Source organism: Cibotium barometz, chromosome 48, assembly GCF_041138505.1.
Source record: "Cibotium barometz isolate CiBa-2024 chromosome 48, ASM4113850v1, whole genome shotgun sequence".
In the NCBI taxonomy this organism is placed as follows: Eukaryota; Viridiplantae; Streptophyta; class Polypodiopsida; order Cyatheales; family Cibotiaceae; genus Cibotium; species Cibotium barometz.
Genome location: NC_141093.1, coordinates 6,593,640 through 6,711,224, shown reverse-complemented (window position 1 = coordinate 6,711,224; position 117,585 = coordinate 6,593,640). Strand labels below are relative to the sequence as shown.

General features: G+C 41.8%; 2 protein-coding genes across 4 annotated transcripts; both read left to right on the top strand.

Moving 5' to 3' along the window:
- The first annotated feature begins 21,781 nt into the window (after window positions 1-21,781).
- Window positions 21,782-23,384, top strand: LOC147610757 (xyloglucan 6-xylosyltransferase 2-like). Its single transcript, XM_086785233.1, has one exon. The coding sequence runs from the start codon at window positions 21,947-21,949 to the stop codon at window positions 23,270-23,272; it is 1,326 nt and encodes a 441-aa protein (XP_086641359.1). The 5' UTR covers window positions 21,782-21,946; the 3' UTR covers window positions 23,273-23,384.
- Window positions 23,385-44,808: 21,424 nt separating this feature from the next.
- LOC147610756 (uncharacterized) lies at window positions 44,809-98,073 on the top strand. Of its 3 annotated transcripts, none has more exons than XM_086785245.1 (7): window positions 44,809-45,104; window positions 67,889-69,206; window positions 69,315-69,402; window positions 69,512-69,660; window positions 69,998-70,088; window positions 97,226-97,288; window positions 97,380-98,073. In XM_086785245.1, exons 2-7 carry the CDS (start codon window positions 68,098-68,100, stop codon window positions 97,425-97,427), a joined length of 1,548 nt encoding a protein of 515 aa, XP_086641371.1. In that variant the 5' UTR covers window positions 44,809-45,104; window positions 67,889-68,097; the 3' UTR covers window positions 97,428-98,073. The 3 variants fall into 3 exon arrangements, with proteins under 3 accessions (XP_086641371.1, XP_086641369.1, XP_086641370.1); XM_086785243.1 differs by having other exon boundaries at window positions 67,774-69,206; XM_086785244.1 differs by having other exon boundaries at window positions 44,821-45,104; window positions 67,906-69,206.
- Window positions 98,074-117,585: the final 19,512 nt, after the last annotated feature.

Genomic DNA, 117,585 nt, shown 5'->3' with positions numbered 1-117,585 from the left:
ACGGGAACTGATCAAAGAGTATCTCTGCGGCATGGTGAACTACTCTTGCAAATTGGGCTACCTTGACATGGGTATGATTAAGCTGGCTCGGACAGAGTGGAACTTGGGGATCGCAGACCAGTAACGATGTCATGGCCAAAGCCATCGCCCAGGTTATTACTCCCACATGTTATTAGCCCCGAACAATATGGCTTCGTGAATATGCTCTAAATTCATGCTTTTTTTCTTAAAATAAAAATAAAAAATCTTGCCTTTTTTTGTTTTTTTGTTTTTTGTTTTCAAAGTAGAAAGTATCACCCACACACACAATTGCTATCGCTCGCACAAGGGAGATCCAAACCCACAACCTAGGGACCCTCGAACTCCATTCTAACCGTTGTACTTAACACGCGACCAGTTTCCAATACATGCTTCGGAATCTAGATCTTGGTAAAGCTTTTTTTATTTCCTACAAAAAGATCTGTTAAGGAAAACCTCAAATCCCAAGGGACACACGTGAAGGTGAAACCTCACACATGAGTCTAGAGCTGAGTACTTACCTTGTCATGGGGATGATGATTTGTGACTCATTTAGAGCTTCCCAAGGAAGGCTCTACAACTTTGCAACAAGTTTGTTGTAGCTCCCACCGTTGTCACCCGGCAGTGTTAGATGTTTCAATGGAGGACACTTGCTCACAGCGTTGAAGATACAATAGAGGAGAACAATTGCAAATGCACTCTCAATCTCTCACCTTCTCTCAGACAAACTCTCACAAGAGCAAGGAAGAAGAAGAGGACAAGGATATGCACAAGAGCTCTCAATTCTCACACTAGGAAATGTCCTTTCTCATTAGTTGCATTGTTACTTAAGTGACCGAGCACCTGGGCATGGGTGGTGGCCGTAATGTAACTCTATGAACTAGTGTGTCTTAGGCTACTTGTATACATGAGATTTTGATGTTGGAAATACACTTAACTTGGTCATCCTCTGTTTACATCGTTATGGGCTCATCAGAGCATAAAAATTCATAAATATGCATCTTGCTTAGGGGCGGCAAAAATTATAAAGTGTTGCAAAATAAAATATTTCTTCGCGTCAATCACTTGTAATAACATCTTGTAAGGGGAGCCAAACTTCTATATCTAACTAGTCTCAAAGTCGCAAAGCATGTGACTTGGAAGGAACATGAGACAATGGAAGTAGAAGGCTGCCTCGTCTGTATCTGGCCCCTCATTTAGGTCAAATATCAACTCTTTATCTCCCCACCTTGTACAAGCCTTTGTGCATAACATCTATCAATGTGATGATGAGTTCCATGAATCTGACAGTTGCCACAAATGTTGGGTTAGGAATCTATCTCAAGAAGTTCCAACACTCTTTCAAGCATTTGCACATATCCTTGATAGAAGGGTTGATTTTTGGCTAGAGAGGAGAATGTCTTGAAATATAACCAAAGAAGGATTCACAACCTTCTAAACCCAAGAAAGCCAAAGCTACACAAACTAAAGAGCTTAAGACTAAACCTCAAAACAAGGGAAATAAGCTTGAAGAAGGCCTAAACCTATGGGAGGTGACCAAGGACCCAATGTACATGACACTTACTAGAAAATTCGTTCTTATCATATGGGAAATAACAATGGGAACCTGCTAGTGATTCAAGAAATATTAGATGAAGAAATGAGGTCTAGCACCTCATTTAGTGTAAATAAAAGTCAAATAAAAGCACTAATACTCGACCCATCCACCCCAAGATGAGAAGAAGACTCTTGTGATGCTCAAGATAACCTGCTCTTGTCATGATCAAGATTACCTCAAGAGACCATGCTCAAAATTGTTGAGATGTTGATTGGGTCACCAATTGACATTGAACCACATCTTAAGATTTCCCCAAAACCAACATGAAGAGGAGTACCGATTTCTTTTGCAGGAGGAAGATGCGCTATCTCTACCAAAACCAATCCATTGAACCATGATGAGGATAAATCAAAAGAAGAATCTACATACAATACTACAAGCTAGTATTCAACTGAGAATGAGATTATAAGATCTAGAGAGTTTGTGATGAAGGATGTTGTTACATCTCTTTTTAGATCTGCACTGGGAGAAGCAACCTCATCTCATGATGATGTAACTTCCATCTTTACACCTCCCAATCTTATCCTGACTTGTACCTAGATCTAAAATCCATAGAAGGGTGTTCTAATGCCACACGTGAACCTCCAAGGTCTTCATAAGCTTCTAAACAAGTCTTAGTAAATACAATACGGTTGACCTATAATAGTGCCATTATACACATTGAGTACTGAGAGCCAAAATGAGGAAAACCATGCTTTAGAGAAACTCTTGGGGAATAAATTAGGGAATGAAGATTCAATCAAGTAGCTTGTAATAACTGGCTACATAGGGCTCGACTAGACATGGAGCCCAATCTCGAGAATGCAATTGACAAAGGTGTTTGGGGTTTAGGGGTGAGACGCCGGGGTTAGAGGACCACATGAGATTAGGCAAGTGTAGGCAGCCAGGCCACTACATAATCCCGACAGTGTGGACTCCTCTAATGCTGGGTGGTGAACAAGAGCCCTCCTCTCCTCCCTCATCTTGGTGGCTGTGGTGATTGTCTATGGCAGGCCACGAGCTGGCAAAGCCTCTATAAAGCTTTATCCTTTTAAAGCTTTTGTCAAAGCTTTATTAAGATTTAAAATAAACAAAATTATTTCTCTTCTTCTCTGGAAAATCCACGCAGCGCGGTAGTGGAGGAATTCGTGGCTACCGCCGGCCGTGAGAGAAAATTTAATTGTTATTATTATTATTGTTCCCTTTTACAAGCTTGGGTTATATCCAAGTAATCTAACTTTTTAAAAAAAATCAAAAACAAACCGAGCATGTTGCTTCTTCATGGTTGGTTGTCCACGCATAAGGGGGTTTATAACCCAAAAATCAACGCTTTTATTTTAAAAGTTTTAATCAAAGATTCTATAATAATAAGCTTTAATCAAAGATTTACTAAGCTTTGAACCAAGCCTACTCATGGGAGTTAATCTAGCCAAAAGTTTAACCAATGCAGCTAACTCATAAAGGGAAAATGAGATCCTATATATATATATATATATATATATATATATATATTAAGCATTAGGCTTCAATTAAAGCTATGCCTCTCCATGCTGAGAACTCGCGCAACGCGTAAGGAGAAGAAAGAAAAAAGAAACTCCACCATTTTCCATCGCCAATTGCAATTAAAAAGAAAACACAAGAGAAAACATGATTGTTCGCCACATGAAGAAGAAAAGAGAACGAAAATTTTTGAAGCTTTTAATTCAAAAAAAGAAAACTAGAAACCTGCAAGTAGTTTTCCCAATATATCTAGTTGTGGGAGATTGAAGACCATCCATTATAGATTTTCTACACTTCCACTAGTGTAGCAATCTTGCTATGGCTATGTATTCTCCTTCCTTTGTTAATTCAATCCGTATGGATAGATTATGAAGAGGATTAGAGTTGAGGAAGGTGGTTTTGTAGTTTTCGCAAACCCAGTAATGGTTTTCCACCTTGCTTTACCCTTTCAACTATACACATCCATAAACCCATAAACGTCTTCTTCTTCAAATTAAATTGAAAGATTACCAAATTTTCTTCAAATTAAATTGAAAGATTACCAAATTTACCTCTTGAAAAATTACCAAATTCACTTATGCCTTTGTTTCTTTCACCTTTTTGTCCACAAGTCTTTGACTGGCTTCAAGAAGATTGAATTAAACCAAAGCTGAAGATTGAATTAAACCAAAGCTGTGATACCACTGACAAATCCAAAAATACTTTTTGTATGAATTGTATGTCTCCAGTAATCTTGAAGTTTTCTTAATATAAGATAATTCTGCACCCATTTATCTTGTCTTGCTGATTCATTTTGTAAAATAGTTATTCAACATTATTAATAATATTTAGGATATATAAGACAAGATGACCAAATTGAATGTTAAACAAGAAACTAAAATCAATATTAATTATATATATATATATTTATTGCAATAGTATCTATACAAGTTGGTTGGATACAAAGTGTGAGGACAAAAATCCTTTCTACTCCTATGGCTCTTGCTTTGGTTGGTCGGTGTCTATAGAATGTTTTGCCTCTTCGGATTCGTTGGTTGGATGGGACTCCGACGGCTTGGACACCTTAGTTTTCTTTGACTTGGCCTCATTTTCCCTACACTGTTTGTGTTTTCGATAAGCCTTTTCCTTCTTCTCTGTGTCTATTATTTTCTTCTTTGAAGATGTCCCAAATTCCAATGTGGAAAATCCTTTCTTTTTCAATGGCTTCTTTGTCATCTTAGATGGGATTGTTGGGTAGTGCTTTATCTAGATCTGCAAGAAGATCTACACGATTGTCGAGCATTAATCTAATTGCCTTTGCTCTCACCCACGATATGTATGTGTTTGTATAACATGAAGTTGTAAACTACAAAGAATTATGACATAAATCTTAGTACATATTAGTATGATATGAAAGTTTAGAAAAAATGTATATATTGCTCACAACTACTCTTTTTAATATGTATGTTGGAAATTTTAATTGCATGTATACTCACAACTACTCTTTTTGATATGTCTATTGAAAATTTTGATTGCATGTATCTCCATGTATTTGTGACCATTCTCCATCCACATGAGATTCCATCAATTTATAATGGAACCTATAACAATAACAGTTCTTGTTAAAACTCTCATCAAAAGCTCTAATATTTACAACTTTAAGATACTGGAAAAATGAAAAAATATTGTGGACTTTTATTATCGATCAGTGGAGGATGGAGGGTTTCTAATGTGCTAATTATCTGCTTACATGCCCTACAAAAAAGCAAACACATAGATTATTTATTCTAATACCATTTGGATAAATAAACACAACCACCGTATATTAATAACACTTACAATTTTGCTTCTCCAATCATACCAAGCATGGAATTCCCATAGTCGTTCTTTTCAATTATAAACACACTCCAATGGCTCTTACACAATAGAAAGAGAAGCAAATGATCATTGATAGAGAAGTGTAATAAAAAATAAAATAATGTAAACATTCTTCCAACTATGTTTCCCTTTGTAACCAAGTAGCACTAGTTATTGAATGAAATCCATGATGATTAAAGCTCACTTTTTGTAGAACTTGCTCAATCATTTGTCCAAGAAAAACTAGGTTCTTTTTTAAGTTTGGCACATAAAGCTCATTATTAAGATACTTCACTTTCCATTATGCATAAGCATGATTCGTTGTATCATCACATGTTTCTACATAGCGTGTTTTTCCAAATCCCGTAATTCTTTGAACCACACCATGGCTGGTCATGTGGTTAGAGGCACTTGAATCAACATACCATATATCTTATGAATTTGGTGCATGTAATCATGGAGCTAAGCATATGTGCTGCATCACAAAAAGTTGCTCACTCCTACCTTTAACCAATTTACTTGACAATGCATGGTTCCCTTATTATACTATAACTTACCACTTTTATATCATTTGACTTTTAGAGTAGTCCTTTACTATATGCCCTAGTTTTCCATTATAATATCACTCTAGATGTGCTACTTTTACTCTGATTTCTTTGCCATCCACCTTGGCCTCTCTGGCTCCCCTTGCCTCTAGAGTGGCCTCCTCCTAGCTATTTGCGAATCGGAATCATATTGTTGTTGTTCATGATTCATCGGCATGCATCTTAGCCTCTAGATAAAGACATCTCTTTATCTCTACTTGTGTATGTATATGTGTAGAAGGCATACTCTTACATATTACTGGATGATTTATTTATAGTAGAAGAGATTGCACTTTTTCATGTAGTATTTACTCTTATCTCTTTAGTTTATGGGTTGTAGAGAAGAGAAGAGAAGAAAATTCAGCCAATCATCTCTCTTGTGTGCTTGTCTACTCTCATGTGCGTGTTTTTGCTTTTTAGAAGCTCAAGGCCATCTTCTTCCCTGCATTCTTATCGTGGTATCAGAGCATTGATTCATGTGAAGAGCTCAAGAGGTAAGGAAAGGAATCCAGGTAAGGGTAATTCCATCTCTTTCCATCGTTGATTTTGGAGCAACACCTTTGGGTAATTGTGAGAGCTACATGCAAATAACAAAATCATTATCTTATATTTAGGCATTCTCATGGGTGAAGGAAGAAGACCCTATTGTGTGTAGACTTGACTTTGTTAACTAAAATTTTGTGTGTTTTGAGTGCTAATTAGGCACAACATGTTTGTTTTATTAACTGAAAGTTTACGTGTTTCGAAGTGTTTTAGACGCATTTTGGGTCCCGTGTTGGCTCTGTAAGTTATTGTTGCATTTTGATTGTGTATGCCCAATTTTTGGTTTGGCGCAAAGTTGCAATAGAAATAGAGTAGTCTGTGCAAAGAATCTGAGAGTTGAAAGTTGTTGTGGTAGATGTTTGTTTCTATGATAGTTTCATATACATTTGTAGTATAACAGGTGTTGGTCCTGCTATGTTGAAGATTGTAGGTTTACTGTAAGTGTAGAAGTTTTTGCAGGCACTATTTGGTAAGTTACTGTAAGTAATCATGTCTTATAGTCTATCCTATAGATTGTGAGTAAGAAGTTAGACAAGAATATCTTCCTTGTATGGAAGTTCAAGATAACCCATTTCCTTATGGAAAAATGATACTTAAAGTTCACATGTGATGAAAAATGATATTGGAAGTTTATAAGTCATGAAAAGGAGCCAGAGATTATAGAAGAAAATCCCACCCCCACAGTAGGTGCATGCATATAAAGCATGGCATGAAAGAGCTAGAAAGGTGATGTCCTTGTTGTCTATTAGTGTGACAGACTCTATGATTATGCATATACATAATGCACAAATGCCTAAGGAGTCTTGGTACACCTTGGTGAGATGTACAACACAAATACTCAAGGTCAAAAGATATAGCTAAAGCAAGAGGCATAATGCGACTAGAGGGAAGTTGAGTATAAATGATTACTCAATGAAGGTTAAAGGGCTTCCAAATGACCTTGCTTCTATTGGATCACCAGCAGTAGATGATGATATGGTACTAACGTGACCTTGAATGGTGCTGGCAAGGAATACAATGAATTTCAAATCTCCACTAGAGTTCGAGAGAACTTTTTAAATTTTTTGAAATTGATTACTCTCCTTATCCATGAGAAGATGAATATTGGGGTAGGTTCATCCTCTAGAAATTCACATGAGCATACCTTTTACTCAAATACATGTAGAGGTAGAGACATATCATTATCTAGGGTGGTCAATTTGGAAATAAGAATGAGAGATAACAATAACAACAAGAAGATCAGTCTCATACACATCGAAGAGGCCACTCTAGAGGCAGGGGGAGCCAAGGTGGTCGGTAAAAAAATCAAAATGCAAATATCATAGAGTGCTATTACTATGGCAAACTAGGGAAATTATAAAGGATTTCTTTTAAAAGCAGAATGATATCAAAAGTGGAAAGCTCCATAAAGGCAACTATGCATCATCAAGTAAACAAGGTGATGGCATAAGTAAGCAGTTATTTTTGATGTAGCACATGCTCAGTTCCATGATAGGAGATGTGTGAGCATTAGGAGATATTTCGTGTATAAATTCTGGTGTCTCTAATCACATGATCAATCATGGTAAGTAGTTTAGAGAGATATAAAAATTGAAAAAACTAGAGTATATGAAAATACGTGATGATACTGTGCACCCCATTGTGCACGTTGGTGATCTATGCAAGATGGTAAAATGAAGTACTTGGTAGATGTACTTTATGTTCATAATATTATAAAAACCTTGTTTTGTTGGACAGATGGTTGAGCAGGGTTTGCAAGTGAGGTTCAATCCTCAAGGGTGTTTTGTGAAAGACTACAAAACTCAATGCCTCTTGGTTAGAAAGGGTAATAGAAATGGCATGATGTTTACTTTAGATGTTAACATGGCTGAGGTGAAGGCAATCATGTTTACACATGAGACATGTATCATTGCATATATCGACATATTTCCTATGCACATTGGTCATGTGAATATGCAATGACTAAAGTGTACATTGGTCATGTGAATATGCAATGACTAAAGTGTATGTAGGTCCAAATATCATTGCATATATCGACATATTTCCTATGCACATTGGTCATGTGAATATGCAATGACTAAAGTGTATGTAGATCCAAATATTATTACTAATTTGCCAAAGTTTAAGGTTGATGGTATACACAAAGTATGTGAAGCATGACAGCTTGGTTAGTAGGCTAAACATGCTTTCCCATATGAAAAGCATATCACTATGCAAGGCCATTATATTCTGATGTATGGGGATAAACCTAGCTTGTAACAATTATAGGTTACAAGTACTATGTTACATTCATTGCATACTAGGAAAATATGGGTTTACTTTATGAAGAAGAAAGGTGAGGTGTTTGCTCACTTATAGAGATTTAAGGCCTTGGTTGAGAAAGGAAAAAGGTTTGTAAATCAAATGCCTAATATTGGGTATGGTGATTTGCAAGAAGAAGTTTGCATGATATAGCCAGGTTACGAGAGCAAGAAGTTTACATTGATATAGCCAGGTATGTAGATCAAATGCCTAAAATCGGGCATAGTGATTTGCAAGAACAATTTACATGATATAGCCAGGTTATGAGAGCAATGTACATTTAGATTTTGTGTTCAGATATTAAATGTAGATTTTTCACTTTATTTGAAAAATATAGATAGAGGGATCATGCTATTAGTCATTTAGTGATAGTGATACTGACATACATGATGCCACGATGCTTTTAAAAAGCAAAAGTTTAAGATAAACAAGTTGGGTGAACTAGTTTTTTCTTGGTATTGAGGTTGTGAAATCACTAGTGGCATTTTGTTGTTAGAGAGGCAATATGGCTTGAACACGTTATCCAAGTATGGTATGATAGGCTATAAGTCTATTTCAATGCCATTGGAGCAAAACACTAAGATTTTCACATAAGTAAGCTTTTGGAGGGTCCCATTATGTATAAGCACATAGTGGGTAGCTTGATTTATATAACCATTACTAAACCACATTTGAGCTGTCTTGCTTGGAATTATGATTCAATTTATGTAGGATCCCAAGAAGCCACACTTGGATGTGGCTATATAAAGTCCACTATGGATTATGTACTTTTCTATGAGGCTGGTAGAGAAATACAGCCTGGTTCTTGTCCAACATCACTCATAATCTGGGATAGACCATTAGACATTGTTACTTCTTGCACTAACTTTCACTTGTAAGAAATAATAAGAAATGTGGTTTTATGTTGGCCAACCATTGTAGCTTTTGCAGTTAGTCTTGTAATATCCAATAATTTGTTTGATAGGATATGTCAACCAATCTCATCGACATACATCTGCCAATATATGTACATATCCCAAATTCTCTATAGGCACTTCAAATCAACCACTGTACACAACATTGTGTGCAAAACATACATCTACCTCTCTCTTATGTGCTTTTCTATTCTTCTATGTGTGTGAAAAAGAATACTTGCCTTAAAAGGAGCTCAAGCTCACCCACTCCCTTACATTCTTCTCATGGTATTTAAGTGAGAAAGATAGTGGAAAATTTAGCCATCCATCTCTCTCTTGTGTGCTTGTCTATTCTTGTATATAAGATGAAGAAGAAATCTTGCAAGGAGCTCAAGCTCACCCACTCCCACACATTCTTCTCATGGGATTAGAGCCCAAGTTTGTGTAACGAGCTCAAGAGGCAAGAAAAGGAAGCGCTACACATGGGTAAAGGTAACCCCATCTCTTGCCCTTGGATTCAAGAGTAAATCTCTACAGCAGGTAGCTGTTAGTTAAGCTAGTTAAGTGAAATGGATCGAGACCAAATATCAAAGAAATCAAAACATAAAGTCCACATCTAGCATCCATTTGATAAGCATCTAACACATATGAGAAATCCATTTGATAAGCATCTAACACATATGAGAAATCCATATGATTATGATGAAAAAAGAAGAAATCCACATGCACATGTAGCAAAGAAGATATGTCCATAAGGCCTAAGTGATTTAACCTCTCACCCCATGAGGATGGCTATCAAGCTTGCCATGAGCCCTAGAACATGACAGGCCATCTCCATGAAAGGATCCAAGAGTACATGTAAGTGTCCAAGATAAGAATGATCAAAAGATCTCTACAATGACCCCAAGGCCTTATTTATAGTAGCCTTGCCCATGGCCCATTATTTACATATTTTGGACCTTAGTTTTGCTACATTACAAACCATCCCTTACTAAAGATTTTGTCCTCAAAATCATACAAGATATATACAATTCATCATAGCCTCAAATGAAATCAATGGTGAGTGGTGAAGGCCCAAATATGCTCTCCAAATGTAAGGAAGTCCATAAGTCTTCATCTCCAATGCATATGTGTGGGACGATTATGGAAGCCTTTGTTGTAGATGAAATCCCTTGAAAGATACTTCATGAAAAATCCATGGAATAGGCTGAAAATTATGCATACACTTAGCCAATCATGTTGGAATTAGGGTTGCAGGAAAGCACACAAAGCTTGAAGAAGAAGAAGCAAGAATGCACACAACAAAAAAGTGTATTAGATTGTGTCAATGTACAAAAGATAAGTTAGCCCTAGAATGATGGGCGTATATACAAGCCGGGGGAAAAAACCTCCTAAAGAGGAAAAAAGTGGCCGAGCGGTCCTAAGTGTGTTCACACACATCACTGCCTATGTGTATGGCAACAAATCCCCCCTGGGAGTGATGGTGTGAATGAGAGCTGGCACTCATGTATAGGGGAGTGCCATGCCCGAAGTAGATCAATCCACAAAGAGGAGCAAGCCCAAAGCTTTGCGGAAAGCTTCGAACTTCTCACGAGGAAGCGCCTTTGTGAAAAGATCGGCAAGGTTGTCCTGTGTTGGCACATAGGCCAAGCTGATCTCTCCCGCTGAGAGTCTCTCCCTGACATAGTGATAATGCACCTCAATGTGCTTTGTGCGAGCATGAAAAACTGGGTTTCTCGCAACTGCCAATGCGCTCTGACTGTCAGTGTAAATAGAGGTGGCAGACTCCTGTCCAACACCCAAATCAGCCATAAGCCGTCTGAGCCACACACACTCAACCGTAGCTGTGAAAGCTACCCTGTACTCAGCTTCACAACTAGAAGTGGCCACAGTAGGTTGCTTCTTGCTCAACCAAGATATGCATGAGCTACCGAGCATGAAACAAAAACCACTTGTGGACACTCTTGTGTCATAGCAACCAGCCCAATCTGAGTCCGAAAAAGCATGTAAATCTGGCGGCAAGGATCCCCCCTTGGGATAAAACAACCCAAGATGTATGGTGCCACTCAAGTAGCGAAAGATGCGTTTAACTGCCTTCCGATGATGCTGAGACCCTGGGCTATGCATAAACCTGCTCACCTGTGAGACTGCAAACTGAATGTCTGGCCTCTAATGCATACATAAATGAGGCAACCAATAGCTGTCTGATAGAGTGTGACATCAAAGTGATCTCTAGCATCATGAAGACTCAACTTCAAACCTGTCTCCATTGGAGTAGCAATAGGCTTGCAGTCTTCAAGGCCAAATCTTCGCAACAATGTCTCAATATACTTTGTCTGACACAAAGCAATACCTCCATCACACTGCTTAAATTGTATCCCCAAATAATGATGCAAATGCCCCAAATCTGACATCTCAAAAGAAGCATTCAAATCAGCCTTAAAATCAGCAATATGACTCTCATTTGGTCTGTGAGCAGCATGTCATCGACATAGAGAGCAATGATTAGATGTACATCATCCACACGTTTAACATACAAAGTGCTTTCTGTTGTCTATTCTGAAAACCATGTGCAGTCAAATATGCATGTATCTTTTCATACCAAGCTCGTGGAGCTTGCTTTAAACCATATAAAGCCTTTTTTAACCTGCACACTTTGTTTTCCTGCCCTCTTTGAACAAAACCACGAGGCTGTGATACATACACCTCCTCATGCAAATCTCCATTTAAGAACGCAGACTTTATGTCCAACTGATGTACATTCCAACTATTATGAGCTGCCAATGCACAAATGCTACGAATGGTAGTCATACGACAAGTGGGAGCAAAGGTCTCATCAAAATCAATGCCCTTTTCTTGAGCATAACCCTTTGCAACAAGCCTAGCCTTATAGCGATCAACACTACCATCTGGCTTTCGTTTCAACTTAAAAACCCACTTACATCCAATGGCCTTCTTACCAATAGGCAAATCACACAAAGACCATGTACCATTCTTCATTATAGCATCATATTCACTTTGCATTGCAGCCAACCAATTTTCTGATTTTTGTGCCTCATCAAATGAAAGAGGTTCTTCCTCTTCACACATGCTTGACACAGCCAAAGCGTAACAATCTGATGCATAAGAGGCATGCTGAAAACCTGAACGAGTACGACTAGACATAGGTGCATCAATTTTACTATCACGCAAGGTTTGTACCAGCCATTTAGGCATACCTCTAGCCTGCTCATTTTCAGCCCTATTCTCATGAATTATATTCTGTAAATCTGCATCAGAAATAGGCTGATCTATGATGTCATTTGAAATCTGCATAGGCTGAATATTTACCTCATTATGACTTACATTTGAATTCCCACCTGTAAATAGAGGCAACAATGTATCAAATACATCCCGTGAGCTCACACCTGTCTCTTTGGTACATGATAACAAAGGCTGCACAGCATCTTCCACAAAAACAACATCATCTCGACTAATCAAGATACGCTTTGACTGTGGATGATACAATCTGTAACCCTTGCTCTCAGCACTGTAACCAACAAAAATGCATTTGACAGCCTTATCATCCAATTTTCTGCGTTGTTGCACAGGCACTAAAGCATAGGCCAAGCAACCAAAGACACGCAAGTGACCAATAGAAGGCTTCCTGCCATGCCAAGCTTCATATGGAGTAATAGACTGCAAGGCCTTAGTGGGACACCTGTTGAGTACATATGCAGCACACATGACAGCCTTAAGCCAAAATGCATGTGGCAAAGCTTGGCTCTTGACCATACATCGTGCCATCTCCATAAGTGCCCTGTTTTTTCTCTCAGCAACACCATTTTGCTGAGGGGTATACGGCACTGTACATTGGTGTTTTATCCCACGACTAGCCAAAAATGCATCAAACTCTTTGGACATGTATTCCCCCCCTCGATCAGAAAACGGAGGGTGCCCACATTACAATTGGATACATTTTCAACCATAAGCAAAAACTGTTTGAAGCACAAAAACACTTCGGACTTTGCCTTCAGCGGATATACCTATGCATGCCTTGAGTAATCATCAATGAAAGTCACGAAGTACAAGTGTTTACCAAATGACGGAGTTTGCATAGGCCCACATACATCACTATGTACAAGTTGCAATTTGCGATTGGCCCACACAGAACCATCCTTTGGAAACGCAGAACGCTGCATTTTGCCCAAAATACAGCCTTCACAAACATGTTTCAATGGTGCCTCAAGAGGGGGCAATGAAGCAACCATATCAAATTTCTGCAAACGTAGCAAACTAGCAAAGTTCAGATGACCAAAATGGGCATGCCATAGTTTTGCATCTGAAACTGCCTTTTCATCTCAGAAACTGCATTTGCTGAATCTTCCACACACTTGTCATAAGAATTGAGCCTATACAGCCCACGAAACAAGGTGCCAGATACAATAATCGTATCACCAGAAGTCAAATCATGAACAGTACATCTGTCATCCACAAATTTGACTACAAGTCCAAGTCTAGCAAAGCGCAGAGACAGACAATAGATTCTTCTTTATCCCTGGCACATACAAAGCATCTGAAAGTGTGAAAGCGCTGCCATTTGCAGCAGCAGTAAGCATAATTTTACCAATGCCCTTCATTGGGTAAGAAGCATTATTGGCACATGTGACAGTATTCCCATTAGGGACAGCCTCAAGAGAAGTGAACATATCACGATGCGAGGTAATGTGCTTTGTAGCACCACTGTCAAAATACCATACATTAGAGTCAACAGAAACTGCCAAACATGCATCATGTACAGATTGGTCATACTGGCAATACACGCTAAACGCCCATTCTGTATCCTGCACAACATTTACAGAATCTGCATTTGTAGAAGCATCCGCTATTGTGGCTGCATTTGACTCTTTCTTCTTTGCCTCTTTAGCCTTTAGCTTAGGGCAGTTCTTAATGACATGATCATTTGCCTTACAATAGTTGCACCTGGTCTTTTTCTTGCCTTTATCAAGAGCCTTCTCAGACTTATTGTTGCTACCTGTGGAAGGAGAAGAAGTTGCAGACCTACTAATAGGAGAAGAAACAGTGGAAGGGGCTGCCTTACCACTTCTTCTCTGCTGGGCAGCAATAAATACTTGATCAACTGCATGCTGCCTGGCCCTGTTTTGCCTGGACTGCGCTTCTTGCAAGAGCTTGTTGACTAAAGTATCATACTTGACAGCATCAGGTCTTTCCTCAGCAAGAAGTCTCCACGTGGAAGCAAAAGTCTGATATGTCTCAGGTAAAGCATCAAGAACAGTCTGCACAAGAGAATGATCAGGAATAATCTCACCTGTAGAAATCAACTATTCCTTGAGATCTTTAATCTCAGCAAGAAAAACATTCATGTCATCATCTTCCTGCATAATCTTCAATTCTAGCTCTTTACGCAGGTAAGAGATTTTTGCCTCGTTTTACGACCTGCATACAAACCAGCTAGAATATCCCAAGCCTGTTTTGCTGTTTTAGCTGAACGAATATGTGGGGTGATGTTACGTTTGACAGAAAGTGCAATCAAGGCATGAGCCTGCGCATCTTTACCATCCCAACGAGCTTGTTCAACAGTGGATAAAACAGCAGCAAACAGTAGAGCTGCTAGAACCTGCAACATCCTCAATAGATCCTACATCCACAGAACCTGGACGTACATCCATACCCTGCACAATGTTCCACACTCCTTTTGCAGACAACATGCGAAATACGTTATTGCTGTTATCAGCCATGGCCACTGATTGAAACTGATGCAAAAGCTGCCTGTAATGAAGCAAAGACTGAACAGAAACCAACTCGTGCTATGTAGCACGGTCCACAATAGAATACGTATGACTGTTTTGCAGAAAACTGCACTATCGAAATTTCTGCAGAAAATGACGAAAACACCGTGCAGAACTTGCAATGCAAAAACGGAGCCCGAAACAACCTCAGATGCGAATTCTGAGAACGCCAAGCCCTACAGGCTTATCTGCAGCGTATAGGGACCTGCAAGCGCTCGTGAAAGCTCACCTCAATCGGAGAACGTGAGTCGGAGGGTGCCGGGGGCATAGCCCTGGGAGCCAATGCCTGCTTTGATACCAATTGTTGGAATTAGGGTTGCAGGAAAGCACACAAAGCTTGAAGAAGAAGAAGCAAGAATGCACACAACAAAAAAGTGTATTAGATTGTGTCAATGTAAAAAAGATAAGTTAGCCCTAGAATGATGGGCGTATATGCAAGCCGGGGGAAAAAACCTCCTACAGAGGGAAAAAGTGCCCCGACGGTCCTAAGTGTGTTCACACACACATCACTGCCTATGTATATGGCAACAAATCATTTCCCACATCATATTCTTCCATTATGATGACCAATGATGCTTGTTAGAGTAGAGCATCAAGACCCCAACAATGGCCCATATACCAAAACTGTCCAGAAATTACAGCATGCATATAATCCCAAGTATTGCCCAATTTCTCCATACAAATCATGCCACTTGGTCAGGCAACATCTTCCTTAAGTAAATCATGTTATTGCACATACTCCAAAGATTGCCAAAGTAGCCTCATCCATGGGCAATTGCTTCCACTTAACAAGGAATTCTTCAATATTCCTATTTCTCAACTCCCTTATCCTCTTATCTACAATCCTTTCCAGCTCATATATGATCTCCTCTTATCTGTCCATGGGTGGTAGATCTTCAATCTCTTGTTGTGGAAGAGTGCCCACAAAACTCTTAAGGTTGGACATAGAATTCTTGTAGAAGAAGGCAAATCAAGCTTGTAAGCCAATTCACCCAGCTTCTTGACTACCATGTATGGACCATAATATCTATGAGCTAATTTTGGATTGGAAGATCCCTTGAGGATATTATGAGACGGCTCTTAAGAAGCTTCAATAGCACACAAATCACCTTCTTAAAACTCCATCTTGTACCCATGCTCATTCGCATTTGCCTTCATGACATCTTGAGCCTTCTTCACATTTTCCTTGCAAAGTTGAAGAAGTTGTCTCATCCTTTCCAACTCTTCCTTGACCAAAGGATTAACAATTTTTTACTCATGAAAGGCAATAGATCGCACATGTACTTGCTTGATACCCATACAGAGCCTTGAAAGAAGGTGACATCCCTATACTGAAGTGCTTGCTTGAATTGTGACAAAATTCAGCAAGATAGAGCCACTCATCCCAAGATGTTTGCATGTCATGACAATAATGTCTCAAATACACTTCAAGCCATTGGTTTGTGCACTTTATTTTTCCATTTGTTTAAGTAGATGGAGTGATTTGGGTTCCCAAGCTCTCATATATAGTCCTCCAAAAAGTACCCATTTGCATTTTGAAGTGGATCTCAATTAATACAAATCTAATCCAATGCAATCAAAGAGATCAACTATGCATCCTTACATAACCATATTATGAACCATTAATTTCCAAGTGCATTGCCAAGTGTCCTTGAAATCATTGCCACTTGATTGGATTGAGGTAAATCGATGTAGAGGTTTTGATGTAAGTCAATGTAGAGCTTTTGCTTGCCAATCTCCTGGCCAAGCCTTCTCACCCTCTTACCAAAGTTTAAAATCTAATGGCAAGAGTTGAGGCCATGTCTTCACTCCATGTACCTAATCCTATGATGTATCACTTTTCCAAGGTACTCATGGCACACCAGATTCAAGACATTCTCCCATTGACCTCTCCACTAATTGCCAAGGTACCCTCACCACATTACTAGTTTTCTAATAGTGCAAGAATCAATGAGAAGCATAGAAATGGATGAGAGCGTAGGAGACATACCAATGACATTTATAGAATATGCCAATCATTATAACTTATATATCCAATAGCATTTTTGCTTGTCCCAAATGATTCCGGTTGTTCAAGGCCCCTCACCATGGGCTTAAGAGTACAAAGAAAGGCATCCACATTGAGCATGAGCATCAAGTCCATCACAATGTATCCATTACTCAATGCAATCCCCTTTTCCACCATAATGTGGCTTCCATGACTTTCTTGACAAGTTGATTACTATGTAATCAAAGCTTAATCCATGAGATTAAGGTTTCTTCAAAGAAATCCCTAATTCTTGATAATGGATTCAAGCACTCAAGAAATCCACCAATTAATGCAAGAAAATATGTAGCAATTGATCAATGATTACCAAGAAGCCTCCAACTTGTGTGTTGATGAAGAAAAGCCTCTTCCTTGTGTAGATTTGTGAAGCCCAATCTCTGTTTTGTCCCTCTTCAAGAAAGCTCCAAGAACTCCAAAATCATCAAGGAAATCACCAAGAACATCTTCTTTGAACTCCTATGGAAGCCTCCATTTCTTGTACCAAGCAATTGATTGAAGCAAAATAAATCCCCTCATAGGCTAAAATCGCTGCCAGCCCCCTAGGGTCTTTGGAGAAGCAAAACACACTTACTAATCTCAAGAGTAAGCTCTAATGCTAGTAGATAGTGTATATGATGGATCTTGAACCTTATAGAATCTTGAGATCACCATGTTTATATTTTCTTGGATCATGGGAAGAGGGAGAAAAATCAGAAATTCCCAGCTTCAAAAATACCTCAAAATGGTGCTCTATGTGTTGCTAAAGATGTGTCCAACCAAATCCCCAAGGTTATGTAGGAAACGGCGATTATGTGATGAACCCTAGCCATGGAACGCTTGAAGAAAAGTGGAAGAGAAAGTAAAAATGTGATTATAAAAAAATTACCACTAATCACTCCCACTTAGTTCAAATTTGGTCCATAGCCTTTTAAAATTTGGTCTTATGCTTAGATTTGGTCCAAAAGATTGATGTAATGCTCAATTCTTGCGCCCAAAAACCTTGGAAAATTTTCTAGATGAAGCAAAATTCATGCAATCTCATCATTTTCCATATTCTTGATCAAGAAAATCAAGAAAACTCAGAATTTTTTAGAAAAATCCAAGAAAGTGGATCAAAATCAAAGATCTATACCAATTTAGACCAAATATCAAAGAAATCAACACATAAAGTCCACATCTAGTATCCATTTACCAACACATATGAGAAATCCATGTGATTATGATAAAAAGAGAAGAAATCCACATGCACATGTAGCAAAGAAGGTATGTGTATAAGGCCTAAGTGATTTAACCTCTCACCATGAGGATGGCTATCAAGTTTTGCCATGAGTCCTAGACCATGAAAGGCCATCTCCATGAAAGGAGCCAACATTACATGTAAGTGTCCAATATAAGAATGATCAAAATATCTCTACAATAAATCCAAGGCTCTATTTATAGTAGTCTTGCCTATGGCCCATTATTTACATATTTTGGACCTTAGTTTTGCTACATTACATTAAGCAACAATACACAAGAGGGGACACTGTTATATCTTGGGGGGGTAAATTAAAGCATAGTGTATATTGTGTTTGAGTTCTATAGGACTTTTTTATCATTATTTTGGCCATCCGGGGTCATTTTAAACCCCATTTTGGCCTCCAAGATTTTCGTAGACACTTTGCAGCGTAAGGATCAATAATGATAAATTTTTAGCTATGCTGAGTTTCTGTGGCTAAATTTTGCACTACATTCTTCACTTCTTTTTAGAACCAAACATAAAGATAAGAGTATATACTATAAGGGAAAGTACTCTATTACCAAAACATACAAGGTCCATAGTGTGAACCTGACTATATGAGCTAGCGCTATAACTATGCCATAACTCTAATAAACCAAAGTGGTTTTCACACTAGCCTATAAACCAATGGTGACTATATGAGCTAGCGCTATAACTATGCCATAACTCTAATAAACCAAAGTGGTTTTCACATAGCCTATAAACCACTGGTGGCATATTAACCATAACCTCACTAAAACCCTACTAGCAGCATAAGTGTGGAGGTATCATCCATATCCGCACTAGTTGAGGTCGATATCTTAACAACCAGACCTAATTTTGGCTAAAGATCAATATAATATTTGTCTATTAAATGACTAACCATGCCTACTTTTGGTTAAAGATGAATAAAACATTTGTCCGTGGAATAATTACACTATTTTTTAAATTATTAAATGTGACAAAGAAAAACTAAACATTTGAATATCTAAGCTTAATTGATCATTAATCTACACCATCCAAAAATGACAGCTTTGCCAAAATGGGCTTTGACTGATCCAAATTTCCCACTCCTCACAATGTCTTACATAAGGTAGTAGGACCAAAAAAAGGACGCTTAGTATCCACTGGTTTTAGTTTCTCAATTCTCATATATGGTCTTGTTTGTCTCTTAAAACATTACCTTTTATTCTAATTTCTATACTTTTGTGACCTCTTAGCTGGTCTACCCCTTTCTATTTGAGTTAAGCAAGGGTGAGCTCTTTTTCCATCTAAGGTGTGTGTGTGTGTGTGTGCATGTGCACGTGTGTACATGTGTGTGTGCATACATATGTGCATGCACGTATACGTGCACATGTGTGTGTGTGCATGAGAGAGAGAGAGAGAGAGAGAGAGAGAGTTTTGGTAGGAAAGGTTTTCCTCCATTAGGGGCCGATAGGCCATGTATAAGGCATGGAAAGGGCTTTAAGTGCAACTCACTTGGTTTCTACTCCTTTTCATTATAGAAGTATAGATTGCGGAGACTATAAGTATAGATGTAGCAATAACTCTGGGTAACTACACGAAACTCAGATTAGGGCATTCAAGACAAAGGGATACTTCAAATATAACCTAGATTTGTAAGCAGTTTTAAAAGTCATAAATGCACATGAAGAGATCCATGTGTGAGAGGAACCATATTCACTCAATGGGGTTGCTTATGTGTGAGCAAGAGGCTAGGTTCATTTCACATGTGGCTATAATGGGGAAGGTAAAAGGGCATATCTAGTAGTGCTCCTCACATCTTCACTCCTCTTGTGCTCAACAAGAGCAAAGGGAGCATGGTGTGGAGGAAGCGTTTCCATCGTGGTTCCACCCTCTCATGTTGCATATGCATCGTGTTGCTCTTGGTTGTGTGTTGGGTGTTGTTCCCTCAACAACTCTCTAACACTGTTAGGCTTTTTAAGATGGTACAAGAGCTAGGAATTAGATCTAGTGTGTGGATCCTTTGGCCGCTTCTTTCTTGTCTCCGTTGGAGGTAAGTGTTGAAGGTGAAAACCAAGTAGTGAATTAGGGTTACTTCTGTGCCATAAAGAGGTGTTGGTTTATCCAGACGTGTGTTGTTTTGTCAAAGGTAAAAGGGCATAGATAGCTTTGACACTTCCCTCTCTATGGAGGGGTACATAAGAAAGAGGTGGTGTGTTGAGAGGTAGACAAGTGGTAGTTGAGGCCTTGTAGGGTGTGCGAAGAGGTAGTGGTTTGGAGGTGCTCACATGAGCCGAATGGATGGTTAAAAAAAATGTTAAAAAGGGGCCCCTTGAGATAGGTGAGTGTCAAGTGGCTAGAGGTTATATAGTTGTATGTTCTACTTGTGACATCAAAGGTGAGATGAGAGATTCATAAGCCCATTTTTTAGTGAACCAACATCACTATAATTGTTGTATATGTAAGGTGATGCACAATCTTTGCAAAATCACAATAGTGCATTATTCAAAGTTCTCCATAAAAACAATTTGACAATCAAGCATGAAAAGACCATTCCAAGTTTTTATATTATCAAGGTGACATTCGTTCTTGAAATTTTATGCATTGAGCCCTTGTCTTAGCTCGGCAATCATTGTAAACCCACACCAAAGAAACATATTGGGTGATGAAATTCGTGTCAAAAGATGAATAAACTGTGTCTTTTGGATTGAGGTGATGTGAGTGGGAAGGGAGGGAAATTTTTGCAAAGAGGAGTTATTTGTTTTCTTTGGATATCTATATATTGGAGGGTTCCTTTTTAAAACCTTGATTGTGTAGGGGTGATAGGAATGGATGGACACGTTGCGTGCATAGACTGGGGTAATGGTCGAGACTCCAGAAGCTAAAGGGACTCGTGTTGAAACGGCACTTTTTCTATATATATATATATATAAATATATATTTGTAAGGTTGTGGAGTTACGAGTGTATAAAAACTCAAAATAAGTTGCTTGTTTCCCACGGAAAGGTTACAAGGTGTCATCCCCGACGAGTCCCAACACATTCAGCCAACCTTCTGCCTCCACATAGTCCCGACTCCCCACGCCCCTTTTGCAACTGAATTTTTGGCTTCCGGCCTCCCGCAAAGCGCCGTTATGACAACTTACACGGGCGTTTGCTGACATGCACTTGCCACGCCAGCAAGCGTGAATCGCTGGCGTTAGCAATGTGGTGGTCGGTGGACGAGAGCCAATTGATGTGCTCATTCATGCTGGCAGTGGCATTGTAGGGTTGCCACGCGGGCATGCTCGTTAGAACGCCGAGCTAACGAGGGGAAGGCACGTTAGCATGTTGGTATGGTTTTTATGACTGTAATAATACATCACCGACCCAGCAGCCTTTTGCCATCTCTCTACATCTCTTTTATCGTACACAGAGACAGCACGTTGAGAGCCACTGTTTTCCTTTACTCTCTCTCTTACACAGACACAAACACACTCTCTCTCTCTCTCTCTCTCACACACACACGTAACTCAAGGCCTTCGTGCGCAGTTAGCCTCTCTCTCTCTCTCTCTCTCTCTCTCTCTCTCTCTTTTCGCTGGCTTTTGCAAGGGAGCCATTGGAGAGAGAGCCCTCAGTAAAGCTGGAAGCTGTATTGCTGTGTAACCCTCTCTCTTACAATGAGGATCACTATTGGCTCCAGCTCGAGGGGCCGGCATCAGCTTCAGAAAACACTGCACAATGTCAGGGTGACTCTTCTGTGTGGCCTGCTCACCTTCATAGTCCTTCGCAGCTCTCTGGGTGCTGGCAAGTTCGGCACACCAGCCAAAGACTACGACGACATCCGGCAGCACCTGCACAGCTTCAAGAGGCAGCACAGGCTGCTCATTAGCGAGGCTGCAGAGGTCCGTAAAGATGCCTCCAGAAGCACACTCTCGTTAGCAACAGCCAACCAGGACCCAGGTGAAGAGGTACTCTCCAACGAGCCCTACACTCTGGGGAAGAAAATCTCAGATTGGGACCAGCAGAGGGCTTCCTGGCTATCCATGAACCCCCAGTTTTCCAACATTGTCAATGGCAAGCCTCGTATCATGCTGGTCACAGGGTCCCAGCCTGCCCCTTGTGAGAATGCCGTTGGGGATCACTACCTCCTCAAATCTATCAAGAACAAGATAGACTACTGCCGCCTGCACAATATCGAGATCTTCTACAACATGGCTCACTTGGACACAGTCATGTCCGGCTTCTGGGCCAAGCTCCCTCTCCTCCGCAAGCTCATGCTATCCCACCCGGAAGTGGAGTGGATATGGTGGATGGACAGCGACGCCATGTTCACCGACATGGTCTTTGAGCTGCCCATCCACAAGTACAAAGACCACAATGCAGTCTTCCATGGCTGGGATGAGCTTGTTTACAACAAAAATTCCTGGATTGGGCTGAACACGGGCAGCTTTCTCCTCAGAAATTGCCAGTGGTCACTGGATTTGCTCGATGCATGGGCACCCATGGGGCCAAAGGGGAGAGCAAGGGAAGAAGCTGGCAAGATTCTCACAAGGGCACTAGAAGGGAGGCCAGAGTTCGAGGCCGATGATCAGTCGGCATTCATACATTTGCTGATAACGCAGAGGGCAAAGTGGGGGGAGAGGGTGTTCTTGGAGAGTGCATACTATCTGCATGGGTACTGGGTGATACTGGTGGACAAGTATGAAGAGATGATGGAGAAGTATCATCCTGGGTTAGGGGATGAGCGGTGGCCCTTTGTAACTCACTTTGTTGGATGCAAGCCTTGTGGCAAAGGGACAGATTATGCAGCCCAGCGTTGCCTCAAACAGATGGAGAGGGCCTTCAATTTTGCAGACAACCAGGTTCTTCAAATGTATGGATACCAACACAGGCATTTGGGCACATCCAGGGTGGGGAGGATCCGCACTGAGACAGGCAGACCCCTTGATTTCCAAGATGAGCTCAAGCTTCTCCCTCTCCATGGCCGCTCCATTGTAGAATAATAATCAACACGAATTGTCGAGCATATCATCATCATCACCCTACCGTTTTGAGTGCATGCTTCCGACCGATGTATATTTCTCTCATTATTACAATTAATTTCGATTCTTGAGACATATTGGTGTGCTTAATTAAGCGTTTTGCAAGCAGGGGTGTGATAGATAGTATCTCATGCATGTCTGGTATAATTGAGGTAATAGTAATGGCTCGCATTAGTGTGCCACCCCACTTCGCAGAACATAGTGTAGTCACTGTAGTGCATTCAATGACATGAGACTCCACAGTGTCTCTCCGCCGAAGTGTTTTAATCAATTTAATGGACATTAGTAGTGTAGGCTGTATATAGCTCCACATCAATAGTGTGTCCTATAGTGCTTGTCTTCTTCGCGGACATATATCATCTCATTGTCAGAAATAAACTTTTTTTCTCGGAGATATGTCATGTCAGTGTCAGATACAACTTTTTTTTTCTTTTTCCTAACCATTGTAAAAAAAAGATGACCGTCAAACTCAACCGGTTTAAAAATGAATAGGTTAACTGGTTTTAAAACTAAATTTTGAAATTCAGAGACGTTTTTTTTTTTCCTTGACACTTCTTGCAAACGTTCAATTCTATGAGTTGGCCCTCCAAAACCCTCTACACACTTTTATAACAACTTGCAAGGCCTAGCCTTAATCGCCACACATTCAATTTGCCATTATGTTAGTTCTAATTATGCCAAATCTATTCATATGCACACACATTCTTCTATCCGTTCACATTCTTCTATTCAAGATTCTAGAGGTGGTTTCCATTTGTAAGATTCTTCCCAAGCCCTCAAGATGTCGAGTTTCTTTCCATGTAATCAATCCTCTTTTCAGAATAATAAAAGATCTTGTTTTTACCTATTTTGACCTAGAGAGAGAGATGTTCTAGAGAGAGGTAACTCAGTTTTTAGATATCTTTGGATGAAAAAATATCAATTTTTTATTAAACTAAATTTTTTCGAAATAAAAGTTTAAAAAGAATTTCTTAAGGTGCATTAGAAATAAATTATAATCTGCTCAAAAGGCCTAAGTCTAAGGATCCAGATTTTTTGAAAATTTTGGATTAAGGTTTCGAGGAACCAATTAGATTAATCCAAATGTAAGGAAGAGTTAAATTGAAGAAATAAAGAAAAACCCCTCAAAAATGAGTAAATACTCACATAAGATGAAGAACCAAGAAAAATAGTTAAAAAACTGATTTTTGACACCTCAAAATTGAGATTCTCCCTCATGAAGGAGGTGCCTTTTTTCTCATGAAGGAGGTGCCTTTTTTCTCATCATTGCTTTTCATTTTAAATCAATAAAATGAGATATTTCATCTCTCCTCTCTCCTAATTCAAGTCTAGTTCCAAAAAGTAAGCTCAACTGACCCAAAAATAGTCAAAAATTGACCAAACTAATCTGAAAAATTCTAGAATCAGTTTGCTTGGTTTGAGGTTCACTTTTTCCTATAAATAGTAGCCTCCCCCTTTGTAAAAGCTTAATAACGTTTATGCACTGTTACTCTACTCCTATTCCAGAGCCAAAAACATTGAATTCACTTGATAATTCACTTGCAAGCTCACAGAATTTCATGTAAGTTATTAATTCTACTTTTTTAAATTCTAATCTATGGTTTTCTGAATTCTTTGCTTTTTAATGTGATTATGGATTATAAGTCTTGATGAAAAGGCTTCCTCCTTCTCTTCATTAAAAATTTCAGCCTTTCTTTATCCTAAAATGAGTAACAATTAAATTGAGTTAAACTTTTCCTATTGATTACTCTTTAGAAGTGAAAAATTGATTAGATTAGAGTGCTTTATTTCATCTTGCGATAAATTTTAAAGTAAATCTAGAGTGTAAAAATTAAGAAATGGTCAGTCATACAAAGGAGGTTATGGTAAAATTTTCTTAAATTTTATGAAAATAAGTTTTATCTTTATGTTATTCAAAAAAGAATAATCTCCACCGTTTGTACATTCTAAAAGAAAATCTTTTTATTTTAAAAGTGTTATTCCTATTTTATGTATAAATAGATGTATAAAAAGATTTTTTTAATTATAAAAGTATTATTTTCATTAGATTCAATTTCTATGCATAGAAAGATGTATATTGAATATTTTTTTATTATAAAAGTATTATTTTCATAAGATTCAATTTCTATGTATAGAAAGATGCATATTGGATATTTTTTTAATTATAAAAGTGTTATTTTCATTAGATTCAATTTCTATGCATAGAAAGATGCATATTGGATATTTTTTTTAATATAAAAGTGTTATTTTCATTAGATTCAATTTCTATGCATAGAAAGATGCATATTGTAAATTTTTATTATAAAAGCGTCATTTTCATCAGATTCAATTTCTATGCATAGAGAGATACATATTGGAAATCTTTTTATTTTAAAAGTGTTATTCCTATTAAATTGATTTTGTGCATAAATAGATGCATAAAGAATTTTTATATCAAAATTAGATTCTCTTTAATTCTATGTTTAATTTCCATGAATATTTGATAAATGAATAAGTAAATACTCTGAAGAGAGAAAATTCTATTGTTCATATTCACTCGATTTGTAAAGAGAAAATTCAAGAAATCTATCGAAGTCGAAATATTTAGATAAATAATTAATTTATTCCTCATCGAAATTCGTGATTAATTTAAAAATCAGTTAAGTGAATATTCAATGAATGAAATTCAATAAATTAGTAATTGAATATCATCCCCTTTTCGAGAAAGATAATTCAGGAAGAAAAAGAGATGTGAGGTAAATAGAAGTGATGAGATGTGTGATGTAAATCAAATAGATGTGAATGAAGGAATGAATAGATGTGAATGAAGCCTGGATGAATAGATGTGAGTAGAGGTGATGAGATGTGAGGTAAATAGATGTGAAGAGATGTGTGGTGAGAATCAGATAGATGTAAATGAAGGGATGCATAGATGTGATGTGAATAGAGGTGATGAGATGTGAGGTAAATAGATGTAAAGAGATGTGTGATGTGAATCAGATAGATATGAATGAAGGGATGAATAGATGTGATGAGAATAGAGGTGATGAGATGTGAGGTAAATAGATGTCATGAGATGTGTGATGTGAATCAGATAGATATGCATGAATGGATGGATGTGATGTGAATAGGGGTGAAGAGATGTGAGGTGAATAGATGTGATGAGATGTGATGTTATGTGAATCAGGATGTAAATGAATGATATCGGATGTGAGTGGATGTATGTGAAAGAATGGATGTGAATGTATGAAAGATGTGATGTCATGTGAATCAGGATGTAAATGAATGATATGGGATGTGAGTGTGTATGTGAAAGAATGGATGTGAATGTATGTAAAAGAATGTGACGTGGATGTGTATGCGAAGGAATGTGATGTGACGAAAAATGATGTGATGTGACATGAATATATGTGGATGTGAAGTGATAGATATGAATGTATGAATAGATGTGGATAGTCGTAGAGGTGAACGATTGGATGGATGTGTATGAATGAGATATGGTGTAGATAGAAGTGATGAGATATAATGTGGAAAGAATGTATGTGATGGGATGGTTATGAGAATGTATGTGGTGGTATGAATGAATGAATGTGATGGATATGAATGAATGAGAATGTATGTGGTGGTATGAATGAATGAATGTAATGGATATGAATGAATGAGATATGATGGGTGTAAATGGATGTGATGTAATTGAATCTGATGTAATTGAACGTGATGGTCGAGAATTGATGTGGTGTCATGTGAATTGTGATGTGAATGGTTATGATGTGATGAGAAAGGGAATACAGATGAAATAAATGAGGAATGATGAGGAACAATGTGGAAAGACGAGAGTTCGCTATAAAAACTATATTTATGAACTGTTTTTTTTAAATGACTGTTTTATGTTAAGAATGTTGGGGAAGCATTTTGACCATCTTGTGAATGAGGTCGTGGAGACCTAATCTAATAAAGTTGCAACAGCTAATGGAGAGTCAATGGAGGACGTCTCGCGTAGCAAGGTCGGCCGAGGTCTTGACCAGCCTCGGTTCGATTAAAATGGTGAGCTTTCGGTACGGTGGATGAGGGACTAAGGAAGCGGCCTATGAGTGAAGCACTGGGTGACCTGCGAAGGATCCTAGAGGGTGCTGACCATACGATGCTCGGTCGGGCTCTGGGTCACTGAAGATACCCACGCATGCATTGTGGGAAGAATTGGAACAAGAAGTAAGAGTTGTTTTCTGAATTTGGGCATGGATCTAGTTGATTGGCCTTGCTAGTTCTCAACGGATGAGTCCATAGCTCTTTTATATGGATCCGTTGGTCAACGGATGAGTCCATGGCTCTTTTATATGGATCCGTTGGTTGATCTTGCTGATCTTTAACGGAGATTTTATTTTTGATATGTGAATATATTGCCAGTTACTATGAGCTAGGAACTATCGAAAAGGCCCCTGAGTGGACAGGTGGTGAGCGTTCTGGTTGCCAACAATGATGCCATAGATATACCGATGAAGGAATGATGGGAAATAAAGATTCAATCGGAGATTTTGAGGATTATGACCAGTGATACTATGGTTTCATTAAATGATTGTTTTAAAGATAGCTGATTCTGTGAAAAAGGCAATTTTATATTGGGTGTGTAAGTGGTGTGACTAGTTTTAAGTTTGCATGAATATCCGGCTAGGGGGCCTGGGAACTCTTTTCCCTGGTACCTGGGATAAAACCTAACCAAATTCTTAATTGGATCCCATTACTATAGTGGTTGGGCGGTTGGCTAACCATGGGACTGGATGGGGTAGGCTGGACTGATGGATCCCTAAATTGAGACTCAATAGTGGTTGGGCGGTTGGCTAACCATGGGACTGGATAGGGTAGGCTGGACTGATGGATCCCTAAATTGAGACTCAATTCTGTTATGATAGATGAAGTAAATCCCGGACAAAAATTATTCTATGGCTAACCATGGGACTGGATGGGGTAGGCCGGACTGATGGATCCCTAAATTGAGACTCAATTCTGTTATGGTATAATAGATGAAGTAAATCCCGGACAAAAATTGTTCTATGGAAAAGAATCAACGACTGTGCCTCTCAATGAGGAAAAAAGCGTTGGTCTCTATGATCCAAGTGCAATCTTTGCCTAATGTGACTATGGGACTTACGGGTTCGGTCAGATCAGTTCACTTTAGTTAAGACTTTTTTGACTACGTTAGTGAAAATTTATCCTAGAGGAATCGCCAGTGCTTTCCGGGCAATGGAAAGTTTTTCCAAGTTCGGTTTTGGAAGAACCGATGGATTAGTCTCTTGTTCAGATATCCGTAGAGCGAGGCCCCGAGTGAGGGACCCTGGCCCATACAAGAAGTGCTACTTCCGCTAGCGGCCCTGAATTCATTTGCGGTGGGGACAGGGACCTTACAGCTGGTATCAGAGCAAAAATTGGCTAAAGTGGATCAACTGAGATGCCAAAAATGTCAAAAATTGATGAAGTTGCAGTAAAAGGTTGAAACTGTGTGATAAATTCATACAAATTATTATTCAGATTGAAATTCATAAATTGGTAATTGGGTCTTCAGATGATGGAAGTACCGCAATTATATGGAATCCTTGACTTGCTTGAGGCCTAGACATGATGGTATTTACCTTATAATTCCAAGGAACGTGACTACCTGTATATACCGAGGGTATAACTGTAGCTCTTTATTGGCAATATATACGAGTAAATCTAAGATCTTGAAATTATAAGCAAAAATACTATGCAGATGATGAATTCGAATGTGGTTGATATGATCTTAAAATTCTGGTTGAGGATTGATGAGTTGATTTGGATTCAAATTGAAAAATGATGATTCCTGAATTTTAGTCTAAATGTAATAAGCTGAACAAAACCACAATGAGGATGAATGGGAGGACGAGTCCCTGTGATGATATTCATAACTGGAATGATGATAATTACTTCAGCAAATCACTATGAGATTAGTGGATTGTGCTGACAAATTGCTACTATTAACACTTGACCCAGTGGATCAAGTTAAGGGATGACAAATAAAAAATCTGTATAATTGAAATCGCCGTGGTCAGATGGAAATTTTGGCCTAATGGACCATTATTGTGTTAAAGATATGAATGAGACGTTCTGAATGAATTGTTATCCGATAATGAGTTCTATATGATTATCTTTATCCCATGATTCTGTTGAGGAACTGACCAATCTAAAGAACCCCAGAATCGGTTGAATCTAAAATCGGATTTGAATCATAAATAAAGGGACTTAACAAGAATTTTCATAGTGATAGGAGCAAGGATCAAGGTTGTCGTGGTAGAAATGATAACCCCCAACTCGACGAGGAAGAGCTCGACTTGGATGTTCGTAAAACTCTTCATAGATCGCAGCCTGGACCTTTCAAGGGTGAAGGGGAAAACTTGGGTGAGGCTGTGAAAAAGTGGATCGAAGCAATGAAAGAGAACTTCGATGTCATTGGGTACATTGAGAAGAGCAAAATGGCTCTTGCAAGACTGAAGATAGTAGAAACAGCCAGAGTGGCATGGAAAAACCACTGCAAGACAAACCGTCTGAATCGGAATACCCAGACATAGAATGATTTAAAGAATTACCTAAGGATGAGGTTCTGTCCTCTCGGCTTTTTAGAAACAAAGATGAATGAATTCTTAGAGTTAACCCAGGGGACACTTCGGACTTTGCCTTCAGTGGATATACCCATGCATGCCTTGAGTAATCATCAATAAAAGTCACCAAGTACAAGTGTTTACCAAATGACGGAGTTTGCATAGGCCCACATACATCACTATGTACAAGTTGCAATTTGCGAGTGGCCCGCACAGAACCATCCTTTGGAAACGTAGAACGCTGCATTTTGCCCAAAATACAGCCTTCACAAACATGTTTCAATGGTGCCTCAAGAGGGGACAATGAAGCAACCATATCAAATTTCTGCAAACGCAGCAAACTAGCAAAGTTCAGATGACCAAAACGAGCATGCCATAGTTTTGCATCTGAAACTGCCTTTTCATCAGAAACTGCATTTGCTGACTCTTCCACACACTTGTCATAAGAACTGAGCCTATACAGCCCACGAAACAAGGTGCCAGATGCAATAATCGTATCACCAAAAGTCAAATCATGAACAGTACATCTGTCATCCACAAATTTGACTACAAATCCAAGTCTAGCAAGCGCAGAGATAGACAATAGATTCTTCTTTATCCTGGCACATACAAAGCATCTAAAAGTGTGAAAGCGCTGCCATTTGCAGCAGTAAGCATAATTTTACCAATGCCCTTCACTGGGTAAGAAGCATTATTGGCACATGTGACAGTATTCCCCTTAGGGACAGCCTCAAGAGAAGTGAACATATCACGATGCGAGGTAATGTGCTTTGTAGCACCACTGTCAAAATACCATACATGAGAGTCAACAGAAACTGCCAAACATGCATCATGTACAGATGGGTCATACTGGCAATACACGCTAAACGCCCATTCTGTATCCTGCACAACATTTGCAGAATCTGCATTTGTAGAAGCATCCGCTATTGTGGCTGCATTTGACTCTTTTTTCTTTGCCTCTTTAGCCTTTAGCTTAGGGCAATTCTTAATGACATGATCATTTGCCTTACAATAGTTGCACCTGGTCTTTTTCTTGTCTTTATCAAGAGCCTTCTCAGACTTGTTGTTGCTACCTGTGGAAGGAGAAGAAGTTGCAGACCTACTAATAGGAGAAGAAACAGTGGAAGGGGCTGCCTTACCACTTCTTCTGTGCTGCTGGGCAGCAATAAATGTTTGATCAACTGCACGCTGCCTGGCTCTGTTTTGCCTGGACTGCGCTTCTTGCAAGAGCTTGTTGACTAAAGTATCATACTTGAGAGCATCAGGTCTGTCCTCATTAAGAAGTCTCCACGTGGAAGCAAAAGTCTGATATGTCTCAGGTAAAGCATCAAGAACAGTCTGCACAAGAGAATGATCAGGAATAATCTCACCTGCAAAAATCAACTGTTCTTTGAGATCTTTAATCTCAGTAAGAAAAACATTCATGTCATCATCTTCTTGCATAATCTTCAATTCTAGCTCTTTACGCAGGTAAGCGATTTTTGCCTCGTTACGACCTGCATACAAACCAGCTAGAATATCCCAAGCCTGTTTTGCTATTTTAGCTGAACGAATATGTGGGGTGATGTTACGTTTGACAGAAAGTGCAATCAAGGCATGAGCCTGCGCATCTTTACCATCCCAACGAGCTTGTTCAGCAGTGGGTAAAACAGCAGCAACAGTATAGCTGCTAGAACCTGCAACATCCTCAACAGATCCTACATCCACAGAACCTGGACGTACATCCATACCCTGCACAATGTTCCACACTCCTTTTGCAACCAAAACATGCTGCATCATGTATGCCCAAAGTGGGTAGTTGCTGTCTCCATCCAGTTTGTCTTCAGCAGACAACATGCGAAATACATCATTGCTGTTATCAGCCATGGCCACTGACTAAAACTGATGCAAAAGCTACCTGTAATGAATCAAAGACTGAACAGAAGACAACTTGTGCTATGTAGCACGGTCCACAATAGAACACGTATGCTTGTTTTGCAGAAAACTGCACTGTCGAAATTTCTGCAAAAAATGACGAAAACACCTGTGCAGAACTTGAAATGCAAAAATGGAGCCCGAAACGACCTCAGATGCAAATTCTGAGCACGCAAAGCCCTACGGGTATATTTACAGAGTATAGGGACCTGCAAGCGCTCGTGAAAACTCACCTCAATCGGAGAACGTGAGTCGGAGGGTGCTGGCGGTGTAGCCCTGGGAGCCGATGCCTGCTCTGATACCAATTGTTGGAATTAGGGTTGCAGGAAAGCACACAAAGCTTGGAGAAGAAGAAGCAAGAATGCACACTACACAAAGTGTATTAGATTGTGTCAATGTACAAAGATAAGTTAGCCCTAGAAGGATAGGCGTATATACAAGCCGGGGGAAAAAACCTCCTAAAGAGGGAAAAAGTGTCCCGGCGGTCCTAAGTGTGTTCACACACATCACTGCCTATATATATGGCAACAGGTAGGTAAAGAACAGGCTGAGCTTAAGAAGATACAAGCGAGAGTTGAAGCTAAAGAACGTCAGCAACGTGTTAGGCACCAACGAGAAGTCAACTTGGGGATTACGCAAGCATTTTCGATGAGGCAGAGGAGGATTCACTAGAATCTAACCCGCCTCTACGATACCCAATTGAGCTACAGAGTCCTTACGCGCGAGAAGGTGCTATATAATGCATTATTGGATATGGGAGCTCAATACAATTTGCTGTCATATGGAGTGTGGTGTCAACTTGGAAAACCACCCTTATCCAAGAGTACCATCCAAGTTAAGGGTATCAATAAGAAGAAAACCACTGTCTCAGGAATTCTGCACACTCCTGTTGCCTATGACAAGGGACTGTGGTCCAAAGCTTTTTGGTTATGCCTGCTAGTACCATGGAGGGAACTGTAAACTTAGGGCGCAAATGGATGTTAGCCACCAAGTGCAATATTGATTGGGCAACCAGGTGAGTTACAACGCAAGAACCAGCTCTCAGCCTGGGTCCCACACCTAAGCCATCAACTCTGGACAAAACGCTAGATAAGGAAAAATCACAACGCCAAGAGTGGAGACAGGCAGTGTGGTCCCCAAGGCTCCGCTTACTCTACCGAAGAGTACATACAAATGGGTCCCAAAAGCTTCGTTAACGGCTACCTCTACTGCTCAATCTCGTTTAGACAAGAAGCCTCGTAGTAGGAAAGAAGCTACCTGCCCTAGAAAAGGCAAGGTAACATCACGTTGGATTCCTAAAATATTATTAGTAGCCCAAGGGTACTACGAAGGGAATGACCAGATTTGGGTCCCTAAACATAAGCTGAATTCATCTGCATCGCCTGTAAAATCTTGTAAGCCAAATGTTGCCACCCCAACGACAATTCAAGACCGTGGTAAGGGAAAGGTAACCGAGTACTCCACACCACTTCTTCCAGAGCTAGTTTGGATTCCCAAACGATATCGATCGATACCACCTAGCTCAGGAAGGGGGGAGTCACAGGAAGCTTCTAGCTCCTCATGCCATTCACACGTTGATATAGAAGTTTCTACACGCTCTACACCCACCCTTGTCAATACCCACCAAGAAACCAATGAGTCTACGTCTCCACTTGTAAATGTATCATCGAAAGCCATATCCTCCGTTCGTTCATGGGAGCGTACACTACCATCTCTACAATTTGATGTGGCCACAAGGGTCATAAAAAGCTATCTGCCCACATCACCACCTATAACCCACTGGACAAATCGGTTCCAAGGGGCTACAACATCATTGCAAATCTACCCAAGGAAGGGGGGAGCATGTACTCACGTTCGACGTTCTAAATAAAAAATAAAAAGAAAGGCCTACAAAAAATGGCAATGTATGTCTGTTTTATGTGCTTTCATGTCGGCCTATCGCCCTATTGACACTTGGTATAGGCCACTCCAGACCGATGCCCTGGGTTGGTAGGGGGTCGCCTTGCCTAAGGTGAGCTAGTAGATTCCTGGAGAAGGCCTTGTGTGGTATAGGCCACTCCAGACCGATGCCCTATTGACACTTGGTATAGGCCACTCCAGACCGATGCCGGCCTATCGCCCTATTGACACTTGGTATAGACCACTCCCCAGACCGATGCCCTGGGTTGGTAGGGGGTCGCCTTGCCTAAGGTGAGCTAGTAGATTCTTGGAGAAGGCCTTGTGTGGTAAACATGGCACCAGGGTTGATGCTAGTTTTGCTTTCAAGAGGTCGCCATTGTTTGTAAAAATTGTCACAGCATAAAAGAAATAAAGGCAAAAGACTCCTATGACTCTGATATTTCTTATGTCCTTAGACTCTTGGGATTAGCTTGTTCTTAGAATAGACACATTGTGGTCATCTGTTTATTTATTAAGCTTGGTAATTTTCCTTGACTTAGGCCAGTTGTAGACCTTAATTAACCTTCGACACTTTGCTAACTCTTGAATTACTTTCAATAATTTTAAACTCCTGTTAATTTACTACGCTAGCTCCTTAATGTGACCTCTTAAACTAGGTTCTCATGGCATACTTCCATTGTGGTCTAGCATGCTTGATTTTATTTTTGATACACTCTATATCTTTTGAAGACCAAGCATGCTTTCACTCTATATCTTTTGAAGACCAAGCATGCTTTCACTCTACTTCCCTATTTTGCAGATATAGTCTACCACAACAAACCCTGTCGAGCTTACCATACCATAGCTTTCGAGGACGGAATCTACATCAGGAAGGGGGGCATGTTAACCTATGTGGCAGACATTGAGACGTATTACTTTTTACGTCATATATCTATTTTACGTATTCTGAGTCATTGGGCCGGGCTTGTCGGCACCACATGTAAAGGGTAAGGGGATTGGGTGATTGCCGATGAGAGGCGCACCTCAAATTTCATCAGGATAAGTGTTAGGATCGGCCGACCATGTGTGGGCACCCATGTGTGAACGGCCAGGTCACATATAAAAGTCAAATGTAACCTAAAACCTCTCATTCTATGAGTGTTGAATACAAGGAGTGCTCTTGCTTCATCTTCTCCATCTCCTTCTCCAGCGTGTGCATGTGCGTGCGTGTGTGTGTGTGTGTGTGTGTGAGAGAGAGAGAGAGAGAGAGAGTGTGTGTGTGTGTGTGTGTGTAGCGATCGAGCATTGCGTGGCGGCACGGTGGAGATCGAGCATTGCATGGCGGCACGGCGGGGCGGGGCGAGGTGGTAGAGCAACGGCGGCGACTCCTTCTTCATCGCGACGCGAGAATTCACGACGGCGGTCTGAGCGGTGAGTGACACACCATTGCTCCCTGTTTTGAGCTTGCTGGTTTCCTTATTGTGTGCTTGCAGCCATTCGTGGCTCGCACACGGTGCTTGGCAAGTCCCTAGCTCCGACATGTGCGGCAAGAGTGCACATCTCCCAAGTCTGAATAGACTTTTTGAACACCTTGTATTGTGGCTTGAGACCACATAAACATGCTTCCACCTTATCATCATCAACAACAGAAACACCAAATGATGCAAGGGATTTCACAATGCCCTTGATCTTCAAGGCATAATCATTCACGGACATATTCTTCTTCTCTACAATATGAAGCTCATTCTTCAACTGAATCTTTCGTGCCTGTTTAATACTTCACCAAGGTGTCCCATGCCTCCTTAGGTGACTTGGCATCCTGTATATGCCCAATCATGGTGTCCTATATACTAATAGAAAGCTAATACAAGACTTTCCTTGCTCCTTGATTCCAGTCCTTGAATTCTTTTACATCTGCAGCAGCAGTTGGATTAGTCTCCGATATCTCTGGTGCCTCCTCATGTTCACCTTCAATGTAGTCCTAGTAACCTTTTCGAGACAAAAGGGGCGATGGTGGTGTTGGAGAGGGAGGGGTTGTAATCGTGGGTGGAGTGGTGGGTGTCAAAGAGGAGGCAACAAGAGGGGGGTTGAAGTTGAGGGTTAGGCATGAAGTTCTTTGAATTTTGCCTTGGGCAAAAGCTTCTAGAGTGTGTGCATCTAAAGAGGGTCCTGATGGGGAAAGGTGTTGGGGAGCCTCGTCGGGCCACCACCTGATGAAGATGTCTAGTACTCCTTTGCTATTTGCTCCTTGCTTTGCCAAACAAATCATTGTCATCCCTATCCTTGTCCATGGCAATATCATTAGTCTCCTCCCCATATTCATTCATTAGAAACATCTTGTGTGTAGATCACATGGATAGTGTCGAATAAATGTTGCTAAATTGGTCTTCATGAGCTATAGTTGTTGCTTCCAAATCAATTGATATAGTACCAAGATGCTAATAGGCATGTAAACTATGTTTCTCCTCTGATGTGAGATATTTATATGTATCATCCATAGTGTGCTAGAGCAGAGGGTCATCGATTCTAGGTAGGGAAAGAGGTCTTTGAGACCAAAGAGGTCAATGAAAATACGCTCTTCCAAATGGTCGTCGATGCTGGGTAGGGGAATAGTTCTTCAAGACCAAAGAGGTCAATGAAATTGCCCTCTTCCAAATGGTCAAAGAATGTGGGCGACACCAAGATTAGAACTTGAGGCACAAGACATGGTGAGGGAAATGAAAGATGATGGAGCGATCTATGATAAGATCGCATTCTTTAAAGAAATCATGGTTATGGTAGGTTGGGAGGCCCATGGCACCTTGGAGAGGATTCTCTAAAATGTTGATATGGAGATGTCCTTGTCTATGTATATGTTATGTTGAAGAAGATGGAGCCATAGGGGCTATGGTGTTGCAGCTCAAGGAGATCAAATGGTAGTAGTAGAGGGATGGAAAGGTCCATGATGTTTGTAGTTGCATCTATTAGGATGTCAACCATCTTTTCAGCTTCTGGCAGGATCTACTCTTGTTGTGGACTAGCTTTCTCTTCTATCTCAATTATGCAATAGTTACTACTCTAGTTTTATTCTTGGCATCCACAACTCTCTTAAAATCCTTTCACTCTTCAAAAGGTTTCTTTGAGAATACATCTATGAGATTTAGCTTGTTGTGTGCTAGGGTCTCAACCTCTTATAGTGTAGCGATTTTACGCGTGTGAGCTCTATTAAGATATCAAGTTCAACTAGTGTTGCAAACATTGATAATAACCCACATGGGTGTGACACTAAAGTCGATGGCACGGTTGGTGAGATAATGGTTAATATGCCACCAGTGGACGATAAGCTATGTGAACCATATTTGGATTACTAGAGTATGGCATAGTTATAGCATGAGCTCATATAGTCAAGTTCACACTATGGATTGACCATTATAAGTTATAGTAGGAGAGTACTCTTCCTTACAGTATGTACTCTTATCTCTTTATGTTAATTTTTGTAGAGAAGAGGGGAAGATAGAAGAAAATTCAACCATCCACTCTCTCTCTCTCGTGTCTTACTCTCTCTTATGTGTGTGTATTTTCTTGCAAGTAACTCAAGCTCTTCCTCTCCCCTACATTCTCTTTATGGTATCAAAGCTCACTTGTTTCCTCATGCTCTCTCTCTCTCTCTCTCTCTCTCTCTCTCTCTCTCTCTCTCTCTCGTGATTAGGTTGCCAACGCGATCCTCTTCCATGGAAATCCCATGCGATCTTCGCGAGAGGGCTTCCATCACCCGTTGGATTAGAGCAACCACCTCGGGGTGATAACGAGTGCGGAGGACAGTGGTGATGAGACGAGCTGCTACGGTGGAGCGGTGGAGCTCTTGAGCCTAGCTCAAGCTTGGTAGATAGGCAACTTCTCACAACATGTTAGGGTAGGATTTCCTTAACAGCCCACATATCAAAAGTGGTCTACTAACAAATCCAATTTTGATAATATGCCTAGTAAAAAAGATTGCTATCATAAATGTACTAGATATCTGACTCTAGATGACCTCCTTGTGGGGAATGCATAGACCTTGTCGTCCTTACACTAGGTGTGTAGAGATGGTACCCCAAATTCATCATCTAGGTATCTTGATCTCACCCACTAGGTATGTCACCAATGTTTACACTTTCACCTATCACATCATGTACATTTCCAAGCTAATTATAAACCTTCTCTTTTTGTTTCCTTCAGGCATGCACATTTTCCTCTTTACCACCACAACTAATGCCCTTTCTACTTGGCACAACTCATGGACTAGTTTGTGGCAACCTACCTATCTATGGTGAAGTAACTGTGGACACACCTGTGCTAAATATTGTGGTCTTGACATAGTACTTGTGTGGCTTTCAAGTAGCCACACCATCATCTAAATCAACCCTTGAATCTTCATCCTTTGATAAATGTCAACAACTCATTTCATCAAAGACATCATCCCTTCTTATCATCAATTTCTTGAGTGGTTGTAACACATATAGCCTTTTTTATCAAGTTAATATCTAATGAATACACACTTCTCTACCTTAGGGTCAAGCTTTGACCTCTTTTTACAAGCACATACACATAAGTCGCACATCCAAAAACTTTCAAGTGACTTATATCCCATAAAACTCTCCTTATGAGTTAAACCATGTACTACCGATGGAGCAATTTTGATTTAACTTGTAAAAATTTAACCATTAGGCCATTTTTTAGAAAAAGCTAACATGACATTTCTTAGAGGATCCTTTTTTAGTCCAAATTTTGTTTAATGAATCCTTTCACTATGCCTTTTTCCTACGTAGTCTTCAACCTCTCAATATTCACATGACCAATCCTTTTTTACCAAAAAGGACACATGTACCATTTACAAACAAAGCATCTTTCACTTTGGGCATACTAACCCAATGTAAGCAACCTTTCATTCTTCTTACCTTTTATGATAATCTTGCACTTGTTTCCATCACTCAAGTGCTTAACTTTTCCATCCTGTAACTTCAAAGGTACTTTTCCAACATGCATAATTGAGTGAGTAGCGTCATCATCTATAGATACATGATAGCCTCTAGTAGTCATAATTTCCATTTCATGCCATTTGATATGAAACACCAGAGTCCATATACCATACATCATCGTGTGCATTAACAACAATGGTTGAACTCATGCTATGTATCATAGCTAGCAAACAAATGTTCATGTTTATCATCCTTGCCACTTGTTGATAGATAGTTGCCTTACACTTTGCCATTTTTGACATCATATTTCTTCTTCCAACACTCTTTATGTATGTGGCCCTACTTGCCCCATGGTAAAAGCATCTAGAATTCTAATTTCTTAGTTTGATCCTCTTCCTCTAGAGGTTTCCCTACCTCTAAAACCGTATCCACAGCCACCTCGAAAGATTGCCACCTCGAAAGACTATTGTTGGGGTTATTATTATTGTTGTGATTAGCCTTGCCATTGGACTCGGCCTCTACTTGCCCCATGATAAAAGCATCTAGAATTCTAATTTCTTAGTCTGATCCTCTTCCTCTAGAGGTTTCCCTACCTCTAAAACCATATCCAAAGCCACCTCGAAAGACTATTGTTGGGGTTATTATTATTGTTGTGATTGGCCTTGCCATTGGACTCGGCCTCTACTTGTACATGTACCAGAGCCTCTTTCCCTACTTCCTCTACCTCTATCAGTGTAGAAGGCATGTTCACCTATACCTACATGACTTGTAGGTCCTCCTAGTCTAATCTCCTCACTCACAACAAGGAGAGGTACCAACTTTGCAAAACGTGGATAGTTCTCACAACATTAATAGAAGTCTCAAATAGCTTATATTCCTTCCCATGACCATTTAATACAGCCTCTAAGAAGATCATCATCACCAAGGGGTTAACCAATGGTACCTAATGAATCTGCATCACCTTTCATCTTTTACACATATTCTAAGATAGACATGGTAACCTTGTTTCATGCTACTCTTGCATCATGATTTGCTTCTTCCCATCTTTTATGTTTGTCTCATAGAGACCCATAATAATGGAGCATAATTATTTTTGGAGTACATCTTGTATATACACAATCATTTAGTCACTAATACTAATAGAAACCCAATGTAGCACCTTACATGGTGCTCTTTCTTCCCATGCCTTATACTCTCCACAGGAGCCTTCTCTCCTAGCTCTTTCTCATCACTTGTAAATAAATACCTACATGCCTTTTTCCATTAGAAATTTTTGTATATGAAATTTCCATGCACGAAAAGTATTCTTATCAAGTTTCTCACATGTGATTTGAGATAGACTCGACTTTACCATGGTTTCCCAACAACAACACTATGACAATGAGTAGTTAACACTATGTAAAACACCCACAACATGAGTTGTCAACGCAATACTACTTATATTTAGCTCACCTTAATAAGTTCTTACAACCAAATGACCTCCCCAAATCAGGCCTAAAATACTCTTCCAAGAGCTAAAATAATTTCACAACCATCCAATAGCATTCACAACATCAATGCCAATATATGAGCAACAGTACATTCAATTTAGGCAAAATTTGTCCACTATATAGTTGTGTTCCCACTTTAATACATCAATACATATGCATTCCAACTTTTTAATCCAAATATTTATAAGATCTACAACACTCTTATAGCTTTAATCAAACACCAAGCACTATTTGCATCATACATGTGATGGTCTTTAGTTGCCTCCTACAACCTTTATTAATAACACATGCTTTAACCTTTTACTAGGATATCACTATATCCACTTAGCCTATTCAAAGGTTAAACCTCACACAAGAGGGCTCTTGAAAAGACCTTGAGCAAGGACCTCAAAATGATAATAAAAACTATAAATATCCTATTTTAGTGTAAACTTTAGCTCAATGTTTGCTTGATTTCTCACCACCAATGTCCTATTTTAGTGTAAACTATAAATGTCCTATTTTATTTTAAATTGTAGCTCAATATTTACTTTATTTCTCACAACCAAATTTTAGTGTAAATTGTAAATGTCCTATTTGCTTGATTTCTCACTACCAATGCACCAAATCACTTACTATTTCGATCTAGAGTTAGCTTAATACATTGTTAACATTATGTCATTTAAGTTCTCATGCTTAAATGGCTTCATATATACCTAAACTTTTTGATTAAAAGCACCCTGTTTTACTATATTTTTTGTTGCCTATAGTTATAGAAACTTGGGGCCTTTTCCTAGCTCATATAGCTTCATACAAGGCTCATATTAATGCTAAGAAATGTGGAGTAGGTCATGAAACTTACCTGGACCAAGTCTTGTGGGTTGTGTTTGAGCTTTAGGAACTCCTCTTCGATACCAACTTGAGTAAGGAAATTGTAGCTTCCATGGTAGTAATATCCACTTAATTAAGTTTGATACACTACACTAATATGCTATCAGTCACTTATAAAACATATGGAGAACACAATGGGGCATGAACTAAAGCTTTTCGTCACTTCAATTAGTGTGTATATCTCTTCTAATCAGCTCCATAATAAAAAATGTTTTCATGTATCTTCTAGGTCTTATTTTTATTCTAAGCACACTTGACTACAAGCTCGCATTCACATGTGGCTTACACATCTACTCATTAAATAGCAACCATGTGGTGGCCATTTATTATGCCTACATGTGTACATAGCTATACAACATAATTGGCATCCGTAAATGTCTCATGACAATGTTATGAGATTGACTTTGTCATCCCACCATATCATAAAGTTTCTCATCATCCATGATCTGTTAAGCTTGAATTCTGTCCTTCACAAGGACTATTTTTGGTAGTGGTTGGTCTCCCTTAGCCATAGAGGCTTTGGATCATGCATCCCTTTATCTCTTAGTTTAGGAAAACTTCTACATCCATGTCTTACAGATTGTCTACTAGGTCAATTGCCTATAAAGGAAATTCTCATCTCAACAAAGACATAATGTTTAGACCTATAAAGATTTTCATAAAGCCTCTTGCTCTTGATACTGATCATGAATTGATTAATGAGTTATAGGTCATCCAGCCTATGGGATTGCATCTCATATCGAGATACTTGGCTCTAGCAATGTAGGCTCGCATGGTCTCATGCAATGGGCCTCCATTGTGGGTGAAAGTTACACAATGAATTTTTCTCTCCACTGGGTGAAAATCCCACAATGAAAGTGTGTCTTAAGATCTCATAGTTAGCATTTTTCTAGTACCCTAAACCACTATAAACCACTTACCTCATGTTTTTCCTTCAAAATAAATTTTGAGTGTGAGTAGACCTTGGTGGGATAATTAATATTTCCCATGGCTTTGCAAACTTGATCAAACTTCTCTCGGTACTAAATGGGATCTTTAGATGTGGATTGGATTGGTCTTGCCCAAATCTAGGCCTTTAGGTGCTCAAGACCAAATCTAGGCCTTTAGGTGCTATGTGTGGCAACCCCTCTTCCAATTTCAAATGCCATCCCTTAGCATGCCTATTGCATCATGTGGTGGCAGTGAAACATAAGGGGATGCTTGTGTAAAACCCTCTGCCTCTAGATGGATCACATCATGCCTTGTGGGTTCACGTCACGTTTATGTTAGTGAGTCTCACATAGATTTGGATGAAATAGTCTCACATGGTTTTATATGAAATACGCTCACATAAGTTTGGTGAGCTAGACTCACGACTTACATTACGTCTCTCATAGATCACTTTTTATATGGACTCATGCCTTGTGGGCTTATCTCACAATTAGCTGGGATCACATTTCATGCAATTAGCTAGGCTCACATTTCATGCAATTAGCTAGGCTCACATACTTTTTTATGAAATAGGCTCACATGTTTTTGTTTTAATGAAATAGGCACACTTGAGCACGAATTATTCTAAGTGGTACATGGGGCTTCATGTTTATGTAAGACAATGGTATTATTGAGGAGGACGATGATATTTCTTGGAAATTGATGTTTGTACATATTATATGATGATTTTTTAAGGTAATTTTAATTAGTTAGTAGTACAATATTAGGTTTAATTATCCTAGGCCCATGCCACATCTTATACTTGGTCTCAGTTGGATAGACCCAAGTCATATCTTTGTGGGATCATATAACATCCCTATAGGCTCCCTTTATGTTCTTGTAGACTCACATCTGATTTTCACAAGACTGTGGGCTCACACGTCCCCCAACCTAAGAGGTGTTTTGGCTAGGTTTTTCTAGTTTTTGAATATTTATTGGGCTTGTATGTGGTGTTTTAAGATTCCTTATCCTAATTATGGGTGTTTATGCAAGTGAATAAGTGTTCATGGTCTGTTTTTTTATTGATTTTATATGTTATATGTGCTATCAATTTCAACAATGCAGGAATACATAAAAGGAAATATCATCCACACCCTAATCCACTTAATTGGTGCTTAAATGTTCTTGCTCCAACCCACCATCCTTTGGGATCCTTGTGCACAAAGCCATGGCCTAATCGTCTCCCCTCCACATTGGCTTCAATAAGGCTTCACATTGGGGAATGTTTTTGTGCAAACCATTCCCCATCCTTCGGGTTAGACCCTCATGACACATTGGCTTTACATGAGAAGCCATGGCCTAATCGTCTCCCCTCCACATTGGCTTCAATAAGGCTTCACATTGGGGAATGTTTTTGTGCAAACCATTCCCCATCCTTCGGGTTAGACCCTCATGACACATTGGCTTTACATGAGAAGCCACACTGGCACCACAATAGTGTCTACCTTAGAATCCAATCTTTGATGCATGGCTTCCCAATAGGGTTAACCTGGATTCCAAGAGTGCATTATAGCATGGCATCACCAAGCTCGCACACGGAGACAACATGACATCATGAACATAGTAGTGTGATCTGCCTTATCATCCTAGCTTGTCTTCCCCAAGGAATGCTAACGGGGCATCATAAGGCATGAAAGAGTAGTGCTCTATCTTGGTTTCTCAAAAAGAGCTCTAGCTTGGAACCACAAAGGTTCAAGCATGGCTTCATGTTTCAACTCTCCAATATCTTTTATTAAAGGCACTCCACCTTAATGTCTACTTTTTACATATGGTGTACATGTGGATTAACAAAGCATGGGGCATCTCTAATTGTCATATATATTTTAGTATCTTATTAAACACCTTGGAAATCCTTGAGCCTTTATAAGGAACCATGAGGTCTCTTTTGATCTCCACTAAATGTCATTGAGCTCCATAGGGTGACTAAACCACTTGTGAACTTCTCAAGCTTTGGTGAACTCCTTCAGGTTACTTTTATGCCTCCTTTAATCTCTTTGAGTCTTGAATCTCGTAGTGTTCCTCACTAAACTAATCTTTACTCAATCAAAGGCTTAAATGGACAACAAGAATTCAAATACCTTATTTCAAATCTCCAAATGGTCCCAATGCATCACCCCTATCCAATGATGTGAGCTCACGTAGTGCCAAATTACAAAATAAGAAGATTAGGTGCTAGCATGGTTCAATATGCTAGATTTCAAGAGAATGGTAGTAGACAACAAGAATTATCAAAATGATCGTAAGTGAGGCTTAAAGATTAGCACCAATGGGCCAATGAACATGTGTGTATGCTTCCACTTTTTTTAGGGGAATAAGGGATATTGCCCAAGATTAATATAATGGATAAATATAAAAGGTTGGTCAGGATAAATATAAAGGCCGGTTTGGGACATACGATTTAATGATAGGCAATAAGAATTATCAAAATGATGCCTAAGTGGGGCTAAAAGATTAGCACCAATGGGCCAATGAACGTGTGTATATGCTTTCACTTTTTCTAGGTCTCTTGGATCCTAGATTCTGAAGCCAAAACAAGTTTGTGAACATAAGAGAAAACAAGAATTCCAAAGCTTTCAATTCTTAGCTTGGTTGATGTCAGTCTCGTATGTATTATTTTGATCATGAAAGGGCTTTGGCTATATTGGAAAGGCAAAGTGATTCAATTGTCACCACTACACTTTGCACATAAACTAGCTACCTCTCAACCTTAACAAGCTAAATTCAAACTGCACACTAGGAAACCCATAAGTTCGCATTAAAAACCCCCATAAGAGTTAGGTAGGGCTAATATATATTTAGTACTTGTATAGTCATGTATGTTACTATAATAGGTACCCCTACAACACTCACATGGCCTTTGCCCCCCACACTCTTCCAAAAACACTCTTCAAATCTCGATACTTTCGCCTCCCTTCCTGCATCTTCCATGGCATGAAGTCTTGCTTGACATTCAAACACTCTTTATGGCTTGCATAGCTTGATTCTCTCCTTACTTATTATTGCTCATCTCCTTGGATCCATGTGAAGGCCCTTTTGTATCTCAAATAGAACATTTTTTGAAAACCTTGGTCATCAGACGTAGCGTCGTGCATCGATCAGCCACACTTCACTCTTTTGGAGAAACCAATGAACTGTTATGGATCCTCAGGTAATCATGCTTCGCTCTCTTTTTGTGTGAAGATTGTGTTAGACCTTTGATTGAACGGTTGAATGCGTTAAAGAGATTGCCATTAGATCCTTGGTTGAAGTGTTGCATGTTTTGGCATTGAATGGACGTGCATCAAACTCATGGTCTCTTGAAATCCTAGTGTATGACTGTTGCCTATTGTACATAGTGTACGGCCATGACATGTACATGAGTGTACGGCAATGATATCTAAAAGCATGGATGAAATCTAGAAGCATGATGACATCATTGTATGGCCATGATGACTAGAAGCACAAACTTTTTGAACAAGGCTCCTTAATGTTTTCTCTCTCAACATAGGTTGCTATAGCTTATGCACTTCATCATTCATGCAATGAACTAAACCAAATAGACCAAGATCCATGGTGGTGATAAAAATGACAATAAGAGGAATCTCTTTTCTAGAGGAGGTCAAAGATCTTACTTCTTAGATTACATAGACATTATAGTAACAATGCTAACAAGTTAACTTTACATACCTAGTCCTACCATGGCATGATTAAAAGTTAGGGAAAGTTTTGGACTTTTGTTCTTTTTGTGGACGCAAGTCACCTAGCCAATTTAGTTAAGCAAACAATAGTCACCCAAACAACTTTTTTACGACAAAAGCTTGTAGCATTGATGATAGCTAAGCAAATAGACAAAGGTGGAAATAGTGTTGGGACCTCTTGAATAGGCCTTCTTGAAAAATATTTGCTTGTGCTTGTCTTGGTCTTGTTGAGAGAGTTTGCATCATTTGAGAGAAGAAAGTGATAGAAGTCCATGACAACCTTTGCTTGTTCTAACTCAAAGACTCTTTGTGGTCTCTAAAATATGGCAAATGCCATCGTTTGAGCTAAGGTCTCTAGGAAGGAAAGAAATCCATGGTGACTATCTTTCTTGGTTCTAAAAGGTGAGTTTTTTGGAACCGCAAGCCATTTGCCTAGGTTACAATGACTAGTTTTTCCTAGGTGGAATTGGAGTAAAGGAGAATTCCAAGTTCACTATTGTAAATATTTGTGTTTTGTAATATATAAACTACATCAGGTTGTAAATATTTATGTTTGTAATATGTAAAGTAGATTAGGTCATCTTGTCTTCTTTGTGTGTACTTGCAATTAAAGTGATTAGTGTTTATTAATATTAAGCAATGCTTGATTAACGTTAATCTAGTCATGCTTTTGTAAGCATGTTACATGCTCATTGAGGTGCTAATCGCCTTGGTCACCTAGGATTGACAAACTATTAAATGTGAGTGCACCCTTCGAGGATCGCACCACATCGTTGAGCGAGGCCATAATGACGTGGTGATTATTGTCGAGCACGGCCCAAAGTGAGGTGGTAAAACGAGGATGCCGATCTTGCCTCCTCCAAGGTTTTTTCTAGCTCCTATAAGGGTATCTTTTGGCTATGGTTGTGAGCTCCTATACATACCATGTAAGACTATTGGGTTAAATGCAAGAGTAATTATTGAAGGAGATAGCAGAGGCGGAAGCATAAACAATAAACATATGAGAGAGTGCAAAGGAGATAGAGAGAGTGGGACAAGATCACCTTTTATAACAGTAGTAAAGCTTTACAATGGCAATGGCCAGCAATTGGATGTTGAACTATGTGCAAGTGGATTGGATGAAGAAGTGAATAAAGGGGAACTCCTTATATAGTGTCTCAGTGAGCTGGCTGATTGCCTCTAGGGCTGGCCGACTGCTCACAGGACAAATAAATAGGAGAAATACAATAAAATGTCAGATAAATAGTAGAAGCGCCAGAACACTGAGATGCACAATTCTAACACCTCCTGTGCAAGAGTCGGAAGAAGATAAGTCGATGAAGATGCAACCATGGACCCTCCAGCACCGCGAATACTAGAATCACATCGGAGAGAGCACCTACCAACTTGTTTCCTTGAAACAAGATGTCACCATGAACAACAAGGAACTTACGAATTCCTACACAAGTGTGCAGTGAACTCCAAGAATAGATGATGAGCTGTGGGACACACCGCGTCCATAATCCCCAACAGTGGACGGAACACATCACGTCCCAAAAGCCTGGAACAATGAACTTGGAACAGATCCAGTTCATAATCTTTGCTGTACCAAAGATAACCATGTCCTGCCAGATGTCTAATGCTTGAAACTCCGAATCACGGTCCCCATGCACTAGAAGGTGGAGCTGTAATCAGCCCCCTCTCTCGCCCACAAACCTCTTTTGGCTGGAAGCACATGGAGGGAAACTGCATGTATAGTAGAGAAGCACACCATTTGGGGTCTTCTGAGTTGGAAGTGCCTTGGGAGCCCTGGAAGTGGTACTAGAGTGTGTATCACTATCCTGTGTCGTGTCTTTGCCTTTTCTTTGAGATGAAGCCTTGCCCTTGGTCTTGTCCTTCTTCTTGGACAAACAATCCTTGGACAGATGTCCTCTTTTCTCGCAAGAGAAGCAGCGACTCCGACCTTTCTTTTGAACTGAGAAAAGTGCTTGGTCAGAACTGTTGACTGACACCTTCAACTTACCTTGTGAGATGAGAACGGACTCCTCCTCCAAAAGTAGGGAGCTAAGATCATCAAAATCCAACTGAGTGGATGTGACCTGGCACCGCAAAGATCGAGAAATCACATCATAGTCCGGAGGAAACTTGGTGAGGATAAGAGCAGCCAACTGAGAAGAGGACAAAGCAGCACCCATAGCCAGTAATTAGTCATGGATAACCTTGGCCTTCATGAGAAAAGACTGCATGGAATTGCCTTTTGGAAATAACAAACCGTAGAGCTGCCCTTGCAAGGTAACTGCCCTCATCGATGAATCTTGTGCAAAGAGATCCTTCAACTTTGACCATACTTGATGAGCACTGGAGAGAGTTTGCACTGTTGGTGAGACCTCGGTGATGGTCCGCACAAGCACAGAATGTGCCTTTGAGTCCCGATTCTCCCAGTCTTGTAATTTTGCAATAAATTCATCCTCCTGATCCTGAGTCCACCTCCTAGAGTTTTGAGGACTCTCGAGCTTCCTTTCAGTGCCCTGAACAATGTTCCACAAACCCTTGTGGATGAACCAGACATGCATTTGAAGCTTCCAATGGGCGTAGTTGGGTCCTTTCAACTTGTCATCTTTGTTCGTGCAGGGGGGGAGCCATATCCACAGCAGCAAAGAACAAATCTCAGCTCTGAAACACTTCTCTCAAGTGCTTTCCAACGAAGCGAGGCACCAAGAACAATCAGCTCCCTCTCAAACCGTAGAGAGAAAGAGGCGGGACAACAGCAAAACAGTCCAAGATCCACGGGGAACCGCCTACCAGAAGGGCAGGGACTTGTGGAGGAGGAAGAAAATGTACAGCCACTTGTCTGGCAACTCCACATGCAAGAGAACTCACCAAATCTGATGCCGGTGCAGAAAACACAGCCACAACTCCACTTGTCACGTGCACACCCATTAGGTGTACAAGTGGCATGGCATCATCAAGCATTCATCAAGATATTTATTCAGGCATATATCAGTATGAGCATCATATGGGGGTGTTTCATCACCAACATCAGCACTTTAGTCATCATGAGCATTGTAAGGCATTTAGCTACATCAGCCGACAGCATATGTGCACCAGCAGCCGACAACCTTTATGACCAGCCGACTAGCATTTATGGCATTATTGCTAGTCGTGAGCATTCAGCAAGGCTGGCCGACCAGCACCAGTTCACACATATAAATAAGAGGCACATCCATGCAGTCCAGTCATCAGCGTTTTCAGTCCATCAACGCATCCCAGCTCAACGCATAGATCATCCAGTTCAGTTCAGCAAACGCATCCTTCTCGTCAGCGTTTCCTTCTCAGGCAACAAGGAGAGCATCTGCGTTTCAGCATCAGATCATCATCGCATCAGTTCCAAAGCCATCCCTTCAGCGTTTCCTTCCCAAGAGACAAGGGAAAGACAGTGGGACAGCAGTTCATTCAGCATATCAGCATATTCAGCATATAGGCAGCATATTCAGCATATAAGTCATCATTCCTATCTCCTACATAGAGGGAAGCTGGCATCGAAGGGTGGACCTCAGCATTGGAGCAAGGAACAGTCCTCATCTTCAGCATTCAGCCCATCCATCTCATCTCGAGAAGGATCTCCATCTAGGACAGCATCATAGATCTATTTAGATCTCATTGTAACCCATTCATCTAATATAGCTGCATTGCATTGCATTGACACTATCTGTCTTTTCTCAAGCATCATTAAGTGCAGTTTAGTTAGCCTAAGGTTGTGTTTACGACGGTCAAATCCCTCGCATGTCACACCACCGTTTGCCTCTGTAGAAGAAAACGCAGCGACCAAAGCTGGCCGGATAGCCTCTGTAGGGGAAAATGCAGCCAAAACACTTCAAGATCTGCCTTTGAAGAGCAAAACACAGCTTGTAGGGCTGGCCGACAGCAACCAGAGGAGGGTTGGACCAGAAATGCAGCAAGGTACTGAAAACGCAGCAACTGCAAGGATTGATCTGCAGCCGGAGAGAGTGCAAAGGAGATAGAGAGAGTTGGACAAGATCACCTTTTATAACAGCAGTAAAGCTTTACAATGGCAATGGCCAGCAATTGGATGTTGAACTATGTGCAAGTGGATTGGATGAAGAAGTGAATAAAGGGGAACTCCTTATATAGTGCCTCAGTGAGCTGGCCGATTGCTCACAAGACAAATAAATAGGAGAATACAATAAAATGTCAGATAAACAGGAGAAGCCCCGGAACATTGAGATGTACAATTCTAAAAATTATGACAATAGAAGACCTAAGTATACAAACACAAGCATTCGACTTGACGTGCGTGACTTGATTGCCTAGCTAGCGGTCTTGCCTACAACCTTTCGAGATGTGTGTGACTTGACTGCCTAGCTAGCGGACTTGCCCATCACCTCTCGAGGCGTGTTTAGCGCATAATAACAGGAAATTGCTATTTTCTAGCTAAATGTTGCAGAAACTCATTTTTCAAGAGCCATTTCCATTTCTGTTTTCTTGTTTCCTAATCCCATTTGAGAATTTTCCCACAATTTTTCCCTAGTAAGTTTTGATTTTGATTTTGATTTTGATTTTGGCTCCAGTAGTATTCTGGACCCTAGACCCACACTGACCAATGGTGGGAGCTCACATCTGCAGCATTGCAGCCTGTACATATGGTGGATACGTAAGGTCATTGAGGGTATATTTGCACCACTAGTGGAGACCATCCGGGCCTCAGGATGTCTGAAGGCTGAAGCTCATGATGGGTAACATAGATGGTCGAACTTGTCCCTTCCTCACCCAAGGGGGAGGATGGCGTCTTGTAGCATTACAGGGCCTTAGCGTATCCTCCGTCCGACAGTAGCCAGCATGCATCGCCTATGTGAGTGCCATGTGAACATGTTTCCTACTTGCAGCCGCCTTCTAAACAAAGAGCGTGGCAGAGCATGGCATGTTTGGCACTATTTTGACAGCTCTCTAGGTGCTGGGAGGTGCGTAGGTCATGCACCAATTGTGCCCAAGTTGTGTTGGGACACAAGTTGGGCACAATATGGACACAATAAATGACCTTTTGGATGATGTTTTGGGGTCATAAAGGGCCCTAGCTGACCTGAATACGACTTGCTGTCCATTTTCTTTATAAAGACAGGTCAAGGATCATCTCATCTCATCTCAGTCTTTGCGCACACAAGTGTTGATACCTTTGGTTAGAAGGTAGTCCTCAACTTCCAAACATAAGCATCTAGAGATCATCACAAAGCTGTAAATCAGCAAGTAAACTTGTATGCATGAGTAGTTAGGTATGCACTGGCACGATCTCTTCCAAGATCCAAATTCATCATTTTAAATATTCATGTTTTGTAATATACAGGAGATGTCACGTGCACACCTTAATCGGGTGCCACATAGACATGATTATTCCTTACAGCCGCCTTAAGGGCAAAGTTAGAGGTTGTATATGGGCAGTTTGGAGCCATTTTGGTGGCCCTATAGGTGCCCGGAGGTGCTTAGGACATGCACCAATGGTTGGGACATATTATGGGAGCCAGAGGCTCCCGTGCTTAGTCCTTGGGAAGACCCCGTCTGGTTCTTGCCTTTTCCCCCGAGGCGGTAGCCTTGTGTCATGTGCACAGTGTGTATTTACCGTGTGCTACACGCACGCAACACTAGTTTCGAGGCTTGGGGAAGCTTGGAACTAGGCAGGCTGATTGACGAGCTGAGTTAGGGAAATACTAACGGGCGGGCACCGAAGTGTGGATGCCCAATGACCGGCCAAGAGCCTATAAAAGGGTGGCCAAGGTTAGTTATTGGGATATAGAGAGTCTCGCGAGTTTGTGAGAGCTCTATGGTCTTGGAGCCTGGATCTAGTGCAGACGTGCACTTGCTTTACGCAGCCGAGGCCGGTAGTAGTCTCGAGGCCTGCGAGGGCAGCTTCGTGGCAGTATGGGACGTCGCGAGGAGGAGATTGGTCGGTACGTCATCCTAGTTAGCTCAGCTCGTGGCTCGGTGGGGACAGCCAAGACTGTGGGCTTGCCCACGGTTGTCATGGTTGGGAGGTGAGTCAGGCCTGCACCCCCTTGTTGTTTGTTTGTTCATTTGTTTGTAGGTTTCGAGTCTCGAACCAAGGTCGATCACGAGGAGATCCGTGGGGATTTGACAGTGGTATCAGAGCACACCTCGTGAACGAGCAAGTCGGTAGGTGGAGAAGAAGAGGTCGAAGAAAGGTATGTGTTAAAAAGCTTGCTGTTTTTTCTGTGCATTTTTTCCTTCATCAAAGAAATCCATGTTGATGGGAGGTGGTAGTCTTAAGTAGGGTCGTTGCTTTGCAAGGAAGAGGAGAGTCGTTTGTGCAGTCATACGCATGAACTGCAGGGAGAGAAACAGAAAAAGCACGTTGCACGTTGCTTTTCGTTGAATGTTTGAGAGAGAGAGAACGGTTGTGAGAAGAGGCACTGGTGGCTGGCGTGTTTGTGAGCTGGTGGGTATTGCTGGCGTTGGGCTACCGTCGACTGAAGGCGCCTAAGGCCTGCTAAGCCAAGCGGCCAGGCAGCGAAGCCCATGTAGGCGCCTAGGCTAGGCAAGGCGGGCTCCAGGTCGGCGCCTAGGCCAGGCAAGGCGGGCTGATGCCCAGGCCAGGCAAGGCGGGCGCCCAGGCCACGTGGCCCTGTGGCCAGGCGTAGGCACAACCTACCTGTGCGCACACAAGCGCTGGCTGGAACGCAGGCGCCGACAGCACATCTGGCGCCGACAGTGGTTGGCAACGGCAGCACGTTGACGTCAGCAGACGGCAGCTCCAACCGGCGGTCTACTCCAAGAGGGGGAAAAAAAAAGCAAGGAAAGCACGTTTTTTTTAATGGGCTTTCGCTTTTTTGAGTTTAATTTTTTTTTAAAAGTTTTAACAGACCCCTCCTCCAAGGTTTCAAAAGTGTTTATTTTTTTTAAGAGTATAGAATATATATATCCATATATATATATATATATATATATATATATATATATATATATATATATATATATATATATATATATATTCAAGAAAAAAAAACGCAAAAGCAAAGCAAAAGCTAAGCCTAGCTTTTGGAGATTTTTAGCTTTTGGGAAACCTTTATAAACCCGCTGAAGTGGACTTCTTGCCACACATCTCTCAAGTTTTCAAGCTCTCAAGTTCACTCGCACTCTTGTTGTGCAAAGACCGAATTTTCTCTCCACGTACTCTCTTCACGATGTCGACCCAAGAATCGGAGTTGGAGCCCCTTGTGGAACGCGAAGACTTGCTGGCTACGGAAGGTACCGATGCCGATCTTTTTGACGATTTTGTGTTAAAATCAGATTTCCAAGAGTTCAAAGTGGCTCTCGAAGCTTCTTCGACGGAACGTCAGACACAAATCGCAGCCCAGATGCAATTGCAGAACTCCATCGCTCTCTTGACCACTATCCTCTCTACTTTCTCGGGTATGGATACCTTGGCTTCAGCTTTGGACCCCAACATTACTCCGGAACCGTTCGGGGGCGAGCAAAAGCAGCGCACCAAGGAGATTGTGGACACGTGGCTACATAAGTGGCAAGTTCACTTTCAGTTTCATCCATATGATGACGGAAAGAAGATCCAGTTAGCAGCAGGTTTCCTGTTCGGCAAAAGCTTTGCTTTGGTGGAAGGAACTCAACCCTAAGCCAACGACTTGGGTACAATTCGAAGATGTTTTCAAGAAAGAATTCCTCAAGAAAGAGGATGATTATGATGTTGTTGCCCGGTTTTCAGCTTTGACCATGACCTTGCAGCACCTCACTTATGAGGTCTATCTCCAGAAGTTTCGTGACTTGCAGATGAAAGCTACAAAGATGGATCCCACTACTCTTTTGGGGTTTTTCGTAGCTGGTTTACCAGACTCGTACCGATTACAGGTAAAAAATAACAAATGTAAAACATTGGACAAGGCCATTCATTCAGCTCGTATCTATGATGATACGATGGTCTCTTCCAAGTCAAAACCCGTTACCGAGCAGGGAAACTAGCATAAAAGAAAGTTCTCCGCACCTATGGCAAACTCGACAGAAGGAAAGTCTTCGGACCAACCTTCGAAGAATTCAAGTTTGACTCCAGCAAAGAAGAAACGACTCCTTAGGGCTTTAAAGCTCAAGAAGGAAGGACGTTGTTTTATCTGCGAAGAAAAAAGGACACATGCGTAAGGAGTGCCCAAAGCAAAAGGGTACCAAGACAAACGCAAGACCTAAGCCAAAGGCAGCTAACCAGTTGTCTTTGACAGGTACGTCAATTATTGTACTTCTCGCCCTAGTACTTGTTCTGATTGTCTGTTCAATTCTAAAGTATTTGGCTTGCATGATTTTCTTCGAGTTTATGGAGAAGTGAATGGCCATAAAATTCACATTCTTTTAGACCCTGGCAGTTCGCATAACTTTGTCAACTACAAACTTGTGCAGAAATTGAGTCTTGATACGACACTCAGCGACCATACCTATGAGGTACGCCTACCTGCGGGAAGGCAAGTTTGGGATCGCAAGGTGGAGACGCTTCCAATCCAGATTCAGGACTACAAAGATACTCTGGAATGCTATGTTATGCATCTAGAAAATGTAGACTTGTTATTAGAGATTGAGTGGTTGAAGACTCTTGAAGTCCAGATAGATTGGTCTGGTCATATTTTTTCTTTTCAGCATAAGAATACCTAGTATAGTATTTTAGGTGATTGTATTCATCTCTCTCAGGGACCTCTTGTAAATACAATTGATTTTGGAAATATAATGGATTCTTCTTTGTATACCACTTTCCATTGTGTATTGATTCCACTTTCTTCTTTTCTCATCCCTTTCATGGATGTAAATGAATTAAGTGTGTTTGAAAGCAAAGAGTTACAGAAGATACTTGATTCGTTTCAAGATGTATTAAGGAACTGCCATAGGGTTTACCACCTGAACGGGCAGTAGATTATCGTATTGACTTGATCCCTGGTGCTCATCGTGTCAGTATTCCACCTTACAGGATGAGCCAAGCTGAGGAAGATGAGTTGGCTAAACAACCCGAAGATTATTTGAGGATGGGTCAGATCCGTCCAAGTAAATCACCTTGGGGTGCACCTGTGTTGCTTAGGAGAAAGAAGGACAATACCTGGAGAATGTGTATAGATTACAAGAGATTGAACAAGCTGACCATTAAGAACCGTTATCCTCTCCCTAGATCAGATGACCTGATTGACCGGTTAGCAGGAGCGAAATATTTCACGAAGATAGATTTACGTACTGGCTACCACCAGATACGTATTCATGAAAGGCATGTCGAAAGAACCGCCTTTCGGACTAGGTATGGCCATTACGAGTTTCTTGTATTACCTTTTGGGTTAACCAATGCTCCAGCCACTTTCCAGCAAATGATGAACGATCTTTTTCGTGAACAATTTGGGAAAATTTGTGGTGGTGTTCCTGGATAATATTTTGATATATAGTCGTACTCTTGAGGATCATGTCAGACACCTCACGATTGTCTTAGCTATTTTAAGACAGAATCGACTATATGCTAAGTTAAGTAAATGTGAGTTCTTTATGACCGACATCATTTACTTGGGACACAAGATCACTCGAGATGGATTGAGCATTGACTATGACCGAGTTCAGAAGGTTCTGGATTGGCCTATACCGCGAACAGTGAAACAACTTCGTTCTTTTCTCGGTTTTGTTGTTTTTCTTCGGAAATTTGTACGGGAGTACTGTCAGCTCACACTACCGATGACCGACTTATTGAAAGGTCGTGGACGTAAGTCAAATCAGCCTATCCTTTGGAATAACGATTTGGATATGGCCTTCAGACTTTCGAAAGATAAAGTCAAGGAAGCACCTATCTTAGCATTGCCTGATCCTAGTCGGCCGTATGTTCTTGAAATTGATGCCAATGACTATGCTATCGGGGCTGCTTTATTTCAAGATGGTAGACCGGTTGCTTTTGAAAGTAAAAAGCTAGACGACACTCAATCTCGCTGGCCAACCCTTGAGAAAGAACTTTATGCTGTGATTCATGCTCTCAAGGTTTGGAGACATTATTTATATGGCTCCAAGTTTGTGGTATTGACTGATCATCAGTCAATCGAGTATGCGGATGATTTGAGAGGAAGGAAAGCTCGTTGGGCGGAGTTAATGCAAGATTTTGATTTTGAGATCCGTTATCGGAAAGGGTCCATGAATAGTATTGCAGATGCGCTTAGTCGAGAGGTGAATTCTTTGTCGTTCACCGAGATTTCTACTGACTTATTTCAGTCATTGAGAGGGCTTTGGAGGACTGATAGTTATTTTGGTCCATTTTGGCAGAAGATCCAGGACGGGAGCTCATTGATTGACCAAGACTCGATGACTGAGCAGAGGATTATTTTCCTATGTTAGAATTTGCATATAACAGTACTAAGCATACGAGTACAGGGTTTAGTCCTTTCATTCTTATGTGTGATTTTCAACCTAGATCACCTGTTACAGCTGATTCTCAGGACTTCAGCATGATGCAGCACGTAATTTTTTGCAAGATATGCAGGAAATGTTACAAGTTGCGAAGGAATCTATTAGAAGTGCTCAAGACCGAGACAGGTTTTATTCTAATAGACATCGTTCACCCAGAGAGTTCTCTGAAGGAACGATGGTGTATTTGTGAGTTCCGAAAGATTCCAAGACTTTACGGACAGGTCGATCTCCGAAATTATCCCCTAAATACTGTGGACCATTTCGTGTTACACGACGGATTGGTTCAGCTGCATATGAATTAGATTTGCCTTCTCATGTGAAAGTTCATCCTGTATTTCATGTCAGTAGACTTAAGGAAGTACTGGGTGGAGCAGATTAGTTAGTTACCCCTCAAGAAATTATAGATGTCGAGGACATGACATTTGTTCCGCACACGAACCTGAAAAGATTCTTGAATTTCGTGAACGAAGATTGCGTAATACGCTTATCACGGAATACAAGATCAAGTGGAAGGATCGTGTTGAGGAGGACGCTACATGGGAGACATTGACTACTCTTCAGAGAGATTATCCTGGCTTTTTAGTGAGCTCAGGAGTGAGCTCTTAGAGGAAGGGGAGTATGTCATGTGCATAGTGTGTATTTACCGTGTGCTACACGCACGCAAGACTAGTTTCGAGGCTTGGGGAAGCTTGGAACTAGGCAGGCTGATTGACGAGCTGAGTTAGGGACATGGTTGTCACGGTACGAAAATACGGTATGGTACGATACGATACCGTATGGGAATTTTTGGTACGATATGAAATTTTCGGATACCGTACGATAAAATACGGTTTTTATTTTTTACACTTACAAGCTATGGAGCTTCAAGCTTGAATGTGAGGGAAGGTTGGGAGGGGAGGAGTCTACAGTGCTTGAGAAACCAGTACATGGATATGTGTCTCTCCCGGTTGGATCTCCCGATTGTCTCCAAAAAGAACCTGGATGGGTAATGCAATACCAAAGGTCTCCCAGTGTAGCGTTTATGACTAAGGGACCGTCCTTGCACAAATACGAGGAGTGCATCTAGGGTGATAAGTTTAGGGACTCCTCTCTAGATCAAAATGGCCATGTCCAAATGTTCTCCCTCGTGCATAACTTGAGAATCTAATTGTCTAGCCTACCTATACCAGGGATCCCCAAGTGATGTAGCAAGATTCTCTCATCCTACCAATCAAGTGTACACTACCAGTCTACCTCGCCAGATTTTTTAGGTCTCTCCACAACCCCATATGGAATACTGAGTGGACACGAAAGTATTTTTTAGGTCTCTCCACAACCCCATATGGAATACTGAGTGGACACGAAAGTTGCGAAGTATTGCGAGCATTTGGGATCTTCGTAAAGCAGGGTTTCTATTTTTTTTAGCCAAGGTCGATCACGAGGAGATCCATGGGGATTTGACACCTTGGGAGTAGCTGGTTGGGAAGTCTTGGGCTTGCCACCTTTGTGCTTCATTTCAGCACTTTGCGCACGCGAGAGTGCGTCTTCGAAGGTGGCTGGCCTAAGCATACGCACCTCCCACTGGATTTGTGTGTCAAGGCCATACAGAAATTTTTCTTTCTTTTTCGTATCAGGTAAGCCTAATTGCAAACATAAGGTTGAAATTCTATTGGCAAACTGAAGGACTGGTTGCGCGTTTTTAAGATCTCCCCTGAACTCGTCTTTGAGTCCTCAAGGTAATGGGGCGGTAGAAACCGCTGCTTAAGGTCGCGGACAAACTCGTCCCAAACATAAGCTGCCATACCTAATCTGGTGTGGGCATGAGCCCATTGTGTCCACAAGGAATGGCCTCACCTTCCAAGTACCAATTGGCTAAGATCACTCTGTCAGTATTATTCTTTCTAATTGCGGAAAAGTAAGCTTCAAATTGATGTAACCATGAATAAAGAGTTGTGGGGTCGAGCTTATCATTATACTTACTGAAGTTCATTTTCTTGAGAAAATGATTCGAGGAAGCCGCTGGTATCAATCTTGTGTCCAAAGCTGCAAGGTAACGCTCATGTTCCACGTGTTGCATGGCTTCGTCTTCGCGTTGTTGGATCTCCAATGCACGCATCTGCAACTCAAGCATCGAACTCGACTAGAGTTGTGACTCGTCGAGATGGTCCCTGTGTAGAGGATCTGGAATCTGGGACACTGAAGGAGAGGGAGGAGGAGATGGAAGACGCGGCGCTGGAGAACGGGTGCGCTCTTCCAGAGCCAGTATCTACGCCTTCTGCTCTTCCAACTTGGTACTCTGGTCTACGATTGCTCGCATCATTTGTTGGAACATCTCTGTAACACTCATGCTTGATGCCCTAGCTGGGTTGCTTGGTGCACTTTGGTCCCAAGGTTCTTGGTCTCTCGTCATCGAAGCTCGCCATAGCAGGAAAACGCACTTCCTTTCCGGAGCGCAATCTGACCATCCACTATGTGTGTGGGGGACTTCCGGAGGCTGAAAACCAATCGTCCTTCGAGGGACAGGAGTCACTCCGAAAGGAGTGGTCCACCGGAGTCTGAAAACCAACCACACGAGCGAGAAAAAATTTCTGGTTTCTTGCTGAATCTTTACACTTGAAGTAGGCTCTGGTACCATTGTAACATGCGGAAGCTTCGGGGGAGATTGGTAACTTCAATGCTCAGAAAAACAGCACACTTGTCGCGACGAAATTAACGCACAAAACTGAATGTAGATGTGGAGAAAAATAGAGAGAGAGAGAGGGAGAAGAGGACACAATATTGGGTCCTGAATACCCTCTGTAGGGCCCCCACCACGGATGGTGTATTTGCTTTTATTAGAATGATGCAAAACTGAAATAAAAGATTGAACCTGAACCTTCTTGGCTGAGGAGAATCCTCTGTCCTTGACCTTCAATACTTCACCCCTTCTACATTAGCTTATCCTTGGCTGTCCTGGTCCTTTGATCAGCTTCAGCACTTGGTGAAATATGAGATGAATGACCTGAATATATGCCATGGGTATTTATACCCCTCCAGAGTGTTGGTCGCTGTCTAAAACCTAGGCGGATGTTTATAAATGCCTCACGACCTGAATAAAATCAGCATTAAATGCTAATAATCCTAAGCATCACATAATGGGTGCTGGCCACCATGTGCATGAGGTTCTGGCTGCTGGGCAGCCTGTGTGGGCTGCCCCACACCTGGCCTACAGCCCTCTAGGGGCTGGTTACCCTGTCGGCTGCTTGTCTAGGGGCCCTAGGGCTGGTCTACAGCCCTTCCAGCCCATCCCATGGTTGGTGGGCACAACCAAGGCCTTCCTGGCCCCTATGGGGGTTGTTCTACACCTCCCCCATGCCCACATTTGTCCTTGGGGTAGTTCTATGGGCTGGCCCCTTTCCTATATGCAAACTTTAACTGTCTACATAGTGGTCTGGCATCCGGTATCATACCAGATACACAGAACCACTGACATCATTCCAGAGGGAGACTCACAGCGCGGACTGGGATTGTTTCATGTGCATGACGATGCACACCTGACCTCGGACGACCGGAGTGGGACCTTGGTTGACTCGTCTTGGACTGGGCTCACATGGGACCAAATTTCCACCCTAGGACTTGCACCTTCTGTACAGATATGTCTAGGTGGCATCCAAGTGCGGGATGCACGTGACACACAACACTTTAACAAATCCAACATAGCTGAATTCGCAGCTTCACTATGACCATCTGTTTGTGGGTGATAGGTGGATGAGAACTCAAGCTTAGTGCCCATGTTGTCAAATAGAGCCCTCCAAAAGAGGCTCGTAGTCTTGGGATCTCGATCCCCAACGATGGACTTTGGCATACCATGATGCTTAAATATCTGAGCAAGAAAAAAGCTTCACCATATGATTAGCTTTAATGGTTTTCTTGACTGGCAAGAATTGAGCTTGCTTGCTAAACCTGTCCACTATGGTCCAAATAGCATCATTGCCATGCGGGGATCTAGGCAAGTCCATAATGAAGTCCATAGTAATGCTTTCCCATGGCTGCGAGGGAATAGGCAAAGGCTGAGGTAAACCTGGAGGCGTTTGCCTATCAAATTTCACCTTCTGGAAAGTAATACATGCACGTACATAAGCCTCAATGTCTTTACGCATGCATGGCCAAAAGAAATATCTCTCTTATCATGCGTGTCGTAGGTAAAATACCTCTATGACCAGCATAAGGTGGAGCGTGACATTCCTCCATAACCTTTGGATGCATATCCTTCACCACACATGTCACGTGCATCCCGCACTTGGATGCCACGTAGACATTTCTGTACAGAAGGTGCAGGACCTGGGATGGTGAACTGGTTCCATGTGAGCCCAGTCCGGGACGAGTTAGCCAGGGATCCATCTCAGTCGTCCGAGGTCAGGTGTGCATTGTCCTGCACATGAGTCCAAGGTCAGGTGTGCACTGTCTTGCACATGAAACAGTGCCAGTCCGCGCTGTGAGTCTCCCTCTAGAATGATGTCAGTGATTCTGTGTATTTGGTATGGTACCGGATGCCAGATCACTGAGTAGTTAGTGTTTAGAACAAGGGGCCAGCCCATAGGGCTACCCCGGATCTTAGTGTGGGCATGGGAATGGTGTGGAACCACCCCCATGAGGGCCAGGAAGGCCCAGGCTGAACCCACCAGCCATGGAGGGGCTGTAGGACAGCCCTAGGGCAAGAATAAGGCAGATTCTAGGAGTTTACAGCCTTTACATAGTTGTAGGGCAAGTATGGGGCAGCCCATACAGGCTGCCTAGCCCTTGGAATGTGGGCAAAGGCTGTGCCTAGCACTCTGGAAGCAGGCGCTTCACCTCCCAGCCAGTTAGGAATAATGCGCAGCATTTTATGGATTTAATTCAGCATTTATTGCTGTATTTTCAGCAGTCGTGGGACATTTAAGGCTGGCGGCCTAGGTTTATGCTGGCCGACTGCTCATGATTGGGTAGTATAAATAGCATTGCCCACAATCCCATTCATTCATCTCATCATTCACCAAGAGCTCAAGCAAATCAAGGGCTAGACAAGCCAAGGGAGTTGCTAAGCAAAGGGGTGGAGTACTGAAGGTCAAGGGCAGGGATTTCCCAGCCAAGAAAGATCAAGAATTCTGTATTTTCTTTTCAGATTCACATCATTCTAATAAAGCAAATATACCATCCGTGGTGGGGGCCATACAGAGGGTAATTGGGACCCAATACTCTGTCCTCTCCATCTCTCATGATGATTCATAGTTGTATCCAGACACATGCACACTTTTTCTTTTCTTTCTTTTCTTCCGATGACCGGAAGAACACAGTTGTATTATTTTTTTGTCTCATAGGCCGACTTTGGCCTCTCGTAGACGTTAATATATCTTTCTTTCTTTCTTTCTTCTCTCTCTCTCTCTCTCTCTCTCTCTCTCTCTCTCTCTCTCTCTCTATTTTCTACACATCTCCTTTCAGTTTGTGCGTTAATTTCCGTCGCGAAAAGAGTGCTGAATTCTGAGTATTGAAGTTACCGATTCTCCTCTGAGTCTTCCGCATGTTACAGTGGTATCAGAGCCTACTTCAAGTTTTCGGAGTGACTCCTGTCCGTTGAAGGACGGTTGGTTTTTAGCCTCTGGAAGCCTCCGGACGTCTCCCACACAGATAGTGGATGGTCAAATTGCGTTCTGGAAAAAAAGTGCATTTTCCTGCTATAGCGAGCTTCGACGACGAGAGAGATCAAGAACCATGGGACTAGAGTGCACCAGGCAGCCCAGCTAGGGCACCAGGCTTGAGTGTCACAGACATGTTCCAGCAGATGATGCGAGCAATCACAGAACAGACAGCCAAGTTGGATGAGCAGAAGGCGCAGATCTTGGCTCTGGAGGAGCGTACCCGCTCTCCAGCGTCGCGTTTTCCATCTCCTCCTCCCTCTCCTTCCGTATCCTAGATACCAAATCCTCGACTCAGGAACCCTCTCACAAGGTCACAACCGCAACCAAGCTCTTTGCTTGAGTTGCAGATGCGTGCATTGGAGATCCGACAACGAGAAGACGAAGCCATGCGACGCGTGGAACATGAGCGTTACCTCAAAGCATTGGACGCCAGATTGACACCGGCGGCGCCCTCGAATCATTTTTCTGAGAAAATGAACTTCAGTAAGTATAATGGTAAACTCGATCCCACAACTCTCTATTCATGGTTACATCAATTTGAAGCTTACTTTGCCGCAGTTAGGAAAACAGATACTGACAGAGTGATCTTAGCCAGTTGGTACTTGGAAGGTGAGGCCATTCCTTGGTGGACTCAGTGGGCTCATGCCCACACCAAAGCAGGTATGGCAGCTTATGTGTGGGACGAGTTTGTCCGCGACCTTAAGCAGCGGTTTCTACCGCCCCACTACCTTGAGCGACTCGAAGACGAGTTCAGGGGAGCGCGTCAGAATGCGCAACCAGTCCTTCAGTTTGCCAATAGAATTTCGACTTTATGTCTGCAATTAGGCTTATTTGATATGGACAAGAAAGGGCAGTTTTTGTATGGCCTTGACACGCAAATCCAATGGGAGATGCGTATGTTTAGGCCAGCCACTTTTGAAGACGCACTCTCGCTTGCGTAGAGTGCAGAAATGAAACACAATGGTGGCAAGCCCAAGACTTCCCAGCTGGCTTCTCCCAGGGCTACCGTCTCGGGGGGCAAAAGCCAGAACCAAACGGGGTCTTCCCCAGGTCAGAGCCCGAGAGCCTCTGGCTCCAAGAACTCGAACAGTGCGTCTAAGCTTACTCTAGACCAGAAAGCGGAGGCAGGCAAGACAGGTGGCAAGTTGAGTGCTGAGGAGCTTTCTCAGTACAAGAAGGAGAGTAGATGTTTCTTTTGTCATATAAAAGGACATACTTCTCGGGATTGTCCGAAGAAGCCTCCAAAGCCCGCCGCCGCCGCCTCCACAGCTTCCGTGGTGAGCTTAGCTCCCACACAGACCCCAGCGGCTACCCCTAGTTCTTCAAACCCCGGTGCTTCAGTTGGAGCAATTATTAGCCGGGAGCTCGAAGATAAGCAGAAGGGTGCCCATGACCAAGAGTATGAGCGCAATGAATTGCTAGGAGGATGTGGTCACGGAACATGCCGCTAGGCATGCCCGTTTCGAGCTGACTTCGGTGGACAAACAGGTTGAGGGTTTTAGCACAGGCATGACAACGAGCGTCAAGTATGAAGCTCTAGGTGCTAAGTTAGTGATTCAGGGCATAGAGTTTGTGCGTGACTTTATGGTTGTCCCTCTTGTAGGAGCAGACATAATTTTGGGTATTCAGTGGTTTCACAAGTTTCTGCCTGATGTCAAGTGGAACAAGCACACGTTCCAGATCAATCGGAATGTGTCGAAACGCACTGGTGACCATTAAGTGTGAGCCAGGAATTCCGAACTTTCCGCTCATAAGCCACTTGCAGGCTGAGCGAGCAGTCCGGAAAGGCGCACAGTGTGCGATGATTTACCAACCCCAACCTGGCATCCCAAATACCTAGGAGTGCATCCTCTATTGATCCAAGTAAAACGAAGCTCTACAGCCCAAGCAATTCTCGGTGAGTCACTAATCCAAAAACCAACAGATTTGTGCCAATTAATGAGTGTCCTTGTTGCCAAACAAAACTCTTCCAGTGCTTCCAGGAAGGAACATAAGCATATGTGTGAGGCCTCCAAGAACATTGCTGTGTCATCTACTAACTTAGAGTCAACCAGCTCCTCTCGACTACGAAGAGGCAACCTCAATCCAAAAATACCAGCAGTGGAGCGGAGGAAGATGCTCATGGTCTCTGCAACTATGATATATAATAATGGGGCTAAAGGGCAACCTTGCCGTACTGAGTGAGAAATCTGAAACCGCTCTCCTCTATCACCGCAAGCGAGCACACTACTGTGGGCATCACGATACATGCATGAAACTCCCTTGATCCATCTTTGAGAGAAACCCATATGGCTAAGAGTACCCTCAAGGAAGTCCCAATCCACTCTATCATAGGCCTTCACAAAATCCAAGAGCAGAATGGCTAAGGGCTGATTGCTCGCTTTGGCCCATTCCACGGCCTCCCAAAATTAGAAAATGTTATCAAAGATGCTCCTTCTGTGTTAGAATCCATTCTGAGTATCATGAATGACATCCTACAAAATTGGCTGCAATCTGATGCTCACAACCGTAGCAAGAATCTTATATGATGAGTCCCAAGAAAGTGCAAAGTTTTACCGACAAGCTTGTGAAGACCTAGATTACCGAAGGGAACAACGTGAAGAAGAAGCAAGACAAGGAGAAGAGAAGTATTGGAAAGAAATAAAGCAGCTTTTTCCCATGATGAATCGAAGTACTCCAGTGGAACCAAGTGTGGTGAGGTTAGGTCTCTCTCTCCTTCTCTTTTGTGTCTTGCAAAGTTTTGATCGGCGTCAATCAAGCATGTGCTTAACAGTGATCTATATTTAAGTCTCACTCATGTGACATTGCTATCAGAGCATAGGTTCATCCTAGATGGAGTATGTGCATTTTGAATTATGGTATTAGAGCCAATATCTTACACGAAAGGGAGTTGTGGATGTGGTGGTCGTGGGCATGGCTAGGAAGCCATGGATTCTCCGAGGAAGGAAGAAGAAAGCGTGGCTTTTCTTAGTGCACTTGCAAGTTTTGCGGTCCGTTTAGGATCGAAAATAAGATTAGTGATGTTGCATACCGCCTAGAACTTCCTCGAGAAATAATGGTTCATCTTGTCTTTCATGTCAGTAGACTGAAAGCACAGTTATGCGATTCCGACCCGGTTGTTCCTATCCCGGAATTAGTTCGGGAAGAGTGAACTGAGAATATTTTCGAAGACCCTGAAGCGTTTTGGATACCAACGTACTAAGCATTCGAGACGACGTGCTTATGATGAGTACTTGATTAAGTGGAGGGTGAAATCTTAGAGGAAGGCTACGTGGGATTTGTGTAGAATCTCAAAGCCATTTTTCCCCACTTCATAGGTGCAGACTAGCGCAGGGTCAGGTTGGAGGCCGGACATGGGCACCTAGTGGGTAGATATCCCTAACGTGGGAAGAGGCTTATAAGTGGAGGCATAGTTATAAGTAATAATAGGGTTAAAATAAAAGCATTGGGACTAATTATAAATCCCAATGGCCTAATAAGTGAAACTTACGCCCATAAGTTATTACGATTGTTTGGTCTGACACCGTTGAGCATGGCCCACCGAGGATGTTCATCGTGAAACGACACTTGTAGGTGTAGCTTGGTGGTATGGGATGTCACAAAATTCCTTACAGCTTCTATTTTTCTACTGTTCATGTGTGGCATGTGGAGCCTGACATGACATACATGTATGGCTGGTGTAGCCTGACATGGTGTGTCTGTGTGGCATACGGAGCTTGACATGACAGTACATGTATGGCTGGTGTAGCTTGATATGATAGTACATGTGTGGCTTGTGGGGCGTGACATAGTGTACATGTATGGTCCATGGAGCCTGACATGATGAAATTCTTTGGGACTAGCTATTTTGGAAATCTTTTGTAATTATGTTCTGGGAAGGTTCCGGAAGGATCATGAGTCGTGGACATTTTATTGGATACAACTGAGGAGATGGGTGTTTCTTCCAATCTAGCTGCACTCATGTGTGTGCATGACTTTGATTTTATCTTTGGATGACTTGTCTTGTTTGCTTGGACAATGCTTGAGATTTCTACTTGAGTTGTCCATGGGACCGGGGATGCCCGGGCACTCTGTGGACGTGAATGTGCACACGTGTTTGGGACTGACAGGTGGTCTACATGTGTATCCCCAAAAACTCAATTTACAGCTTTATGAGTTCACCACATGCTAATAATTATTGATGTAGGTTCACACTTGACTGGACAACTTATAAGTGAGTACACATTGAGTAGGACTTATTTAATACACGTGGTGGCCAAAACTGGGCACTGGACATTATTTGGGCCTCCTTCAAGTAGGCTCCCCCTTCTGGACCTAAAAAGCACACGTGAGAGCTAAAACTAGCGGAGGAGCTCTAATCTTGAGTAATACTCCAGTTTTATGTTAGGCGCCTACTTTTCCGGATGTATGGGAGCTGGTCGATTGCTTCTACAAGCTATTTACAGCCTTCTATCGTGACAAAAACCTAACAGGTGCATGGGAGCTGTTGGCCGACTTCTCTTGCATGCTCTCCACTGCTGGCCGGCTGATTTACAGCTTGAACAGAGGCTGGACAGAGGATAAAAACAGAGAGGAAGAGCTGGTCGGGGGCATCTAGATAGTTTCTCTTTTGACCGGGGGTTTGCAGGCCTGTGTATAGTTGCTGGTCGCTTTCTTCTGAGGCTACTGAGGGCTGGTTGACTGCTGAAAACAGCCTTTGAAGGCTGGTTGACTTGCTCTATGAGCCAGACAGGAAGAAGACGATGATGTTGAGTTGTCCCGGGCTGATGTGGGAGTGCTATGGGCTGTCCATAGTTGTCTTGCATGTGCTTGATGCTGGGAATGCTCACTTATGCTGAGAATTGTCAGCAAACTTAGTTTATGTTATGTTTTCTTGTTTTCATATTGTATTGGAAGAAACAGGTGTAGCTAGTGGTGGTGAACCTTGGACACCCACAAAGTTGTATTGGAAGCAGACTTCTTTTTGGTAGGGGGTCAGCCCATCTTCTGGCCCCTAGTGTGGTGTACTGTGCAGATTTGTCATCTTGTTTTATTTGGCATGCTTATGTGTATTTTCAGATTTCATGATTGATTAGATTTTCCGTGATCAGTTGCCCTTCCGTTTACATTGGTATCAGAGCTTGGCTTTCTACACAGTTGTGCTTAATATATGCTGGATATGGCTGTAAGGAGAGACATGTTTTGAGAGGGAGCAAGATTTTATTGATCTTGTCCTAGAGGGACAAGGGAGTCATGTTCCTAGAGAGAGCAAGACTTTATTGATCTTGTCTTGGATGGATAAGAGAGGCTTGTTCCTAGAAGAAGCAAGAAGCATATCCTAGAGGGGTAAGATTTATTAACCTTGCAAGTGCAAGAGAGGATCCTTCCTAGGAGCAGCAAGACGTAAGAAAAGGTGAGTACAAAGCTTGTTTCTCTAAGTTGAGGACATGATTGAGGCTTGCTTCTACCTTGCTGAAGGACAAGGAGCCATGAGACTCCAACAAGGCAAAAATGCATGCCTTGACAGTGGGGAAGAGGTCCTCCTTTTATTACAAGGACAACTTGTGAGCCATATTTCAGTTGAGGACAGCTGCTTTCAGAGAGGATGTCACCAAACATCATTAAGACTAAGGTATCACAGCCAATGAAAGACCTTAGAGTGAGGATCGTTGTGTGGGTACTCTTGCTTGATTCTTATTAGTTTAGGCCAAAGATTTTATGGATTAAAAAAAAAAAGATGCTTAAAGGGGAGCATTGTGTTCTTACAAATGGCTTGGTGTCAGGTAACACACACTGTGCACTTTCCTTAATGCCTTGGGCCTCTTTCTTGGCACTTCTTTAACACATTGGCCACCTCCTTTCGAGTTCCAATCTCCTCCTGTCCTTAGGGTTTAACAAAGATGTTATTGCTAGCTTGTTTGTTGAGCTTGATTTAATAAGCAATGATATACTGAAGTATGGTGTTAAGCATTGAGTTAGCCTCTGTTGGTTATTGAACACTAGAGCCTTCACTTTGTAAGAAGTTGTTTATGAAAGTAAGAATCAGTTGTTTTTTGACTGAGAGAATGCTTGGACCTAAGCAGAATCAGTTGTTTTTTGACAGAGAGAATGCTTGGACGTAAGCTATCATTCCATTCATAGGCAAGCGCATCAAACTCTCACTGGATTAGTTTTAAGGCAAGCTTGATTGCTATGGTTCTTAATACACATCAGAGCAGATTTTTCTTTGATTCAGGTAATAATCGAAGAGGGCAGAGTTCTCATTGATTCGGGTAATAATCTAAGAGGGCAGAGTTCTCTTTGATTCGGGTAATAATCTAAGAGTTTTCTTCAAAGGGAACAAGCGAAATCTTGACATCTATCTGCCTTCTATCCCCTTAGAAGCTAGTGGGAATGCAGAAGTCCATATAGCGGCAAGGTATTGAGAATGGAAGCAGGAAGAATCAGTGCTAATCAGGAGCTTGGACTAGCTGCATATCAAGGGAGAATGGTTGCGGAGGTTTTGACTTGTGTTAACAATTTACATAACAGATGCGATACGATTGAAGACGGGACTGCTATTTTGGGATGTGCAGCATTTTGCTCTGGTCTTCATAGCACAGATAGTGGGTCACACAGTTTACTTGAAGGTTATTCATATCCTGATAGATTGGTGAGTGCTGTGGGGGGTCAAAGTTTTCTTGAAATAATAGAAAGTTCTCAAGCTGGCAGCAGCCAGTACCACAGCCAGTACCAGACACTGAATACATCCAGCCAAAAGCTTCCTTTGGAATTTGATAGAAAGCGCCGCAGAAAGGGGACACATGGGGTCCTGGAAGTAGAGAATTCAAAGAAGAGGAGAAAGACAGCACATACAGAGAGGATCTCGAATGCCATAGATGAATCTCAAACATTAGTTAACATGTCAGAAAATGCAGTAAATGTCCCTGCTCAGTGGCAAGGGGAAGCAGAAAAAGCAAGAATAAAGAGGCTCAGAAAAAAAAAAGATGCTCTAATTGTAGTCAAGTCGGTAGAACCGAGTCTACTCTCTAGGGCAGCACCATCAAGTTTTGTGGATGAAGGCATTGACACAGAAGCAGCAGCTCTTGAATGGGAGCAGTGTGTCTCACTATTGAAGAGCTACGGTATCCTGAGGAACCCCGAGTTTATTACTACTCAGACCTTGCCTCATTGTGTAACCCATCCTGGGTATGTTGGGGATGGATTGTTGTCAAAGTTGTGCAAAACATGCGGAACACCTGAAGATCCGAACAACACTGTCATCTGTGATGACTGTCAAGAGGCTTTCCACCTGTCTTGCTGCCTCCCCCGTATGAGCGTTAAGTATTTCAAACGAGAAGACTACTGGTTCTGCGTCTCGTGCAAAAAACAGAAGAAGAAGATGGGCTCAAAGTTGACAGAAGAAAGCTCATCTAAAGGCAACCGTAGCTCCATAGGGTTTTCATGTCACATTTCAAAAACACGATTGGGCCCTGCGCATCAGGCTGATGTCCCCTTGTGGCAAGGGAGGGTTGAGGGGGATGATCTGGAACGGCGGTAAGACCCTTGGCACATTTCTATCTTGTTTCAATTTTTAATAAATAGGCATGATTTTTTTAAACACACTCATATACACAAGTGTTGATTCCTGTGGCTCTATAATAGTGCTGTAGGCTATATAGGTATGGAAATACCCCTCTTACAAGAGCAAAAAGATGCAGAGAAGGACCACCTATTAAAAACATTTGAAGATGTAAGGTTTTGTGACAAGTAGCTTACTGTAGACATATCTTTTAAGCGAGCTTGTCCATTTTTCCCTTCTTTATTTTGGGTTTCGATGTTTTCTTTTTCTTTTTCTGCAGAAAGTTCAATCACTATGCTGGTTACCTGCTGAAAGGCTTCCAAATGGAACATTAGAAAATTGGCTCAAGTGTAATAATGTTGTTGTGGGAGCCTTCAAAGACTCGGATGCTCGAAAACACAACCAAGTGGTTTGTGGAAAATGGCGAAGGTATTTTTATGATGCACATAGACAAAAAAGAAAAAAGAAAAAAGAAAAAAGAAAAGATGAAGACGAATACAAGTAATAAATAAATAAACAAGAAAATATAGATATAGGCATAGATATAATTATAAATATATGTTTATAGATAGACACATAGATACATCTGCACATGCATATGTTTGTCTATGCACTCTTGCATTTGGAGCTTAACTAGTTCATTGCTGTATGTTGAATGTTTTATGCTTATGATGCTTCAGTGAAGTCTACACGTAGAAAAGATTAAGTTGTTCGATCTTATTCCCTGAATTTGAATACTTTGCTTATCTAGGACTGTTGCTTGTAGGGCCCCTCTCTATGTTGAGCAATCCGATGATTGGGAATGCTTTTGTGCCATACAGTGGGATCCTCTTCATGCTGATTGTGCTATACCGCAAGTAAGTGTCTAACCTGTCCGTTCCAATTGTAGCATGTACATCAAAGCAAAGCCAACTCTACTTGGGAGGTTTCTAAAATGCTCTATACAACTATCAAGTTTGTTGTTTTTTTTCAAGATTTTTAATGGTGTGTATGAACCTAGTTGTAAGGATGGGTTTTCAGGTGAGTTTTCTCCTCCTTTTTTGGGTGGGTGTGTGTGTGTGTGTGTGTGTGTGTGTGTGTGAATGGGAGCCAGGAGGGAAGATATGCACACCGGCATGTAGTGGGATCTACATCTAGTGATGACAACCTGCAATGCTGGGTTGAGGACAGGTCAAAGCATTGCAGCATGCTGTTTCTAGACTGTGTGCTGTTAGTGGGTGTCTGGCTTTGGGTTTGACGGGTTTGGTCTTAACTACAGCTTCAGTCTTGACTTAATTAATAGATTGAAGTAGAAAGATTGAGATCTAGAGCTCCCCGTGCGCTGTGCCTCTTTCCTCCATCCAGCCCTCCTCCAGCTTGCTCCCTCATGCTGTGCCTCCTCCCGCTTCCCTCCTGCCTGCCTTGGTGATGCTCTGCATGTGGATGTACATGCATCGCAGTCTCTTTGCAGTGGTGACCATGTTCCATCCCCTGTAGTAGTTTCTGCCCCTTACTTGCACAGTTCAAACATTTGAGAGGTGCCAGAGATATGAAACTAGGTCAGGTGCCAGATGTCTCATGGAATGTGCGGGTCTTGGTGGTATTCTTCCTTGCTGCCGGAAGCAGTTCATTTAGGAAGCAGCTTCAGTCTGCAGTCATGGAAGGTCCTATGGACATCGTGCTATTGTACAGACTTGCTTGTGGTTAGATATGGGAAGATCTTATCTTAGCACACCTTCTGGTCAGGTGCTGATGGGACCGAAGGTGGTGTATGTATATCGGTCATTATGCCTTCCAGAGCATAGTGGGTCATTCTTATGCAGGATGGGATGAAACTTGGCATTTTGAATGTGTATGCCCCTAATTTTAGAGGGGAGATGATATCTTATGCCATCACGGACTCGCTCCCTCAAGTAGACCATCGAATTGTTGGAGGGGACTTCAACATGGTTGAGCAACTTGCTACCAAAAAAGGGAGACATGACGGCATTGTTCACCCATTAGAGAGGGCAACTTTTGAAAGATTTATTCAGTCCCTACATGGTAGGGAGAGAATTAATCTTTATTCTCTCCCTACATGGTATGGATGTCATCCTCCAACCAACAGTCCCTACATGGTAGGGACTGTTGGTTGGAGGATGACATCCATAGGACTCGCTCCTCTTCTCCTAGACCAATCGAAGGACAGAGCTGGTTATGCACTCATAATGCCTGGCACCTCAAAATAAGACCATTGCGGTTGTACTATGCATCAGAGATCCAGGGAGTCAGAGTTCTCCCTGTGTGCGTACTGCCTACTCTTTTTACTCAGATGTAGAGCTTTCACGAAAGGTAGTGGATGTTGTAACCCCATTTAGATACTCTTTGCCACATACGAGAGTGAAGAATAAGTGTCATACAAAGGCACTATAAAAGTTGTAACAGTTATGAGAAATCTAGCCACACACAAACTCATTTAGTTAAGTAAAGAGTTTTGGGTGTCCAAGTGTGAATAATGGCCAATTGTATATAAGGCATTATCTCATAATGAATGGACACAATCCCCCTTTGTGATAAATGTATTCTCTAGTTTTCTACTTGCTCTTGGGGTGTGTGGAGAGAGAGAGAGAAAGAAAAGAAAGAAAGTTGTATTAACGTCTTCGAAAGGCAAAAATGACCTATGAGGCCAAAATCTTACATCATGTCCATGGAATACATCAGCATGGTATTGAAAGTAAGACTAAAAGAAAATATCTGTGAAAAAAACAAAGAGCCTTAGGCTCTCGCATCAGCCAAGAATATCTCGCATAGGGCGGTGCAACATGGTACCCAATGTAGTGAGGCTGAAAGGGCAGGGAAAATGGTACGGTGATGGGAAATGATGGCTCTTATCTTCCTGAGGTGACGTGAGCATGGGTGGCGGCCACTATGTCGGGATCATCGGGCTTTGCATAGCTCGGTGGCTCTGTCTAATGCCACTCCTCTCGACCGGGCTCTTGCATCAGCCTGGAGGTCGGGGGGAGTGGGTGGATCTACTCTCGGGGATCTAGCCTAGAAGAAGTCAGGGAGAACTCTGTGTTGGTCCTCGGGTGGGTGCAGCTGATCTGGGCTGCAGTAGGGATTCCCTGTGTCTACGGAGCGTATCTCTGGTCTGGAAAATCCATGATCCTAGAGAGTGGTCCAAATCCCTCTTGAAGGAGGCAGTGGAACCTCCCCTTGATCTCATAGTATATTGGGCATCTGCATATATAATGAGCCTCTGTATGGCAAAGCTGGCATGTCTTGTCCTCTAGTGCAGTTGCTCTTGGCCCATATCTAGCTGTCTCCACTCTCAATTGGTGGGATGAGGTGTGGATCTGTCCAATCGCACACTGCACCTCGAATGAGAGATGCGTATCCATGTAGGTCGGGTGTATGATGAAGCCGTCCTCTGTCATGTGAAGAAGATGGTCTTTGTAGAAAGCCATCTTCGTCCCTAGGGGTTGGAAGGGTGGATGCCAGGTCCTTTGAGTATCCAATCTCACAATGTCCTTCCTGATCACCCTGTTCAGTTCTGTGCGGCTGAGAGAAAAGGAGGGGGCCTCTATGCTGTAATGAAACGGTGGGAGTGCCCCCATCTGCATGCCATGCATACCAAACCAAGTGCTCACTTGTGCATACCAACACTGCGTGTCTCCATCAAGTGCCAGCTGTTTGGAGGACTCTAGGGCAAGCCGGGGCTATCTATCTAGTGGGAGCTCCCATAATATGTGCTAGTATTTCACTGTCTGGAAAAGAGCCTCTGTCACGATAGGGGTAGCCCCCATCTCCGCTCGCATAATCTCATGAGGCACTGAAGGCTTACTCTTGATCTTGTGCGAGAGCATCATCACTAGTGGCCTCTCCATCGGCTTCCACCCATCATATACCTCTCTTGTATCTCTTAGAGGTGACTCCCTTCTCCATCCCCTCGTGTGGTACAAACTGGGACCCCAAATGGGAGCTCCATACAATAATGCAGGTGTGACTAATTTGTTGAACAGCCAGAGCTTCATCCTTGGCTCATGAAACTGTATCTGTGAGCCTCTCAAGTGAGTCCAGAGCTGCATACCCTTGCATCAATCTGATTTCGGCTGCCTTCCGCATAGAGAACCAAGGCCCAGAAAAAGTGATTGCAAGAGGGCCACATACACCAGGGGCTGCCCACTAGATGTACACTGAGGTGCGGATCTGCCTACCCATTGTGGGGATGTGTTAAAGATCATAACCTTGGTCTTCCCAAGGTTCACCGTGAGGTCTCGATCCTTGCAAAAAGCCCGTAATGCATCCAAGTGCCTATGAGCCCCTCAGGTGAATCAAAGATAAGACAATGTCATCTGCATACAATAAGATAGGTGTGAAGACTTTTGCCAATTGTGCTCCTGGTCCTCCCTGTCTATCGATGTAGTTAGATATCTCATCGATCTCAGATGGTGAAGGCGTGGTAAGGTAGGTGGATGAGTGGTATACTAGAGTGTGGCATGTGAGGGAGAAGGCTAGCCACACCAATGGGGCAGGGCGAGATGGTAAAGTTTGAAATGAGCAGTATCAATGAGAGAGATCCCATCAAGTAGTCCATTGTACTGGCTCCATGTTTGAAGGGGTAGCAGGTGAAGGAGCTGGAACCAGGCCACAGGGCTAGGCCATTGTAAATGACTAGTCCATGTGCAGGTCACCATGTCCTGTGATGTCTGCTCCAGATCGGTGCCCATAATGTCTATCTCCTGATATATGGGATCATCTATCTCGAAGAGGGGTGCTTGTGCACTGGCAGTACGGGCATTGAAGTCTCCAGCAAGGAGGATATCCCCTGGTTTTGAGAATCTCATAATATCATCATATAGTGGCAGGTATGGGGACTCCCCACTAGTGGCATATTTGGATGTAGATGGTGCAAAGTAGCAGACCGCAAGGTAGGTGCTACAGGCTTTCGGTGTACTGATCCTCTCCCATATGAATTGTGCATCCTCATCCCGTCTGATCACCTGTATCACATGCTGTAGCTCCTCGTAGAGTATGGCCACTCCCCCCGAGCCTCTAGTGCCTCCTATTGTACGGGATTGTGGACGGACTCCCATCTATATCCCCTCACCTCAGGTAGCCGGCTTCTCTGGCACTGGTGTGTCTGTGTAAAGGATCATGTCATGCCCTCTAAATGTGTCCTCAAACAAACCTGCATCTGTCCACAGAGCTCCATCGCAGTTCCAGACCGCAATCTCTAGTGTGGTCCCACAGGTCACGCACCGTCATGTAGAGCGCCGCTTCTTGATAATCACCCACCCATCTCTGTATACTGCCCACTTCCTGGATTTCCCGGGCCTCCATCACTTGTACCATTCCCGCCCGTCTGTGCTCCACCTGCATGGGTGTGAGGTCATCTCCTAGGTAGATCTTGGTTCCTTTCAGTGTGGCCCTCTTTTGCAAGAGGGCTGTGCATGTTTTTCCATCTTTAATTTGTTTGCATAAGGCTTCACCATCCTCCATTGGTGAGCCTTCTACCTTCAGCCTTGTGATCCTCACATTGAGGGCTTTCTGCTTGTGGCGCTTGTCCTCCTCAAGCATGGCTGTCATGATAGTGTGGTGTTGGGGGTTGGGGCTGATTTTTGCTTCTTGACAACCTCTGTCCATTCCTACCCCACCTCCTGTTTGATGACATCTTCCCATCTCTTCCGAGTTCCTTGTGTTCACGAGGCGTTAGTGGAGTTGGTTTCTGAAGCCTTCAACCTCTGAAAGTAGAGACGGGCTGATTTACCCCTCTTCCTTTTTAAGATCTTGAATTGCTTCCGTGAATTTCTGGGCCTCTTCTTTATGCTCTTGGGAGGCTTGTTTGAGAGCTGAAATCTCTCGCTCAAGGGTTTCCACGTGCTTGCCATGTTGTTCCCTGATCTTTGCCCTCTCCTCTTGGAGCTCAGTTGTCTCTTTTTCCCGTTGGTCATCCTGGAACACCAAGATGTCCTTGATGGTCTTTAGCACATCTTTGGTAAGTTTTCCCTGGCTGTTGGGTTCTGAACTGGCGTTTGCTTGGGCGTCCAGCTTGTCCATCGCTTTCTTTAAATCTCCCTGTAATCCCTCCCATTTGTTGGACCAAGTCATGATCTTGTGTGTCCTTCGTCTGTGCAATGCACAAAGTTGAGGGGGGGAGGCCTTTCACATTTTGCAGCTCAAAGAGAATCCCCTTGGAGCCGATAGGGGTTGCCGTGTTGCCTTGGAGAGAGAGAGAGAGAGAGAGAGAGAGAGAGAGAGAGAAGATATATTAACGTCTATGGAAGGCCAGATTGGCCTATGAGACAAATCTGTATACAACAACTCCATGTCCTGAGTATCATGGAAAGAAAAACTGAGTATCATGAGAGATCGTATTAACGTCTACTAGAGGCCAAATTGGCCTATGAGACAAAACAAATGCACAAAATGTATCCATATCCTATGAATGTCATGGATAAGAAAAAAAAAGTTACAGTGAATATAAAAGTATAAAAAGAGAGAGAGAGAGAGAGAAAGAAAGAAAGAAAGATTTTATTAACGTCTTCCAAAAGACCGAACTCGGCCTATGAGACAAATCGGAGTACCTGTATGGGGTATCCTCTGTCATCCCAACAAAATGAAAAAGTATTGAATAAAAAAGCTGAATCTGGGTGTGCAGGGGATGGAGCTCTACTACTAGGAGAATGCAAAGCTATATGCATGGAGTATACAATCATGATATGCAACCTAGCTAGCTCCATCCTGTACCATACTGGGGGTATAAAATGGTATACATCAGTGAAGGGGGTGTCCACAGCTCCGTGAAGCACATGCCTGGGTGTGCTCTGAAGCGAGCCAGTCGCTCCGCACCCTCTCTGTGAAACTGAGCTCTGATCTCTGTCATCTCTCTCTGGTATACGCGTGGTGTCCGAAAGCCAGGTGTCCTCTGTCTCCTGCGGGCTCTAAGTGTCTCTGCTCTCTGGAGAGTAATTTCCTGCCGTGTAGGGGCTGGGAGGGGGATGGATCTCTGAAAAAATGTAGTAATCTGTGTCTGTCGCCCCCCCTCTGGAGCTGACTGAGCCTGTAATAATGTCTCTCTGTGGCGCTGTATGTCTAGAATGTATCTCCCCGGTATGCGCTGGTCTGCTGCCTCAAAGATCTGGCGTAGGGAATGTGGCTCTCTGAATAAAATGGGATATCTCTCTCTGATGGCTGTATATGCTCTGCATCTGCATACATAATGCTCCTCACTTTCCACCTCCTCTCTGCACAATCTGCATACCCTCTCCTCTCGGGGGATCCGTGCTGCTCTGCCAGTCTCAATCTCCAATCGGTGTGATGAAACTCTGAGCTGACCAATAGCCACTCGGGAGCTGTGTGGTAAAAAGCCCTTCATGTATCTAGGCCTCTCTATAAATCCATCATCAGTGATACTCATGAAGTGATCTCTGTAGTAAAGCATCTTCGGTGGAAGAGGCGGTGTAGGCGATATCCATGTCTCTCGTGTATAGAGCTGCCATAGATCTTGTCTCAATACTATGTTCCTCTCACTATGAGAGAGACGGATATGTGGTGTATCCCTGTCATACTGGAATGGTGGTAGATGATCCATGTCTAGGCCATGCTGTGAGAACCAATGTGTGACCTGTGCATACCATGATCCTCTGTCTCCTGCCTCAGCCAACCGTCTAGATGCCTCAAAAGCTCTGTATGATAATCTGTCCTGTGGCATCTCTCTGAATCTGTCTAGCAGGCATATAGTCTGAAATATGGCCTCTACCATCATAGGAGGCGCAGCAAACTCTGCTCAGATAATGTCATGAGGTACTGACGGTTTGCTGCGTATCATGCGTGCCATCATGAGGGCATGTGGTCTCTCTATCTGTGTCCACCAATGAGAGAGAGAGAGAGAGACATAAATGAAATGAAATGAACTGTTATACTAACGTCTTCAAAAGGCCAAAGTGACGTATGAGACCAAAGTTACAACCATGTGACATTTGATACACTGTCTGGAAAAGAAAAGAAAGAACTGAAGGTAAGTATCTAGCCCTACAATACATCAGTGGGGAGCATACGGAAGCAGCAACTAGGGAGAGTGGGAAGCTAATGCTACTAGTCAAAATGGGGTACATGAGTACATGGATACATGAATACATGAATATGGGGGAGTACAAAAGTGACAGGGAGTGGTAATCATCCTAGGAGCTCTAGCATGGGTCTCTGTCGGATGGCGTGGATATCTGCCATAGTGAGATGCCTGGTCGGACGAGCCCGATGCCTCGCAATGATGCTGTGAATCCTCCGGTGTAGGCACCGTCTCCGATGTGAGGATCTGTGAACCCTCGGGCGTTTGGATTTGCCCAACTGGATAGCTCTCTCAACTAGAGTTCCACGGGGTGCCTATTGTGCTGGGCTGTTGGCTGTGTGTCCTCCCGGGTAGTCTCTCTAAAGAAGTCAGTAATCTGTCTCTGTGTGGACTCCCTGCCAGTCGGGCGTCTGCTCTTGATAATGGACTCTCTGAGCTTGCAGATCTCCAGGAGATAAAAACCCAAGCATCTCTGATAACAATAGTCCATGACTCTAGCCAGTGGTCCAAATCCCTCTCTGAAAAGGCAATGGTAGCGCCCTCGAATCTCATAATATGCTGTGCAGCGACAGATGTCGTGCTCCTCTGTCTCTGGCTCTATCCAACAAATCTGACAAATCCTGTCCCCTGGAGGTATGCCTCTAAATCTGCCTGTCTCTATCTCTAACTGATGTGAAGAGGTGCGGATCTGCCCAATGGCGCACCTCAATCCATGAGACAGATGGGTATCCATGTAGCTCGGTCTAAGTATAAAGCCATCCTCAGTGGTGCGGAGAAGATGGTCTCTATAGAAAGCCATCTTCGTCCCCAACTCCTGTGAGGGCTCTAGCCATGTCAGTGTCCAAATGAATGAGGTCCTGTCTGATGACTCTACTAATCTCAGAATGTGTCAAGGTGAGAGAGGGTGCCTCCAGAGAGTACTGGAAGGGTGGAAGTCTGTCTAAACTGAACCCATGGAGCTCAAACCAGGATGCTATCTGCACATACCAACATGAAGTGTCTCCCTCCATGGCTAGCTGATGAGAGGACTCTAAAGCAAGTCGTGCATACCGGTGTCGGGGAAGCTCCGAGGTGCTATGAATGAAGGACACTGATCTGGCAAGAGCCTCGACTACGATCGGTGGTGCTCCCATCTCGGCTGTGATAATCTCATGGGGTACCGAGGCCTTAGCTTGAATCATCGTGGAGATCATGGACACAAGTGGTCTCTCCATCGATCTCCATCCATCGTATGTGCGTCTTGATCGACTGTGACGATCTAGGGTAGGCTCCCAGATCTGTACTCCATATAGCATCGTCGATGTGACTAGCGTGTCAAAAAGCCACAGCTTAGTGCATGGCTCCTGAAATTGTACCTGTGAGCACATCCTCTCTAGACCTCCTAGTGCTGCATATCCTCTAGTCAGTTTGGCCTCTGTTGTCCCCCTCATGGAAAATGTGGACCTAGTGAAGCGGGCGGTGGGCGGTGCCCGGGGCACTAGGGCCTTTGACACACTTGTTGATACCATCAATGCATATTAAAACATTTAAACATAGCCACAACCTTAACACATATCCATCATCACTTTGCATAAAACATAAAAGCGATGAAACATCCACAAATGCTGAAAATGGAGCTTGCACATGTGACACCACATAGAGGCCGGAATGGGCCGACGCCCCCCCCCCCCCCCCCGTTGGAGTATTTTATTACCCAAGGAGAATAATATCATGTACAAGCTTTGAGAGCCTTACTCTCCCCACGGGAGATGCCGGATTATCCATATACAAATTCCATAACACAGCCCAACACGAGGCAACCAAGCCGGAACATAGGCTGTAGAAATGCCGAGCCAACAACACAATCCATATACCTCCGTGTGGGTATTGATTCTTCCCCAAAAAACCATGGGTCTTCATGCAATAGAGCTGGTACAGCAAGTACAACTCTCCATTCAGCCGATACAGTAGGTACAATGGCTGGTACAGCCGGTACAATGGTTGGTACAGTAGGTACAGTGGCTGGTACAGCCGGTACAATGGGTGGTACAAGTACAAGGATTGGTACAGCCAGTACAATGGCTGGTACAACAGGTACAAAGGCTAGTACAACAAGTACAATGGCTAGAAATCATAATAAATGATTAAATACCCTTGCCTTCAGTATTTCTTCGCGAAGGAAGCCTCCAAAACAGTCCCCAACAGCCGGTATTCTTCATGGGCAACCTTCAAGTGAGAGAGAAAGAGAGTAGCCATCATTAGGGCAGCCTGTAACGGTGGTAGAGGCTAGTGTGCAGCAAGAGAGTGTCACCAATTGGCCGACCATTTGGTCCATCTCCAGTTTTTGTGTCTCGTTCACTTGAGGCCAAGCCGGTGTCTCATGTGAAGAGGCCAGTATTTTTGCTTGACATGGACGGGAGCCAGACTGGTGCCACCCGTGTATGACCTGGACTGTGTTCTATCCATGGGATTGTCACGCCATGGAAGAGCCAGTATTCGTGCCGTGTCTTGCCTATGGGACTGTTACTCCATAGGGAGTCTCGTGCCTGGAACTGTCTTACCTATGGGACTGTCACTCCATAGGAAGACTTGGATTTATGTTTTACGTCGTGCCATTTTTGTGCCCGACAGATATTTTGTACTTGTTCCATGAACGGGAGATATGTCTATGATACTGTTTGCACATGCACTCATGTTTTGCATGTTTTAAATTGTTTTCGCATGACTTGTATTTTTGTGTTTGCCTGCTTGACGTGTTACTTACTGAGCGGGGACGCTTGCCAGTGAGTCGTGAAGTTTACTCTGTCTTCTGACGAGTTTTGTTGCATGTGAACAGGTGGTAAGTGTGGTTTAATAATTTTATTTCTAACCCTTTGTTTTATAAGGTTGAATGTTCACATCCACTTAAAAGTGGGCACCCACATAGGGGCCAAGGTGGGGAGCCACACTTAACTTGTGTGTGTGTGGGGGTGGGTGCATGGTCACCTACCCACACCACCATGGAACTGGCCGCCCACATGCAAACATGGGGAGCCAGCCAACTCGAGTCGTGCAACTCCCTCTCCAACATCTACAAAAGAAGCACCACGACCATCCTTCCTGACACATGATTGTGCGCCTCCATCCCCATCAGGTTTGCTGCGCTCCACCTCTTGCAGACGGCTGTACCTATTCTCACAGGCGGTTGTCTGTCAGGCTGCGCATACTCCTCCTCCAGCAGACGGCTGCACATCAGCTGCGCTTCTGCTCCTCTCAGGCTGCGCATGCTTTACCTTTTCAGCTGACGGCTGCACACAGCAGACGGCTGTGGCCTATGTACGTGGCTGTGCTTATTCTCCAGCAAGCTGCTCTCTGCACTACAAGCAGGGCAGGCTAGGCGACTCCTACAACCAGGCGGCTGCTTCTGCTCTTCTCAGGTGGCTGCATCGCCAGGCGGCAGCAGCCAGGCGGTTACTCCTCTTTAGGCTGCGCCTCATCCACCTCTACAGCCAACGGCTGCACAGCAGGCGGCTGTGTGTCATCTCCAGCAGGTGGCTCCACCTATAGTTGGCGGCTGCGCCTACTCTACTTCCTCCCGTACAGTTTGCTGTATCTACAGCTGGTGGCTGCGCTGCCTCTCATACAGCCCACTGTATATCCATCTAATGCGGCTGCTCCATCTCCTTTTTGCAAGAGGTTGCACTTCCTTTCCATTGGCGGCTACAAGTGGATTTTGCACCTCCTTGGTGGCTACACCTTCTACATAGGTAGCTCCTCCTCCTCTTCGACAGGCTGTTGTGTCTTGGTGTCCTCCACTAGTAGCTGCACACAGGCACACACATCCGGGTATTGGTCTTCCATCTGCAAGCTACAAGTAAGTGAATTTCAGATTTAAGTAAAGAACTTTGTGGTAAATCTGATAAGGGATTCTCTCCACGGCAGCACCCGTTCGGTGCCGGGTAGTCCAAGCTCTTGGAGAACCACGGTCCAAAGGTGCTGAGATCGGGAGAGCCAGGCGTTAGTACGGGAGCGCCTGTTTGTGCGTGGTCCTGGAACACCAGTGGGGCGCTCTCCGCGGAGTCCAGTGAAGGCACAGGACTGTAGAGACTGGACCACTCAAGTGGTCACTCTACTTCGAGCCTCTTGTTTGGTACTGTATTCATTTGTACATGGACATCATCTGGTTCTTTGAATCCATGGAGCATTGTATTTGTTAAATACTCCCAATAATATATCATATATTGAGGGGGGGGGGGTCGGCCCGTTCGGGCCCTAGTGCTGGTGTCCATCTATTTCATTTCATTTCATTTCAAATTCTAGTTGTTATTAAGTTGTCCATTTCAAATTGTGATATTAAGTTGTGCTATTACGCGTGTGGGTGTCCAACGGAGTCTATTCCCACTATATATATATATATATATATATATATATATATATATATATATATATATATATATATATATATATGTCACCAATTGGCCGACCATTTGGTCCATCTCCAGTTTTTGTGTCTCGTTCACTTGAAGCCAGGCCGGTGTCTCATGTGAAGAGGCCAGTATTTTTGCTTGACATGGACGGGAGCCAGACTGGTGCCACCCGTGTGTTAGCAGGAAGGTGTCGTATGGACGGGAGCCAGACTGGTGCCACCCGTGTATGACCTGGACTGTGTTCTATCCATGGGATTGTCACGCCATGGAAGAGCCAGTATTCGTGCCGTGTCTTGCCTATGGGACTGTCACTCCATAGGCAGGCTCGTGCCTGGAACTGTGCCTTATCTATGGGACTGTCACTCCATAGGAAGACCAGGATTTATGTTTTACGTCGTGCCATTTTTGTGCCTGACAGATATTTTGTACTTGTTCCATGAACGGGAGATATGTCCATGATACTGTTTGCACATGCACTCATGTTTTGCATGTTTTAAACTGTTTTCGCATGACTTGTATTTTTGTGTTTGCCTGCTTGACGTGTTACTTACTGAGCGTGGACGCTTGCTAGTGAGTCGTGAAGTTTGCTCTGTCTTCTGACGAGTTTTGTTGCATGTGAACAGGTGGTAAGTGTGGTTTAATAATTTTATTTCTAACCCTTTGTTTTATAAGGTTGAATGTTCACATCCACTTAAAAGTGGGCACCCACATAGGGGCCAAGGTGGGGAGCCACACTTAACTTGTGTGTGTGTGGGGGTGGGTGCATGGTCACCTACCCACACCACCATGGAACTGGCCGCCCACATGCAAACATGGGGAGCCAGCCAACTCTAGTCGTGCAACTCCCTCTCCAACATCTACAAAAGAAGCACCACGACCATCCTTCCTGACACATGATTGTGCGCCTCCATCCCCATCAGGTTTGCTGCGCTCCACCTCTTGCAGACGGCTGTACCTATTCTCACAGGCGGTTGTCTGTCAGGCTGCGCATACTCCTCCTCCAGCAGACGGCTGCACATCAGTTGCGCTTCTGCTCCTCTCAGGCTGCACATGCTTTACCTTTTCAGCTGACGGTTGCACACAGCAGGCGGCTGTGGCCTATGAACGTGGCTGTGCTTATTCTCCAGCAAGCTGCTCTCTGCACTACAAGCAGGGCAGGCTGCAGCCAGGCGACTCCTACAACCAGGTGGTTGCTTCTGCTCTTCTCAGGTGGCTGCATCGCCAAGCGGCAGCAGCCAGGCAGTTACTCCTCTTCAGGCTGCGCCTCATCCACCTCTACAGCCAACGGCTGCACAGCAGGCGGCTGTGTGTCATCTCCAGCAAGTGGCTCCACCTATAGTTGGCGGCTGCGCCTACTCTACTTTCTCCCGTACAGTTTGCTGTACCAACAGTTGGTGGCTGCGCTGCCTCTCATACAGCCCACTGTATATCCATCTCCAGCGGCTGCTCCTCTTCTCCATACAAGCGGCTGTACCGTCTACAAGGTGGTTGCACTTGCTCAGCAGCCAGGTTGTTACACCTCCTATCCATAGACGGCTACCGGTGGCTTTGCACCTTCTTCAGGTGGTTACGCCTCTCACAGCAAGTTGCTCTCCTCAACCTCCTCGACAGGCTGCTGTGTCTCGGTGTCTCTCTTAAGTAGCTGCACACAGACACCTCGGGTATTGGTATTCCATCTGCAAGCTACAAGTAAGTGAATTCAGATTTAAGTAAAGAACTTTGTGATAAATCCGATAAGGAATTCTCTCTACGGCAACACCCGTTCGGTGCCGGGTAGTCCAAGCTCTTGGAGAACCACGGTCCAAAGGTGCTGATATCGGGAGAGCTAGGCGTTAGTATGGGAGCGCCTGTTTGTGCGTGGTCCTGGAACACCAGTGGGGCGCTCTCCGCGGAGTCCAGTGAAGGCACAGGACCGTAGAGACTGGACCACTCAAGTGGTCGCTCTACTTCGGATGTCGACTTCGAGCCTTTTGTTTGGTACTGTATTCATTTGTACATGGATATCATCTGGTTCTTAAAAATATCCCAACTGGTAGACATTCTGTCATAGGCTTTTTGCCAACTCTTGGTATCTGCTCAATTCCAGATGTAATGACGCGAACAGAATTTCCATCGGAGTCGGGCCAAAAATAGCAACTCTCCTAAATTTTAGGAGTGTGGTCCTTTGTATTCTAGGATAATTCCCCATTCCAAAAGCTTGTACTTTCCAAATATTTAGACATCCTGGAGTCCACCAGATCCCTTTCATACTGGTAAATGTCCAGGCTGGTGACATCCTCCCCAGCTTCTTAAAAGTTGTCTGCAACTTTAAGCTTCAAGCCATATATTCAAGATATAATCATGTCCCATCGAGTGGGCGAGACGAGACAGTCTCAAAAATCCAATATAACTGAAGAATCCATGTCCCAAAGATCGGTGAGACTAAATAAGTCTCCATAATACCAATATCAAAATCATGTCCCAAAATAAATGGGCGAGAATTCCATGGAAGATATGCTAGACACAGGCACAAGAGCCAATTGTGTCTCAATCACCAATATCAATGAGATAATCATATGCCAATGAAAATCACCAACCAGGTGCTAAGACACTTAAATAAGTGCCATGCACAAGAAACTAGTGCCTCGCACAGAAACATGTGCTATGCACACAAACTGGTGCCATTCAAGAGCACAAACCATGGTGACAGAAAAGCTGGTTCTCCATAGTTCTAGCAATCCTTTCTTCCAATCCCAATAGTTCCCATGTTCTCCCATACAATCCCAACTCTAATCAACAAGCATGGTGTGGAAACAATGAAACACTCACTCCACAATCGCAACACGAATCCACGTGTATGGTGGAGTGTTGATTGAATTGCCCTCTCACAATCCCAACATGAATCCACATGCATGGTGAGATGAACAATGAAACTCTTGGCCTCTGTATGGGGAGATAGTGATTCTAATATGGCTGAAAAAATAATCCATGTCCCAAGTAAATGGGTGAGACAAAACAGTCCCATAAGTCCAGATATCATAATCATGTCCCAAGTAAATGGACGAGACAAAATAAGTCTCTTGCCAACAAGGCGTCAGTCCACATGACCCTTGGCATAGACATAAGTTCCGTGCCAACGAGGCGTCATGTCCACTTTACCACTTGCACTCCGTGTTGGTACTCTGACCACACACCTTGGATGAGAGGTGGGCTCAAGTAACAAGATAAAACAATCACTCGTAGGCATAGATAGCCTGGTGCTCCATAAGCATTTCTGCTACACATAGTTTATAGGCATTTCGGCCACCAACTCACACTACCCTCTCAAGTGTCCATGTTCCCTTCCATCTGCTCTCTATTGTTCCACCCACACATGGTAGAAACAATCTTCAAGAGAGCACGTAGGACGAGAACACTACACAGGGTATGTTGTGCTTGTCACTACCCTTTGAAGTGCCCATGTTCCCTTCCATCTGCTCTCTATTGTTCCACCCACACATGGTAGAAACAATCTTCAAGAGAGCACGTAGGACAAGAGAACACTACACAAGGTATGTGAACCATGAGTTCCATAAGTCCAATGCATCCCAAATAAAGGGAGCCATAAAGAATAATCCATCCCAATAAAAGGGAGTCATAAACCTGAGGATGGATCCAAATCCCTAGAAAAGAAGACCAGGAATCCATAGACCTGTATACCATAATCCTTGTATACCATAACTCTTACCACCTACTCCGTGCTAACCACACACCTTGGAGTAGAGGTGGACTTTATTCATAAAAGCATCATATCCATGAGATAACCAAAGATTTCTTCTCTATAAACTCGGACATATTCGTCCATAGAAATTGCTTGTGAAGCCCAATATCTATATAAATCTCGTCCAAGAAAGAAATCTCCATAGATATAATCCATCCCAATAAAGGGAGCCATATACAATGTTTCCTTGAAACTATCTCAAGGCAAACAACACCACTTTTCTCCTTGCATGGCTATACAAGGGTTAGTGAACATCAAAAACAATTCATAGCAAAAGCACTAACTTTGCAAACTCAAAGTATACTTAGCTTTTCTTTGCCAAGTTGGTCATGAAGCCAAAAGAAATATCTCGTCACCATATCCTTAAGATATCCTGAGATATATTTCCATATAGCTTGCTTGTAAGCTTGATAATATAATCCACAATATCCATATGGAAAGAGTGCTAAACATGTGCACAGAAAGCCAACTCCACACTTCCAAGATAAAATTTTGTGAATTCATAAATCCTTAGGTCAACAAGTTGTCTGTTGCTCATGCTCTTGCTTCATAAGCTATGAATCGGCTGGCCATGCTTAACAGCAATGATGGTAAGTGTGGTTCCCACTTGAGATCTTTTCTCTTCCTTATTGATAGAAGGAAGCCTCCGCTTCCAAGAAAGCCTATGCTCTGAGACCAATGTAACTCGCGGGCGGTGGGCTGTGCCCAGGGGACTAGGGCCTTTGACACACTTGTTGATACCATCAATGCATATTAAAACATTTAAACATAGCCACAGCCTTAACACATATCCATCATCACTTTGCATAAAACATAAAAGCGATAAAACATCCACAAATGCTGAAAATGGAGCTTGCACACGTGACACCACATAGAGGCCGGAATGGGCCGACCCCCCCCCCCCCCCTCGGAGTATTTTATTACCCAAGGAGAATAATATCATGTACAAGCTTTGAGGGCCTTACTCTCCCCACGGGAGATGCCGGATTATCCATATACAAATGCCATAACACAGCCCAACACGAGGCAACCAAGCCGGAACATAGGTTGTAGAAATGCCGAGCCAACAACATAATCCATATACCTCCGTGTGGGTACTGATTCTTCCCCAAAAAACCATGGGTCTTCATGCAATAGAGCTGGTACAGCAAGTACAACTCTCCATTCAGCTGGTATAGCAGGTACAATGGTTGGTACAGCCGGTACAATGATTGGTACAGTAGGTACAATGGCTGGTACAGTCGGTACAATGGGTGGTACAGCAAGTACAACAAGTACAAGGATTGGTACAGCCAGTACAATGGCTGGTATAGCAGGTACAAAGGCTGGTACAACAAGTACAATGGCTAGAAATCATAATAAATGATTAAATACCCTTGCCTTCAGTATTTCTTCGCGAAGGAAGCCTCCAAAACAGTCCCCAACAGTCGGTATTCTTCATGGGCAGCCTTCAAGTGAGAGAGAAAGAGAGTAGCCATCATTAGGGCAACCTGTAACGGTGGTAGAGGCTAGTGTGCAGCAAGAGAGCCTCTATTAATGAAGAGAGTGTTACTTCATGCATGGTGCAAGTTGAGGAATTTTATCCATGTTAGAAATAATCCCTTGGCTGGAAAGGTGTATGTGATGCTTGTTGGTTATTAGGGTTTAATCACAATGTTAAACAAGAGTGATTAGAAGAGGGGCACGAGCCTTGGGTAGATAGAGCCCACAAATGTTCAAGTGCATAGTGTTACTTCATGCTTGGTGCAAGTTGAGGGATTTTATCTATGTTAGAATTAATCCCTTGGCTAGAAAGGTGAATGTGATGCTTGTTGGTTATTAGGGTTTAATCACAATGTTGAACAAGCAATGCCACATGTCAAACTATGAAGCCAAGCGTCCCTAAGAGGTGTCACCTACATACGGCATTGCTTACATAAGATCCTCTTAAGAGGAGGTTTCCACACACAAAAGAATCCACACACTAGCAGTTGTTCGTGCACACTAGAACCGCTTAATTTAAAGCCTAAGCTTACACATACTAGAGTGCTAGTTTACATAACCACCTAGCACTTCTTTATTTCCACATTAGTCACTAATTAATATTTAACATCCCTTGCCCCCCCCCCCCCCCCCCCACACACACACACACCCCCCCCCAAAAGAAGAAGAAGAAGAAGAAGTGATAATGTGACTAGAAAAGCCCAATCATCATTGGCTAGGTTTGCTTTTTCTTCTGGCTGTTGCTTCTTGTCATTGGAGGTAGAAGTAGTAGAGTTTGTAGAGTCTTCATCATCTTTCAGCTTAGCAAATCTCTTCGGGCACTCTTCGATGTAGTGCCATGGCTTGTGGCAGTAGTGACACTTTTCCTTTCTTCTTCTTGGTGTCACCGTATGATGAGTCCACTTTGCCTTTGTCCTTAGAGAAGGAGGCTTGGTCTTCTCTGCTTGCATCACCTTGGATCTGTTCTTCCTTGTTTGCTCCTCATGTAGAAGTAATCCAACCAGCTCCTCAAAGGATATAGGATTGCCTGGTCCTCATAGAGAGATTCGGATGAGTATGAACATTGAAAACTTTGATAGGTGTTAGGATCCAATCCACGAATGAATTGCTCCGTCTTGGCCTGCGCAGATAGCCCTAACTGCTGTGCTAAAGTAATATCCTTGTGACTTAGGTAAGGAATTAGGAATGGTGGCGATTGATTTCCTGTTATCAACTACCTCATCTATATTCAGCAGTTGTTCTTTTAGGTCCCTTACCTTGGTAAGGTGATCTGCGATGGAATCACCCTCATTCATGTCAAGTTGTCCTAGGTACATGATTGATGCTTCATTTCAGGATTGGAATATGGTCTCGAGGACCACCCAGGTAACCCTTGCAAAGCTCTAGGAGTAGATGTGAGAAACCGTGGATCGCTTGACTGAAAGAGCAATCATGTGTAGGCATATGCTCACTTATGGTAGTGTTATGTGTGAACAGGGCTTAACCAAGGGCACTTTTTCCCATGTGGTTTTTCCCCTTGGACATCAAGTGTGAAAGGACACATATAATATTTTGTAGTTCTATATTATATGGATGTGGCACACATGCAAGGGTTGACTTGCATTTTGTGGATACCACACTTTTGGCTCTCTCTCTCTCTCTCTCATTTCTGTGTGAGCTTCTCTACCCTGCACCTAACCCTAATGTGCAGGTTTGTGTGTGTGAGTGTGTGAGTCCAACACCCAACATTTGGTATCAGAGCTGGGAGCTGGCCTTGGTATTCTGCTGCTGGAAAAATTCCTGCAAAATTCCGTCGCCGCTGTGTTTCCGTCCATCGGATTCCGTCGCCGGATTGTCTGGTTCCATCGGAGCTCCTCCGTCCAGCCACCAGTTTCGGGCGGCACTAGTGGGGAGCCCACCACCACCGCCCAGCTCGCGGGCGGCGCCGCCACCTACAGCCGTGGTTCTTCCGTCGACGCCCGCCGTTCTTCCGTCAGCGCCCCAGCCGGCTGCCCAGAACGGCCAACGCTTCCCACCGTTCCGTTCCGACGCTGCTGTCCTGTTCCGTCGGCGCTACTCCAGTGTAGTGTTCCGTCCAAGGGGACCGTCTGTTCCGTTACCCATGGCGCCCACGTCATCCTGCTCCGTTCGAGCCAGCGCGTCCACCCTCCCTGCGCCTTGCTCCGTCCCGGCTGGTCCAGCCTGGCACAAGCACCGGGAGCCTGTGCCTGACTCGTCCGTCGCCTTTGTCCCGCCTGCTCCACAAGCGACTCCGGCTCCACTGCTTGCCCGCCTCCATCTGACGACTCGCCTGACGCCTGCCCAGCACGACTATGACACGACGGCTGTCGTTGTTTCCGTTTTTCGCTGTCGCCGGGCCCAGGTGCAGCTACACGTGCAGCTAGCTACGGCTGCCGCCTCCGTCTTTCCCATTGGCTCCGTTAGCTCCAGTCCCAGCTCCTCGTCGGCTGTCCACAGCCATCCGCCTTCTCCACCTGCAACGACTGGCCACCTGCAACAACTTGGTCCATTGCCCAAGTTCTTTTTCAATTTGTCTGCTACAAGCCTGCTGTCTTTGCCTGAAGGTATTTTTTTGTACAAATTTTTTATCAAACCCAAATACAAAATCTGCAGCCATTGCAGTGCAGGTCATATGCCGATTTTGCAGACAATGAATGTTGTGCAAGTCAGATTGAAAGGAAAATTGCAGGTGCAAATTGGGGGATTTCTCAATTTCAGGACAAATTAAAAAAAAAAATTGGGCATTTTGCTTTGCCTGCAATTTGGGGGTTTTCAAAATTGAGGTCAAAATTGGCAAATTGAACCTCTTTCACTTGCAGAAATTTGGGGCTTTTGTGAAAATTGGCCAATTAGATGCACATTGAAGCGATTGGAGTGCATAAAAATTGGGGATTTTCAGATTGGAGCATGTAATTGGGCATTACAGCTGCGATTTGTCGCGAATGTATACACATTGAGTGTAATTGGACAATTTGGTGTAGGTTTACACTTGCTTTGGTTTGCAGGCATGTATTCGGTGTGCTCACCCAGGAGGACAAGCTGGATGGATCTAACTACTCCCTCTGGAGTTTTATGATCCGTAATTTGCTGGTAGCCAAAGGGCTTTGGGGCATCGTGTGTGGTGATGACACACGCCCACATACCATTCAGCCAGCCACGCCTCAAAGGGGAGGTGCTCAAAGAGCTCCTGATGTAGATCCTGCTCCCACACAAGAGCAGAAGAGATGGGACTCTAGAGATGCACAGGCCATGTCATTGATAGCCCTTTCAGTGAAAAGGACTATTATTCCGCACATTCGTTCATGCAAGACATCGAAGCTTGCATGGGACACATTGGAAGCAATGTATCAGGTACGCAACGAGGCAAGAGTTGCCTACTTGAAGAGGCAATTGGATCTTCTTTCTATGGATGAGGGTGACTCCATGGCAGATCATCTCACCAAAGTGAAAGATTTGCAGAAACAATTGCTAAACATTGATGAGGTTATCCCAGACAGACAAATGGTCACCAACACTCTTCATTGTGCAGTAAAGTCCAAACACTCCGCTCAGATAGAGGTGGAGAATACATGTCAAATGCATTCAAGGATTATATGCTTCAAAAGGGCATCAAACACCAATGTACTGTGCCTTATACACCGCAGCAGAATGGTGTAGCTGAAAGGAAAAATAGATCTCTCATGGAGATGGCAAGATGCATGGTGAAAGCACAAAAGTTGCCTCACAAATTTTGGATGGAAGCTATAATGTGTGCAACTCATGTGTTGAACAGGTGTCCAACAAAAGCTTTGAAAACCATAACACCATTTGAGGCTTGGTATAGCGGAAAGCCAACAGTGGATTATATGCGTACATTTGGGTGTTTGGCATATGCACATGTGCCAGAACAACTCTGAACAAAGCTTGATGACAAAGCAATTAAATGCATTTTTGTGGGCTACAGCAATGAAAGCAAAGGATACCGTCTTTATAATCCAACTACACGAAGGATTTTTGTGAGTAGAGATGTGGTATTTGCTGAAAATTCAGAACAGCCCATGGTCAGCTTGTATAAAAGCAATGATACAGGCTTACAGGACATGTTTGATGGACTTTTACCCATTGCAATTAGGGGGGATTCAGAGCAGCCAGCCCCTACACAAGAAAATCCACATGTAGAACATGTGGACCAGCCAGCCATTCAGCCCCCTTCTATGGAAGAAGTGGAAGATCTTGTCAGGAGGGAAGAGCAAACAGCCATAGATACAGCCAAGTCAGTGCCAAGATGGTTGCTGAAAACTTTGCAAGAAAGCAAACTTGCAGCTCCACTCACAGGTAGAACAAGGGCTAGTTCCAGCCATGCTTTGAATGTACATCGTGGGGAGTCTGCATTCGCAATGGGTGGTCTCTTTGATTCAGAAGAGCCTTCTTCTTATGAAGAAGCACATGAGAATGAGCATTGGTTGCAAGCTATGCAAGCTGAAATTTCTTCTATCATGAAGAATAATACATGGGATCTTGTGGAATTGCCTAAAGGCAAGCATGTAATTGGCACAAAGTGGGTGTACAAAATCAAAAGAAAGTCTGATGGTACTATTGACAGGTACAAAGCAAGACTTGTGGCTAAAGGCTACTCCCAGAAAAAGGGAATAGATTATGAAGAGACTTTTGCTCCTACTTCGAGAATGACCACAATAAGATCAGTGATTGCATTGGCTGCCCATAAAGGATGGAAAGTGCATCAATTGGATATCAAAACTGCATTCTTAAATGGGGATTTACAGGAGGAAGTATATGTAAATCAGCCCATTGGTTTTGTAGTTCCTGGTGAGGAACATAAAGTATGCAGGTTGCACAAAGCATTGTATGGGTTAAAGCAAGCTCCAAGAGCTTGGTATGATAAGATACATGCTCATCTAACCAGCCAAGGTTATGAGAATAGTCCAGCTGAAAGCACATTGTATGTGAAGAAAACCGATGCCGATATTCTCATAGTCATCTTGTATGTAGATGACATGCTCATTACAGGTACAAGCAAAGCACAAATTTCAGATTTCAAAGCTGATTTGAAAGCTGAATTTGATATGTCAGATTTGGGGCCTTTACACTACTATCTCGGCATACAGTTTATGCATACAGATGATGGCATTGTTATGCAGCAAACTAAGTACATAAAAAGTTTGCTAAAAAGGTTTCACATGGATGAATGTAAGCCCATTTCTACTCCGGTAGAACCAGGTGTACGGCTTACTATGCATGATATTGGAGAGCCTTTTGAGGCCGGCCTTTATAGCCAGGCAGTGCATTTACTTGTGTAACACGAGGCCAGACATATCTTTTGGAGTGTCTTTGTTGAGCAAATTCATGCACAGCCCAGGCACAAAGCATTGGCAAGCAGTCAAACGCATTTTTCGATATCTTAAGGGTACCCTGGATCTGTTAGAAGTCATCTCCTGTCTAGATTTATACACCAGGGCCTTTGTTGTGGGTGTGCCCGCCCTTATGAGGTGTTTTATCATTTTTCCCCACTCTCCGTATTTTTCCCCTATTTTTTCCCATTTTTCTGAGGCTTGGGAGGGCTGCCAGGTGATGCTAGGAGCACTCTGAAGCTGGCCGACTGCATCTGTAGCAGTCGTGGGCTGTCTGAGTGCTGGCCGACTTGTTCTGTGCAGACATGGGGCACCAGATGCTGGCCGACTGCTGTTTTTCAGCAGTCGTTGGTTTTGTCCAGTCGTGGGCCTCTTCCAGTGCTGGCCGACTGCCCTCTAGGGGAGTATATATAGCTCCTCAGCCCCCATGCCTTATTTGTATCATATCTCGGGATCTTCTTGTGTATATAGAGCAGAGTTACACGCCTACATCTGTCTCTCTCTTGTGCTGTTTTTCTGCCTGCGTTTTTTGCTTTTGCTCTTGTGTTCCCAGATTTGGTCATCATCTCCGCTGCATATTCTGACATGGTATCAGAGCCTAGGCTCTAGATAGGTCTTGGGATTTGTGTGAGCAAGAGGGGGCTGTTTTGTGGCTGATTGGTGGACTGTTTTGGACTGTTCGGGAAGAGGAGAAGCAAGAGGAAGGCGGGCTGATTTGCTGGACAGCCACTTGCAGGTATCAATTCTTCTTTGTTCCCACCCACCCACCCTTTTCAGAGTACATCCCCGCTATGGCAGATTTGTATGAGATGGCCGAGAGACATGTGAAGATCCCGACACTCCCCACGTTTCCGGTGGACCGTCAGTTGGACGGGAGCAACTACGGCATATGGAAGGTGATGATGGAATCCGTTCTGGAGTCCTACGATCTCGCTGATTTCGTCGTTGTTGGTGTTCCACGGCCGGAAGTAGAGGAAGGGGAGTTACCGTCAACCCGAAAGGACCGGGAGGCCCAGACGCAGATGTGGGATCGCGTCAACGCCAGGGTCCGTTCGTTTATTTTCCTCAATTGCACACCACAGGTAATCAATCATGTAAAGCACATGACGCTGGCCAGAGGTATATGGCAGCATTTGGCTTCTCTGTACAACAGGGTATCACCCATGAAGAGGATTTCTTTGGAAGTACAGATGCGGGTAATGAGCCCTGCAAAGTCGGCGACGATGCGGGAGCATATTAACAAGCTGCAGGCTCTTCAGCAGGAAGTTCTTCAGGCTGGGAAGGAGATATCGTCAGAGGACATGGCCATCACGTTGCTGTCACATTTGCCCTCTTCGTACTCAGCATTTTACTCCTCTTTGATTACCAGTGGCAGGCTCAGCACCATCACGTGGGAGGAGCTTGTGCCCATGGTCCTGGACCAGGAGGAACGATTTACGAACCCTCCTCAGGATGGAGGTTCGGAGGCCTTTACTGGCCAACGGTCGAAAGGCCGTAACACGGGCAAGGGGAAGGCTTCGTCGGAGAAGTCTTCTGAGAAGATGTCCGTTACTGACCGCGAGAAGCTGAAGGCAGAGAGGACCTGTAATGATTGTGGCGATGGGGATACGTCCACTATCCCAGTTCACAGCGAGGGTAGGATGGAGATAGTTCCCGATGGCAGAGGGGGGAAGCATTCCTCCCAGGTGTTGTATGTTCCGGCACTTGGTTTTCATCTGTTGTCAGTGCATCAGGTTTGCAAGACTGGCGTACGGGTGGAGTTTGATGAGCATTTTGTTGCTCTCCGGGACAAAGCAACAGGCCAAGTGGTTTGGGAAGGTGGAGTGGAGAATGGAGTCTACAGGCTTTCAGCACTCTCTCTCCCAGGTCCTCAAGATTGTGATGAGTGGCAGTGTGGTAATAGCTACTCAGGTGTGGATACGCTGCAGGTACGGGCTTTCCGGGACCAGATGGTGGATAGCGTACCAGTAGATGGCAGCAGTTGGCAGGAACTTTCCAGTATTGAGGTTGGTAGTTCTTGTGTTCGTGAGTCAGAGGAAGCTGAACAGGTCACTTATGCTCTGATGTCTCGTAGTGTTCGGGACATAGAACTTCCACTAGTTGAGGATGTTCTTTCCACGGGGACCTTTCGGAAAGCCAGGCAGGTGACAGGTGTTTGCTTGCAGAAGGAGGTGGTTTCTCCAGGCTTTGTGGTTCCGGATTCAGAGGGGGTGGTTGACAGGTTTCATCAGGTTTCCAGGACTTGTTTATGCACTGTAACAGGTGTTGATCCTTGTGAGCAGTGTGATGTCTCTGTGACTCAGAAGCTGTATGGTTCATTGATCTGGTTGATGGACACCGGATTGGACGGGAGCTTCCTGATGAGGCGGTTGAGCTCATGGTTGCAGATGTCTCTTTGTGAGGCAGGATTGCGTTTCCTGTGGTTTCTGCGACATGCGAAGGATCATGGACTCTTGTACACAGGAGGGGGATTGTTGGATGGAGTCCGACTCCACGGTTGGAGTGACTCGATTTGGGGAAGAGATTCGGACACGAGGGGATCTACTTATGGCCCAGGAGCAGTTTTACGGAGCAGGAGGAGGTTACATTGCAGGTTTGGGCTTCCACTGGAGGAACCCATGGTCATCCAGAGGCACTTTGTTCGTGAACAGATTGTTGCTGATGACATCTTGCTGGAGTTCTGTTTGACGGAGGACAGTACGGTGGACCTCTTCACGAAGTCGCTCTCAGGATTTGCTCAGGCGGCACCCCAGCTCCCAGTGGTTGGTTACACAGCCAGGAGCTGAGAGGGGGTGTTAGAAGTCATCTCCTGTCTAGATTTATACACCAGGGCCTTTGTTGTGGGTGTGCCCGCCCTTATGAGGTGTTTTATCATTTTTCCCCACTCTCCGTATTTTTCCCCTATTTTTTCCCATTTTTCTGAGGCTTGGGAGGGCTGCCAGGTGATGCCAGGAGCACTCTGAAGCTGGCCGACTGCATCTGTAGCAGTCGTGGGCTGTCTGAGTGCTGGCCGACTTGTTCTGTGCAGACATGGGGCACCAGATGCTGGCCGACTGCTGTTTTTCAGCAGTCGTTGGTTTTGTCCAGTCGTGGGTCTCTTCCAGTGCTGGCCGACTGCCCTCCAGGGGAGTATATATAGCTCCTCAGCCCCCATGCCTTATTTGTATCATATCTCGGGATCTTCTTGTGTATATAGAGCAGAGTTACACGCCTACATCTGTCTCTCTCTTGTGCTGTTTTTCTGCCTGCGTTTTTTGCTTTTGCTCTTGTGTTCCCAGATTTGGTCATCATCTCCGCTGCATATTCTGACAGGATCTTGGTTTGTTCTATCCCAGGGGGGGCAGCTTGCAGATTTATGCATACAGTGATTCAGATTGGGCTGGTGATTATGATACCAGGCAATCCACTAGTGGGAATTGTTTTTTTCTTGGCAGCTCATGCATATCTTGGTTGAGTAAAAAGCAACCCACTGTTGCTACATCTACTTGTGAGGCTGAGTACAGGGCAGTCTTTACAGCTACAGTAGATTGTGTATGGTTGAGGAGACTATTGGCTGATCTTCGTGAGTGTCAGGAGACACCCACCACCATTCTCACTGATAGCCAGAGTGCTATGGCCGTGGCACGAAATCCAGTATTTCATGCACGTACCAAGCACATAGAGATTCATTATCACTATGTCAGAGAGAGGCTACATGCCGGGGAGATCAGTTGATCTTATTGCCCTACACAGGATAATGTTGCAGATCTATTCACAAAGGCTTTACCTCGAGAAAAGTTTGAAGCTTTCCGCAAAGCTTTGGGCTTACTCTCATACAGAGAGTGATCTGCTTCCTTGTACAGGTTCACACTTCCACTACAGGGGGGATTTGTAGGCATATGCTCACTTATGGTAGTGTTATGTGTGAACAGGGCTTAACCAAGGGCACTTTTTCCCATGTGGTTTTTCCCCTTGGACATCAAGTGTGAAAGGACACATATAATATTTTGTAGTTCTATATTATATGGATGTGGCACACATGCAAGGGTTGACTTGCATTTTGTGGATACCACACTTTTGGCTCTCTCTCTCTCTCTCTCTCTCTCTCTCTCTCTCTCTCTTCTGTGTGTGAGCTTCTCTACCCTGCACCTAACCCTAATGTGCAGGTTTGTGTGTGTGAGTGTGTGAGTCCAACACCCAACATCATGGCCATTGCTTGAGCATCACATGTGTCCCACCGACTTTGACCGTCTGTGGGTCCAGGCAACGGTGCTGAACTGCACGACACCACTTGTGCCAGAGTTTTGAGTCTCCCTTGGTGCCATCAAGGAGGTGCTACGAGTAGGTGTTGGAGGACGAGGCTCTTGCCCCATGACAATCTCCCATAGCCCCTTGGCTATCAGCGAACTCTTCATCATGAAGCTCCATAGTGAGTAGTTTGGACCCTCAAGTCAGTCTTCAGTTGTCATGAGCCCACCAAACCCAAAAAGATCAGTGGCATGTGCTCTTTGCGACATCCTCACAGTCCGGGATTGGATTCGACCATAGGGTGCCATTGCAGTTCCATTCTGCTAACCTTAGGTGTTGGGTGAGAGAGAGAGAGAGAGAGAGAGAGAGAGAGAGAGAGAGAGCCACAATGCTAGCTCATGGATATGTGTTACATCTGGAACACCCATGCATTCATCAAAGATGAGCATGAACTTTTTTTAAATGTGGCCTGGCTATATTTAGATCAGGTTGGAACATATCTCACAGTATGGTAGAATATAGAGCACAGAATGCAACCATGTTGCCTTTAGGATGTTCTGAAGGAATGTCAGCGAGTTTTTTGCATTTTGCATGCCAAACTGGGTAATTACTCCAAGTTTGCTAGGGGGATGGACTTTGCAATTAGATTTCTGTTACACAATGTGAATGGAGTGGTGTTCTTGCTCACTTATTATGTTTTTTAACATATTCATAGGCGTAGACAAGTGCATAGGTCCTAAATCATTATGCAAGTATTTTTGACACTTTGTTCATGGATGTACAGGAATGTTCAACTGAAGAAATCTTTAATCGGATGCAAGCGAGTTCAGATGGCCAAGCCCCTGAGGTACCTAATTTTTGGAGCTTTAACTTTATGATCTTTGAACCTTGCATTTCCATGCTGTTTTTGTCTAAACCACACTGGGCCACTTCTACAGGGTTTTAACAGGAAAACCACTTTGAGGCGGGAAAAGTCTGCACAGTAGTTGACAGCACATGTAGAGATGACAAAGGTGGCTGAAACTTCTCATCGAGAACCTATGGCACAAAGGGCAACTCAAACAACCACAATACATGCTTAACTTATGGGCATTAGTCCTCTTTGTCAATTTTTTGCCAGCAATCATGACCATTGCCCATATGCTTTGCTGCTGCTTTATTTTCTGACCGATAATGATGTGTTAGGCTTGTACTGAAGTATTCATGTTGATGAGAATAACACATGGAAAGAGGAGGACATTGAAGGCCTTGGATCCATAAGGTCTTGACATAAGAAGACTTGGGAGTGGTTTGTACAATTGTGAACATTAGAACCAGTCTAGAAGCGAATATTCATTTTCCTTTGGTATTTTTACGAGAGGCTCTTGTATTCAAGATTCAAAGAGGCAAGAAAGCAGAGGTGTCTGCACAAAAGTTTTGGGAGTGATTGACAATTGTGAACATTGGAACCAGTCTAGAGGCTCTTGTATTCAAGATTCAAAGAGGCAAGAAAGCAGAGGTGTCTGCACAAAAGTCTAGGGAGTGGTTTTACAATCATAAGGAAGAATAACACCATCAGTTGTGATCTTAATAATCAATGCATAGGCTTGAACATCAAACTAATCACCTCCTTAAGATCATCATCATTGACATGCTCCACAATCCACTTGGCGTTTCTATTATCTAGTTTGCATATATAGTCTCCTATATGCATTGTAAACTTACAACATTATATGATTAAAGTAATTCAATAATATATTGTAAAATTTAGATCTCTTTATCTATTAAATATAAAGAGAGAAAAGTTTTGAATATAAAAAATTAAGAGAGTTTAAGAAAGCCAAAAGTGGTCCATAGTTCTCCAAGCTTATCTTATTCTCATGGGATTATTTCTACGTCTTTTAAACTAAGTGGCATGATTGTGCATTGAATTTGACTTTCTTATTATATTAGCGATAAATGAATGCACAATGTCAAGAATCATAATGTCACTCCTATGCTTTTTTCCATCTTTGAACAGTTTTTGAAACTACTATTCTCCTTCTTTAAATGATATATGTACTTTTGAGAGAAAAGTACATGTCTTGAATTGTACACACACATGTACATCAATAATAATGCCACTATATCCTCCTTTAAAATGTGGCTTACTTGAATTCATGTTAATAAATATAGAATTTGATAGCATATTTATTTCATCTAAATGAAAACATTCAAACTAATAAACTTACAAAGTGTGTATTTCTTTAATGAAATATCAATTACTTGTAAAGTAAAAGCTTATTTGTTTTACCTAAATAAAATTATTCAAACTAATGAACTAACAAAGGATATATTTATTTAATAAAATATTCCTTGCTTATAAGTTTTCACATGACGCCTTCACAATTGTTTTAAAATACGATTTGTACTCTTAGAAATGAATTAGGAGAACCAAATCCATGCTAAAACCAAAAAGAAAATTATAATATGGTACATCTATCTATAATAATATCTTTAAAAATGTTGTTCTAATATTATCTCTAAAGAGATCTACACTTAGCACTAGAGAGGTACATCTATAATAATAATAATAATATTATATCTTTAAAAAGGTGGTTGGTTTAACATTAGCACTAGAGAGATCTACCAATAAATCTTTTTTGTAATATATATCCACATAAATATATAATACAAATAAAAATTTTCATGTAAAAAATTGTATCATGTAGCAAAAAAAATTATTACTTTTAGTTCTTTTACCTCTTCAGAAGAATGAGTATTTTTAAAAGAGTGAATGTAAGCTCTAAGACCTAGTGTCATGTAGCAAAAAAAATAATCAAGTTTAGTTCTTTTACCACTTGAGAAGAATGAATATTTTTTGAAGATTGAATGCAAGCTCTAAGACTTGTGAATATAAAAAAAAAAGGATTAAGCTTCTTAAAGCATAATGTATATAATATAATATACTATGATATATATATATATATATATATATATATATATATATATATATATATATATAGAGAGAGAGAGAGAGAGAGAGAGAGAGAGAGAGAGTTAAAGTACATAAAATATATATTCACATAATGCGTATAATATATATACATAGAGTTGAAGCATAGAATTTATGGTTAAAATCTTAATAGTTTTTGAAGCATTGAGCTAGCATTCATGTCATCACTCACTCCATCTATGGATTAAGTCATTTCTTATGCTTTTAATGTCACCTCTTATATTAAACATATAATGTCTAATGATTTTTTTAATTATTAATTCAATTATTAGTTTTTGAGAAAACTTTCACAAGCACAACATTGCACTTACATTGTCCTTGAGTACTGTCTATTTGATTTTCTACCTAGCATCTGCATCTATCTTCTCTAACCAAACATATTCAGCTCCAATGAACTTTAGAGTTGAAATCTCATGATGATGCATCATTGTTATGGTGGTGAAGATCTTTAGGAGCCTAAACCACCTCCATATAAGGTGACAATTGTCAAGTAAAGTGGCATGTTGATCCTTGAAATACTTCTCTAATAAGTCTTTCTTATAGTGCTTGTTTTGGTCTCTACTCACCAATCTGGTTGCTCGAACACGCCATCATGTGTACATGTAGGAGTAACACCTGATACTTGATTGAGAAGTGTGAACAAGGAGGTTATTTATCTTTCCAAAGATCTTTAATCTCCCCATTTTCTGTATCACCATTTTTGAATGACATAGAAAACAATTTGATAACATGTATAAAAACTAATTACAAGCACATATTATATCTCTATATTTATAAGATTACAAGCACATAATGTAACTCTATATTATAAGATTACAAACTATATGACATAGAAAACAATTTGATAAACATGTATAAAAACTAATTACAAGCACATAATATACCTCTATATTTATAAGATTGTAACATTTCAGATAGTTAAAAGTTATGTACTATCATTTGAGCTTGGAGCACTTTTCATATCGTTTATTAGTGTGTTCATGAGACCAAATAAATTTTTATCTTCATATAACACTTCCTTTAGCATTGCCACCATGTTCACATTCATAGTTGTCATCTCTAACTTGTATAAATTTAATTTGTTTTTGTTTTTCAATCCAGAGTCAAGGATGAGTGACCTCGTCTTATGACTTGAATAGAAAAATGTTTTTGCATAAAATTAATCCAAAGAGAACAAATTATATGCAAGGACATTTAAAGAAAACTATACGAATAAAATTACGTAACATTGAATCATAGATTTTCAACTACCCAAAAGCATCATTGAAGAGAAAATGAGCTCTACGATTGCCACATGATTAGAACTACCTTTGCGTCTCCTTTAATTATCAGGCTCCTTGCTGTGATAAATTTCTATTTATCATTGATCGATACATATAACCACCAATTCTTTCAATCATTGTCCTCCATGGCTACCTTCCATCTCTTTTCTTATCTATGAATCAGTTTCAACCATACTACTTTCACTTGTTTTGTTGTGCACCTCGCTTCTCTAATCAAATTTTCAACCATACTACTTTCACTTGTTTTGTTGTGCACGTCTTTTCTCTAATTATTACCTATTTTAGATCAGCTAAATGAAAAGATGTAGGAGAGAAGAGAGCTTGAGAAACCCTAAAGAGAACACACAAGGTGAGGTTGAAAATTCTTCTTCTTCTTCACACAACAAAAGAGGTTTACAAAGAAGATTTAGTGACTAACACACATTATAGAGTCTATACAAGTGGTCCATAATGTAAACACGCTAAGAGGAGTGAGTAGATGTGGACTATTCGGTGTAGTCCAATTGTCAAATCTCTGGCGAAGATATGTCGGTGCCAGCTACCAAACCCGCTAGTAATATAAATGTCAAACGGTCATGCATGCGTCTCGTGAGTGTCAGCTCATGTTGAGCTTGACATCTCAACATTCCCCCTCAAGCTCAACTCCAGCTCATGAGACCTCCAAGCATATCTCGAAATCTACGGAGATTCTCAGCTTCTAAGGCCTTCATGAAGATGTCAGCAACCTGATCCTGTGTGTTGACGTAGGCTAAGTCGATGTCGCTTGCCAAGACTCTCTCCCTGATGAAGTGGTAATGTGCCTGAATATGTTTTGTCCACGCATGGAAAATTGGGTTCATGGCCAACTGTATACTACTAAGATTATCACGCATGGAAAATTGGGTTCATGGCCAACTATATACTACTAAGATTATCACAATATAGGACAACCTTTCTCTCCACATGCAACCCCAAATTAGCAAGTAGCTTGCGTAACCAAGCTACCTCACATGCTGCCACCGTAGCTACTCTGTACTTTGTCTCTGTATACTTGACAAGGCAACTGCGGGCTGCTTCTTGTTGCTCCATGTCATAGTAGCACTCCCTAATGAAAACATAAATCCACTGGTAGATCTCCTGTCTGAGATGCTACCTGCCCAATTTGCATCTGTTATCGCACACTGTCAAGATGTGGTTTCGCGGAACCTGCATAAATTGGCTCTCTAAGCCAACAATGTAACTCAAATCTGGCCCGCTGATCGTGACATAGATCAAACTCCCCACAATCTTCTTGTACATAGTGGGATCCTCCAACACATAACCTACATCTACACTAAGCTTGCCATTTTGATCTACTGGCACTCAAATTGGCTTATGATCAGCCATCCCGTACCTGGACAACATGTCCAATGCATACTGTTTCTGTGATTGCCAAATACCCGAAGGTGTGCGAATAACCTCAATTCCCAAAAAGTAGCATAGATCTCCCAAATCCTTCATCTCAAACTTCCGTTTAAGAATACTTTTCATATGCTTAATCTCATCCAAGTTATCAGCCCCAACAATAAGATCATGTATATATATGGTGATGATCACAATACCCTTATCACTCTTGCACACATACAAAGAATGATCTCCATCTGCCATATGAAAACCAATAGTGACAAGATACTCATCAATCTTGTCATGCCATGCTCGTGGAGCTTGCTTCAGCCCATACAAGGCCTTACGAATCTTACGCACATACAAGGCCTTACGAATCTTACGCACATACTCTGGGTGACCTCTATCCTCAAAACTTGGTGGTTGATCCATATATACCTCTTCTTGTAAGTCACCATGCAAGAATGCATTTTTTACATCCATCTGATGTAAAAAGGAGCTTTTAGCTGTGCAGCCACTGCAATCATAACTCTCACAGTTGCCATCTTTGTGCAACTGGGGTAAATGTATCCTCATAATCAATCCCATGTGTCTGCGCATATCATTTGGCTACCAATCTAGCCTTGTACGTGCTTATGCTACCATCACTATTATGTTTCCCCTTATATACCCATATACAGCCAATAGCTTTCTTGCCTTCAGGCAATGGCACCAAATCCCAAGTCTCATTTCCATACAATGTATCCATCTCCTCATCCATAGATTTATCCTAACATACATTTCCAATAGCCTCATCAAAACATGTGGGTTCTACAACCTGCACAACTTTTGCAATATACGCATAATAGTGATGTGCCACATAACCATCATAAGTCAACCTCTGCACATGATTTTTGACTCTTCCAGATCTTTGTAACTTTGCATTCATGGCTTCCATAGCCTTTTTCACACCAGGTGTCCTAATTTTGCTGGAATCCCAAGCTCCTCATCAGGGCTCATCTTTGAGCCACTAGAATCTCCATCAATAAGAGAATGCCCTGCAGAAATATCAAGCATACCAAGGTGCTCAACTACTTTCACTTTGCCTTTATGTGATGTACCAACTACATTTTCAGGACTGGTATTATGATGCAGCCTGCCACTCCATGGTCTATCAACAGAACCGCTGGATGAGGACTCTCTTGGTCCAGTCAATGACTGTGATTGCTGACTTGCATTCTGTGCAACCACATTTCCACTTACATTAGCCCCAATAACATCTTTTTTAGCAGCATACCAGCTACTTGTCTCATCAAATACAACATCCCTGCTTACCCTCAATTCACGTGTAGCAGGATTATAACATATATATCCCTTTTGCTCAAGGGAATACCCAATAAAGACACATTTTTCTGCTTTTGGATCCAGCTTAGTACGTAACTCATCTGGCACATGTACATATGCAATACATTCAAAAACTTTTAAGTGAAACTAATTAGGTTTCTTGCTTGTAAATTGCTCCTCTAGCGTTACATCATGTATGGCTGCAGAAGGAGTCCTGTTCATGATATAAACTACTATGTAGACACAGCCTCAGCCCAATAGCTATGTGGCATATTCTTCTCAGTCACCATCAATGCTCATGCTATCTCTGCAATGTGCCTGTTTTTCCGCTCAAAAACTCCATTTTGTTGCTGCAGAGTGTATATACATGTAAATTGTCTCTGAATACCATTCTTTCGCAAGAATTCAAAGAACTCATTAGAAAAGTATTCTCCCCCTCCATCTGACCTTAGGTACTTCACATGCTTTCCTGTCTGTTTTTCAGCCATAACTTTGAAATTTTGAAACGAGTGAACACTTCACTCTTCTCCTTCATGAAGTACACCCACACTTTCCTCGTGTGGTCATCAATGAATGTTAAGTAGTACCTGCAGCCACCCATAGACATAGTCTTCGCAGGACCCCATACATCTAAATGCACAATATCTGGTACATTCCTGCTCACATTTCTGTCATGTGGAGATACATGTTTTATTTGCTTTCCAAATTGACATGCTTCACAAACTTTTTGCATACCTTCAACTTTAAATCTAGGTAGCCCTGTCACAATTTCTTTAGTATGCATAGACTTCATTCTTTGCACATTTACATGTCTAATTATTTTATGCCAAATGTCTGTATCTGCAATAACTCCTGTACCATTTGCAAACATTGCAACACTCACTTCAGGTATATTTACATTTAATATAAACATTCTGCCCACTCTATTGCCTTTTGCAACCAACCTGCACTTATCTTTAAAGTCTTCTACATAATAGCCATGAGGATTAAATTCATGTATGCTGATAGAAAGGCCAATACGTGACTTTCCTTGCTCCTTGATTGCAATCCTTAAACTCTTTTATATCCGCAACAGTTGGATTAATCTCCGTTGCCTCCTCATGTTCACCTTCAATGTAGTCCCAGTAACCTTTTTCCATCAGGAAATTTGTCAATCTAAACCTCCAAGCATGGAAGTTGTTCTTGTCAAGCTTCTCTATAACAATCTAGTTTATTCCATCATTTGACATATTTTTTGTAACACAAATTTACCAACAACAGCACTCTTGCTTGACTTGCATAAACTGTTGTGTTCTCTACAGTGGTACTATACTACACCGAAACTATCACAAGAAGTGACCTCAATTTGCATACATACACCCAATGGCAACTTTGAGACCTCTTTACAGTACACACAGTGTCTACACAACCAATTGCCCTTCCTTCAGTTCGAAAAACAGAGTTCTGTAGAGAATCGAAACTTACCCGCACGACTGTGAACTGAAAAACGAAGGTCCAGACATGCTCGAAACGTGATTTCGGTCCAAAAATTTCATCCAACAAACATTATAGTTGCCTTGTAGCTTTTCTCCCGCGAAGAAAGCTCCTCAATTAGAGTTCGTTTGCCAGTGGCTCCCGAAGAGCTCCCGACAAGGGTGTAGTAGTCAACACAAAGGGGGAAGAGTAGATGAAGCTCTTACCCTCGTAACGCTTCCTGTGCTTCTCTCGCTTGCCACTCAACCCTTAGCATGAACTAGGCTCTGATACCATAAAAAGATGCAGAGGAGAAGAGAGCTTGAGCTCTTGCAAGCACACTCACATTTACACAAACACTAGAAGAGAACACACAAGGCGAGAGGCTGAAAATTCTTCTTCTTCTTCACACAACAAAAGAGGTCTATAAAGAAGATAAAGTGACTAACACACATAATAGAGTATATAAAAGCGGTTCATAATGTGAACAAGCTCAGAGGAGTGAGTAGATGTGGACGAGTTGGTGTAGTCTAACTGTCGAATCTCTAGTGAAGATATGTCGGTGCCAACTACCAAACCCACTAGTGATATAAATGTCGAACAGTTATGCAGGCACCTTGTGAGTGTCAGCTCATGTTGAGCTTGACATCTCAACACTAAATACATCAAAATGAGACTTTACTAGAATAATATCATTCTCCTATAGGCAAGGCGGAATGCATCCAACATAGCCTAGTTGAATCAAGCATGTTCTCAATGTTAAGTCTTTTGTCTCATAAAACGAATGAAATTGTTTTCATGTTGAAGGGGAATAAGTAAAGAACTAATTAGCCTTATGCATTCCCATGTGTATGGTAGATACACATTTTGAAAAACACTCATGCTAGTGGTATAATCAACATCTAACCTTTCAAACTCTCTCCCAACCACAATATATTATCGATAGTAGTTAGCTCCAAAAAATAGTCTGAACTCACCATTACCCTAAAATGAGAAAATAGAAGGTATGTACGCTTCCCAATATCTCACAATGGAGACTAATGTTACATCTTTATCACATTTCACTATAACCTTATCTCTAATCTCATATGCCTCTCACTTAAATAAGAATTTCTAATGTTTTGTTACTTTCTAAATCCCAAAGTCTAAATACAACTCACCATTCTTTCTTTAATTGTTACATTACTAGATTTTAGCCTTCTCCATGTAATGACAATACCTTTTTTCATCAATGAATCTTTGGCATGCACTTGCTTTGGCATTCATAGTAGATAAGGTCCATAATTATTTGGCTTTTGCAATGGATGATACATGTATAAACCCCAATGTATGCCACTTAGGACATTCATAACACCAATCTTTATCTACTAAATATCCATCTAGAGAAGAAAGAGCTCAATGTGAGACTCTTTGAACATTATTTGGTGAGGTAAAAGTCTATCAATATCTTTTTGAGTATACATAAATGTCCATGTAAACAATATTCTTTGATGATAATTGGCATAAAAAAATTCATTATTGTCCTTGTTATTGGTTTTGATGTTAGCATAGATTGAAACCTTACAATCATATATATAACAAAATCCTTTATGAGCTACTACTATAAGCTTAAAATCATCCAATAACTCTCCGGTTTCTATATTCATACATCACAAAGTAAAACACCATTATTATAAGTATGCATTTAAAGGAATTAGTAGTATATCTTAGTAAATTTAAAAGAGAATTGAAATATTCATCACACTTGCAACATGCTTCAATTGGGTTGAATTTGACCTGATGAGCTCCTCTGACCTTACTCTGATCCAAAAAGTGAGTAATACTCTCGTATTACCTTATATTAAGAAAACTTCAAGATTACAAGAGACATATAATTCATACAAAAAGGATTTTCGGATTTGTCAGTGGTCATTATGACCAAACCATTTTCATGGGTGTAGTTATAGAATACTTGGGAAATATCTATAAGCAAGATACCCAAGTCATAGAATTTCTTGGGAATACCTTTGACTTCACACCATACATACGGATAACACCGTTGCATAATTTTTTTATTTTCCTCTACATTGTAACTCTCAAAATTTGTGCTAGGAAATCTTGGTCATCCACTACCATATTGAATCAAATAAGGTGTGACGTTTGTCATTTTGTGAGTTGCATCATCATCTATTTCTTTTCTCACTTTACTATCAACATCTCTTATTAGACAATTGATATACTGTGAAACATATTCAATGCTAATATATGAAGAGATAAGTCAAAGATATTTAGATCATATAGTCTCCACAAACTTCATCTACCTAAAAGACCTATCTCTTTCATAATTTCTTCACATTGAGCTTGGGTACTTACTCTCGCTCTCCAAGAATCAAATGTCTTAATGTCTCTTTAGTAGATCTTTTCATTGGAGCATATCAAAATTGATACATGTTTTGATCATACAAGTATCCCCTTGAGCCTTCAGTTTCTAAAGTGTCTATTGTTTTATCTCTAAATGATAGAAAACTTAACCACCTCTACAAGATTAAAATGTCTTAACATCCCTTTGGTAGATATTTTTCATTAGATCATATCTAAAATGATACATGTTTTGATCATACAAGAACCACCCTGGGACTTCACTTTCCAAAGTTGCTATTTCTTTGTCTCTACCATAGAAAGCTTGGCCACCTTCTTCACATGATCTAAACTTACATTGAGCCGGATGGTCTCTCGAGTCACTAGATAGCTAAAGTGTAACTCAATGTATGAAGATACATTCCAACTCATTCATCAAAGGTTTCATAGCATGTGCTTCGAATCTATAAGAGCTACCATGTCCAAAGATAGATAACACCATATAGCTAAACTGTAACTCAATGTATGAAGAGACTTTCCAACTCATTCATCAAAGGTTTCATAAAAAATATATGATGGTGGATAATTGAAGTGTAAGTCCATATATGAAGAGACTTTCCAACTCATCCATCAAAGGCTTCATGAAAACATGGAAAGTTTTGAAAGAGCTTCTAATATTTTTCTTGCAAATAAATGGAATAAATAACATATGTATTAATCCAATCAAATATTTTTCTCCATAATTGATAACCTTGATCTCAAAGACACCACAAATCTTTTGGGGCTTTTTGAAGCCATCCCAATGCAATAGAGAAAAATGATGTGGATCTCCATGTCTATTTAATAATAGACACATTAGAGTGTAGTAGTATATAACACATTAGAGTGTAGTAGTATATAACACACTATAGTATAAAAGTATAGAGGCTATACATATAACATATAATTAATAATAACAAAGTCTTACCTCATAAATTCTTTTGAGACCTGGTATTGGAGCTCGATAAGCCTTACAAAAAACTTGTACATTTGCTCATTTTCATTACAACCCTCTAGAAGTGCGTCTGATTTTAGTGAAGAAGGCCATACTCAATAAGATTTTTTATGATAGACATTCTCACATATCGATGGAAACTTAAAATATGTTTGTGTATCCCAAAACTCTTTCACACTCAGTACCATCCCAAAAATCATAAATTCTATTAGAATCATAAGAGATATTAGGTACTAGCTATCTCTCTTTATTTTGCCACATTTTCAAGAATTCATGGCACAAAGATCTACCTTTTGTAAGCAACTTCAATTGTTCACCAATGGGAACATAACATATACTTTCTAGGCATGGCACACTTTGCATTGCATGTTGAGTAATCATTGACATTTAAGATTATCACCAATGCAGTTTGCTTCATGGATAGATCTCAATAAACATGTATAGAATTCTCTAATCCTTGGCATATTCTATATAACCTAGAATTAACCATATCAAGCATTGCACACATGGCATTTAATTGCTCCCAACATGTGGGAACACTGTAATGAAGTATATTTGGTATGCACATCCACAGGGGGATGGGGCCAAGGAACTTGGGCTTAGGGTCATTTACATGTGTACTTTTGGGGGACTTGGGCTATATTAGGCATAGGGCTTAAGGATATTGTACTAACACATTTGCTCTCTTCTTATGGTTGTTTTCTTCAATGATTTATTTTGCTTTCTTTAACATTTTTCAAGGGACTTCTTGCTTCAACACTGTGCTTCCTCTAATAATTTTGTGTGTCTTTATTTTTTGTTAATTTTATTTTGTGGAATTCCATGGTGTATACTTAGGTTTTGAAAGCTATGCTACATATCTACAAACTGATATCCGTGGTTTATGGGTGACCACTTGGTTTTATAAAGGCACTTTGCAAACTTAATGAGAAATATTTGAGTACAGCTTCCTCAACCACGTTGGTAACTTAGATGATACTACCTTGTCTTTACTCTGCACTTTGGCTTTCTAGCTTGCAATTTGATGTTGTAGCATAGCACAATTGGATCTTGGTGGTCCCTAGTTTTTCTAATGAGTTTGGCAGTGGGGCAAGCACTCCATGCGGGGTTCTTCCCTTGGTGATGATGGGAATGGATACTGATGGGGTCACCTCTTATAATGCTAGCCCTATCATCTTGGGGTCAGGAAGAATTGGTAGGCTTTCTAGTATCATTGTCAAGATTGTGCTTTAGTTCACTAGCCAATGGTGACCCAAATGTGAAGGTTTCCTATATAGTAACCTTGAGATACTAAGAGCTTCTCTGGAATCTAGAGGAACTCCTATTGGGAGAATGGTTGGGATTGTGTGTACTTCACTTAGCATGCTTTGTATTTAGTTATTTTTAGACTTGGGGGTGGGTCTTGGTTGCCAAAATTTGGCTTTGGTGGTGTAAATTCGTTGGCTAGAAAAAGAAGAGTTCAACATTAGATAAAATTTGGACTAAAAAAGTTCCCTATAAGAAAGTTGAAAAAAGCATGGTCCAACTAATGAGAGGGATAGGATTCAAGATCCATGTAACATGGATCTTTTTGAATCTTCTACCACCACCAACTCTGACAAGGTAAAGTTTCTCAAATGAAATATTGAGAGGTTAGGAAGTGGGAGATGTACCTTGTACTCCTCACAACATTAAAATATTGGCCCGTGGGAGATGTACCTTGTACTCCTCATAATAAGGTGATTTAACTATAATTCTATTTTTTTCCCTTCTTACTTTTCATTTCCCTCCTTTCCACATTTCCTCTTTTTACTTTATTACAAAACATTTACAGGTACGTTGCTTAGGCTACTAGCCTTCAAGTCTTTATGATTCTAATATTTTATTATAACTTGTTGATGTTTATGCCATTATTTGATTAGCTTTTTAGGTTCCAAGTTATTGATAATGCATGTTATGTTGTAGGCTTAAGCTTTCTATTTTAAACATTAGGAAAAATTTAGACTCATAAACTGACCCTCTAAGGGCTCTCTCTCTTCCATGAATCAAGGAAAAGTGCAAAAATAATGTTATAATATTGCTCCTCTCTCTTCTCTTTTTGAATCTTGTACATCTCAAAATATTAGTTTTATAATAGATTCACTTATTATTTTATTGACTGTCTAAGAACTGCTGCTCAGAACTCGAATATCTTAAAAAACTATTTTTTTATTTGAGCTGGTTTCGAATATTTCAAAAGATATGACATTCTTAAATGCCCAGATTCATTTATGTGTGATTGAAGAAATAATCATTTCATGATTCTAGAAGGATTTTACCTTAAAAATGGAATATCTTGATTTGTACTTTGTATTTCATAAAAAAAATTTACAAGTACGTAGATCCGTGCTTTATCTACATTCTGGTGCGTTTTATGTTTTTTATAGAGATTTGAAGAGAATAGACATTTTTTAAGATTTTAAGAATGTGTTTAGATTTATTATTTTAGAGAATAGTGCATTACGAATTTTCCTTTTTTTGTGATAGAGCTTCTTCTTCTCTTTAGGTCATTTCTTCTTTCCATAGCTCATTTCTTCTTCTACCTTCAAATTCGCATCTCCAAATAGTTTGTATTTCCCTCCTATTCTATTACACTTGTTCACTACAAAGCTAGAGAATGAAGAGTGATTTGATTTTTTGATGCCATTTTCTTGGAGCCAACAAACCATTTCCCTCTTCATTAATCTTGCTATCAAGGAAAGAAGCAACAAAGAGACAACACAGAGCCAACACACACAGAGAAGCAACAGAGAACAAAAATGGAGGTTAGCAATGTTTTGATGTTGGTTATGTTCAATGGAGTTCTCTAAGTTAGGTTATCCTCTTGGTTATGTGCATTACTATTCGTAAATAATAAAGGTAATAGTAAGATATGTTTTATTATTGGTTAATAATAATAATATGTGCATTATTGTTGGTTAATAATAATAATATGTATTAAAGTTGGTGTTAAGTTACACATATATGTTAATAATCATGAAATTTTTTGTAAGTTTTCTTGTAGAGGCATTGATTGTACTCAATGGAGATAGTGATGTATCTAAGTGTTTCTAGTTTTTTGATGTTTTAGGAAGCAAGAAGCTCTAAGAAGAGAAGTATACACTTCCACAACTAGATGAAGATTATTCCCCATTGTACAAGAGAATTGAGGTTTCAAGGATGAATCCATCGATGATGCAATTACACAGAATAGTAGGGAAAAAACATATAGATCTTTGGATTGATGGGTCTATATATCCACCTGATCCTATTACACAACAATCTCCCCAATTCTCAGGACTAACATCATTTTTCAATTATGTTTGTGAGGGTAATGCAGGGTTATACTTGGAGACTTGCAACCCAAGCCCATGTTTCTATACAACAGTTCATGAAACTTAATAGATCATTGTTGGAAAAACAAGAAGAGAACAATGTTTTACAAGATGCTGTGCATGACATGGTAATGCAAAATGCCAGTTTGATCAACCAAGTTAATGACAGGCTAGCAATAAGAAGATGAAGACAATGCTAGAGAAGACTGTCACTTATGGGCCCACAACGACATGGGAGATACGTGAATGCCAAAGGTTATATAAACCTATGCACATGGTGGACAATACAGGCGAAGGATCTATGCACAATGTGATAACATGCAAAAGATGTTTAGCAATCTAGAAAATTAAGAGAATCAAGGAATTGAAAAGGTACTCACTAAAGATATGGTGAAGTCCGCGCTTCAATGCCCAAAGTTTTAGTTGGTGATGAAGTTATCATGCAATGCTTACAAGAGGTAAGTGATTCCTTCACATCATCCAATTATATACAGGGAATATGTGATAAGGTAGGACTAAGCTCTCAGTCTTATGGCATGATATGCAAACATTTAGATACAAGGTTTAAAAAAGTGTTACAAAAGAACAAACTTAATGATTGTCATGCTGGCACCACATGAAATGGTTTAGGAAGTATCAGAAAAGTACAAAATCATACCGAGGGCACCATTTCAAAGATTGGTGAGAGAGATATTGCAAGATCTCCAGCGAATGTCTCGTAATAGGTTCTATGCAAGACTTAGTTCTATAGTCAACAATGTGCAACAATGGTCAGCCTAAGCATTGCTAGCTCTTCAAGAAGCAATTGAGGCATATTCGGTGGACCTCATGCATGATGGTCGGTTTGGCAGCTATTCATTGATGCGAAGCGCATCACTCTTATGGACAAGGATTTGAAACTTGTGTAGGAAGGATTTGTAATAATGGCGATGCCTTCAGAACATGGATAATATGATTTGAGTAAATCATATGATGCATTGTAAACCTATGTTTCAATGTACTTATAATCTATGAGAAGTGTTTTTAATACAAGTACAATTTGATATTTCTTTCTCAATATCTTGGGTGTTATTATCTTTTTCTCTCGTATGGTTTTTCAAGTTTATCGAAAGCATTATTTTTTTTATTCATAGGCCTCATATTAGGATTTTTCACACAACATGTATGCATGAAAGACTATAAGTGTATAAAATTTCAATGAGTTTAGAAAATTTAAAAATTTTGTCTTTACTAAAAAAATATAATAAAAAGTACTCTAAAAATTAGATTACTTTAAACATGGAACGAAGTTATAGAAACCCTAGGGAATTAGTGAGATGTTGCATCAGAGGGGCTTTTATAAATAAGGAAATTACTAAATATAATAAAAATTACTAAAATTTTTAAGAAAGATTTATTTTAATTCTATAAAAATATAAATATAAGTTATATTTTTAGTTTTTAAAGTTATAAATATAAGTTTAGAGTCTTTCATTTTCATTCTGTTCTTGTTTTATCTTCTTCAAGAACATGGCTCTCTCGCACCAAGTAGACTGCCAAGAGGGTTGATCTTGTGTGAAGGTCAGGCCCCCCCCATCATCCCCACACATCCCAAATGTCGATGGAGACCTGGCACCATCGCTCTTCGAGAAATAAGAAAGTATCAGAAGATGATAGACCTTCTGATCCTCCCAAGGAGACCTTTTCATCACCTCGTTAGGGAGATCATGGATGATTTGAACGAGAGTCGGATATCGCGATGGCATCGTCGGGTCGGCAATAGTGAGGCTCCCACACGATGGACAACAATAGTTTTGGAAGCTCTTCAAGAGGCTGCTGAAGATTTTTTGGTGGACATGTATGGTGACATAGCGTATGCAGCAGTCCATGCCAAGAGAGTCACCATCACTGACAAAGATATGCATCTAGTTCTACGCATGTGGAAGTGGAGGGAAGATTATGGTGATGAGCTACAATTTTAGGGAGATCTTGTAATCTCATGTATATGCCACAATGTAATCTCATGTGATCATAATGTAAATGCATTAATGAAAATATGTTTTTTTGATCCTTGGCCAAGTGTCTACTTGATTATATCTGGCAATCATAATTGTATTGTGATTTCAATTTTAAATTAATGATTAAAGATTATTTGTTGATCGCACGAATACAATAAAACTTCAAAAATATATTTTTATTAATATAGAAACTGTTACATCATGACATAGAAGCAAATACAAAAACCCTAAACTCTGCACCTCTTTTTAGTACTAGGCTCAGCAGAGTCAATAGGAGCTTTAAGCGAAGGAATTATAACAAAATTTTCATCGAGCTCGAGTTGGATAGCATGAAGATCAATCTTCCCAATAGCAAGGCCTAGGCCAACAAGTGAATGAATCTTCCCTCCACACTGAGCTTTGAACAAATATAGCAACTTGGAGCACTTCACAAGCACCACCTTCTCTAAGCTTGATTTCATAAGCATGGACTTGAATGCAGCACCCTTTGTTAAAGCCTTGATCTTCATGAGAGAGACTTATCCATCAGGGAAGCATACTTTGTGTGAAAGACAATGATGTCTTGGAAGATCTTGCCAATATACGTTGAAATTGTCTGTGCGGAGCCTTAGGGGCCTGGGGACCCCACACATGTAATCTGGCATGCATCGGGGCCCTCGAGACATGCCAGCCGAAGGCTGGCGAGGATGGCCCTGATTCTACGGGTGGCGATGTCTCCCAAGCTTTTCGGGTGAGAAGAATGACTCAGACAAGAAGGCTATGAATGAGCAATGCTTTGCAGAATTAGGGCCATCCTTCGGCTGGCATGCCTCGAGGGACTCGATGCATGCCAGATTACATGTGTGGGGTCCCCAGGCCCCTGAGGCCCTGTACCAAAATTTTTAGGAAGATTTAAAAAAAATTTTACTTACCTTCTCAACCTCATCATTTTGTTTCTCGACCAGTGCATCTAGGTCTACCCCAGTGATCGCTCAATCACCATGTAGAGGTTTGAGAGGTCAATGGGTGGTCGAGGCCCAAAGAGCCCTCTTGCAACCTCTCAAATTCTACATCTGAGATATCATAGTCAGGAGTAGCTTCTGCAACACTTCTTTGAATGTGGATGATTGCAGAGACATTATCCATGCTTGTGTCATCGTATATCGGCCAATCTCAGTTACTTGTGGAGGGACATCCACAATGTCAAAGTCAATGAGGTCTTCATCAACATCCCGGACAAGGTGGCAGTACAACTCTTTCTCCCTCAAATCCAAGACCTCAAGGACATCCTGCATGAGAAAGTACTCAACACCATCTATAGTGATGCCACTCAATGATGCAAGTTTTGCATTCTTAGTAGGATGGGCTGCCTCTTGGTGGATAGTCGACAAGTCCAAAGACAAGCTACGTGCCTCCTCCTCGTCTTGCTTGTCCAAGACTGTCTCCTTCTCTTCATAGGTGAGAAGAGGCACCACTGGCTCCTCATCATTATCCTCTTCAAAATTAGAGCATAATATACAAATAGCAAAGGCAATATCCCGCTCGATGAGATCGATCGGGTCTGCCTCCTCAAAAGTGAGGGTCACAAAGGTAGATCGGAAGGGGGGGGGGGGAACATGTGCAAGTGCTCTTTACACAACCTTTCTATGGTTGTCACCACTCTTCATGGAGAAGAGAAACTCTAGGGGTATCCACCGAGCAGTGGAGTCAAGAATAAAAATGTGATATCATCACATCCCACGTAAAAATATGCAAGCACTGAGCTATAGGGCTTTAGAGTCCTAAATATATTATCGAGCTCAACACTATAACAAAACCTAGGGTAAATCTGGTCCCACATCTGACCGTTAACGGGTTTCACTCATCCACTGTGTGAACGCATCATGATGATGAGAAGCCATGGTGAATGCATAAAGGAAGCAACAAGCAAGGTGGAAAGTGAGAGACGGAGAATACAATAGAAGTGAATGAAAATAACCCCTCCTTATACTTATAAATATAAATTTATATATTATTTCATTAAAACTTTAATAAAGTAATATATATTTTATTAAAGTTTTAATGGAGTAATATTTATTTCATTAAAACTCCAAGAGCTCCAACACATCCTGCATGAGGAGGTACTCCACCCCTTCAATGGTGATGGCACTCAATGAAGCTAGTGGTGGGTCATGACTTTGGGTTTCGTGAGGCTGGATGGATGCAATTTATACTTGTGTTTATTATTATACTTAAAATATCTATAAATTTATATTTATTTTAATACCTTATGTTTATACTTTAGTAAATAAAGGACACTTTAATAAAATACAATAAATAATAAATTATATTTCTATTTCTTGTTATATTATTATTATATTATTTACAAAGTTACTTATATTATTATTTACACTTAAATATATACTTAAAGTTATATTTATTTTTATACTTATATCCATAGACTTAAAATTAATGACACTTCATTAAAATATAAGAAATCATAAATCATATTTATATTTCTAGGATAATTAATTATATTATTGTTTACATTTAAATATATATTTATACTTATATTTACAATTGTACTTACTTATACTTATCTTTATTTTCTTACATATTAATGGGTTTAAAGCACAATAGACTTAAAAAAACTACTACAATTTATGAAAATGAAATAAAATTAAATTTACAACACTTTTAGAGAAACAATTTTTAATATTCACTTAGAAGAATAAGAATTACATGGACTCTACAATTTCAAGGATGTGTGGAGCAACACACTGCTTGCATGTTCTGCAATGTTCACTTCGACTCCCAACCTTCCTACCATATCCAACTTGAAATAAAAATTACAAGGAGAATCATTGGACATGAGTTGGATTTCTTGCCTCAGAAAACTAAGGGGCCAATGGCTTTCTACATTAATGCTAAAAGGGTCATGACCCTCCCAAAGAATATTCACATCAATGAGTATTGAATGCGTGCCATCTCGCATGTCTTGGTCTAAGCTGAGCCACTCCCCTCATAGAAGTCACCACCTCCTATACTTGAAGCGAATGCACAAAGTTTGTCTTACAAAATAATGAAGTACCTATCATAAAAAACAAACAATTAACATAAAAACATAAAAACAACAATCAACAATCAACAATCAACAACAAACATAAAAACAACAATCAACAATCAACAACAAACATAAAAACATAAAAACAACAACAATCAACGATGGGTGTCTTGCAATGAAGTAATTATGAATAAAAACTATAAACAATCAACAACAGTGTAATCTTACCTAAAGGTAACATCTGACACAGTGATTCTGCACTCAATGATATCATCATGGTGAGTTCTCTTGTTGAGATGCCATGACTCACCTAGTAACTGAGTCATCCAATCCTCATGCATTGATACGTAATCTTAGTTTTCTTTACTACTTCACAGGATCCAAACAAACGTGCAAACAAACTAACTAGAACAAACCAACTTAGATGCACATCTCTAGAGCTTGCGGAGGGTTTCATAGCAGCATGAACATCAGTTTTTATCTTTACCCTATATATTTCTGACATGTCTAAGCTAGGATTATACCATTCCTGGCTAGACAACGGTGGTAGTGGAATGTACTCCAAACTATGTCTCTCCACAACATACGTGGAATCATAAAAGTAAACATTCTGAGATGCCAATTCGCTTGCACTCTTGTAACTATCATAGATCAAGGCACCTATCTCTGCATGTAAAACATTTAGCTTTCCACTTAAGCACTCTACATTTTGCCATTCATGCAGAGTTGATGGATATAAAGCTGCAAGCAACAAACATGCTTGTATTAAAACTCTATCTAATAACCATGGACTCAAAGCACAAGAACACAAAGCACATAGATATAAACTTACTATTAGGCTTATGTCTTGCACCACTGAAGTTGTCATGATGCACTCAAATCTCTTTGTGCATATAAACATGCTGAATGAAAGCCTCTGTTATTGTACCATTGGTGCGTCTCTCCTGAACTCTATGATTCTATCTTTCCAATGTTTGTTGGGGTCTATTACATCTTTGAGCTTGACCTTGAAACTCCCACGAGTACTTGGTCTCATTAAAATCCAATTTAGCTTACTGTATTGATCAG

Excerpts from the sequence above, each read along its gene's own strand:
- LOC147610757 (XM_086785233.1), top strand. The coding sequence starts at position 21,947 with ATGAGGATCACTATTGGCTCCAGCTCGAGGGGCCGGCATCAGCTTCAG.
- LOC147610756 (XM_086785245.1), top strand. The coding sequence starts at position 68,098 with ATGGAAGCAGGAAGAATCAGTGCTAATCAGGAGCTTGGACTAGCTGCA. Across the intron at positions 70,089-97,225 it reads CTGATTGTGCTATACCGCAA|GAATGTTCAACTGAAGAAAT; the intron begins GTAAGTGTCTAA and ends ATGGATGTACAG. Across the intron at positions 97,289-97,379 it reads CAGATGGCCAAGCCCCTGAG|GGTTTTAACAGGAAAACCAC; the intron begins GTACCTAATTTT and ends CCACTTCTACAG.